This window comes from Myripristis murdjan, chromosome 15 (assembly GCF_902150065.1).
Source record: "Myripristis murdjan chromosome 15, fMyrMur1.1, whole genome shotgun sequence".
Taxonomy (NCBI): domain Eukaryota; kingdom Metazoa; phylum Chordata; class Actinopteri; order Holocentriformes; family Holocentridae; genus Myripristis; species Myripristis murdjan.
This window is the reverse complement of record NC_043994.1, coordinates 27,783,179-27,903,544: the sequence shown is the minus strand read 5'-3', so window position 1 is coordinate 27,903,544 and position 120,366 is coordinate 27,783,179. Positions and strand designations below refer to the sequence as shown.

Here is a 120,366-nt window from a genome sequence, read left to right as displayed (position 1 = left end):
GTGGATGCAGGATCAGAAATGAAAGATAAACGGGGTGAGGGCAGCCTAAAGCGAGGGTTTCGAACCAAATGTGAAGCTGACCCCCCATTTTAAGTGAGTTCACCCTGTAGGGACACGGATATAACAGGATACTTTGGTTTGTGTCAAACATTAAATTATTCAATGTCAAACGTGAGCACTGACCAATGGATTCAAAGAGGTGGGATTAAAACTTCTTTAATTATCTTGAAAACTTGGGATTAAAGTTTCTAATGGATTAAATTATTGAGAAAGACACGATGAGTCGGATTTTCCTAGAAAACAATGTGACTCATCCAAAAATAATCCTCTTCATTATGACTGTGAGCCACTAGCAGTGTGTGTGTGTGTGTGTGTCTGCAGAGACCCTGCCCTCTGCCTGGGTTTTCTTGGTTTGCGTTGGCCTTTGGGCAGCAGGTGTGTAGCTCCCAGCCAATCACAGTGTGCGGTGCAAGATCGATAACACGACATCTAACAGGAAGCTGCGAAAAAACACGCCGCCTGCAGACCGCTAAGCGCTGATTGTGGAAAAACGGGAGATATGACAAAGTAAAGCGCCAAGCGGACAAAGCTCGTTCCACAACACGAGTGGATCCGGGGTCGGCTCTCACCCGCTGACCGAGAGGATGACGATGAAGAACGACGTGATGCTGGCCTGTTGTTTCTGCGACAGGAAGGGGCTGGTGGGCCAAATTTTTTTCTGGAGAGCAAAGGTGTTCATTCCATCGTCATCCTCGGAAATGAAAACTCAGTGCCAGTGGTTTGCTCAGCCGGGGAGGAGGGGTCAGCTGTGAACGTGAGAACCACCACACTTTGAAATCAATCTTTGAAATGGCCTAAAGCAGAAAGACGCAGTTTGCGAACATTTTGAGCCTCTGAGCCGAGAAAGAGAACCGAGTAACACGACTGTCCTTCTCCCTCGATGGGTTTGTCTCAATCGAAGGGCTAGATGACTTCTAGGTTGCAGCCCACGGTGCCCACGTAGGAGGCGTCCGACGTAGGTGCCGATATCAGGTATCCCGGAACTAAAAGTTTAGTGAATTGGGACGGTGTAGCCTGCGGAGGATTCCTACATTATTATCATCGAGGCTTCCCGAAGCGCATTGGAGTGATGCAGTGTAAAATGCCGAAGTAGGTTTCGGAGGTGTGTCAGCGAACACCTGTGCATGAAACAAAACGATAAGCAGCTTCAGCTCTCTCAAGATGGACAACACTGATTCTGTCGTTTTATGTATTTTATTTTATTTTGTCTTCGTGAAGATGCAGAAAATTAAGATAATTGTTACACCTCACAAATTACAACAGACTATCCCAATTAAAGTAACTGTACACATGGCTACATTGTAACGTACCTGATGCGCTGATGGTTACTATGGAAACATCATGCAAAATGCCTATCTAACTCATCTAAGTAAACTTGCATTTACAGACGTTGTTCGGATACAATTAACAGCTAAACCGAATCTATGGTGGAAATTATAGGCATGAAAACTTCATGATATAAACATTAAGACGGTCTAAAACATGCTTCATAATTCCAGCAACGGTGGCGGATCCAGAAATTCAACCGGACCGAAAAGTACCCTGGGAAGTAGGCTGTGATGTCGGCCGCGAAGCATCATGGAGGTGTTTCCTGCAAATTCGTCAAAAATAGGCTGGATCTGTAAAACTGAATTGGGACAGCACTTGTCACGCCGCCGTGACGTAAGCAGCCTACAAATACGACCTGGGTAGCGTACAGCCTTTGCATTGGGACAGAGCCGATGTGTCGCTCTGAAGTGCCCCGGAGCAAGGCACTTCGGCCGGGAGCTGCTCTGCACGAGGTGTTTTGCAGCGTCCCGTGGTTTTCAAGCGTCACCGTTTGCAACTGTGTGGACGTCAGGAAAGATGTTCCTGAAGAAGGGTGTAACTTTTCAAGCAAGCTGCTCCTGGATAAATAAAGGATCAGTAACCAAACAAATAAACAAAGACGACAGCACAGAGTAACAGCAGTGGTGTGGCAGAGAGAGAGAGAGAGAGGGAGAGAGAGAGGGAGAGAGGCTGCCAGCCAGACAGATAAGAGGAGACAGCATTAGGGAAAGTGGAGAAGAGGCAGATTGGCTGCTGCCAGTCCACAGCGGGCGGTCTCGCCGCGGGACATCCGATCAGGACGTCCGGCGTCTCCGGCACCTCTGAACCCGGGAGCGCCGGAGAGACGCCGGCCCGAGCCCAGAGATGCGGGGAGATAGTGCATCCTGCGCCTCGACTCACATCGCTATGGGAACGTGCATAATCAGAGATAATCCCTTTAGCAGACATGGCTCAGATAGCGCTGGCAGATGAATGTTAGCGTGCAGAGAGCGGTGTGTGTCGGAGAGGTGGGCTTCACTGCCTCGGCACAAAGCAGACGCTCGGCGAGTCGTCAGTCACCGAGTAAAGCAAAGTCACTTCCTGAGATTGGCTGCCGGTCGTGTTGAGATCCATCCACGCAGAAGCCGAGCAGAAAAACACAAACAGAAAAAATAGATACTGATTCAGTCCCGCATGAACTAACAATCCAAAGTCCTTGGAGCAAAGAAGTTAAAAACCCTGATCTTTACACGGTGTTCTTTTTCCAAGGCACTCTTCTTTGAAAAAAAAAAAACCTCTACTTTATGGGCTCATTTAGAGGCACAATGCTCCAACACACTTCAGCATCGGCCTTCATCACAGAGATTCAAATCATTCACAGTAAAAAAAAAAATGCTCTTTGAACATGAATTCGCTTTTTGATTCATTCGACTTGAAGCCCTTCAGTGGAAGTTTTAAGGACGACGAGCGCCTCATTTTCTTTGCCTTTGATAAAACAGCCCACATTCATGCAACACCGAAAGCTAATTATCCAACAAATAGCTGGAGTTTTACATTTTTATTCAACACCGGGGGCAAACCAGGCCACACTTTGGACAAAATATCCCTTTCCTGGCTTCCTCAGACTGAGACCAGATGTTGGACACCATCTCCACCTCTGTTCAGTTCCTGTGGGTAGCATTTCGTGTTAGCTTAGCATAAAGACTTGAAATCTATGGGAGTCGTTAGCCTAGCTTTGTCAAAGTGAAAAAGTAAACCTAACAGCAGGTCTGTAGCTGTCTTATTTACACAGCGTATCGGCGTATTTGAAATATATACAAACTTCAACACTTTACCTCAACAGTTTATTCTTATTTTTTATTCTTTATTTGGATCCCCAGTCGCTTTCAGAGAGTGGTCGGGTCAGTGACGTGCCGTGTACATTTTGGTGTCCAAAGCATATTTTTAATAGAAAATATTTCAACTTTAAAATTCAAATTACATTATAAGATTCATTTATCTCCTCTTTATTGACTACAAGAGGAATTTATTGTAAGAAGTGGAAATTAAAGGATCTATGGAGCTCAAAAGTGCCAAAATGTCATTCGGAGCGATGGTCCCGCTCCTAAAATCTAGTGGGAAAATACTCCAAAAAATAAAAAAACCTCAATAAAATGTTAAATCTGCCCATTTGGCATAATTGTGTGAGTGTTTATATCAATGCATGCAAATATGGTGAGGATTATGAAATTCGCTAATCTTCTGGGTGTCCACACGAAAACAACCTCAATAAAAATTTATTAAATTAAATCAAATTAAAATACACAACAAGACATCAATAACGCAAAAAAGACAAAAAAAAAAAAAAAAAAGCCAAATGTAAAAATCAGTGAATAAGTAAAATAACTCTACATCGGAAACAAAAACAGTAACCTACAGTGAAAACAAAAATGAAATTGTCAGATATGCAACAACAAAAAGCAAAAAATACAAATAATACAAAAATTCTGTGACAGTAAACCACAACAGTATCTATGAGAAATTCATCAGGTTTTGTTTTAATAACTTTTAAAAGAAAATCTACTTCTTGGGACTAAATTGGCCCGATTTTAGTTTGTGAGAGTTGTAAACTTTAAATACACAACTAGTTTTATTTAGTACTGCAAGTATACCTTGAAGTAAGTGAACTTATAAGTGTACTGTTCATGTACTGGTTACATAACACCAGTCTGCTTTCAAGTTTATTGAAGTATACTTTAAATATAACTTTACGTACATCTGATAAATACGGAAAAAGCAAACTACAATTATGCTCTCTTATTTTATAATGTTTTAGTTTATGTAGTTTAAGAAGTACTATTAACACAATGAGATCTGGTTTTCACAAGTTAAGAATCTATAGGACATAAAATAATAATAATTTTAAAAACCTGTGGCCTAAACCTCTTGCTTACTATGAGGTTTGCTTTCATATTTTGTGTAATGCTAATGCTAAGTGTGAATGCTAACCGGCGTTTGAGTGAAAGCTGTGAGGCGTTTAAGTTCCTTTGTTAACGGGACGCTCGTTTCAAATCCAACGGCTGCCGGGAAAAGCGACGGCGAAGGTCCACCGGCGACCCGGTTCAACCCGAGCGGGTGGGGCTTTGTGTCTTTTGATGTAGTCACCGACCTCGCAGCTACACACACACACACACACACACACACACACACACGCACGCACACACCTCAGCTAAATTAGATTGAGCTCCTTATGAAGTGGCAGGAAGGCGGTGTGTGCCAGGAGCCGGCAGGTACAGGGAGCTCAGCACATTTCTTGGCAGTGGCGGTGGCGGCGGCGGCAGCGGCACACCGGGGCTTAGCGGGGGCCTTGTTCAGGGGAATTTAACTCGAAGATTGAACACGCGGGGCGGGCCGGGGCTCCCGGAGGGGCCTGACCGGTGAAGGTCAGCGCCCGCCTCGTGTTGGCTTTAATAAAGAGGGATTCCAGACTTCATTCTCACCTTTTATTGGTTTTCCTCTTTGTCCGTTCTCGTTAAGGCGACCACACTTTCTCAGGTCTGTGCGCGTGACGGGGCCACATCCACCACCAGGCTGCGTCTCTCAGTTCATCAACATCAGTCGCAGAGCGCAAACACATTTAATTTATTCACAAATGCAAAAAAAAAAAGATTTATCCAAACACATAAATCACGCTCGATGCTCGTAGCTGAGCGTCTGCGAGGAGGACAGGCGTGCGCCGCTGAGGTGATTTGCTGTCAAAAGAGTGGCCCTGGTAACCATGGTAACGGTGGTAGGGACATAGCAACCGTGGCCCAGGTAAGCTGATTTGTTGCAATACACGCTAAACATCTTATTTTTTTTGTGGGATGCCCGCACAGAAATCGAATAAATGAACAAACCACCAGAGAAATCTCACATGTACAGTCAAATATGAACCAAACACACACACACACACCTTCGATTTCGAATATGTTTCCTATATGGGCACTTGATATGGACATTTATACCATATATGGAAGTGTCCTGTATGTACATGATTATACTACTTTTCCATGTTCAATCCATTTACATTTTTTTTTTTCTTAAGAGTGTAGGAGCTGCAGCTGGGACAAATTTACATGATGCATGGGACACGTCTGGTCACCGTAATCCACACACACACACACACACACACACACACTTTTTCATTTACTGTGTGTGTGTCCTCATGTGGAGCCTCTGTTTACTAGATTCACTCCCTAACCTGTAAACTGGCCTCAACCCCGACCTTTACCCTAATCTAAACCTAATCCGGGCTGTAATCTCAACCCCAGCAGACCCTGCAGCAGACCCCTCTGTAGTAGGAGCGAGGGTCAGGACTCTCCCTCATCTTCCTCCTCCATCGTCCTCCTCACCCTCTTCATCGCCAGGTGAGGCAGACATGTTGGCAGAGTGAGGCAGAAGACAAAGGAAAGGATAAAAAAAAGAGAGAGGGGGGGGTGGGGGGGGGTAGAAATAGACACGATGAGGTGATCGCCCACGCCGCCGCCTCACCTGGCCCCGCCCCCGCCTGGCCCCGCCCCCGCCCTCAGTCACACCGCAGGTCAGCGTGACAGCAGCTGACTCGGTGCCATGATCCCGGGTGTGTGTGTGTGTGTGTGTGTGTGTGTGTGTGTGTGTGTGTGTGTGTGTGTGTGTCGGTGCAGACGTTCCGGGCGTCTCCTGGCCGGAGTTCAGCTCTCAGCGGCTCGTCACAGGTCGAACTCTGACACACTTTGGAATCAAATCCCATCCGATCCTGGCGGCCGCTGCTCGTCCCAGTCATAAGGGGAAAAAAAAAAAAAAAAAAAAAAAAAAAAAATCAACAACAACAATCAACTCAACAACTTGTGGATACAAATTTGATTTTTAACAAAAATAAGTGGCAGTTTTAGAAGCTGGTTTAATTTGGTTCATCATCTTTACATTATGGGGAATTTTACATTTTATTTTACTTTATTTTATTGCTTTTTTTTTTTTTTCTTATATTGTATATTTCCAGTATAATAATATAGTAGGTATTTCAGCAGAGAAACTTCACACTCAGTGGGCGACAGCGTTTTGGTCGGTCTGCAAAATTTCACCAAATAAAGACACAAAATCTGCGTCTGTCTGTTTTCATATTCTCCATACTGCTGTGTGTGTAAATCCTAATGCAATCAAAGTATTTATTTCTATTTTTCTCCTGTTCATCTGTGATATCTGACCTTAAATGCCTCTAATCTTTCATGACGCGTGGGGATTTGCAGAGTTAGCATCAGAAAGACGCTTCATGACGAGATATTTGATCCTCGTCTCATCTTTTTCTTCTTTTATTCGCTCGACATCAAAACAGATTTTTTTATTTCATCTGCTGACGGATGTAGAAAGGTTTTCTTCTTCTTCTTCCTCTTCTCCTCCTCCCTCCTGATCCCTCCACTCACTTTTCCTCCACTCTTGTTTTCGGCATCTTAACCTGCAGATCTGCTTAAGAGGCTAGACAAGTGAGCACAGGAGGAGGCCAAAGAAAGTCTGGCTTAATGAAGATAACCATGTTGACTACGTAATAGCCTTAGCTCTCTCTCTCTGTGTGTGTGTGTGTGTGTGTGTGTGTGTGTGTGTGTGTGTGTGTGTGTGTGTGTCAGTGGAAGAAGTCAGCTGAGGAGGGAATAGCAGGAACCAATCAATCAGATTATAAAGGCCATCCTCTGTGTGCTGACTCAGAAACAGAGCGAAAAAAGAAAAGAAAAGAAAAGAAAAATCCTGCTTGCTCTCACTGATAATTTATTTTTTGATGTCCTCATATGTTCACGGTGTTAAATAAAACAAAAAAAAAAAAATACAAAACTAATGAAAGGCTTGTCTGCGTTTGCGGATCGAAGCAAACAAACACAAACAACGTCCTCTTTAACAAATTTGATTTTCCTAAATGCAGCTTGAGACTTGAGTTTTTTTTGTTTTTTTTTTTTTTTTAACAGATGAAAGCAGACTTGGACAGTGATTGGTGTTTTTCCACCAGAGGAGAAATGTGGTGGAAAAAGAACACTGAAATATTAATGCAGGGAGGAAAAAAAAAAAAAAACTTGAAGACTGTGTCTGTACAAAAAGGTATGATCAAAACAGCCCTTATATGACCAGTTAATGAATATGTTACTGGTGTTAAAGTTATATTAGAAAAGGTTTTAAACGGTCTGATGATGATGTTGTGCTACTTTTCATGCTGGATAAGGATTTTTGTGTTGCTTCCCACTGAATATATGAATACAAATCCTTCTGATTATGCGATTCATCAACCGAAACGTGAATTTAGGAGGTTTTCATGGTGATGATCAACCTTAAACCACTTGGTGAAGTTTGTGAAGTGAAAGCAGGGCTGCCTGCTCCTCGGCCCGGCTGAGTCCCCTCCCCTAAAACACCCCCTCCCCCCTCCTCCTCCCGCCTCCTGCCAGATAGTGAGCTTTTTGTTCTGCCTTTAATGTTTTCATTAGGAAACTGGGCGCAACCGAGAGAAGGAGGGACGGAGCGGAGCAGCAGAGCGGGGCAGAGAGGGAGGAGAGGGACGAGAAACGAGGAGAGGGGGGAGAAACAGTCCAGTCGCGCCTCAGCCTCAGCTCGGGGAGTTTTAGGATTTTTTTATTTTTATTTTTTTATTTTTTTGGATGTATTTATTTCTTTCTTCCTGCAGTTTCATCACCAGCTTCTCCTCTTCATCATGACCCGCCCCTGCACCTCCACCTCCTCGCTCGGACTCCTCCTCCTCCTGATTGGCTGTGCTGCAGCAGGTGAGGGGTGTAGCTGTATATGTGGCTCTGTGTGTGTGTGTGTGTGTGTGTGTGGTCAGTGCAGAGGGGGAGGGTGAAAAGGTCAAAGGTCAAAGAGACCTCCAGAGGGCGCAGCAGCTGGGAGAACAGCCCGCAGGTCGGCATGTTGGAGGTGTTTGGACTCGCTGGCCCGGCGGGGCAGATGATCCACGGATCAGAAACAGTGGAAACACATTTTACGACGCGGTGCCGTGTCGCTGAAACGCTCCTGTCCAGGAGGATTCGCCGGACGCCGTCAAATCGCGAGACGTTTGCGACGGCGTTCGCGGTCTTTTCTGCAGCTTCTGTCACTTTTCGCTGTGTGGAGCGTTTTAGATTTCACAGACGGGTGTGTAGGTGAACATGCATGAAACTGAGGCGATTCTGTGCATTGCTGTGTGTGTGTGTGTGTGTGTGTGTGTGTGTGTGTGTGATGGGCTCGCCAGCACATCTGTTACTAATTTCACTGCAGCTTTGGCTCCACTTAATCTAATATAGCATCAGCAGAGTTTCTAACAACAACTCCTCAGCTGTAGCTACACGTCCGTGTGTGTGTGTGTGTGTGTGTGTGTGTGTGTGTGTGTGTGCCAGTAAAACTAAAATCCCATGGAAACTCACAAAAAATGTGGGCGACCCCCCCACCCGCCTTCCTCCCCCCTCGAGCCAAATCTGTGTATCATCACTCACTGACAGCTTCAGGGTGGAGTGTGAATGAGAGTGACTTCACGCTGCAAGAATGGCCAATGTGCTAATGCAACAGCACAGAAACACACACACACACACACACACACACACACACACACAGCAAACACACAAATACATCTTTTAGTGTCATAATCCGTCTTAAAATCTGAAAATCTTCAAGCAAAGGAAAAAAATATATATATGTCAGTGTGGGTGAAATAATCTTGGCTTGTCTCTGCTGCAGTTTCACTTTGTTTCAGGAAACATTTGCTTTTTTTTTTTTTTTTTGCCTCATATTCAAGCATTTAAATCATGTTTTTCTTTAAATGCGCAGCCACTGCTTTCCCCCGTCAGTGCAGTTTTTCTCGTTTCAGGATTTATGTCAGGAGCGAGACGGCAGAAACTACGAGTATCAAGTGTTTTCTTGAATGAAGTGAGTCGATTTAAGAACACTCTCGGAAAAATAAAACACGTTTGCATTGGAAACAAGCAAAAGTATCTCAACCCGCGAGCAGATTTTTCCCTTTTCTTTTCCCTTTTCAACACAAAATCAACTCCAAACCTCGTGGCCCGTGTGACGATGGATCCGTTTTGCAGTTCATCAAACTGGCAGGCAAACAATTAATGCCTGTTTCATCTTTACTCTAATTTCCCAAGAGTTCATGTGAAATCACAGCACATGGTGAGAAAAAAAAAACAAAAAAAAAAAAAACACAAAAAGCCTTTAGAAGTCAGCAGCTGCAAGGAAACAGACACAGTCAGACACCGACACACACACACACACCGACACCGACACACACACACACACACACACACAGACTTTGAGCACTTGAGGGCCCGACTGATGCTTTTTATTCTTCCAGTGTTTTTGACTGAACACACTGTTGTTGTTATTGTTGTGACCTCTGACCTCAGCTTTCTTCATTATTCACTACACTGGACTCTGTGATACAGTGGAAAACACACACACACACACACACACACACACACACACACACACATCTGTCCACCCTGTGCCCGGGTGGAGTCGCTGCATTAGATCATCTGCTGGATGTTGTGTTTTCTTTTCTTGTGGGGTGTGTGTGTGTGTGTGTGTGTGTGTGTGTGTGTTGTCTTGCAGCGTGTGGGTTCCTGTGTGATTTCTCAACATCCTGGAACAGCTTTCGGCAGCATAAAGAAGGAGTTTTTACCCTCAAATCCAAAAAACGCCTCACATCGCCCGGACACATAAACAGGAAGATCACGCATAAAAGCAGCCCTGGCTTTTGATCAGCTGTTGACACTGCGGCAAAATCTAAATTCGAAGAAGTCATTTAGTCTCATATGCAGTTTTTCTTCAAACAAGGTAAAAAAAACAGGGGAGGGATGGATGAGATAATCCCACTCGTCTCCAATGCAGTTTCACTCGTTTCATGTGTGTAAATCTGTCGAAACAAGGCAGAATGAAGCAGATCAGCCCAGTAAAATCAAGAAAATGACACTTGATTTAAGAAAAGTCTGGAAACAAGTCGATTAGTGCTGGAAACGAGCGGGATTATCTCATGCAGCTGGCAGATGTTTGTCACTTGTTCCAGGAAAAAACAAGATTTTAAGACTGAATCCGAGGGTGAATTACTTGTTAACGTGCAGATTTTTTTTTTTTTTTTTAGCAGTGTGTAGCGTGCAAGCCGTGTCACATGGTTTACTCAGCACTATGGAGCGTATCAGACTATATTCAGCTCAGAGCCTCCTTCCTGTCCGCTGCAGCGCTGACAGACGCGGCGGGTCAGACGTTCATCACACACGTCAACATGTGGACTTCTGCTGGATGCTTTCCCAGTGCTGTGAACACCTAAAACACACACACACACACACACACACACACACACACACACACGCTGCAAAAAATGTCTGTGCTGTTGCCTCAAAACGTTGCTCTAAAAAAATCTGCCAGTGGGATGAGATCATGCAGTTTGTTGCTCTTTTTTTTTTCGCTCAAATCAACAGTGGCGGATTTAAGAAATTTGGGGCCCAAGGCAAAGGCAGGCATGGGGCCCTCTGAAATGAGAAGACAACACACAAAACTAGGGGCCCCGAGACACACATAATACGATAAGCATTCTGCTGGCATTTTAGGGAATGGATTTTAATCAAAAACATAATTAATGTGTGCAAATAAGTAATAACTGTATTAACCATAAGTGTATGAGGAGTTTTATGGGGCCCTCAGGAACTTGGGGCCCTAGGCAACCGCCTAGTTTTGCCTAATGGTAAGTCCGCTCCTGCAAATCAAATGTCATTTTCTTGATCCTACTGAGCTGATCTGCTTTATTGTGCCTTTTTTTTAAAAAAAAAAAACAAAAAACGTATTTGTACTTGTTGCCCAAATAATTTGTAAAACAAGTGAAACTGCATTGGAAACGAGTGGGATTATCTCATCCCATCTCATCTCTCAAGAAAAACAAGATCTTAATGCTGAATATGAGGCTAAATCACTTGATAAAGGTGTTTTTTTGTTGTTTTTTGGGGTTTTTTGCAGCGCCCTCACACACGTGCACAGGCACAGCTGTGGGTTTGGGCCTTCTGGTGCCCAAGTTTCCCTGATAGCAAAACCAGCGGCGCATCCTGCTGCAGCAGCCACAGCTCTGAAACGCAACAACGCGTCCACCTGCCAGCTCCACTTAACACCCAACCCGGTTCTGCCTCCAAAGTCCGTGTGCATGATCTGGCATCCCCTCCATGTCCTTAGCAGTCTGCAGAATATTGATTTATCATCGTCTGGCGGAAGGCGGCGAGCCTCGCCAAGCCGCCCGTGCACCTGAGTGGAGTGGAGTGAAAAATGCGAGGCGTCCTTGTCTGGGAAGACGCAGACAGAGCAGTCGTCTGCTCCGCTCTGCTCTGTGAGGGAAATCGGATGAGGAGGACTCTTATCTTCCATCCGTCCGTCGCGCAGCCTTGGCTCCTTTCCTGGACGCACTTGGCACACCTCAGGCTCGTGTAATGGAGCTTGTAAAATGTTACCATGGGATATTGTTGTAAAACACGCCGGGCCGATGCTGAGTCGTGACTGTGAGCTGGAGGACGGCGTGCAGATGAAGACAGGGGAGTTATTTTCCTGCTGGCCAAGACTCTGTTTTTTTTTTTTCCACTTGTTTAAGGAAGACAGGATTTAAAGATTCAGTCGTAAACTGGATGACTTGTTGAGCTGGATTTTTTGTGCAGGAAAACAATTCCCCCGTCTTATCCTGCATTTGTTTGTGCAGATGGAAAATGGTCAGCTATCAAGATCCAGCAGTGGAAGCCCAGCAAGCAAACAATTGGACTTTTCCTTACGACAGATTCAAACACGGCGGATTTGAAAGCAACCGGAAAGGCTGCTGCGTCTGAGCCGTTTTTGTGTTTTTGTTCTGAAAATGAATGTGTCTGTAACCTTGTGCGTGCACGGCTCTTTTTTTTTTTTTTTTTTTTTTTTCCCAAGGAGGATGAGATAAACAGGCTAGAGGCTAAAGCAAAAATGTGCTGTCTGAGATAAGGGCACGCAGGAACACAGGCACAGAAAAGGAGCTCGATCTGTCAAATTTATTGGCCCAAACTTATTTTAATACACGCTCAGTTGTGAGTCCAGCTCTGCTCTTCAGTGTCTGGTTATTTGCTGGCCCTTGCAGTGGAAGATAGTAAAGTTTTGCAGTTTTGAAGGCGATGCATCACTTCTCTCTTTTCTTGTAGCGATCAGATGAGAGTCCCACTGCACCCGCTGTGAAATAAGAAACTCTATCTTGATGAAAGCGGTTTAGTGTTGCAGTTTTCAGTGCTGGAGAGATTTCAAGGTATGTTGGCTCGCAGGAATCAATCTCATATCGGCTCATGGACTGGTAGCTGTTAAAAAAAAGGAAAAAAAAAGGGAAAAAAAATGAAAAAACGTTCCAAATGCAAATGGAACTGAGGAGTCTTTGCCAAAAAAGTGGGCAAGGGACAAGCGCCAAGCAATATTTTTCCAGGAGAAAAGGTCGAAGTCCAGCCCTGCTCGGTCTTTGGCGAGCAACTGCGGTATAAATGGAATAATACACTTCCAGCCACGCACATATCGACCAAAACCGCTCCGCCGAGGCGACCCGGCGCTGCCTTTGTGTCGTGCATTAATGTTCACTAAGGGCCCACGCTGTCGGGTGTTATTACCCCCCGACTGCTGTGGGCCTCGTGCTCTCCAGACGCTCAATAACCGCGTGAGACGCAGACGTGTAAACACCATCGATGTGAGCCTGACCCCGCTGCCTCTGGAAAAATGGCACCGCAGCCCCGGTGAGAGAAATCAGGCCCCCCCCAACCCCACCCAAAATACATGTGTCGGCTTCAAAGAGCAACAGATAATTGGAAACAGAACCGTGAGGGAGAGGAAAGGCGGGAACAAGGCCTTGATTTCTAATGTTTGGCCTCAGCTTTGCACTGATAATAAATCTAACAGGCGCAGGACAACAAACAGGATAAAAAAAAACGACGGCTGCACTGTTGATTTCATCCTGGTTTTGGTGTTTCGGGCCTTTTGTCTTCAGAAAAGCCTCCGATGTCGACTGATGCTGTGCAGCTGCAAGACACACCTCAGCACCTCCTGTTCTTGTTAGAAAGTTTATGAGATGGTGTGTGTGTGTGTGTGTGCACGTGTGTTTATGTGTGTAAAGACGGAAGAGAGGTTTTCCACGTGGCAAAAGTGTCTGTCTCAAGCTTGAAATCGCATTTTTCTTAAAATAAGGGAAAAATCACACTACTGTGGGTGAAGTAATTCCATTTTTCCCCGTAAAATTTCCCTCCTTTGATGATTTTCTGATGATTTTTCTGATTTTTTTTTTAATGATTTTGATTAATCAAGAAGTCAGACTGTGTGTCTTTAAACAAGACAGAATAAGGCAGATCAAGCTACTAACAGCTGATTTGACCTGGAAACAAGTGAAATTCTATCAATCAAATAGTATTTTTTATTTTATTTTCATTTATTCATTATTTTATTTTATTTTTTTTTATTTATTTATTTATTTTTTTTAATGTATTCATTTATTTGCCTGTCGGTGTGTTGATTGTGATTTTTTTTCCCCTGTGGACCAAAACATTGCATTTATAATTAAGTCTTTTATATGCAAGTGTTAAAGAAGCGTTTGTGCTCTTTTGGAAACACTCTTTCCTCTACACACCTGTTGCTCAACACCAGGTGTGCACCAGTTTTTTTTTTTTTTTTTTTTTTTTTTTAAATAAAATTGACTTGTTTGGATAGTTAAGTTTTTCCAGCTGTGTTTGTGATGTATTTGTCTTATATTACCAGGGGATCCCTTACCAAAAACTAGTATACTCAAGTATAATTATAAGTATACTTTTTATGAACTAAGTATACTTTCTGTGAACTAATACTTAGGTAAGTATACTTTTCAGGTACCTCTCCACTCAGCTATTTGATTCAAATAAGGCTATACCAGCTCAGTGGTCTAGTGGTAGAGTGTCCGCCCTGAGACTGGGAGGTTGGGGGTTCAATCCCCAGCCGGGTCATACCAAAGACTCTAAAAATGCTGCCCATTGCCTCCCTGCTTGGCATTCGGTATTTGGGGTTGGAATTGGGGGGTTAGATCACAAAATAATTCCCGCGTACGGCACCGCTGCTGCCCACCGCTCCCTCAGGGGATGGGTCAAACATGCAGAACTAATTTTACATCCTTATGCAATATGAAAACAGTTTAATTCAAGTATAAGTAAAGTATATTTCAAGTACATTGAGTATACAAATGGTTTACTTTAAGTAAAAGAGTAGTACAACTCAAGTACAGGAAATAGTATAATTTAAGTAAACTTATATATAAGTAAAGTAACTTTGAAGTTTATTCGAGTATACTCAAAAATGGGCCAAATCAGGGTACTTTTAGTATAAGTATACTTTGTAAGTATACTAACTAGTACAAATGTAAGTACACTACTAGTACATACATACAAGTATACTTGATAAAGTATACTCAAACTCCACTTAAGTATAATTGCAGAAAAGGGGGGGTGGGGGTGAATGCTGCAGGGGCTCAGTCTGTGGAATAGATGAACTCAGGTGCTCTTCAAGGGAAAAAACGACAAGCAAGGTATAAAAGAGAACTGACTGTCAAGCTGTAAAGTTTGCTGCAGTCACGGAGGGAGATCCCGAGGCACTCTTGAGTGTGAAAATGTAAATTCCTTTATTCAGAAGGGAGACCCAACGCGTTTCGATGAGTTACATCTTCATCAGGGGTGTGAAAGACCACTTAAGTATACTTGGAAAGGTAAACTAGAAGTTTACTTCTTTTTGGTAAGGGATTCTATAAAAAGTTTTCAAAATATGAGTTTATATCCGACATCCGGACCAGGCTGAAGAGCAGCAGTGTTTTATTGTTGTTTCTCAGAACAGGTTGACTTCTTCTTCAAATTCACAAGTTTTTTCACAAGTTTTTACATGAATATTTGTTTGAATGTGATGTAGGATGTTCCTTCTTCGAGGTCGATTTGCATAAACAACTTTTAGAATCAGTTTCCTGAAAAAGCATTCTGACCAGTCGACTGTGGGGACGCCTGGTTTCAAGTTTACTTTGCTGGACTTGACTGAGGTGGACCTCTTGTGTGCTTCTTCCACCAGGGCCTGACTCTGACCTGCGGCCCCGCGCGGTGCGTTCGAGTGCCTGTGAGGAGCACGCGACTCTGCACGGCCGCCTGGACGTGGTGGAGAAGGTAGGCGAGCCTGAACCTCCTCACCCTCTGCGGTTTCAAACCACCGGCATTACGGGATCTTTTTTTTTTTTCCCCCTCTCTCCTTGTTGTCAACATTATTATTAAATGTCAGCCTCCGCTCCATCTGAGGCTGCCAAAGAATCCTCAGCATTTCCTTTCAAGGATAAAATGTCCACAAACACATGGCTCACCGCCTCACCCAGCTTTAGTTACTGCACCCAAAAAAAAAAAAAAAAAATTCCAAAAGACAGATTAGATGCCTCACGTCTTCAGACTCAACTCCTCTCATAAATCCCAGTGTGTCCTTGTCTGACTTTACCTACAAGCTGTTGGGAGTGACTGTATAATTCATATGAATGAGTGACTGTATTATTCATGTGAGCAATGACTCCATTATTCATGCAACAACTTTTTAATGTATAATTCATGTGACAAGCTCACAAACATGTCCCCTGTCCCCCCCACCCACCCACCCACCCTCCTGTAGAAAGTGGAGGACACCGTGGAGAAACTGGAGACTGAGCTGGCCACCCTCCTGGATGCTATCGAAGCCCCGGAGTGGCGCCCCCTGTTGGACACCGGTGGCAAGCCTGCAGTGGACATCCTGGACGGGCTGGGGGAGAAGGCGCACCCCTGAAGTCACCAAAGGGACTGAAATCATGAAGAAGAGAGCGGCGAAATCAAAGGCCCCCTTGAACTTGGGGAATATTTAAACTCTGAAACAAACGGCGGCTGCCATCTGTCTGCCTGACTTTACTGCAAAAGCTGTAGGTTGCCATGTTGGAGCCTGTCTGCGTAGGCATATTTCTGTATATCAAACCAAGTGTGAGGCTTATGCAGCAGGCAGAAAAGAAAAAAGGCTGATAGATCACGACACTAATGCTTCCTTGTCTGTATTATTCCCTCTTGCTAATCCCGGGACAACATCATCTCTTTTCCTGTCTTAGTCCCGGGGCCTTTTTTTTTTTTTTTCCTCCCCCCCAGCAGTCAGTGGTGACGCAGCTCACCGGGTCTGCGCCGCGGGATTAATTCACTTTTATTTGGGATTGTCTGTTCAGCGTTTCCGCCGCGGCTCCGCCTCCTCGCCGTCCTCTGCTTTGTGTGCGCTTTAAATCTCCATGTTAGCAAGTCACACAGTCTCAGGTTCAGCGTTCAAATCTGGGTTTTCTTTAAAAAAAAATCAATCAAATCCACTTGTTTTCAGAAATGTGTTGAATAAAGTGTCATTTTCATGGATACCAGTGGGATGATCTGCCTTTTTTTCAACATATTTCTACATTTCGATCTAAAGTGTTTCCTATTTTTAGGATGCTTGTTATGATCTGGCCTGGGAACAGATAATTAGTGTTTGTGCACCATCTCAGACAAAGAAAGCTATAAATTTCTACTTTATCCCGGAAAAAATGCCTGAAACAAGCAAAACTGCACTGGGAACGAGTGGGATTATTTCATCCCACTTTTTCATCCCACTCCTCTTGCTTGTTGTAAGACTGAATAATCACTGAATAAGAGACGAAATGACGTGCGAGGATGCATTTTTTGCAGTGTGCATGTGTGGGACTGACAAGAATGTGCATTCAATCTTCTTGCCGTGTTGTGCGAACGAAACTGACAAAGACACAGAGGAGTCAGAAGACTGGAAGGAGTTTTATTTCTTTATCAAAGCAGTTAAAGCAGCCTGTTTTTAAACACATGGAGCGGTTTTCGGTAGGTACAGTACAAGGCTTTCCACCGATTCCCTGTAAAAATCCTGCAGTACAGAACATTATGCAAAGAGGAAGAGTGGCTTAAACCCCCCTTTTTTATTTTCATTTTCTCTTGATTTCCGTTTTCTCGACAGGGCACTGATTTCAATACGTATCCACAAAGATAACAGACACCTAGGTTGCGCCTCGACAGCATCGATCTGAGACCGTTGGATGGGAGACATGCTGCTGCTGGTCAAACACTAGCACAATGCCTTTTGAAACACCTGGGTTAATATGCTCACAATAACAGCATCCAACACACTAACACATGGGAAACATGTTGGGAGGGTTTGCAAGCAATGTCCAATTAGGAATAATCACTGATATCAAGGAACGAATGACAATACTGCGGTGTTGTAACTTAGAGAGAAGCTACACTTAAATTATCCATCAAAATCAGTTATTATCCATTTACAAATGATTAACATATAATTACAAAGCCGTTTCAGGCCTACGCTTATTCCAATGGTGTGTAGACAGATTTATTAAGGAGTGCCTTAGAAATAATTCAGGTTTTTCTCTACAAATTGAGACATTCAATGCAATTATTATCATTATTATTATTTTTTTATTTATTTATTTAATGATGCAGTAAATGCAGTGCTGGGGTGAAACTGCAACATGCCCCGGTTCCTCTTCTTGTTCCTTTTGCTGCACGGACAACAACGCAACACGTAGCCGCAACGGAGCAACAGACACGACCGCTCGACTTCATTCCAGCCACCCAGCGAGGGCATAAGCCTGTGTGCTTGAACAGAGCGTTAAGACAACCTACGGGATGCCAAAAAGGTACTGCGCATCACCTAAAAAATATCATGCCATCCATTTAACACTGGGATTATATGGTTTGTACAGCTGCTGGATGTTCTTCACGAAACTCAACTGACCAAACACAAGTGACGCTGGGCCAGGCTCGCGCTCCCGTTCGGACAAGGCCTGTGGCAATTATCGGGTGAGCATAAAAAAAATATGCCGTTACCAGAAAGCTTGTGCATGCACAAATCAGCCGGTCAGGCCCAAAGCTCTAAAACAGGCTTATACTGTAAAGGTACATGCAAAAAAAAAAAAAAAAATTAAATTAAATTAAAGTTTTTAAAAAAAGCGCAGGGTTTGAGACTATCAGTAATGTTAATGCACTTATCTTTTCATAACATATTTTGGTAAACTTGGCTGTTTCCACTTTAAATCCTTTATAAGAAGCTCCTTAATCTAATTATATAATATTTAAAGTACACCCCCCCCCCCTCCCCTTACCCGAAACATATCTTTATACATAATCACAATATGGTTGTATAAATGATAGTATTTCACTTGCAGGAGGAACATTGGATTTATGTTGCACTGGGAAAAGAGACATACATTCACACACTCAAAGTTCCTTAGAAATGGTTATGCAAATGGTAGAAAAGCTTTGGCATATTTTGCCCACAAGTTGTGCCTGCACACTTGGAAAAGAAGACTAGAACGAAGCGGTATGAAGGTTTGGCTTCATACGGCTCTTCCTTCACTTTACACGTTTGTTTCGTACGCAGTCCCACATAAAACTGTGGTGAGTTAGTCTTTCTCTTTTTTTTTTAAATTACCTATGCTATTTACATGGTTTTTCTTTTTTCTTTCTTTTTTTTTTTTTTTTTATTAGGCCTTAGGGTTTTAAGGTGGACTTTGCTACATGTTCCCAGGTGTCCAGGCTGAGATTTAATGGCACCACCTTAAATGTACCACTATCACTACAACAGCAAGACGAGCTCATCTATACGGTTTGAAGTACCGACAGGGCACAGCTACACACTTGGGTGAAGCCCCACGCCGGCCTCCGCAGCGACGGGACCCGCACAGCCAACCAGCGCTGAGAGAGACCGGGATCGAACCCGCGGACAAAACATCACGTCAGGAGGGGCGCACTGAGTTGTTTTTTTTTTTTTTTTTTTTTTTTTTTAACAGATTGTTACAGAAACTGATCACTGGTGATTGGCAAACGTAGTGTGTGTGATTCCCTGGAGCGGCGCTTCTTGGAGAGTTGGAGCATGGTGCACAGTTAAAGGGACAGTTCACCCAAATTTACCAAAAACAGCTATCTTCCCACTTCCTCGAGGTGGATAAATACAGTTCTCAGGTATCTGTCGTTGTTTATGGAAAAGAGCTGCTGCTGTTGAGTTTATCATTTGCAAATTTTTAACAGTTTGAAGGAAAACAGCTCCACTGTATCAGGGTGCTGGGACACAGACTGGAAACGACGCCAAATCGCACAGAAACTATCCAACGGCGGGATTGCACTAAAGCCTAAGTGGGAAAATACCTTTTATTGAATTGAATTTGGGTGAATCTCCCCTTTAAAATACTACATCTAGGTGACCGTTTCGGACACAATGACGAGCGAAACCATTCGTTCTGATTGCTGTGCAGATTCCCCCCGTAAAATTACAGTACCTCGATACCCTAAAAGAGCCGGGAGGGGATTTCATGAATCATATTTGGCTAAGACCTAAAGAAGAAAAATCAAACTAGCATTCTGATCTATAATGCATTCATGGCTACGGTGTGATTAATGACTACTGATTATCAACAAGCACCGCTTACATGGGTTTACAGTGTTGGAGACAACACGGCGATTCACTAGCCTCTCACAAAAGCCTCTCTGTCCCAGATGGCTCGTGTTTGAAGCTTCTATTATAAGGCTGCTCCTCCTCTTTGTAGCTGGAAGTAGCATTTATCCTCCCCCAAAAAATGAAACCAATTACTCCTGTCCTGGCAGACTGAAATAAACCGTGAATACTTAAGTTTCCTGTAAGGATGCTGCAATAGGAGAAAGGCATCAGAAACAAGTGTTTAGAGTTAAAGCACATACAACACGAGCGGAAATCACTGGAAACAGAGAGAGAGAAGCCATGAGTGCCTGGGTCTACTGAATAATTCAATGATCCCCCATCAGGGTTTGAACAGGGAGGCTGATAAGGGGGAAACAAACACCCCTCAAACCGTGGACTGCTATTGCTCGGGGGTGTCGTCATGCTCGTGGAGCCTCCCGCTTGTCAACAACACCTCCTGGAGAGAGATACCTTATTATCATGCTATACCGTAACATTGCATAGAAGTTAGAGCTTACTCTAGGGCGGACAGGTAGGCGGGGCCTCTCTGGAAATCTGCAGGGCTCACAGCTTCATTCATGCCTTACCGGAAGGATGCTACAGAACAAAAATAAAAACTAAAAAAAACAAAAAAAAAAACAAAAAAAAAAGAGGGGACGGGGGGAAATGGAGGGAGCCATTTGGGGTCCTACTGTGCATCGGTTGCCCTGCTGTGCGCTCCTCTGCTCGTGGCTACACAGAGGAGAGGTGAGAGAGAGTATCTATAGGCATGGCACAAACACTGCAGCGGCCGGAGAGACTGCAGTCGTCACCGTGAGGCGCTGTGGCGCTAGCAGCTGCCGGGGGAGGAGCAGACGGAGCCGCACATGCTCAGTTTGGATGAGGACTCCGGCTCCGGCTCCGGCTCGGGATCGGGATCCGGTTCGGCTCCGTCGTCGTCGGTGGCCCCGCCCTCGGCCTCCCCGTCGCCGTCGCCGCTGGCGTCGTCCCCGCCGGCCTCAGACTGACCCTCCTCCTGACGCCGTTTCAACCTGAAACGTGACGCAGAGGCACGGGCAGCAAAACGGTGATGCAACACGCACAGGTCTTTAATTCTTAAAACCTTTAACCGTAACTTAAACAAAATCCTAATCTGAAATCCAAGGCCTGAACCACCCTCAACCTTAAAGGAATACTTCACCCAAAAGGTATCTATTTTTTATCATGTACCCACTCCAAACAGTTTTGAATCTCATGAGTTTTAGTCCAAGAACTGCTGCGACTCCTGCTAGAGCGGAGCTGAAAAATGAAATGAAAATGACTGTATTTTTCTCTCCAGTCGTATGTTCATTACATCCCAAACCAATAAAATATTGCTAAGTGAACCATCTCTGGAAAATACTTCATGCATGAAGATAATGAGATGATGAAATGAGCAAGCCAGTCACACGCAGGTTTTTTGCAAAAGCACATTGGTTTGAGACGTATTGAACACACGACTGCAGAGTGGAGACTTGGATCAGGCAGCATCAACAGGTCGAGAAAATGAAATCATCTCTGTTGTGCTGTGGTTTTATGAGGCGGCAGATCAACTGCACGCTAAAAGAAGCAGGAACAGTTTTCGGGAACCTTTGTGCTCTGTCAGGCGTGCAATTAAAACATTTTTCCTTATCTGATGTTCACGACCACCTCGGGGTGAGCGCAGGTGACACAACAGATAGCTTTTGGGTGAAGCTTTCCTTTAATCCTTATATTAAAATAAACGCAATGACACCACATCTCCACATTTTTCTCTTCATGTTAGAAACATTTTTTTTTTTTTTTTTTATCCCCGTAACGACAGAACTAAAAGCAGACACACAAGAAAGAGAGAAGTAATAAGCAGCTAAATGTAATGAGTCCATTATACAAGACTGTGCTGTGCATAATTCTGGATATTATGGCCCTGTCTTTATAAATAGAACTAGATTGCCATTAATTAGGGTGATAAGATGTAATAAGGCATCTGTCATACAGGAAGATTTCCAAATAACACTGCAGTGGCAGGACCTGGTCAATAATAAATGAGGCAATAATTTAGAGCAGCGCTGAACCAATATTCCCTCCTTAGGATAAAAGAGGAGGCACACATTACATTATATAAGGGCTTTATCGCCTTTGCTGATGATGTATGTATATTTTATTGACATACAAAACATTAGCCTCCCCGCACACAGAGCCACAGTGCAGACGGCTCAATAAAAGCTCCTTACAACTGAGGATTTAAATATTGAAGGCTTTTCCTACGGAGGGCTGGCGGTCGCGGCGCAGACGGAGCGACTGTGTTCAGACCGGTAACCGCCTCTCCGGTGAGACGCCGCCCCGGTGAGACGCCGCCCCTGCCCGCCGGCCTTGTTTCACGGCGCCATAGGCGGTTCTAGAGGGTGGCAGGGGGTGGCAGCTGCCACCCTAGAAAAATGCCTTGCCACCCCCTAGTTGCCACCCCAATTTCAGACAATTCATTTATTTATTTTTTAATTGTGGCTGTTCGGAAACTCGCTGTTACGAGACTCAAATGTCCGAGTGCAAGTAAATGCAGCAAAAGATGACACTCCCACTATTTAAGGGGTTGATAAATAAATAAATAAATAAATAACTAAATATTTCTAATGCCACCTTTTGGTTTTCTATTCAATGCTTTACTCGTGTGCCACAATAATAGAATGTTTTTGAGTTAAAATATCCTCATTTGGGGGTTTTCCAAGCAAATACTCATATATGTGATCGTTTGGTATTAAATCAGCATATATATTTCTGCCACCCCTTAAAGTCTCCATGCCACCCTCTTGCCACCCCATGAATATTTGTCTAGATCCGCCCCTGCACGGTGCCTACAAACCGGTATCGTGTGTGTTTGTCAGCGCGCCGGCCTCCCCGCACGCTGCAGCCGACGCGGCCGCCGCAACTTCTCACATCCTCCTCCAGAGTTTCCTCCGTGGTTTTACAGAGGAGAGATGCTCGGGGTTATTTTTAGCTGTTTTTGTTCCACATCCATCCCCGGTTTGAGCCCCGTTATGGTTTAGGTGTAGGCTGCAGTGAGAAAACTAATTTTCTGAAAAATACGTTACTATGATTAAAAGAAAAAAAAATACTTGTGAGTATTTGGACTGAGTTTCTTTTAGGTTTAGAGGAAGAAAATGATCACTACGTTGCCTTGCAACCAAAGCAACTAAGGGTTAAACTGAATGGTTTTAAAGATTTAAATTATGAGATTTAACATTAATGACTCAAATCAGAATTGCAGGCCAGTAAAAAGGTAAAGTGCTATAGTTTTAGGTAGGAAAATGGATGATTATTAACTAGATAATAATAAAAAAATAATGTTAGAATAAAACATTTTACTTGGATGTTGCTTTACTTGGTGCTCAAAGACACTTCACAGTAAAACAGATGATTTAATGCACTGTTATTATCACAGTTTCCTTTAAGCGAGACAGCGACTGCAATAAATCAAGGCAGCACTTTCTCCCCCCCAAGTACGAGGAAAAAAGTACACGAGTTTTCTCTGTACGGTTCAGTTTGACATTTAAATCTAAAGCGAGTCGGGTCATTTTCCCAGCAGGCGAGTGTCTCGGCTGCATCGAGTTTTAGAGCGAGAAACGTCGACTCTGATGATCTATTTTGACAAAAAAAAAAAAGAACTACATGCATAAATCAAAACAGATAAAAACGTTAATGTTGAAGTTAAAGTCTCAGAAATCCAAACTTAAGATATTCGAGGACTTTTTAAGGACAACATGCACAAACAGCAAAGACAAAGGCGGAAAAAGAAAAAAAACAACAACTTTTTCAACTCTTGCAAAGGAACAAAGGATCTTTGATTGTCTCCATGTCGTGTGACACTGATGTTTTCTTTCTTTTCACACACCAAGAAAGACTTTTTTGTTTTAATTTAGTGGATCCATTAGCCTTTAAGAGTAGTTCCAGTAGCTGTTCCAGAGGTAAATTACTCACAGATTACGCTTTGAATTTGCTCTCAAATATGTAACGAGCAAAACTCTTCGTCGAGTTTTGCTCGTTACATATTTGGTTAAACTTTTGTTTTCCTTACTTCTCGCGGTTGAAGATCATGAACTCTTGCTGCACCACTTCAAGGCACTCCTGTAAGTAGTCGTTCTCCTGCGGGGATACACACACACACACACACACACAGTGCAGTCAACATGTTACTCATCATCGACATCATCATCATCATCGTGAACATCATTAACATCATCAGCATCAACGTCGTCGCCGTGAAACTCGACGTGAATCATTCGCCGTCCTCCCGCTCGCCTCCTTTTCCTTTTCTTCTTTTCTTCTTTTCTTTTCAAACAACAAGTTGTGAACTGTTTGTGCGCCGTCCTCAAATTTAATGTTTGGCCTGATACAAAAATAGAAGCTCATATTTCCGAAAGCACTTGGGGCCATGACAACGGCGGCGGAGGCTTCATAATTTAATAATCTCGGTAATAACGCGGTACGAGCACACACAAGCAGATACAGAAACACACACACACACACACACACACAGAGAAAGTCTGCAAACCTAGCTATTGTCAGAGGTACACACTCCTGAGCACACACGCCGATCGGCGCTGATAACACACGACACACACGGCGCGTTAATAACACTGAAGTCGTGACGGCTGTCGGATGGGAACAGGCTCCCGCTCATAAATACAGAGAGGACGTCGCCTCCCGTCCGCAGTAAATAACGTCTCAATCAAACGCAATAATGAGGCAGATGAGACGAGGAGCCGCCGCCGCAGCAGTCAATATCCTGGTGGTTTCGGCTGCGGGGCAAATCAGGGCAGGCCGAGGCTTTGTCATGTCCCCAGTAACTCATCTCATTTCATCCAAGAAAAAGAAATATGCACTGTTTCCTCTGGGATGTCATGCAGCTGCGGTGCGTTTGAGTGACAGCTCCACATTTTGTCCCAAATCCGTCCCTAAAAATATTTTTCATCATAATATTATCATTACTTATAGAAGACTAGGCTTTTTTTTTTTTTTTTTTTTTTTTTTAAGTTTTAGATAACAGTGAGATGCACATTCTCTCTCTCTCTTGCAGCTTCTTGCTGATTTCGCCTAAAAAAACATCACCGGCTTTGCAAAGTCATAGCTCAGTTGTTTCTTGAAAAGACTCCAACTGAAGATGCAACGTCTGCAATGACATTTTTTTTTTTTAACCCACAGGGGTTCTGGTTTGAGATTTCGTCAGTGCAGTTTTCTCCAGGCGTGCATGTCCATGCAGCGATTTTGACTTCTGTCATAACGCCGGAGCAACATGTCGATAATGTGTTTTCACCGGCTAAAAGTCACTGTTGACTTAAATTGAATCTCACTGGGAAAAAGTCCAGCTGAAGAACAGTGACATTTTTGCTGGTGCAGAGTGAAATTCGAGATCTCAACGCCGTTGTTTTGCCGAGTGAAAATCCCAGGTCTAATTCCAGACATCTCCCATTTTATTATGACTAGAAAAAGCATTCAGTGCGTGCATAGCCTCTAATGAAGACTGTACACACACTGTACTTGGTGCGAGGCCAAAAAAAACAAAACAAAAAAAAAACAGCTCATATTCATCAAAAGAAGCCCACAGAGCTCGCAAATGAATTTCTGCAGCTCCCAGATTCTCTGAATAAGCCACAACGTTTCGATCAGGCGTGCTATATAAATATGTATACATACACTATATTGCCAAAAGTATTCGCTCATCTATCCAAATCATTGAATTCAGGTGTTCCAATCACTTCCATGACCACAGGTGTATAAAATCAAGCACCTAGGCATGCAGACTACTTCTACAAACATTTGTGAAAGAATGGGTCGCTCTCAGGAGCTCAGTGAATTCCAGCATGGTGCTGTAATAGTAATGTAATAGGATGCCACCTGTGCAGTAAGTCCAGTTGTGAAACTTCCTCGCTACTAAATATTCCACAATCAACTGTTAGTGGTACTATAACAAAGTAGAAGCGATTGGGAACGACAGCAACTCAGCCACGGAGTGGTAGGCCACATAAAATCACAGAGCGGGGTCAGCGGATGCTGAGACGCATAGTGCGCAGAGGACGCCAACTTTCTGCAGAGTCAATAGCTTGAGACCTTTAAACTTCATGTGATCTTCAGATTAGCTCAAGAGCAGTGCGTAGAGAGCTTCATGGAATGGGTTTCCATGGCCGAGCAGCTGCATCCAAGCCTTACATCACCAAGCACAATGCAAAGCATCGGATGCAGCGGTGTAAAGCACGCCACCACTGGACTCTAGAGCAGTGGACACGTGTTCTCTGCAGTGACGAGTCACGCTTCTCCGTCTGGCAATCTGATGGACGAGTCTGGGTTTGGTGGTTGCCAAGAGAACGGTACTTGTCTGACTGCATTGTGCCAAGTGTAAAGTTTGGTGGAGGGGGGATTATGGTGTGGGGTTGTTTTTCGGACGTTGGGCTCGGCCCCTTAGTTCCAGTGAAAGGAACTCTTAATGCTTCAGCATACAAAGACATTTTGGACAATTTCATGCTCCCAACTTTGTGGGAACAGTTTGGAGATGGCCCTTCCTCTTCCAACACGACTGCGCACCAGTGCACAAAGCAAGGTCCATAAAGACATGGATAAGCGAGTTTGGTGTGGAAGAACTTGACTGGCCTGCACAGAGTCCTGACCTCAACCCGAGAGAACACCTTTGGGATGAATTAGAGCGGAGACTGAGAGCCAGGCCTTCTTGTCCAACATCAGTGTTTGACCTCACAAATGCACTTCTGGAAGAATGGTCAAAAATTCCCATAAACACACTCCTAAACCTTGTGGAAAGCCTTCCTAGAAGAGTTGAAGCTGTTATAACTGCAAAGGATGGGCCCACATCATATTAAATCCTATGGTTTAAGAATGGGATGTCACTCATGTTCATATGTGTGTGAAGGCAGCCGAGCGAATACTTTTGGCAATATAGTGTATATATTATTGATATCTAGTGGTAGAAACACAACTGGGCAGAACATGACATGACAGCTGATGTAAAAACTGAACTGTAGGTGAGAGGGAAAGGCAGTCCATGTAAGTCAATGGTGAACCACGACTGGTCAAAGTTACATTATAATATATATTCGGATTTTGTACCAGGGTTTTGTAAAAAGTGTTCAAAATGAACCCCATGGGACATTACTTCAGCCTGGTCCCTGGCAAAATCTTAAAGTGCACCCTTCAAGGATCGAGAAAAAATAATTGGCAAGAAAAATCCACCCAAAATATTTAGTAAACAGAGAAATATAGATGCCATCTAATGATTTTCGCCTAGTTTTTTGTAGTTTTTGTCCTGAAATGGAGTCAAAATGTACTTGAATCTTAATAATTAATGGATTCCCTGGGTCCAAATTGTATGGAAAATGTGTTCATTTGTCCCTGTAGCATGTATGGTTCAAAAGACATGCTATTTTCTCTGTTTTCCATTTTCGGATTTTGTACCAGGGTTTGTAAGAAAGGGTTAAAAATGAACCCCATGGGACATTATTTCAGCTTGGTACCTGGCAGATTCTTAAAATACACCCTTCAAGGATTTAGAAAAAGCAGGTCCCGATAAAAAACCCACCCTATGCGCGTGGACCCCCCTTTCCAACTAGACTATTATGGATATGGCACCCTGGCATTGTGACTGGTCAGCATTACTGTATGGAAATGCAAATCTAGTGTTAGGACGAGTTCAACCTGCATTGTTGAGATCTTAACTTTTGAATTTCTATCAGTAAAAACGTCACTGCAGAGTTTTTACTGGTAGAAACGGAGTTATGACTTGTAAAATTGGTGCAAAAGGGCTCCTGATAGACTGGTCTATACCCAGATAGCGAAAGTTGTTCAATCAACATTGATTTAGGGTCAAAAATGTTGACTTTTTGGTTGACATTTGGTTAGGGTTAAAGATCAATGGTGGATCAACCACTGAAAAGATGAAAGGTTGAAAAGATATTGTTGAATCAACATTGTATTATGGCTGAATGCAGTGATTGAATGGGCAACACTGAATCAATGTTGAGTCTATATTGTAAATAGTCTTTTTTGGGGGGTCAGTAGACTAGAAAGTAGACTAGACTTTGAGTGGTCAGTAGACTAGAAATGCAGTCCATTTACATTTTGATCAGCTAAACTGTACATGTAGATTACCTATCAGGTGATGGTTCAATTGATTCAGTAACATTGTTTCAATGTATAATCAACTAATATTTCCCATTTAGATGATGGCTGAAGCAACACTGATTCAGTGTCAGTTGTGGTTGAAAATCCAACATTTATTCAACGTCAAACCTCGGGGACTTTCTGTATAATTTCAATGTTGGGTTTCAACATGAATTCAATATTTCTGCCTGACCAAATTTCAACATTGTTTCAATCACATTTTGCTCTCTGGGTAGCTCCACATACTGTACAGGATATGAAGAATCTTTTTGTTTTGGTATTAAAATCCTTTTCGGCTCTCGGAACAGGTTCCACAGTTCAGGATGGTGTTTTTTCTAAAAGGGGAATATAATGTAAAGTGCAAAGGGCGCGGTAACAGAGCGCTGATTGGCTGTGCCGCTGCTGCACGGACACACACATGCAGACACGCGAACACACACTCGGCTGTGTGTCGTCCACAGATACACACCGCCGGTCCGGCTGCAGAACTACAAGTCTTGTCTTTTTGCCCGCTGGCATAACCACGTTATTCATTTTCTTCCATTTTCCCGTCTGCTGAGCTCAGACGGCTCGTGACCTGGCTGCAGAAAAACGAAAGACAGAAAAATATATTAAAAAAAACCACAAGTTGGCGTTTGGTCCAGCAGCCGGCCTAAAAATACATGATCCTGATGGGAACGTACACACCGGGGGACCAGAGTCAACCTCATTAGCGTGTTTTTTTTCCAGACCGGTGATGACTGTCCGTGTCTTCCTGTGACCGAGGCCTTTTTTTTCCAACTCGATAAATTCAGCATGTATGGAGGAATAATTTGACTCCCACGCATGTCCGGGAGCTCTGTCTGTGCTGCACGCCGGTGTCCTGCCCACAGATCCCGTCCTATTCGCCTCCAGCACTCTCCTATTGTAAATAACAGTAATCTGGTCTGAGGAAGGCAGTAAATATCAGTCTGAGGGCGAAGAAGAGGAAACTACGGCATTGGAAAATGGTGAAAAGCCTTTCTACCGGACTGACAAAAAAAAGAAGAAGAAAAAAAAAAGCCTTTTCTCACAGGCCTCGATGAAAACGACTAAAGGCCCCGACGCTTTGAAATCCATTTTTTATTAACGCGACTAAAGAGCACCACTTTCCTCTTCGGAGCGCCTGCGTTCTTATAATAGTTTTATAATATTTTTTTCACTCAGAAGCCGTGAAGCATTCCAGCATTTCAGCCTCCGTCTCTGAACTCGCTGAAAAAAAAAAAAAAAAAAAAGTCTCACCTTTCAGTGTTCAAATCTGTTTTTTTTTTTTTTTTCAAACAAATTGAAAGAAAAAAAAAATCACCCGAGTCGTTTCCAGCGCTAATCAACTCGTTTCCAGCGTTTTCTCGAATCGAGTGTCATTTTCTTGATCCTCGTGGGCTGATCTGCCTCGTTCTGCCTCGTTTCAGCAGATTTACACTTGTTCCTCAAATGGCACTGGAAACAAGTGGGATTATCTAATCCCACTGGCAGATTTTTTTCATTTGTTTGAGGAAAAACAGGATTGTAAGACAGTAGAGAGATGAAATTTATTAGTCATCCTCTGTCTGGGCTTTGGGGTTTCAGCAGATAACCTCCATCCACAATATCTAACCCTCACCCCTCCATCACTGTGTGTGTTCAGGTGTGTGTGTGTGTGTGTGTGTGTGTGTGTGTGTTTACTCACAGACTGTGAATCCTTGCTGTTGTCTCGCGATCTGTTCTTGGCCAGTCTCTTCTTCTTCTTGTGAAGCGGACGCGACTCCAAAATCATCTCCTCCAGCTCAAAGGTGGGGTCGCAGTGGAGACGACCTTTCTGTTGGACACACGCACACACACACACACACACACACACACACACACACACACACACAGAGTATCGATCAAATCGCTTTTATACAGTAAATCAAGGTTGTATACGGCCACAGAGTGCTCGGATGCATTGTGCGTGATGAATTGCACATATTGAAAAGTGCACACATGCACACAGGAAGAAGTGCACGTGCACGTACACACACACACACACACACACACACACACAGAATCCAGAACTATTAGTTGCATGGCATAAAGAAATTATCTCCCTTTGCATAATTTAGATGCTCCACTCTTATCATTATGATAAAAGTACCTGTGCACTATAAACCTGTGTTTGAATATGTGTATGTATTTGTGCGCGTGTGTGTGTGCGTGTGTGTGTGTGTGTTGATTTGCGATGGACCCGCACTCACATTAGGAACAAATCCGGCCTCCATTTTTTTCTCGTACACGGCGTCCCAGTTGACGTCAGCGAGGTAGGGCGATGTCTGCATGTGAGACAGGCTGGAGAAACGATGCTCCGGGTTCACCGTCAGGAGCTGGGACACACACACACACACACACACACACACACACACACACACAGCGTCACCTACATCAGCATCACCTTCCTAGTGGAAACATCGCCTTCACCACATCTTTACCTCGGCTCTTCTCTCTGGAAGATAAACTAAATGCCAACGTGTGGGCGGAGGAAACTCACTCGCTGTTCTTTGCTGTTCTCTCTTTCTTTCTTTCTTTCTTTCTCTCTGCAAACAAAGCCATGTTTTTTTTTAATCTGAGGACATTTACAGCACACAGTCTCAAACTCAAACTGCATTTTGTCGCTGCACGGCCGCGGAAATGTGGCTCATTTGCATAAAACTGACGTCTCAATCTGAATGGAGACACGGGAAAGAAAAAAAAAGGCAGGGAATCTGTAAATGGTGACACACAAACACAAAGGATCTCTCATGCAAGTCCATGCGCATGAAGTCACCAACAGGGGGCACTCTTAATCAATCCAATCAGACGCCGATCAGGTTTGAATCGAAACTGATATCGCCGATTAGGACGGATCAAGCCCACGGCTCGGCTACAACGCGGCGCTGATACAGAAAACCATCTGTTTTGTTTCCCCCCCGCCAAAGGGAGAAAACACACACACACACACACACACACACACACACAGGGAAATGATGATGGGATGTGGCTTGTGCTGTCATGTTAACTCTCCTCTGGTTTTGTTTTTTTTTTCCTTCTTTTGTCAAAGGCTGATTCAATTTGGTCCTGCAGGGCGGCTCAGGTCTGTCTCAGCGGACTCCAGACACGGTAATTGATCAGCAGCAGAGCGGAAAAGACCAACGTCCTGGACACTCAGTCACTCCGACACACACACACACACACACACACACGGTCCCCACTCATATGCTGCAAAAGATGTGCATCTTAACACATCGACTGTTCCCGACTCAAAATCTTGTTTTTCTTAAAGCAGCAGATAAAAAAAAATGGAGCGCCGGAGCAGATTCACTTGTTTCATACATTTTGCACCAACAGGTGTTTAACAGTTGGTTAAAACGAGGCGAAACGAAGCAGATCGCTCTGCAAAATCTAAAAGCCAAGAAAACAAGACTTGATTAAAAACAAAAAACAGACAAACAAAAAAAAAAAAACTGCTGAAACAGACCGATTTTTGCATTCGAAACAAACGCAATTATTATTTATTTCGCGGCGCTGGCAGATTGTGTCGCTCGTGGTAATAAAAGAACAAAACCAGCCTCAATATGTGATTAAACAATTTGTCGAGATGACTGTTGTATTTGCAGCACGCACACACACACACACACACACACGCTCTCTGTTTCTCTGCCTCCGTCCCTCAGACTCCATCTGTCATGTTTCTTCTCGCTTTGCCCCAAGCGGCTCAGCGGCCCGGCCTCCCTCCACCTCTCGTCCCCCGGCCCACATCCTCCGCTCCCGTGGCTCCGGTCCACTTTTACCTCCGTCTGAATCTGCACCCCCGTATCACCTCTTTACCCCCCCTCCACACACAAACACACACACACACACACACTCCCCTCCCATCCCCTCCCTCTCGCTCGTGTGTCTCGCTCCAACTCTCCATTTCCAGGGAGGACCATCTGTGTCCAGGCAGCGGGGCCGAGGGGGGGCTGGGGGGGGGTCAATTCACTCTCAATTTACTTAATGGAAAAATGTAAATTCAAAACTACGGTTCGCCCAATGAAGATGGAGCCTGCGTTCTCCATATTGGCTCTCGCAAACCTTTATTCAAGGCAGGTTTGCTCTGCAGAATTTCACAAAGCCAAATTTAATAATTATAGGAGCGTTCCAGTGCCATCTGGACACAGAGCTAACGCCGATCTTACTACCAAAATGTGGACCAAACCGACTATTTGAGACTGCACATCGCTCACGAATCCATATTAAGCCAATTTAAGAGAAAAGACAATAGGTTCTTTTGCAAAAACATACAAATCCATTTGCATTCCTGATTATGAGTCATAGCCTTGCAGGTAATATCAATCAAACAATCCAATTAGCATCAATCATCAATCATTCGCAACACATCTTGGATTCAGAAAGTTAATGACATGAAGCAGCACATGCAACAGTCAGATCAGGTTTCTATTTTTCAGGAATGGCATTCATCTGTTCATTTATTTATTTATTACAAATGAATGTGTTTATTAAAGGAGATGTGATGAAAACATGCACGCAGCGGAAACGTGCTGTTAAAAGTGCGTGGAAGTCATAAAACACACAACATGAGAAAGCAAAAACAGACGTCCACTCTCATTTTCTGGTGAAATAATTCCAATTCACGCCTCATTTCCTTTCCCTTTACTCACCAGCTCTGCTTTAACTGCGGCTCGCCAAGCGCAAAGACGATGTGATTTCATACGTGCATCAAAATTAAAGTGACAGCCGCTGAACCCAATCGAAATAAAATCGGCGTTTGAGACATTTTAAAGGCCCCCCCCCCCGCCCCCACGCACATTTTCTCAGCCTGTCTGAGGATTTGAACTATTAAAAAGCCCCATTTCCTCGTCTCTTAACAATCTGGATGAGAATCTTTGAGCGGCGAGACATTTCCAGGGTTTTCGGAACCCATCCGCTCACCTTCCTCATGAGGGAGACCAGGTCCTTGGGCCAGGCCGGGCTGTACTGGACACTGACGGTGCTGAAGAGCTGCATCAGGGACTCCACCGAGTTGCTGGCGTGGATGTCGTAGGGCCTCTGGGGAAAAGAAAAGAGGCGGTCGTGTCAGATAAGAAGCGACAAGCGCGGACGAGCGGTGGCGTTTCACCGCGCAAACTCCAACCCTTCCCATCATGCCTCACCCATCCGCGCAGCACCTCGAAGACCGTCACCCCGAGCGACCACCAGTCCACCTCGAAGGCGTAGCCCGTCCCTCCGTTCACGAAGGACTGGAAGATCTCTGGAGCTGCGAGTGCACAGGACAGGACAGGAAGTCACTTTAGAGATAAAAAGCCTCTGACATGCATGGCTTCAACACAACACCATGTTTCTCAGGAGAGCTCGAAAACAAAAATAAAGTCTTTCTCTCAGACAAGGAAAGGTTAGAGAGACTTTTGTGTGATTTCAGCAGTTTAACGGTGACTCAGCATATCTCTGCGATGACGACGTCTCCTCAAAGTCATGATTAAAAATATCTGACTTTCTCCACGCACAGGCGGCTTTCAGGTGGCAGAATGTGCAGCTGAGGATTTCTGATCGCATCTCTGCACTTTTACCCCCGCAGATCTCCTCTCAATTATACATTTATATACACTACTCACAAAAAGTTAGGGATATTCAGCTTTCAGGTGAAATTTCAGGATGAACCTAAAATTCATTATAATCTTTACAGGTGAACTTAATGTGACCTTCTGTAAACTTTTGAATGCACATGTCCAACTGTTCAATGTTTCAGTACTTTTTGCACAAGTTGCTGTTCTCTAACAAGGAGTTTAACGGCAAAATTCACATCAGGTGTTTGATGCTCCAGCTCATCGAGGTCGTATCATTAGGGAACGGCTGCTGGAGACTGGGGTACCTCAGATGGAGTGGCCTGCACTTTCTCCAGACCTGAATCCCATAGAAAACCTATGGGATCAGCTGAGTCGCCGTGTAGAGGCTCGGAGCTCTGTACCCCAGAACCTCAATGTCCTGAGGGCCGCCCTTCAAGAAGAGTGGGATGCCATGCCTCAGCAGACAATAAGTCGACTTGTGAACAGCATGAGACGTCACTGTCAAGCTGTAATTGATGCTCAAGGGCACATGACAAGTTATTGACACTGACATTTTTTGTTGTGGTATATCCACCACTGTTGTTGGCTTTTGTTTCAAGAAATTGTTTGAGATGAGGAATCACCAGTGTATGCTTCTACTTAAATGCCCTACTTTCATGATATAATATCACTGTAGCGTGAACATTTTACATTTTCCATAAATTTCACCCAAAAGCCAAATATCCCTAACTTTTTGTGAGTAGTGTATAAATAAATTTCTGTTGTTGTTGATTGGAAACTGGTCATTTCACCAACAACGTGTTTGAATGATTTTGTGTTTAGATAAAGTAAGCTTGCCCCAAAATTAGGTTTTTGTTCAGGTTAACGAACCCCATCGAGTACAAAGTAGAAGCCAATGGATGAAATTTGCTTCTTTGGTTGCAAAAGTCTTTATTTTTTGAGCTCCAAAAAAAAAAAAAACAATATCCATCCAGCCCACTGCACTGAGGTGAAGGGAAACCTCGCTGAGTCACACTGACACTATCTGCATGGACAGACTGCACCTAGGGGGATAGTGCGGAAATATCTCCTGTGGCATTTTAGATAGATAGATACTTTATTCATCCCGAAGGAAATTCGCAGTTTTTCAGCAGTATCCACAGATTACAGATTAAATAAATAAAAAATAAAGAGTAAGATCTAAGTACAGCCCAGTGTGCAAAAAGCAATGTGCAAAAAACCGTGTGCATAGGTGTATAGGTGTATAAAATGTGCATATTTTGGGTGAACTCTTCCTTTAAACAAATTCTCCTCAAGCTACAACTCGGAGCGTCTTGAAGCAGAAACTGGGAGTAAACAGTCAAATTGATTTTTAATTAGAGCAACGCATCTACACCCAAACCACAACACTTCACTGCCACGCTCTGCTTATGCATTCAGCCTTCATTTGCACACGGCGCTCGGACCTCCATGATGGCATCGGCCGCGGTTGCTAGGAGACAGCTGCGTCATGGCAACCTGTGATGCAACTGCAAAGCCTTTATTGCTGGGGAAAAAAAAAAAAAAGGGTGCAAAGTTACCCATGTAGGGCTTGGTTCCAGCTAAGGCTGTGGCTCTCTCTCCGTCCTTTATGATCGTGGCGATGTTGAAGTCCGTCAGGTGGGCGTGGCCTGCGAGGGGAAACAAGAACCCGGTCCATCAAAACGCCAAAGTGTAAGTGTGTCTGATCACCGTGAATGAAAAGAAACACGTCGGGTAGAGAAACGACAGCCGGCCGCGGCGTCTCTGCTGGAGAGCGGCGCTTTGTCCTTGTGTTTCTGTGTCAGACGAGGCGACGGGCACACTTCCCCGACTCCCTCGACCTCGTTACCGGAATCGCCTGCGGGGTCATTCCTGTTTGTCCTACTTGGTCACCTTGGACCAGACACACTTTCTCCTCTCTCTCTCTCTGCACCGTATACCTCAAGGTTTGTTTTTTTTTTTTTTTTTTTTACTCTCCTCTTTCTTCAACACTCACTTTCAAAAACATCGAGGCTGGGCCAAAGAGGATTCGCCAAGGAAACTTTAAAAAAAAAAAAGTTAAAAGCCTTTACGAAACATTAAAAACAGCCAACATGTTTCATCAGGGCACAAGTGACACATCGCCACACCTGAGACAGGTGAGCGGGATGTGATGTGACCTGCAGCATCAAACAGCACTCTGCCCACACAATCAACTTTAATAATTGAGTGATGCCTTTTTTTTTTTTTTACTGTTTCTAATGTTCCAGTATGAATTAGCCGTCCATATAAAGGCTTTTAAACTTTTTTTTTTTTTGAAGCTATTTTTATGTCTTGGTTCTTGTTACATATTTTATAGAGAGCATCCCCTCTCCAAAGAGAGCCTCATCTTGTTTTTATTTTATTTTTTTATTTATTTATTCTGAAGTGCCTATCTGCATGTTTAATTGTTTGCATTTGTTTTAATCGTGAAGAAGTAGGCGGCTGGACTTTTGGCACGTGTGTGTGTCAGGGACAAATCTGAAAGTCCATTCAGTTTTTCTGACATGCATGATTTATCTGATGCTACCTGAACTAAACCTGGTCTGTCCGGGAGGGTTAACCTCATGCTGACAATTATCTGCATATTTAAAGGCATCAAATGTAATTTGTTGTTCAGTTTGTGCAAGACCTTCGTCTACCGTCAGCGGATCACGGAAGGATAAATCTGTTGAACTCTAAAATCTAAGACATGTATTTCAAAAACACACTACGCTGTGTAAATAAGAGCTGCTGCGAGGTTTATTTTTCATTGTGACGGAGCTAGGCTAATGACTCCCATAGACTTCAAGTCTTTATGCTAAGCTAACACAAAATGCTACTCACAGGAACTGAACCGCTGCATGCACAGAGGAGAAAATGACATGGAACATCTTGTCTCAGTCCGGAGAAGCTCATGTCTCATGTCTGGTGCATGCACATACACACACACACACACACACACACAATAGAGATACTGCACATCCTTACCTTGCTCATCCAACAGGATATTGTCTGGCTTGACATCTCTAGAGGAGACACACACATGAAGCAAGAATTAATCAATAAGCAAACGTTCCACCGTCTAATTTCACTTGTTGGCCTTTTGTTTACGTCACAGCTGCTGCAGCTGCTGGCTGTGAGTCAAGTCAAGTCCTCGGCTCAAAAACCTGGACATGTACCTGCAACCCTCAGCCGCAACTCCACTTGAGCACACATGAGCGCATCTGTGAGTCTCTGGGCTCCAGTGAGCTTCAGGAGAACATACAGTACAGTGTGTGTGTGTGTGTGTGTGTGTGTCTGTGTGTGTGTGCGCATGTGAGAGTCTGTGGGAGGTGTTTGAAGGTTGATGGATGTGTGACTTACATGTGTTGGTACAACATGTTTCAGACAGTGTGTGTGTGTGTGTGTGTGTGTGTGTGTGTGTGTGTGTGTGTGTGTGAGTCTGAGAGAGAGAGAGACTTCTCATTCTCACTCCCTACACCTCAGCCGTTGCCAGAGTGTATGAGAACACAGCGATTACTAATCCCATGGAGACTCTCGCAGGTTTGTCCGCACATGCTTATTACACTGGGCACCCATACAGCAGACACACACACACATGCACAAACACACACACACACACACACATCTTGACATTTTCCAGATAGCGCAGCCCCTCTAAGCCCTCCACAGGCAATTAACAGAGCCCACACAGCTTATTTAATTATGCAGCATGTCACGCTGGTGTGAAAAATACATGCAGTCCACAGAGAGCGTCTACACGCCCCACAGGACGCACGTGTGTGTGTGTGTGTGTGTGTGTGTGTGTGTGTGTTCGCCGCCGCCGCACCGCGACGCTAAGACGGCGCTAACCGAGCCTCATCAGTCAAAAACCAGCAGGGATTGATGTCGAGCGTTTTGTTCATTTTGCAGCAAAAAAAAAAAAAAAACGACTGGAAGCTGCATGTGAAGACGCTGTTTGACAGAGACGCTGCGAAAATAAATAATCTCCATCTGAACGAGACTTCAGTCATAAAGCAAGTGATAAAACCTCCCAGTGGCAAGAATATAATCCCACTTGTTTGGGGATTTTTTTTTTTTCTGGGAACAATTATAAATATGTTGGAACAAGGCAGATCAGCCCAATATCATATCAAAAAAATGAGGCTTGATCCAAGAAACATCTGGAAACAAGTGGGATTAGCAACAGAAACAAGTGGGATTAACTCATCCCACCAGCAAAACGAGATTTTAAGACTGAAGATGAGAATAAATGACTTGTTAAACCTCAGCAGTGAGGAGGATAAAACGAGGGGAGAAAGACGGAAAGGATGAAATAAGAGAGGAGATAGGGAAATAGGGAATGAAAGAAGAGAAGAGGAGAGAAGAGCAGAGAGGAGGAGAGGAGAGAAGAGAGGAGGAGAGAAGAGGAGAGAAGAGGAGATGAGAGGACAGAAGAGAAGAGCAGAGAGGAGGAGAGGAGAGAAGAGAGGGGGAGAGAAGAGAAGAGGAGAGAAGAGGAGAAAGGAGGAGAGAGGAGGAGAGAAGAGGAAAGGAAAGGAGAGAAGAGGAGAGAAGAAGACAAGAGAAGAGAAGAGAATAGAAGAGGAGAGAAGAGGAGGAGAGAAAATATGAGGAGAAAGGAGGAGAAAGGAGGAGAGGAAAGGAGAGAAGAGGAGAAAGGAGGAGAGAGGAGGAGAGAAGAGGAAAGGAAAGGAGAGAAGGAGAGGAAGAAGAGGAGAGAAGAGGAGAGAGGAGGAGAGAAGAAGAGAGAAGTGGAGAAAGGAGGAGAAGAAAGGAGATGAGAGGGGAAGAAAGGAGATAAGAGGGGAGGAAAGGAAAGGAGAGAAGAGGAGAGAAGAGGAGAGGAGAGGAGAGAAGAGGAGGAGAGAAAAGATGAGGAGAAAGGAAGAGGAAAAGGAGGAGAAAGGAGGAGAGGAAAGGAGAAAAGAGGAGAGAGAGAGGAGAAGAGGAGAGGAGAGAGGAGGAGAGAGAGAGAAGTGGAGAAAGGAGGAGAGGAAAGGAGATAAGAGGAGAGGAAAGGAGATAAGAGGGGAGGAAAGGAAAGGAGAGAAGAGGAGAGAAGAGGAGAGGAGAGGAGAGAAGAGGAGGAGAGAAAAGATGAGGAGAAAGGAAGAGGAAAAAGGAGGAGAAAGGAGAGAGAGGAAAGGAGAGAAGAGGAGAGGAGAGAGGAGAAGAGGAGAGGAGAGAGGAGGAGAGAAGAAGAGAGAAGTGGAGAAAGGAGGAGAGGAAAGGAGAAGAGGAGAGGAAAGGAGATAAGAGGGGAGGAAAGGAGATAAGAGGGGAGGAAAGGAGAGAAGAGGGGAGGAAAGGAGAGAAGAGGGGAGGAAAGGAGACAGAGAAAAGCAGGAGGAGTTGGAACGCCGTCAGCCGCGGAGGAGAGAGGGCCTCGTTCTTGAGGGACTCTCTTTCACTTCTCCTCCTCTCATTGGACTAATTTTACCTCCTTGGGCATGGTGGCAGCCGACTGTTGCTAGGCGACCGGAGACCCTTCTTCCCTCCGTTGGTGCAACAAAATAATTGTATAGTATTCTGCTGTCAAAAACTCACAGGGTGGAACTAAACTGCAGAGCCAGAGACGGACCGGATTACGGCTCCGAGCGCACACACACACACACACACAACTGTGTCAGAGACGTAAGAGCTGACACCAAGGAGAGAGGAAAACAACAAACAAACAAACAAACAACAACAACAACAACACCAGAACACAATGAGAAACGGAGCGGGTTTGATATTTCCACCATAATGAGCTCATTTATCAACCAGATAAGAAAGAAAAGACCTCATTATTACTATTGTTTAGTGAAGGAGGCACACACACACACACACACACACACACACACACACACACACACACACACACACACACACACACAGAAACACGTGCATCTCACCACGTGCATGTTATATCTATGCATGTGTGTATTTACTGTGACACACACACACACACACAGTTTTCACATATGCAAATTTGCCCATATGTATGTGGATATGTAGAGGAACACACACACACACACACACACACACACACACACCATCTACATGTACACAGATGCGTCTATATGTATAGGATGACGCACACATGCACACACAGACAGACACACATACAGACACAGACACAATCTGCACATACACACACGTCTACAGTATATGTATTGGATGACATACATACACCCACACACACACACACACACACACACACACACGCATGCATGCACGCACACAAAATCTCCATGTATGCCTACATCTGTGTGTGCGTCTGTGAATTCTGTGAACAGAATACCACATGGATATTTCTGTACACAATTACACACACACACACACACACACACACACACACACACACACACAGTGCACTGTTGTTTTAAGGAAGCGCTGTTGACTAAATTGAGGTTTGGAATCAGGTTCAAACAATTTTTGGGCCATCTGTGGTGTTAAATCTGTAGTCTGTGGGGAGCGAGCTCTTCCACTTACTGTACTGCACACGCACACACACACACACACACACACACACACACACACACGCACTCGTACCGCTGCGCTCAGCATATTTCAACAAAAAGCTGCAGATAGTGAGTCCGCCCTTGTTGAGAGAGATGGATGGTCACAATTACAGGAACACACATGAGGGCTATCTTTAGACATGTAAAGCAACACAAACAGACGGAGGGACGCCCAGGTGCTTTCTGGGTAAAACCCTGCGGCCCGCGGGGGATCAGCACGACTCCCCGGGCGGCAAAGAAAAGCAAAAAAACTCCTTCAAATACTCGCTTTTGCTTATTGACACTCTCTTGCTGTGTTTCTCCTAAACGCTGCCTTCATGGTCCAGTCTAGTTAAACCGAACTTCAAAATAAAGGTTAAAGAAATGAAAAGGCTGTGTGAAATACGCGGCTTTTTCAGTGTCAGTGTTTTTTTTTTTTTTTTTTTTCTCCACAGGCTCGGAGGCGACGTCACGATTACAGATGTGGGCATCCTCCAGGGACTCCTCCAAGCAGAACGGGTTGTCTTTTCTTCCTCCCTGTATTTGTTTTTTTTTTTCATATTTTTCCAACCTGCTTATTATTTGGTCCACAGTTTGAATAAAGTCCTGGTGCGCCTTTGATTTCCTTTGTGAACTTTTCCAACTTTTTGAAAACCCGTCGGCACCATACTGCCCGTAAAGCGCTGGTGTCTTTAAAGAACCGTCAATTTACTGTTTTGGGAATCACTTCACAAATGAAGCAATCTTTTTTTGTCACCGCTGCTGGTTGTTTTTTTTTTTTTAAAATGGCATTTTGAGCTGTATAGATGATATTTCTTGATATGACTCCCTAAAGTCACCTAGTTTCTGCTGTGCTTAATTTCAGAGCATTTTTTTTGTGGCCGAAGCTGATTTCCCCCACTGATTCCCGGTGTTTTTGCTTTGGAAACGCTCAGAACAGCTCGCAATTTTGAATAAATAAGTTTGAATAAAGTCCTGGTGCGCCTTCGATTTCCTTTGTGAACTTTTCCAACTTTTTGGAAACCTGTCGGCACCATATTGCCTGTAAAGCGCTGGTGTCTTTAAAGAACCGTCAATTTACTGTTCACTTCACAAATTAAGCGATCTTTTTTATCACCGCTGCTGGTTGTTGTTGTTTTTTGTTTTTTTTTTAAATGGCATTTTGAGCAGTATAGATGATGATATTCCTTGATATGACTCCCTAAAGTCACCTAGTTTCTGCTGTGCTTAATTTCAGAGCATTTTTTTGGGCTGACGCTGATTTCCCCCGCTGATTCCCAGTGTTTTTGCTTTGGAAACGCTCAGAACAGCTCGCAATTTTGAATAAATACGTTTGAATAAAGTCCTGGTGCGCCTTTGATTTCCTTTGCGAACTTTTCCAACTTTTTGGAAACCTGTCGGCACCATATTGCCTGTAAAGCGCCATCAATTTACTGTTCACTTCACAAATTAAGCGATCTTTTTTATCACCGCTGCTGGTTGTTTTTTTAAAAAATGGCATTTTGAGCAGTATAGATGATGATATTTCTTGATATGACTCCCTAAAGTCACCTAGTTTCTGCTGTGCTTAATTTCAGAGCATTATTTTGTGGCCGAAGCTGATTTCCCCCGCTGATTCCCGGTGTTTTTGCATTGGAAACGCTCAGAGCAGCTCGCAATTTGGCACCGGCTTCGGTCCCGGTGGAATAATAGTCATGATTGCTCGGATACGACATGCAGTCACACATCTGTATCATTTCCCCCCCTCAAGTCTCATCGGCGTTAATATGCCTCAGACATGCTAGAGAGGAGGCCGAAAGTGGACGCCGCACTTTCCGTGGAAAAATACAAAATAATGAACCCTGACTCCCCCAGACATCGCATCACGGCAACACACATCGAGTGCAGCCCCTGTGGCCATCGAGCGTCACGTTGGTAAAATAATGGAAGGCTCCCTCTCTCTCTCTCTCTCTCTCCATCTCTCTCTCTCTCTCTGCTTGCCTGGGGAGCCGAAAAACAGATGAGCACAGGCCGATGATGAATCATTTCTACCCCACGACGGTCCATCAATCTCCGGGGAGCCGGAAAAGGGACGGTGCACGCCACAGCACGTGAGCCTGACCCGCTGCGATGAGGTCACGGGGGAGACGGGTGACAGGAGTCAACGGGGAAGAGTTGATGATGGGCGTTAAAAAGAGGAGGAAAAAAATATATAGCATAATATTTGAGAGAAGTTTTGAGTCACCTTGCGAGAGCTGCAAATGAAGCCGGTTAGATTGAGGCGCTGTGACTTTGCGGGCCTGATAAACTAAGACTGCTTACACAAAGGAAAAAGATTATTGCACCATTCCCCCTGGAGCCCAAAGGGAGATAATGCATTTGCCCACATGTCATGATGTACGGCAAGGTTAAAACGAGCAGGCACTCTGCTTTTACCAGAATTCATTTCGGTGCTTGGAGCCCCGGCCCCGGCGAGAGAGAAAATCATTACATTTGTAAGTCGCCGAGAACGCGCCTGCGAAGCGGAGACGGAGACCTTTATTAGCATGTGGCTGCCATGAAGACGCCCTTTGGCTGCTAAAAGCAAATGACGCAATTTAGGACGGTCCTCGGAGAGTTTTGCCGTGCGGAGGAAACGCTTTGAACTCTTAGGAGCAGACGAAGACACAGGATGAGGATACAAGGTTTAACAGTTTTTTGATGAAAACAAAATGTAATGATGTAATGGCCTGACACTGACGCATTTACCGTATTTTGGGTGGAAAATAAACGTAAATGGGCTGGCTCGGGACGAGGGACCCGCATTTAAAGTCTTACATGGACTCACATCCATCAGTCTCCATCTGATCTGATGTGCTGTATTGAAGTCGGACTAAAAACAATTGGTCCCACAGCTGACACATGCCTGCACTGTCTTCAGGAGACCTCGACTGAACCGCCGTCGTCTTCGGTGTCAGAAAGATTTTATTGGGTGTAAATCATCCTCGTGAAAAGAGTTTGGTCTGCAGATGAGAACCAGAGGGCGTCATCGCTGACAAATGTGTTGGTAATCTGTAACCATCCACAGCACGTCTGCAAACCACAGCAGAAATGTGGAGAATCTCGTGTCTAGAAGGATAAAAACATCACTGACCGACCAGGTACTATGAGTAAGAGTACAGTGGTGGAAAAAAAGTTTTCGGACACCCCATGCCTTTGTGAAATATTGCATTAAGAATCACTCTTAGGTCTTCAAGTGCAATTTCTTTTAGTACAGTCACAGCCAAAACAAATCCTAAAAAAGCCATTAAAAACTTAAAATTGATTGGTTCCATAAAAATACATAAGGAATTTGGAGTATTGGGTCATTTTGGTACCAGTGATGAAGGTCGTTCTTTTTATTAAAAGACACAATTTTTGTGGCCAAGCTTGGTGTCCATATAAAGCAGCACATTTGAGAGTTCTTCAGAGACAAAAATGGCTAAAACAAGGAACCTAACGCAGGAAACACGCCTGAAGATAAAGATTCAACTGTCAAGAATTTAGTTTTGTTAGTTTTTCTTGTAAACAATAAACAAAAAAAATATAATTTGTATTTGTTTGTATCTGTCTAATGCAGCCACACCTTTTTTGAAACACAAAAAAGATTTTTCCAACAAATATTTCATGATAATATTGAGATTGTGAGTTCTATAAATTTTAAGGGTGTCCGAAAAACTTTTTTCCACCACTGTAGTTTATTTAAGTGTTGAAATTTGAACGTAAAATAGCACTGGGTCGTGTAAATACTTCCAATGTGACAGCAGGTTCACATTTTCCTTAGTTTTTCTTGATTTATTTGGTGGCACTAGCTCACCTGTCTGTGTCTGTGTGTGTGGCTGAAATCACACCTGGTCCATCTGCTTTAGAGTGAACGAGCTCTGCTTTGAACTGACTCTCCTGGCTCTGTCAGCGAGGACAGCTGCAGCTCAGCGAGCCCATCGATCCGTTCAACATGCGCCCGTTTCCCAGTTTCACTAAACTCCACCCTCCACGTGGACATCATTGTGATGTGTTTGGCCGGTGGGAGGGACCAGAAAAAAAAAAATTCGAGACACCATCGACGGTCTATGAATCGAAAGACATTACAGATTCCAGCTTCAAATCTGCACTCAATAATTATTTCCATGGAATATAATATTAGAACCCTAATTATGTTGCATAGGGATGTAACATTACAGATGAGTCTGTGTGACGGGCAAATTACATCCATATTCATCATAACTGCATCATGTCTCTCTATGTTTTAGTGATTTTTTGAACTAACATCAATAAGATTATAAAAAAAAACAATTTTTAAAAATGAATTATTCCTATGAAACATGAAAAAAATGCACATAACTGACAAGAATTCAACTGGAAACTGCTTATCTCAATCACAGTATTATGTGTTATTCAATGGTTTCTTTTACCTGGATGATTATAAAAAACTTGAATTATGTTTCAGAATAGTTTTTCATACAACTAACTTTATTTCTAAAGCATGGGAAAAGAGAAAAAATGTGCTGTACATTTGATTTGAATTTGGTAATATATACAGTATGTAGTCCATATGTGCAGGTATAAGTGTATGTATGTTTTTCTTTATTTTTGTTTATCTGTTGTTGTTTTATTTATCTGTTTACTCAGTATGCAATGCTGTTTGTCATGTTTAGTGTCTTGTTTAGCCATGTTTAGTCATGTTTAGCCCATGTGGGTTGGGCACCTTGAGTGCACGACACTTAAATAAAAATTCAATTCAATTCATTCAATTCAATTCACAGTTTTATCAGTTTGTAAAGAAAAACTTGTCATTTTAGTGATTTTAGTGGTTCACCAAGCTCTCTCATGAGCTGTGGTCTGTACTATGTATTTTAGAAATACTGAATGATGAACTTCAGGTAAAAACGATGCCCAAAAATGGATGTACAGCTTTAGAAATGAGCTCTTTATATGCCCATACGTCAAGATTTGTTTTCTTGTTTTTGGTATTTTACTTGGAATATGTAAAGACAAAGGTCCCAGGACAGATTCAAACCCAGATGGTACCTTGGGCTAATTCAGCCTCCTGTTATAAAGCTCTCATATAAGATGCTATACCAACTGATTCCCTACAAAGACTGTGCAACTGGAATACTCTGAAAGAGCAAACGGTCTGATGAAAATACTACAGACGAGGTGAGGCTATTCCAAAATCACGATTCAGCTGCTTTCTGCCGACACACATCAGATCTCGCTGATGAAGAATCACTGCTGGGTTTTTCAGATACAATGCATTTGTTTTTTTTGTTTTTTTTGCATCACAAGGACAGCGATGTCTGAAGGAAAACAAACCTGGTACAACATCCTCCCTCCTTGCTGGCAGATTAGCTTTCAAGATGTGCATTTTCTATCTTTAGTTAACTAAACCTAAAAATCTAATTTGCATTTTATTGCATTTTTTTCAGCCGGCCTATGGTGACGCATGGCGTTGTCACCAGAGTCAAACAATAAGCTTTGTGTCCGAACACACATAAAACCAGGCTGGTATCAGTGCTCATCTGTTTACCTGCATTCAACACGCACCCGCCCGGCCTGTGTTTATCCACAACGGCATCCATTTCATTCAATTACCGTGGCGATGACGCAGATGGGATTATGAGTAGCATCCGTTACTACGGCGGTGGCTGCGGGGGTCACTCCGACCCGACAACAATATTATACATACAGCGTTCAGGCTCATTCACACCCCTGAACGAGCTGCAGAGCCTCATTCATACCCTCAGCCGAGATGCCAAGTCCTTTCCATATGCGCTGATTCACCCGACACAATGATTCACAAGTGTGGTCTGATTCACAGGCTGCAGCAGGTATTCTCAAATATTTTCACGTCCTCGACTCCCAGAGAGACACGCGTTAAACCACCGGCCGCCATCTGATAAGACTTTCTCCCAGGAAACACCGACGTGACAGCACATTTCATATCTCTTTTCATCTGTATATTTCACATCTCACATCTCTTTTTCTTTTTCTTAGGTTAGCCCTTATTGTATATTTTTAGTTTTTAGTCTTTATAGTCTTTATTGTAAATATTAAGCCTTTATTCTATTTTATTTAACTTTATATATGTTTCTACTGTTGCTGCTGGAACACCAGAATTTCCCTGGTTGGGATCAATAAAGTATATCTATCTATCCATCTATCTATCTATCTATCTTGCTCATTTGTTGATTTTGTGTTAAAGTGTATAATTGGCCACAGCACAGTTTCCATATGAAAAAGTCAATTTAATAAGACTGTTAGTTACTGTGCACACTGTATCTTTGGATTCCTCTCATGTTGCGACTGAGCTTTACAGTAGGAATAATTTCATAATATTGTTTCTGACGGTTACTATTCATATCTCCTTTTTCCTAAGAGCAAATTAATTTTAGTTTCTACTCGTCTTTGTTTGATGTTGGTGCAACGGACCGGCAGAGTCACGTTACCTCTAAGAGGAGTTTCTAAGCTCTGACTGTGCTCACAATACTGTAAGTGCATGCACTGGAGGTGAGGTGAGAACAACAGGGTGGAGAGTGAAACCTGCAATTCTTACGCGTATTGTCATTGTCCTAATTTTTAAGCAGTAAAATAATAGTGACAGTACGTTGTTGCCCATTTTTGACTCCCTCAAGGAGACCCTGAGGGTTTTAATACAATTTCTGGTAAATTAAATTTGAGGAAAATGTGCTGTCGAGCCCCTGGAGCCCCACACCGAGCGCCGCTGGTCGACCCGTAAATACCAAGGTGCAGCCGAATTCAGCCGAAAAGACGCCCCCTCCTAGGAAAATGAGTTTTTAAATCAAAACGCGTACCTGTGGATGATGTGCTGGCTCTGCAGGTAGTCCAGCGCCAAGGTCATCTCACAGAGGTAGAGTTTGACGGCGTCCTCGTTGAACTGGACGCTCTGCTGGAGGTGGTAGCGCAGGTCCCCCCCCAGCAGGAGGTCCACCACCATGAACATGTCCTCCTCGTCCTGGAACGAGTACCTGGGACGGGCGGCCGGGTGAAGGGGGCGGGGGGAGAGAGAGGGGTGGGGGGGGACAGGGTCACAGGGCTCAGTCACATTCCAGTTTGGAAAGGGGGGGGGGGACAGACACAGGCTGCACACATGCTGCACAAACAAGAGGCGAAGACTCAGCGTGCACATACAGCTATACAGTGCACAAAGCAAACAGTTTGAACACATGTGCACACAAAGGCGTGTTGATATAATCCCACACAAGGACAAACACAGCTCAGGCCATAATCACACACAGCCACATGAAAACATGCTAGAAACATGCACCTCGCTGTGCCACGAACGCAACATTCGGCTCGGCACGGCATCAGGAGGCAGAGCGGGTCGTCCCTGGTTCGAACCCCGCCCCCTCCTGAGAACGTGCCGTTGAGCAAGACACTGAATGCATGCATGGGACGTGAGGTTTTGAGTGGCTGGTTGACAAAAAAAGTGAAAATTTACCATTAAAAATAATAATAATAATAATAAAAATCAGAATCATTAATGGTGTGTGTTCATGCATGTGCTGATGCATGCAGGTGTCAGCGTGTGTGTGTGTGTGTGAGTGAGCAAGCACTTCCTGGCAGCGTCCAAACAGGCACAGCGCACAGTGATGGATAAACACCCGTCATTATCCCGATAACATGCCACTTGTTTGAAGGAATGGGAAAAAAAAAAAAAAAAAAAAAAGGAATGGAAGCGATTGCCAAATTAAAGCTTGGAAAGAGCCCATCTTCGCTGGATGTTCATTAATTGATGATTGCTCGTGGTCCGCTCAAAGATTCTTGTCAGTCAGCGTTACTAATCATGCAAATCGAATTAAAACACAGCCTCTTAATGATCTGGGTGGGGATTTGTAACACGCCGCGATTTCTACCCGGGACGCGGCGAACAAAACATCAAGCCACATGGGTGCGCAGACAATTCTTGCACAATGGAGTCTAATATCTCATCTCAGAGCGATAATAAAGCCAGAATTGTCTCTTAATAGGCCTCCCGTGCAGCCGCGATGCTCTCAATTCGCAAAAGCACAAAACACACTGACCCCCTTGTGAGTTCCTCTGTCAAACCCGGTTTAATACGGCTGTTACTGAGCCAGTCCTTTATTTTCCCATTAAAGTTCTGATGCCGCGGCGTTATTACTTCTTCTCATTGCGGCGGGTTTCTCTGTGTCTCCACTCTCAGCCTCGAACACTCGGGGGGACGTCGGGATTGGCCCTCTTCAGGTGCAATTTCCTGTCTTTCTATAAGTGAGAAATGGGGCCCCGTGTTTGGTGCCGAGCAAAAAAAAAAAAAAATCACTCCATCTCTCCTGCAGTCTGCCACGGAGCGAAAACCCATTCACGGCGCTTTTGGGTCTTTCCCATCTCCCGAAAGAACACACAGATTAATTGATGAAATGGCCCCGGACTCTCGGGTGAAGAGACGCCTGGCGAAGAGAGAGCGCACTCCGCAGAAAGAAGGCCTGTGAGCGCTCAGGATCAAATCTCACTCCAAGATGGCAAAGACGCAATATTTACGCTCCGTCCCCAGATCGCTGCTTGGCCTCAAATGCGTCTCAGGTGACTTGTGATTGGCCTCAGACGCGTCCAGATTGCTTCTTTTACCTCTTTGCCTCCTGTGCACCGTCCTCCAGCTCCCTCCTGTCATTTCTCTCTCCTCAGTTTTATATTACACGCTTTCACCGTCTTCCCAGTGTTCCCCATCTGCAGTATCTTATTCTTTATCTCCAGCCTATTCACAAAGCAGTTATGCCCAGATACTCTGTCATTGGGAGTACCTGAACAAGACACCACAATCTCACTGCAAAATAAAATAATAATAATAATAAAAAAAACTCCATTCAGATTTGTATTTCACTGCCAACTTTCCACTAAATCAAGCGCTCCTTCCTTCCACAAAGCGACTAGGCGGGCTTCCAGCAGTAGTGGGGACGCGTTAGCATTCACACAACAAATACTCTGTGGCTCAATGTCCCTGAACATAACCTGAGGTGGTCTGAGTGAACAGGTGACCCCGTGCACACCTGTAATCTGTGCTGTGCTCAGTCAAGGGTGAACAGATCCCTGATTAAAACCCGTACCTGCTCCGTTCACATGCACACAAGAAACGGGTTATAACAGGAAATCAGGTCATGCATTTGACCCGCCTGTTGTGTTCAAATTTACAACCATCTTTTATGTTTGGGGTCAATTTGACCCCAGCAGTTTAAACCTCCATAAAATTATTATAACTAAAATTGTTACCAAAGTTTATGTGTCAGGTACTTTATGTTTCTTTGTTAACGACCTAAATAGCCCTTTAAATAAAACATAACTCCCCCCAGCCCCACTTATACATCCAGTATTCCTATTAAGCCACTATGGAAAAATATGCAAATCACCATAAAATCTCACTGATTGACCTAAAATAGGAAAGAAATATTAATCTTTGGTGTTTTAATGGCTTTATATCATTTATAAATACAGATTTTTGTTATTTATAACCGATGCGTTACAAAGTGTGTACAGGACATTGAAAACATATCATCATGTGAATTTCATCTTTACCCGGTAGTGCCCATTATATTAGGAAAACTCATTAAATATGAAGCAAAAAAAAAAAAATGATGTTAATCATTTATTTAGAGACGTTAAACATTGAATGGGGTTAAATTGACCCCAAACATAATAGGAGGGTTAAGTGTGTTACCTCACTGTGATTACTCATAACCCTCATATCCATGCACTCCCCCAATAATCTGGGATTTCGATGAGCTCTGCACCGCTGTTGTAGGGGCTCAAAGCAGACGGACGTTTTTTGTTTCCTTATATTTTCATTAGAGGTAATAATGACAGTGAATTATTATGCATTCTTCATGACCCTGTACAACAGAAGGTTTTTACTTTCCTGGGTGTTGTGCAGTTTGTTTATTGTATTTATCTTGTCAGGTTCCTTATCCGTTCTCTTTTTCGGCACATGCGGGTACGTAAAAATCTTTCTGATCAAGGTTTCTCCAGCAGAAATCTACCTGTGTCAACTGAATTTCTCTTAATCCCTAACCCAAATCGTGGACACCGGCTTTCTAGTTTACACAGCAGAAATCAGATGCCTGTGTGTGTGTGTGTGTGTGGCGACTAACAAAATGCATGTAGAGGTGACAACTTATTTGCAAGTCACTGAGCCCAAAACACTGTAATATTCAACTATGATGAGGTCGAAATGAGGTTCAGTTTTACATTTTGAACTGCATTGTCAAGATTTCATCGAACAACACCAGCACCTTCCCTCCCTCCGTCTCATCAGATGCCCTGCCGGCTGATGCGGCAGGACGGACCCGTGGCGGGGACTCAATAGGAACCGACAGTAGAGCCACCTCCGTCACCCCGAGCAAACCACCCTGACCCGACCCTCGAGTGACAAGCCTCGCTAGAAAAACACAGAGCGGCCTCAGCAGATGGCCGGCCCCGGGACGTTGCTGGCTATTGGCAAGGTTCCCTTTCTGTCACCTTTTTATCACCTCGTTGTCACTGACTGATTCCCGGTATCCAGCTGACAGGTGAGCTTCTTCTGGGGCAGTAGTTGTTATCTCACTGCTCCGAAAACTGGCCTTCCCCAGCCAGCCGCTGAACTCCCCGCGTCCCCATGAGAGACCGGAGTGTCTCGGTCTTGCTGTCACTTCCTACCTCGCTTTCGCCGGGCTGACAAGGAGATGTCAGATACGGGCCAACAACTGGAGCATATAAAAGCTCCGGCGCTGACAAGACTTGTCACCTTTAAAACTCTTGCCAAGGACAGGGGACAGAATGGAAGCAGACAGAGCTAGTTTTTGGGGAACGCTTTTCTCCCAAATAAATACAACTCACAGTTACAAGATGATGTGGGGGCTCAGAGCGACCAACACGAATCTGTCTGACATTTTTAAAGAACAGATAAAGGATCCATCTGCTGTCAAAAAGTGGACGGGAGCAACGGTTGGTAAAATACAAGCAACGCGAGTGACAGCGAAAGAGGATTTTGTTCGGCGTCTCTGCTTCACCGGGATAGTAAACACTGTGGACAGACAGGAGAGATGTGAGAGGGAGAGGAGATGAAATCTGATGGGTTATTAACAAGCCTCAAACTGGTGATGTTGACAGCACTTCTCGGAAAACAAGGAAAACCGGCCATGGAATTGGACGAAATAATATTTTCCCAACAACCTGCTTGCCCTTTGCTGTATAAAAATGACCATAAGATCTGCTTTATCAAAGGCCCAGGCGAGCTGCGGGTCAAAAACCTGGGTGTGAACGAATGCCTGGCGGTGTTTTTAGGTCTTTTACAGCCCAAAGCCAGGGGGGAGGCCACGTGGAGGGGCCAGGGCCGGACCAGGCCGGGACAGTCACAGGACCGACAGAGGAAGGTTAGCCGGCTGGAAAGAGTACAAGGAACAGGCTGAAATAATCAGGCCACAATGACAAATGAGCCCAGGGAGGCGTAGAGGAGAGGGGGAGATGGAGAAGTGGAGGGCAGCGAGGAAGAGGAGGAGACGAGTTTTGAGGAGAAAGAGGCAAAGACAGAGAGAGAGAATGAGAGAGAGAGAGAGAGATGGGCTTGCTGGAATTGGCTGCATGACTCGATCACAAGACACGGGCCTCCTCTGAGGATTTCTCCAACAGTGCGCTGCCTCCTCCCTCGCCGAGCTTCGGCTGGGAGCTCGGAGAAAACCCCACCTCCACTGGCCTGCTTTCACAAGGTGCACTCCGAAAGTCGTGTCCTCCAAAAAAAAAAATTCAAGTCGGTGTGCCGAGAAGTTTCTGGAAAGTTTTTAAGTCCCACGGTGCCATAAGTTCATTGCCAAAAAAAAAAACAACTTTCACTCTGTTCTAGAAATGTTTCAGCAATGCGGTTGAGAGAGAACCGGAGCGGCGCTGCTTTTCAGGAAATTCTGCTCCGGCGATCTTCCTGACGCCAACCGGCCGGCAGAAGGAACGCAAACTGTAAGGATAGTATGTCAAGCCTTGTGATGAAAAATGCAATTACACCACGACTTGGGTTTAAAAGACAAACATAGATCTTTGGAGGCTTGAAGAGGAAAATATCTGGAAAATGCGCACCTCCCCATCGCTCATTATCTGGCGTGAATGCGTGTGATTAACAGCACTGGATCGTCTGTGTCCCAAGAATTTAGTTTCAAGGTGCTGGACAAAGAAGCACTTAAAAAAAAACCTGATTTTTTTAAGCATTCATATAAGTGTGCATATTAGTGTACATGCAAGAAATGTACTTGGTGTGAAGTCTTGGCCTGGTAAGGACTCAAACACTGCACCCCGTCCCCTAATTATCCAATATTTCATCTTTTCTGAACATGATCTGAGGCCGCCGTCCCACACAGGCCTTGTTATGTTTGCTGACTTGAGGTGTAGGGGCTAATTTGTTCCTCTGTCTCCCAAGGCCTTTTTCCATTCGGGCCTGAAATCAATATCCCTAATGGAAGCTGAGGAGGACACGGCACATCCATCCTCACCACTCCTCTCTCTCTCCATCTCTCTCTTTCACTCTCACTGTCTTTATGACTCTCCGATGAAGGGATGGACAAGAAAGGGAAGCACGCTGCAGCTCCTCCGGGTGGCTCGCCCCCTTGTTTTGGTGTTTCAACCTTTAAAATCTGCTTTGAGCTGATCTCCGGGGACTTTTCTGTAATGCTCTCGCTCTTTGACGGCAGAAGTAGCAACAACCCCCCGGCCGCCCTCGCTGCTCTGCGGGACTCCGCCGGCACTGCGGCACCTTCCATTTGGTCCTGATCCACCGCCGCCTCTCCGGGCCCCTGCGGGAGAATGCGTGATGCTGTTTGAGATTGATTTGTTGTGATGTAACGCTTAAGGCAAAACCTCGCTTTTATAATGATATACACTCCGCAGGCCGAGGGGGATCAATTTCACCGCTACAGCCTCTAATGCTACCTACCGTGGTTACTGCCCGCCACACTCACCAGAGCATAAGCCGGTGCAGCACTTCCTGCTCGGGAGAAAGTGACCCCCTGCACTTAGGGCTTCAGACACATCCAGGGGAAAGAGAAAGTCAGCGCATTCTCATGTGTCGCAAATCCTTATGAGGATTTGTGTGGATTTGGCGCGCGCAGAAGATGATAGTTAATATTTCCCTCCTCCACGGTAATCCATTTCAATGTACCCCCGACTCCTACACATCATATCTACCCAGCGAGGGAACGGTCGCGGCAATTACCGTGGGCTGCGGACTTGACATCCGCCCAGCTTAAAGGAAGCCTTTTGCCCAGCTGATGGGATTCAGAGTGGGTTTTCTCAGTTTCCTCCTAATGAATTTCCTCTGAAGCGACGGATGGAAACCCTTCAAAGGAACCGCAGAATTCAGGACGTCTCGATGAAAGTGAGACGCTGCTTTAAAAACAAAAGAGAAAGCGTGCGCACGTGAGAGACGGCGAATCCTGTTAATCTGCACATCTGCTTTTTCTTTTTTGACAAAGCTAATCAATGTCAAATCCTTTCATGGCGGCATCTTCTGCCCCTCCCCTGTACTTTCCATCCTCTCTGATCGCAGGAATCATTACTTTCTCCCGACAGATGTTTTGGCGTGTTCTCCCTCATTCTCTCTGACTCTGCCTGACTCCTGCCTCACTCCCCTTCTTGGCACCGTATCAATAAAAACACTCTTATGAAGCTTTATCAAAGCTGGCGGTTCTCATGAGTTGCATCTTTTTTGTTGTTTGCTTCTAGGCAGTTCCCAGATTCCCCAGCTGGTCCATCTCAGATCCATTAATTACGTACCGCCGTGCCCAAATGCCAAGCGGCAGAAATCTTAACGCTCTCTTTGACGGGCCTATGGATCCTGGCACGCCTCGGGTCTACAGGGGATTCAGTTAAACACCATCGGCACGCACACAACCAATTAGGCTCCCGGTTGTTATACAGTAAGGTATACGATCAGAGTCCTGTCTCATTAACTGGCGGGCTGAGATGCTGTCTCTGCCGGCGGTTAAATGAAGCAGACAGTCGATGCGGTGTGTACAGGTGCAGAAGCACAACAATGCACATATGCTCGCAAAGTGTCTTGAGTGAACTGGGGCAGAAAACAGGCTCGTATAAATTGATCTCCTTTACGTCTCGGCGTGCCGCGGCTCTCCCCTCCTCAGCTGCAGAAGGGAAAATCAAAACGTCCTGTGAGTTATCATCTGTTTTTGCAACCGAGCGAGCGTTCAGACTTCAGATCCTGAAGTTCGCCGCCGTGCGGATCCGGCTTCGCGGAGGGGAGGACGAAACTGACCCAAAAAGGATTCCTGGTCGGCCTCGGTCTTGCACAATGAGGCTACCATGATTGATACGCTGGAGCAAAGTTATTTTAAAGAAACTTTTTTTTTTTTTTTAAAGTCATTCTCTGGTGGCTTTGCACGGGGCCAGGCTGACGCAACATCACACAATATTGAGCCAGCTGCCCGGGCTCAGGGTCTGTCGGTGCTGCACAAACTTTGCTCAGCGCGCTGTATCTGCCTCGCTTCGGCGCGATAAGGGGCTCGAGTGTGTTGTCCCCTCCTCTGTTGACAGACAGCAACAGCTGCGTCCAGACACGCCATCACACAACTGGTTTGCCAGCCGTCTCTCTCTCTCTGTCACCCGATCCGGTCAGTCTGACGGCGACGGCAAACAGCTTGTTGTGGAAATGTGCCTTTGCCCCGGCTCCCCGCGCGATGATGCTTTATTTGTCATGCAGATTTGACAGCTTCCCCGTGCTTTCCAAGAGGGGCAATCGAGCTCCGGGCGAGACGCCGCCGCCGCTCGGGGGAAGCAGTCAAAGAATAGCGGCGAAGAGGCCTGGAGGGAGCGATGCTGTTCAGGGGGGGGGGTGGACAGCCGGGGTGCTGCTGAGGGGAGCCGGTGCGAGATCTTTCATGTGTCTGTGCGAGCCTCGTGATGCAGCGAGACCATTTTCTGAGCATCCCCGTGAAGCCGACTTGGAGAGCAGAGAGAGAGAGAGAGGGGGTGTGAAGTGTGAAACTTCTCATTCCCACGTAGCTGCACTGATACTGCTCAGCGTCTTTGTCGGTAATGGGCATTTGAAGTAGCGGTGGATGCAGGGCAGAGAACAAGAGAGCGACGCCGAGAAGCAACGCGCGCAAAACTGGAGCAGAGAAGGCTCTGGCAGCCATGCACTCCTGCGGGAAATTATACGATAAAAAATACACAAACCTACTACTATACGCTCATTAAAATGCTCCCAGTTTGCTCTAGCAGACTGGCTTCTCTTGCAGGCTAAAAAAATATCCTGTAGATAAAACTTTAATCATCCACAACTTGGTGAGGAAATGAGCCCAGGACTTATTATCATAAGCTGCCAAGGAGGTGCACGTCTTTGTCTTGGTTCATCTACTTACCATCTACTTGTAATCAATCTATCATGGGTGTGCATGAATAACAAAATATTCCAGTGGCAATTACTCGGAGAAGACGGGCACGTGCAATATCATTCTACCAATTACAGAGGAGTAAAGTGCTTGGTGTAATATGCCGTGAATGCCATGCCAGGTCCCCAATTACATTTAGAAACGTGTCCCGCTCGGAGATGAGCGTTGAATAATGAAAGCGGCTTCCATTCACCCACATATCAGACTCAAGGGAAGACTGAGGTCATTTTCAAACCACAGTAATTATCAAATGTGTGCTGCATGTGGCTTGCAGTTCAGAATGAATATCTCAAAATATCTCTCCGGTGTAAACGGTTTCTCAACTTAATGGCTGTCGCTTTCTTGGAGGGGGAAAATGTGTTTTCCAAGCCTTAATCGGACTAACCGAACTTTTTAACGCAACTCAAAATGAGGAAAATATAAGCCAGCGGAGTCGATGCAATATCAGGAATTTAATACGCCGTGCAAGTTTATCTGTTTTCTGGCTGCGACAGATTTTAGAGTTGAGGCGGCGACCATGCATCTCCCCTGTGAGCGGCTCTCGCAGTGAATAAACCAAAACGCGCACACAAGACAAAGCAGGCGAGCAACACGGCGCAGGCCACATAGAAATGGTGTAAAAACGAGGATAGTCACCAGAGATTTACTAAAAAAACATGTTCAATTTCCTGTAGGATCTCAAGCTCTCTAAAGACGTTTCGGACCTCATCTCTCTCTATGCACTGCTGCTTGTTCATGTACTTCATGGCGTACATCTTCTCGGTGTCCCTCTTCTGCACGATGCACACCTGCAGCAAGACAGAGAGAGAGAGAGAAGAGAAGAGGAGGAGAAAGAGAAGGAGACAGGAGAAAAGAAAGCTGGTGTCAGTCCTCTACACTGAAAAAACAAGAAATCCATGCATGTGAAAGAACGAGACCGGTGTAAAGTATGCAACAGAAGGAACAGCAAACAGAAGCACGCCTGCAATATGCATACAATATATATATATATATATATATGCATGTGATGTAATATTTAACACATATTATAATGATGTTTACATCTTCACACAGACAAACACACAGTAAAACCTTTCTAGCACATCACTGCCAGTGATGGGAGTAACGGCGTTACAAAGAAACAGCGTCACTAACGGCGTTACTTTTATCAGTAACGAGTAATCAAAGAAATGACTGTTGCCCCCGTTACAACGCCGTTACCGTTACTGACAATAAAATGCGCCGTTACTTACTACTAATACTTATTATTATTATTATTTTATTATCCTATTCAAAAAAAATGTGCGTCTTGTGGAGAAAAAGCGGTGTGTCAATTTTCAGACCGGTCGGACTTTGCAGTTTTTCGTAACTTATCAACATGCATGGAGAATGAGCACAAATTACAAAAAACATATGTGTTCCCCGACGGCAGAGCAGATAGTATCTCCACCTGCCGTACAGAAAACCGGGGGTTCAATTCCCCACCTGGACAAGCTGGCATCACTACTTTAAACTGTAATGAATCACTTTTTCAAAGTAACGTGCCCAACACTGACAATGATAGATGAAATTTGACAGCAATGTCCACACTGCAACAGCAACGCAAAAATATGTGCATTAATAAGAGGATTTAAGAAAAGAAAAAAAAGTAATCATAAAAATTACTTTCCCCAGTAACTGAGTTACTCTTCTGCAGCTGTAACTGAGTAGTAATCAAAATTACTTTTTTACAGAAGTAATTAGTAATTCTAACTTATTAGTTTTGTGAGTAATTGGTCCCAACACTGATCACTGCAGAGGTGTAGAAGCCGAGTATCCCGGCACACGCTGCTCGACAAATCAAACACGCCCTCAAAAACAGCTGACACCGTTTCCATCAGGTGGTTAATGCAATCACCGCGACGACACCTGAGAGGTCGGCACGCGCGCGCCGACGCTAATGCGGTCCATTTTGGGAAAATGGCGGCGTGCTGCAGGAAACCGCTAACAAACAAAACGCCTCATGATTTATTCATTCAAAGTTGTGATTTTGTCAGGAAGTGGATGTGAAAGGTCGAGAGCGGGAGGACACCCCGGAGAGGTCAGAGTCATTATAGTCACATTACTGCCCAACCACAGTCATTACACTGATTATACATCTGCTGAGAGGCCTGCATTATGGACAAACAATAATGGAAAAAAAAAAAACAGCAGAGGATTTATTAACAAATTGACCTAAAGGTTATTTTCATCTTTATAAAAAATACCACACAATATGGATAAATACAATTAATGATAGACATTTAAAGCCATCTGTGCTCGGTGATTGCTTTCTTTGTTGTTGTTGTTTGTTTTTTAAAGGTCAGATGCTTGTGCGTTTTAAATTTATCGGACCAAAAGACAGCTAAAGTGGCCCTGCAGCATTCGCCAGGTCCTCCACGGGCACAAACCAGCAAAAAAAACAGCACGAAGCGCACCTCGGCTCACGGCACCGCTGACCCGGCCCGAGCCAGCGGACGCCGCCAGTGAAAATCCTGATAATCCTTGACACCAAAATTGCACCGCGCCGCTTGATCGCCGCTGACACGCCACCAACTGCGCCTCTCCTCCCGCTCCGGCACAGCCAAGCTCACAGCGAGTCACAGAAAACGCCAGGCGGGGTGGAGGTCACGGACGTGCAACATTCACAAGTGGGACAAAACCTGACAAAAATGCCTCCTGACCGGCGCAGCCATGTATGCATGACTGAAATTTCCCTGGTTAGCCCCCTAAATATATTACTGACTGCCTAAAAATGCACAAAAAAAAAAAAAAGAAATTAGTGCAGTGATTAACACATTTCAGCTGGTACAAGTTCTTCAACCCTAACTAGATGCAGTGAGTAGCTTCTCATCTCTTTAACAGCCATGTTGGAGGATAAATCCTGTGGTTGTGGAAAAGATGCTCCTCTGTTTCAGAAAGGTTCAAATTATTGGCCTGCATCAAGCACAGAAAACAACTAAGGAGGCTGCTGGAACCACTAAAATTTGGGTTCATGTCAAACACATGATTAAAACCTGGAAGGACAGTGGTGGACCATCGTCTTCGAGGAGGAAATGTGGTCGGAGGAAAAATCTTGGATGAGATCACTTCAACGTTTTGGTGAAATCAAATTGTAAGAAAAAAAATCAACAACTCACGGCTCTGTTTAATGATAAAGTAAGAGCATTTTCGTACTGAAGTGGTCAGGACTAAAAGGTTGTGTTTAGTCTTAGTAATCGGAAAAAGGCTTCAATTTAATAATAATAATAATAAAGACTGGCCTCCGGGGCGATGGAAAAAGGTCACATGGCTTGATGTTCCAGGGTGACAGGTGCATCAGTGTCTACCGTACCGGCCTGTAGGGGGCAGTGTGATGATCTGGTGCTGCTTCAGGTGGTCATGTCAGTTCAATTCAATTCAATTTCAATTTTATTTATTTATATAGCCCAGAATCACAAATTACAAATGTGTCTCAAAGGGCTTTACAGGAAATACAACATCCTCTGTCCTTGGACCCTCACATCGGATGAGGAACAACTCCCTAAAAAAAACCCTTTAACAGAAACCTCAGGGGAGCAACAGAGGAGGGATCCCTCCCCAGGACGGACAGACGTGCAACAGATGTTGTAGACACAGAAAACAAACAATAAAAGATATATATGTATAATGCAAAGGCACTAAGGTAAAAAAAAAAAAGAAGAAGAAGAAGAAGAAGAAGAAAAGAGGTTCAGCAGTGTGATGAGGTTTCTCCATCAATGGATGTTTCCTCTCCTGATGGCACGGGCATTTTCCAACATGACAAGGATTCATCGGGCTTTAATTGTGAAAGATTATTTCAGGGAGCATCGTTTTAGAAAATAAAGGTTGTGACTTTGCATAAGTTTATCGAAACAATGCCATGGCGAATGCATGCCATAATCAAAGCCGAAGACCGTCCAACACATTATGACTTTTTTTTTTTTTTTTTTTCTTGGGCTGAGCAGTGTATTTTTGACAATTTTAACAATCATTTGGATTTAATCCCTCTGAGAAAGCAACACGCCTTATTTTCCAGTTTGTCTGTGACGCGGAAATGTTTAAACCAGTTCCAACTCAAACCTCTTTACCGCCCGTTTTGCGAAAATGAAAGTACAAGTTCCTAGTTATTCACCCGAATGTTTTGTTTACCCTTTATTTTTCCACTGCAGGGCTGTGTTGTTGTTTAACTACGGCACGCAGGCTGCCATCACGGGAACAGTTCTGCCATAAGATAAACAGCATTTGGGTGAAAAACCCAAAACTTTGACAGTATGACTCCGTAAGTGCAGTTTGACTCAGTTTTCAGCTCTTTCCGCTCGATGCTTAAAAAAATCAACAGTGCCAAAAGCTTCTCTTTGCACACAGTCACATACTGAATACACAAAGCAGGGAAATGGCAATATTATGTTATTCCATTGTTTATGACCAGACTTCAAACCAGCACTTTAATATTTAAGATCAAAGCAGATCAGATCAAATATTCATCAAATAGTAAACCTACTCCAACTTCCCCAAGGCATTTTTCAAGCATGTTTCAGTCCGCAGGAAGGAGGATGAAGAGGACTGCAATTTTTTTTTTTTTTATTATTAGAAACAAAAAGAGCTGTGTAGCAAAAAACAGGAAACTTGAAATGAGTTATCTTCAGGTGGAACCATCTGCCAAATTCAAGATGGTGTTGCTAGATTAAAAAGAAAACTGTAAAAAAAAAAAAAAAAAAAAAAAAAATTGCAAATGCATTTGGACACATGAAATGTTCCCATTCCATTGGCAGATTTTGACTTTTGTCTCAATTCTCATTCGAAATAAGACAAATCTTACGGAAATACAAAGTTAAATGAGGTATTACACTGGGAGCTTTTTTTTTTTTTTTTTTTTTTTTGCAAAGTGACAGGAGGAAATCTATTACTTTGTAAAACGTTGCGTCTACTTAATTGCGCTCATGGTTTCCCTCGGAGCACGGAGCTCAAACAAGCGGCAGGTCTGACTGTTTCCTCTGTCTGGATCTCTTTCAAGAGCAGATTTTCCCTGTCAGCTCCATTACAGCCTCGCTCATCACGCCGCGAATTTGTCAAACCGCTCCTCCTCATTCATGAAGCGGTGAGTAACATGAGGGGAGACAGCGTGGACGGGAAGCCCGCAACCCCAGTGGCTTCACATCTGATTCCTCATGTAAAAAAAAAAAATATAGAAATATGTATTATTTCCAATATTGCTGTTATTATCCTGCGTTTCCATGAGCAGTTTTAGTGTCGCATGGCCTAAATAATGCTTGCGAGGCTTTCCTTTTTCCACTAAACCAATGCTGGTTTAGGGAACAAACACACACACACACACACACACATCACATTACATCACATGGACAGGGGCTCTCAGCATCATGACTGTGCGGCTCCAGGCCCTCCCCTCTCCCCTGTCACCCTGCTTGAGCTCAAAACAGACCCACTTTCTCCCGTTTGCTCTCCGCCAGGCCACGCTCTACCATCTGCACTGCGCTATAAGTTTCATGATGTAAAAAAAAAACAAAAAAAAAACCCCACTTTGCTAAAGTCCTGACGGCCTTCCACCCACGGTCATCCTCCTCTTGGTGTTGAGGCAGAAGAACACTGTAAGTAGGCTACCGCGTCTTCATGAATTAGCCCGTCAGCTGCTTAATTAGGTTAAAACGCACAGACAGCGCTATGAGGCACAGGTAAGAGAAAATATAAAGAGGCAGGCAGAACAGAATCTGCAATGAAAACTCAACAGCAGAATTCTGTTTTTTTATTTTGTCAGCTGTTTTGTCATTTCAGCGCTCTTGAGCTCAGAAATAATCTGAAATAATCCCCTAATGCCTCGGTTCAAATGCTTTAGGGGGAGCCAGAGGTGGTCCGACAGTGACTCAGCGATTCAAGCGGTAAATTATGAGCAAACGGCGATGACTTGTTTTTTCATTCCATGTTTTTCAGGATCGCGGACGGTCAAGCAGGTAGCTACCGATCTCGCTCGCTTTCCACCGTATGACGTCAGGCAACAAGTGCGCCACCGTCTGGCTGCTTTTGTCCTTGCTCTTTCGTCACAATGTCTAAAAACTGAATAGAAAAAAATACAAGCCACTATTTTCTTTTGCTTTCCAGTTAATTTTTATTACAAGGACAATAAGCAAGGGGCTGACTTTTATTCCATATATGCTTTGTTTATTTGGTTTGAGATGATCAGCACAAGCTCGTGCCTTTGCTATGAAGTCTGGAAACAAGACATAAGATAAGATAAGATAAGATAAGATAAGATATTCCTTTATTAGTCCCACAGTGGGGAAATTTCAAGCATTACAGTAGCAAAGTGGATAGCAAAATATGAAGCAAATTTACAGTATAAACAGATAATAAATAGCAGCAAGCGATATAAACACTATAAACAAGGAATATAGAAAAAATAGAAATATGATAATGATGATGATGTAAAGATAACAATGAAAACGCGCGGCGAGCATAATGTCAAGAGGCTAAACTCGATAACTTAAAATAAGGCTCTTAGATTGTATTTTTAGCTGGTCAGAGCCATGTGCTTCATGATATTAGCTCCCTCCTCTCTTACTTTGCCCTTAATGCCCTTACTTACTACTTTAATGCTAAAACTATAAGCTGCGTTTTTTCTTTCTTTTTTTGTTCTTATCAGTTATTTTGGACATGATTATCCCATTTATTTCTACCAGATTCATGTTTTGCTGATTATTTAATGCTGTTGTGCTTTTGATTGCAACTGTTTTTTTTCTCTTTCTCTTCTGATTGTGGAATAATGGCTCATTACTTGCATTGTTCTATTGTGCACAGCTCCTCTTTATCAAACGGCTCCGGCTGTTTGCTGCAGGATCTAAAACCCAGACATCGCCAGCCATCAGATATATCCACCTGTCAGTCAGCTCCCACATCTCTCCCCATCTTATCACGGATCCCCATGGGTCGGTCAGAGGAGAGAAATGATGACTTTTAAAAAAGACTTTATTCATATATTCAGAGAGGACATTAGCAATTCAATGCATTAGAGCAGTTTAGTGTTTGAAGAAAAGGCAACAATTTTGAGGCGGGAGGTGTGAGACAGAATGCTTTGCACGTCCATTTGCATAAGAATGGAGACTTTTACCTGGACTGAACTGAGCTGAGACGGGAGACTCAGCCCGTCCTGGCTGAGGACTGAGGCTGCGACAGAGCGGCGGCTCCCGGGAGCCTCTGCGAGCGGTAACGGACGCTAAACTGTCCCTAATTAATTCTGAAGCATGATCTGTGAAATGCGAATAGTCAGCACGGTCCGCGGTGCTATTGTACCGCTGGCCGGGCTCTCATTGTTAAATACTCGTTTAGAAACACCTGCTAATCAGACCCACTTCCGAAATTTGGGACAGAGGAAGGTCACTTTGCTTTGGAAAAGGCAGGGTGGTAGCCGCGCGCCAACCCGAGCGCCGTGCCAGATCTCCTCTCCGGCTGCCCGATGCCATGTGCTGCGACTGGGGAAGAGCTGGCTAATAAACTGGCACATCCACCAGAGCGGGGAGCGTGCGCTGCCCAGCTCGCAGCCAGCACCGCGAGGGCCTCTTTTTTTTTTTGTTGTTTTCACTTGTTGGCCACGTGATCACTTGAGTTTGGTGATGCATGGGGCTGGCAGGGGTTCCCCCCCCCCCGAGGAGGCACGACAAAAATAAAGGCTCGAGCCGCTCGGGTTCGGCCGGTTGATGAGCTGGATATCAGCTTGTGTGCATCCATGCGAGTAAAACAACTCCTCGCTACCACTCAGGAGTGATTTACACCGAGGGCTCGAGTATCACCGAGTCAGGTGACGACAAATTCACTTCCGAAGGCGGCCGTCACAGCCCCACTGAACAGGAAATCCAAGCGGTTCCTGCGATTAATGAAAACAAACCCCGAGCGAGTCGCTGGGCTGGATCCAGGCTGGCTTCTTGGCTTAACGCTCGGCGGCTCCCAGCGGTGGGGAGGAGCGGCGGCGCTGGCCCGGGGTGAGACGCTGTCACCGCGTTGGCTGTAATCTCTGACCACCAGCTGCACATAGCACCTGTTTATCTCTGCTAAAGCGAGCTTCTCAGAGGTGGTTGGACAGACACACACAGGAAGACAGACAGAAATTCACACACGAATACACACACACACACACACACCGGGCCCAGGTGGGATCTATTGATTTCTTCCTGGACAGGGTTAGAAGTGCAGAGGCATTTGATGTGGATGAATCCTGAGGTGAGGCTGATGCATGTGGAGGGACGCTGCCGCTCTTGTCAGAAACCCCCTTCAGGAACTCTGCTGGACAAATTTAATAGTTTTGAACTCGGAGGCATCGCACTAACTATTTTTCCTCGCGACACAATCATTAGTAAATCAATGCTAAGAAAGGAGAGCGGCGCTAATAATGAGCGGCTTGGCAGGCTGCTTCCTGCAGTTAATCTGCATGGGGTCAGCCAGGAGCGGCTGGCAGGCGGAGAAGCACGTTCCCGCGATTGAACAACACATTAAAAACGGCCACAAATCTAAATAAAGCCGCGAGTTATTCACACATACGTTTTAAAAACTTTTGAGGATCCCTAATGAGGCGATTCTAGCCGCAATTACAGAATAACAATGGTGGGTCTTTCATGCTTTGTGATGGGAGCAGCTACTTATGTAAACTCCTCTTTAAAAGCAACAGCAATTACCATGCCCATTATCTTCCAGCCAAAGCCTTATGTCCCCTCTCCGCACAGCCTCACACTGGCTGTCAGGGTGCTACGTACCTCTGCAGCACTAATGGAATATCAATTCTTAATTGGACCTCAAAATGTGACAAATCCTGCACATGACTGACAGTTCAAATGAGACGTGCATGCACGAGGGAGACGGTGCCGCGCCAGGCAGCGCAGAAATTACAACGTTATATTCATTTGACCAATATAGTCTGTCATTCAAACGCAAACTGGGAAGAGCCTATAGCAGCGGAGAGATACAGTGGAATGAAGAAATATTGGTATCTTTGGTAAAAAAAAAAAAAAAAAAAAAATGAGGCAAAGAGGTTGATATTATTTCTCAAGGTAGCAGCTGTAATGTGCTCAGTCGGTTTTGAAAATGATAGTTCAGTCAAAGAAGAAAAAAGCATTTCTCTTCTGTGATGGCGGCCGTCACAGTCGCCGGCTTTCCTTGTTGTAAAACTTAAGTCTCCGCAAACTTTCTGTTTGGAAAAATCCCGCTGAGGTTCAGCGTGACCCGTCGGCCGGCGTGACCCATCTAGATCATGAGACTAATTACATATTCCTCTAAGATGGTCTGTCAGGCTTCAGCTGCAGCCTTTTCACTCGACTGCTGGATGGTGTTAATTCTGGAGGTCACTGGATTAATGAATCCGCAGGGTGTTGTACCATTCACAATCAGAAAATTATTCATCATCTCGATGTACAGGAATTCTTTATTTAGTTGAAAGAGCAGAGAGTGTGAGGTTTTGGCGATGCAGTGGTTTCTGAAGGTGAATCGTTAGAGGAAAGAAAAGCACTTTGAAAACACCACGCTTTCAGGTCATGCAGGTGATTTTTTTTTTACGCGTCTAATTGAGCCCAAGAGATTCTTTCGCCTTCAATTTTATTGAAACTTTTTCTGGACTTGGGGCGCCAAATACTCCCAATGCAGAAATAAGGTCTGAGGTATTAAGGTAGGAGCTCAGTCCAGAGATGAACAGCGTCTCCAATATCTCTTTTAGGGACTGAAAAATACCCCCGTATGGAGGTTTGTGCTGCCACATTCATCAGACTGGGCAAAGAAAAAAAAAGCAGGGAAAAAAAAAAAAAAAACTGAGCAGAGGAAAGTAAGAATGACAGGCCCTTATGGAAGGAGCTCAAAATATGCTCAAAATAGAAAACTAGGAAATCACCAGCCATCAGTGAGGAGACACGAAACCCAAGCTAGCACCAAAATCTCCGGCGTGGCATTTACATGATGCGTTTAAGCATTTATGCTGCAGAAACTGAACCTGAAATTTCGGCAGTGGCCTAAACCAGGATGTCGGGACCCGCGGGGGTTTGCATAATCATTCTGGGGATCTCACAAGGTGATTTATGGAATCTAGACTACATTTTTATTGCTCCGTTTTAGACTCATAGTTTTGACAAATGCCTCTTCTTCCCATGTGAAATAATGAAGATTTGCTGCCTCCAGGCTTCGTCCTGGAACTAACAACAAAGGTAAAGTAACCCGATAATGGTGTCCGAGTGCACCGTTTTGTGCACTTATCCCCACAACAAGGGGTCAGGAGCAGGTATGTGATGGAAAATAAGCCCATCTAAATTCATTTTACCTGCCTTTTTGATTTTAGAATACCTGCTGGCTTCAACAAATCTTTAAGGAATAATTTCAAATTAGATAGATAGATAGATACTTTACTTAAATTTGCAGTTTTTCAGCAGTATCCACAGATTACAAGATTAAATAAATAAAAAAATAAAGAATAAGATCTAAGTACAACACACTAGAGATCTAGGTACAACAGTGTGCGAAAAACAATGTGCAAAAAACCGTGTGCATAGGTGTATAAAATGTGCATAGATGTAGGTCAATGTGCAAATTTAGATCATTATTATTAGATTAAATTATACCTCAACATAAGCAGCATTAAACTAAGTTGCATAAGAATGGGTCTTTTAAGAGAAAAATACAATGTTTTTCTGAAAATATAACTGATGTTAGTCTATATTGTCTGCAAGTCAACACTTTGCGACTTGTTTTGCTCGATTAGGCATCACTTTCTTGACCACTGGGTTATGGGATGGACTCTCCTGCCACGTGGCCACTGTGCACGCACTTTCATCACTGCAAAAACGCAAAATCTTACCAAGATTATTTGTCTTATTTCAAGTCAAAAATGTCTCATTTCTAGTCAAAATATCTCAAATAAGACATGATCACCTCAGAAGTAACTTGTTTCAAGTGAAAATTTGCTTGTTTCATTGGCAAAATTTGCCAGTGGAAAAAGTGAAAATTGACTTGAAATAAGTGAAAATTAGCTAGAAACAAGAAACAAATTTTGCCAATGAAACAAGCAAATTTTCACTTGTTTCAAGCAAATTTTCACTTGAAACAAGAGACAATTGTCTAAAAACAAGTTACTTCTGAGGTGATCATGTCTTATTTTAAGTGTAATGAGATATTTTGACTAGGAATAAGACATTTTTGACTTGAAATAAGACAAATAATCTTGGTAAGATTTTGACTTTTTGCAGTGCATGGAGTTACTAAGGTCTCAGATCATGAAATCATCTGGTTCCTGTAAGCAAACAGCGCCGGCTTCCCTTTGGCTAACCTCTCTGTCCTCAGGTTCCCGGCCTCTCTGCAGGTTATTCTTAATAAAGCTACAATCCCACCGTCTGCAGCTGTAAATCTTTCAAATGCTAGAAATGACTGCTATCAGTCTCGAGCCCCAGACCTCCGCCTCTGCCTCGAGCGCTCCGCTCTCCGCCCGGGCCTCCGTCCATTTAATCTCAATGTTGCGCACCCCCTTTAACACATGCACTTATTAAATGCTTATTAGCTGAACATATCACTTTCACAGGAAAAAAAAAAAGCTCTTTCATGCGGCGCTTCAAAGCGAAGCCTCGCTGTTGATCCCCGGGTCGGCTGCGTGATGTTTACCTTTTTATACCCGACCTGCCTTCCCCACCTCCTCCTCCACCTCCTCCACCTCTCTCCGCTGTTCTGCTATAGTTAGCAGCCCTATCAATTGTTGTCGGAGGGCCTGAAGCTCCTGGGACATTATGGCTTGCAGAGAGGAGAAAAAGGTTGGGTGTTAAATTTAGTGGACTCAGTCAGGAAGCAGCAGATTTTCTGTTTTCTAGGTCAGGTAAGTGCCAAGTCGACCAGAAGCTTCTGGCTGAGACACATGGGGAAACACAAACAGATAGAAGACCACTGCCTGAGGGGGAGGGAGACAGAGAGAGAGAGAGAGAGAGAGAGAGAGAGGGGAGGGGGGCACTTGTTTTTTGAGCTCTATAATGTTTCAGCAGAAATATATATGCTCGGTGCTGACATCCATCGTTCTCTCAGATTAGGTGTCAGCTGTGTGTGTGTGTGTGTGTGTGTGTTTGTTGCCGGTATGATGCCCTAACACTTGTCCTGTGCAGGCAGTGATTGAAACCGAGTTGTGTAAGCACAGGATTGCCTGACATGCACAGTCCTGCCAGTGCTGCATTTGGGCAAGAGTGGGTTGAGAGCGGCAAGCAAGGCAAATACACTTTCAGGGTCTGATGAACATGTCATCCAGGGAGAGGAAGGAATAATTTGCTCTTTCATTTGGTTCATTCCACTGGATGTCTTCTGCTCCACGGCAGCTGCTGTCAGCCTGGAGGAAATGAAAGTGTTTACTGAGCTCGGGCGGCCATTTGCAGAGCTCCAGGACACACTATTAAGGCAGGCGCGGCCATTAATAACCAAAGTCATAGATCAGACCGTCCGCGAGACTAAGATGTGCAAAAAAGTGAAGCTCTGTGGAGGAGGAAATCATTCTCCACTGTGCCTCTACCGCAGACGCAGAGGCGTTTTTCTGCATCGGAATGGGCATCAAAACAAGTGTTAAAGGTCCAGGAGCTCTGGTGCAGTCTCACGTTACACACTGACACACACATGGTGCAAGGACACCAGGACCTCACACACAGTACAAAGGGACAGTGCAGGGAAACAGACTGCGCATGGTGATACAGATATATATATATATATATTTATATAGATTCAACCTGCTGTTTCCCCTAACGGCTCACAGAAAACCCTCCATGGACAAAAAACTGTTTGCCACCCCAACATGGTCGGGCTATTTACCTTCATCGCGTCGTGTTTGTTTCCTCCAACAACCGGAGAGTGTGTCAGTTTTTGAAGAGGCTTGTTTTCCGAAAATGATGCAGGGATGTTTTTGTCTCCGAGGACAAAACCTCAACAGGCCGAGCAGTGGTTCCAATTTACAACCCGAAAATCGAGGATCACATGGGGAAACGTCCCGTAATTGTCTGTTGATTTGATCTGTTGTTCTGCATGCATGCAAAAAAAAAAAACGTCTATCAGACAGAAAGGTGGGACATATTGCAGGTAAAGCAGCCTTTTGAACATTGTGCTGCATGTCTGGAAGACTAGAGCAGTTGCATTGTGGCTTGAATGCATGCAACTGATATAAAAATCCAGAGAGGCCCTCTGGGAAGAGACATAAAGTGCAGAAAATTGCTTTAAAAGCACCAACATATAAACAAGCTTGCCGTGAGAGTGCGCTTGCCTTCAAATTACATAAAATACACAGAGAGACTTTGAAGTCACTGAGGTATGAAGTGTGGGAAAATAAGGATGGCATAATGAGGATTATTATTATTTGCCTCGCAGACGTAGAAGGAGGCACAAGACGAGCGCATTCACTCTGTGTTTACTTAGAGGTGTTACAGCATGTCGGGCTTAAAGTTGTAACCTCTCATGCATATTAATCGACTCGACGGCATTGCAGACTGTTACTGGATACTGGATAGCACGTCCTGTAAGATCACGCTTGAAAAAAAAATGCATGCCGTTTGATTCGTCTGGGCGCTCTGGGCTGGCAGAAACTATATTTGATCTCTCGTTTTAAAATTAGAACATCATATGAATCTTGGAGAATGAAAACGGAGCGTTATCACCATATTTAATGTTTCCATTTTCTGGCCGCCTTGCAGCTCTGTCTCTTTGTCTTGGATGTGTGTCGCTCTATTAACCCTCTGGTGAGAAACGCCACCAAATTTAAGGATTCACATGCCTGCAGCCTCTGACCAAACACGACTTTGAGTATTAACAACTCTGAGATGCAGAAATGTTGCTTCCATCTGTGGTGGCTCGTGCTCGTCACAGGGAGCTGCTTGCAGTGTCGGTGATGTGGCTAGGGTGGCCATACGTCCGGATTTAGGCCGGACAGTCCGGAATTTAAATGCCTTGTCCGGCGTCCGGCGCAGCCTCATGCCGGACGCTTATTTGTCCTCCTTTTTGGAGTTGCACTTGAACGCAACGCTGCATATCATCCAGTGGTGTAAGACAGGCCCGGACTGTACATCGGGAGAACCGGGAGATTTTTCCTTTTCGTCATAGACTTTAAAATTACAATCCAAAAAGTGCATTCATTGGATGCGCGTTAGTTTTTTGTCCTCCTGTGCTGCTGTGTGCTCATGTGCACACTGGCTTAGCTTGTCTATTCATAGAAGAGGTATCACTTCGGCTTATTTTTCAATCTATGTTATCACATGCATACTAGGCTACTGCTCATTCATTGGTAGCTGAATTGTTAGGTCTGTTTGATAAGCAAATTACATTTTTTAAATAATAATAATAATTTAACATATTGTTAAATAAAAAAAAAAGCCAGAATGATGCAGGTCAAAGACTAAAAAATGACTATTGACTAAAACTAGACTAAAATACTTTGGATTTTCTTCGACTAAAACTAGACTAAAATACTTTGGATTTTCTTCGACTAAAACTAGACTGAAATGCCAAGACTTTTCGTCGACTAAAATGTGACTAAACAAAAAAGAATGCAAGTTGACTAAATATGACTAAAACTAGTCATTTGACACAAGACTAAGACTAAAGCTAAATTGAATTTAACACTGGTATCCCCCCCACCCCCCCCACCTTTCCTCAATAAATGCCGCAAAGTGTCCTCCTTTTTGGTGTTGTGGAAATGGCCACCCTAGATGTGGCCGTTTATGCTTCATCTGCCGCCGTGGCGTTTTAATACCTGACAATGCAAATGCAAAAATGTCTTCCAAGTCTGTGAAACACGTACGTCAAAGGCTCTGATCTATCGTGTCACAGCGATGTACAGCCTCGGGCGGCCGCATCGATGATGAATAGGAGCCCGAGTTTCTGTATTGGTGTAATTTTTATCTGAACTTTTACATCCACAAATGAGCTTCACATTATCACGGTTCTGTATCAGCTTTTTTTAATCAGAAAATGTAACCGTATCCCAAGATAAATCACCCCGGTTACTGTCACAGCTCTCCAATTCATTCTCCACGGAGCGGCGTGCACACATCAAAGACCTGGAGGTGGAACAAAACTCGCCTGTTTCTGGCTTAGACAGGCAGTAAAGTTCAGTAATAACATATCTGAAATCTAAAAATCCAGGCTTACACCCTGGGGGGGAAAGACGCAACAAATAAACCCAAAATATCTGAAGCAACGCCGCAATCATCATTAGATGTAACTGGTATTAAAATGTGCGGCTGTGTTTATGCGCGGCGATTTGCAGAGTCTGCTTTGGCGGCGTTGGAAGACGAGGCATGAGGATGCAAACGCCGGCGAGGAATGAATATTTAGAGGTCACGGCGGCTTTCTGGCCCACAGCGACTGCTGCCATCATCACTTCTTTCCGTTTCAAATATTTTTGGGTTAGCAGGAATGTTAATATTAACGCCTCCGAACACCCTGTTTCTGCTGAGCTTGAAAAACCACTCAACAATTTATCAAGCTAACCGTCGCTGGTTTTGCTGTTAATTATTTGGTTTTGCTCTTCCCTTGTGAAGAATGATAGAGCGGATGTAATGAAGTGACTACAGCGACATGGAAGAGCACAGGGCGTTTTAGGATCATTAACAATTAACCCCTTAAAATCTGATTTCCCTTAAATTTCCCCTTAAGTAGCTTCAAAGTTCAAAAATTCATTCATTCATTAATTCATTAATAAATATATGAAGAGTTCATTTGCAAAAACAGATATCTCCATTTGAATTTATTAAACCTTTTTAAACTTTTTTGAATTTTATTAAAATTTACTATATATTTATTTCTATTTTTTATATGGCATAATGTTTATTATCCTAAATCATGCTTTGTGTGTGTGTGTGTGTGTGTATGTGTGTGTGTACTCCAAGAAGTATCAGTGAAAAAGGTGTATTCATTTTAAGAATGGCTTTTATCTGTTTTTGCAAATGAACTCTTCATATACATATACACATATTTTGTGCCTGATGGTTGCAACACTTCACCAAAGCTGCTTATATTGTGAAGTGGATTGTGAAATATCTCGAGCATCATTCTATACACATTTCCCTGTAACGGAGCAGGACATATTTGGTATCAGCGGAGACCGTAGGATCTCCACTTGAATTTAAAACAAAGTTCTGTGGATTTGAACAAAGCTTGGCCGTGCGGCATGCATTTGTAATGACCAACTCCCTGATGGGGCCCGCAGAGTTGAAAATGTACTTTAAAGGAGAAATCTGAGACAAAAAAAAAAAAAAAAAAAAAAAAGGGTTGTGTTTAAACAGCTGTCTTCGTCCTGAAGCTTAAACAGTTTTATCCGCGCGCCCCCCCCGGTCTTTTATTGCCGTTGCAGTGGAAACTTAGAAGCGCTGAGCAGTTGAGGAACAACACGTTTTCTGGGCTAATAGGTTGCCGAGGGCGACGCTGCGGCCGGGCTGCAGCACCGCTCTGCTCCACAAAACCAACTTTCATCCGAGCTCTTCACACCTGCGGCAGGGGGACAAACAGGGGGGCGGGGGGGGGGGGCTCATAACCAAGCCCAGCCTTTAGCTGTCAGCCTTTTCAAGGCAAGATGAGTCTCTGTGTGCTGCCTGGCAGCCCTGTGGCGCTAACCGATGGAGAAAACGCTAACAAAGGCTTCATCATCTCCTGACCTTTACACAGACGTGGGCACTTTCCCCCGATGTGGCCAGAGCCTCCATCCTGTCCCCTCGCTGTCTCATTCTCCCTCTGTCCTGCTTTTTTTTTTGGCCACTTTGTCCCCGCCCCCCCATTACATCGTGCACTAATGAGGGTTCGTCCTCGCTCTGATCGGGACGGGACCCTCAGACCCGCAGAAACCTCCAGCTGCGCCTCCGCGTTCACCTCTGACCTTCCCCGTCTCCGTCTACCCGCCTCCCCCGGCGCTCTCGCCTCTCCGCAGAGACGCTTCGCCGTCTATCCGACCGCTGGCATTAAGGAGCTGTCACTAAAGCCGCCGTCAGCGCCTGTGACTGTCACTTCAACCCTTGGGTGTCAACCCTCCCAGCCCTCATCGCGCTGCTCTCCCAGGTCTTAATGAGCCCCGCGGCATCACGGCAGAGAGGGAGAGAGTGGGATGCATGGATGGGGGGGGGAAAACACAGAGGGAGAGAGAGAGAGAGAGAGCAACAGGGGAGAAGGCAATTATCCATAGTCTGGCGCTGTATATAGGTCATCCACCCCTGTACCGGGCATGCTACAAATGAGCTATACGCTACTTCCTTCCTGCAGCGCCATAATCACACCTACCTCACATCCCTCTGCAGCTCTCAGGCCGGAGGACAGCTGCCTCCATCACATCACCGGCGGCACGAGACAGACAGGCGGCGCAGCACTCACAGGACAAATTGGCAAGGCATTGATGCTCCATTTTGATGTGTGTTTCTTCATCGTGATAGATTTCTGTCCTGTCTTCTCAATAAAGTATATTTTAGCGAGCGAGCGACGGAGAGGCGGGGAGACAGAGAGACACTTTTGCTGATATATTGGAAGGAGAAGAGACAGTGAGGAATGGAGAGGATGAAAAGGAGCTGCGCTGCAAAATGCCTCGTATTAAAGGTCTTTTAGTCGCATATTTAGCTTTCAAATCTTGTTTCTCCTCAAATGGGGTAAAAAATCTTCCGCTGGGATGAGATAATCCCACTTGTTTCCAGTGCTAATCATCTTGTTTCTAGACTTTTCTCGAAGGAAGTGTCATTTTTTCCTGATCTGCCTTATTCTGCCTCGTTTCAATAGAAAAAAGAAAAGTCCTGAAACAAGTGAAGCTGCATCGGAAAACCAGTGGGATTATCTCGTCCCACCGGCAGACTGTTTCACTGCTTTGAAGAAAAACACGATTTTTAAGACTGAATATGAGACCAAATGCCCTGTTCAGGTGGAGATTTTCTGCAGTGTACCTGTGTGGATATATCACAAGGAGGAGAGAGAGAGAGAGAGAGAGAGAGAGAGAGAGAGAGAACAAAACACCATGTAAGAGGGGGGAGGAGGACTCTTGTGTTGACATATTAAAGGAAACGGCAGAGCGGGAGTAAAGGCCCCGACACACCAAAAAGACATCAAAAAAACTGGCGGTGACAGAGGCTGACTGTTGTGTCGCCTCACGTCGCCCGTGTCGGGAACAAAAAGTTGCACTTGAACACACCGCGAAGACTACAAACAGAGGCCAACGAGCACGTACCATCCTGTGCCTCGCCACACCAGCAGGGGGCGGTAGTCTGTGTGCATCGTTCCCAAAGGGAAAGCAGAAGGAGCCCGACCGTGAACAAAGCGGCGTTTGGTTACAGTTTTCACTCAGAAAGTTCGGTTGTGGAGGAAGAAAGGACGAAGCGAAGGTAAAAAAAAAAAAAATTCTGTTTTTCTTCTCGTGCACTGATTCGCTAAGCTCAACAGCCAATCAGAATGATCGCTCTCCGCTGCCGATTCAACACGCTCAATCGGCGAAAAAGCGTCCGCAGTGAAGTGAGAAGGGAGAGAGAGAGAGAGACAGAGAGAGACAGTTGCTGTGTCTCAAATCGCGCACTTCTGCACTTACACTTAGTATTTTGAGTGCATAAGTGCGTTCACAATGAAAATATTAACAAAATTACCCAGATGTACACTCAAAACGGTCAAACAGTCGGTCAAACAGTCGAGCGTGGAGCGATGGACACTTCTCACCCTCACGGCACCACTGACCGGAAGTAGCTACCTAAAAAAGCTGAGTTGACTTTTCATTTTACGACTGTTGATATGTCACTTTATTAAGTTTTAATTTTTTTTTCAGGCCAGAAAGTAACCACGTAGATTCCAAATATGTGGTCAGTTTGTCCAAATAACGTCTATTTTGAAAAATTGCTTCGACGTTTTCGGATAACTCTCAAGCTAGCGATTGTGCAAAGTACAGTCACTTCCGGTTGTTTACAAAAATAAAACTCTAATACCTTAGACGCAGTGGTGATGCTTTTATTATGAAGATAGGATGTGTACACGTCTACTTCTGGATAACTTTACCACCGAAAACCAAAGCCGGTCGCGGCTCCGGTCGGCATCAGGCGGGCCAGAGCAGGATCCACCTCCACGATGCTTCGCGGCCGACATCACAGCCTACTTCCCAGGGTACCTTTCGCTCCAGTTGAATTTCTGGATCAGCCACCGTTGCGGGAATTATTAAGCATGTTTTAGACCGTCTTCATGTTTATATCATGACGTTCTGATAAGTTTTTGTGCCTATAATTACCACCATAGATTCGGTTTAGCTGTTAACTGCATCCGAACAACGCCTGGAAATGCAAGTTTAGTTAGATGAGTTAGATAGGCATTTTGCATGATGTTTCCATAGCAACCATCAGCGCATCAGGTATGTTACATTGTAGCCATGTGTACAATTACTTTAATTGGGATAGTCTGTTGCAATTGAGGTGAGGTGTAACAATTATCTTAATTTTCTGCATCTTCACGAAGCCAAAATAAAATAAAATACATAAAACTACAGAATCAATGTTGTCCACCTTGAGAGCGTTGAAGCTGCTTATCGTTTTGTTTCATGCACAGGTGTTCACTGATAAACCTACTTCGGCATTTTACGCTGCATCACTCCAATGCGCTTCGGGAAGCCTCGATAATAATGACGTAGGAATCCTCCGCAGGCTACACCGTCCCAATTCACTAAACTTTTAGTTCCGGTAAACTTGATATCGGCACCTACGTCGGACGCCTCCTACGTGGGCACCGTGGGCTGTGACCTAGTAGTCATCTAGCCCTTCGAGTGAGACAAACCCAGAGGCTTATAGAGAAGACTGAAGGATGCCAGAGTCAGCCATGTTGGCACGCGGCTCTTCAGAGAGAGAGAGGAGGTTTCCTCTCCTTGGCCCGCGGCAGCCTCCCTGTTCTCAGCTCCCACTTAACACTCGGCCCCCCATTGTGGGAGGAAGGACGAGCCCCGCTGCATACACACTCTCTCACTTTCACAAGCGCACACACACACACACACACACACACATGGTCACACACATGCATCTATCTGCACCTCTCACCACAGAGCCTATTTTCCTGGAGCTCTGACAGAGTCTGCAATTTATGTGCTTCAAAGTGCTGCAGCATGGGGTAAATATCTCTCTGTCTCTCTCTCTCTCCACGTCTGTCTGTCTCTACCTGTCTCTCTCTCACAGTGCAATGCAGGGAAACCCCTAATGCACTCAACTTTTTTTGTTTTAAGAATATAAGAATACAAGTTGCTCACATCGGCTTAGGCTGACATACATCTTCATGACCTTGCTTCATTGTAAGAATCACAGCATGTCGTTTCAACCTGATGTAAGCTGTGTGAGGATGGGGGTTTATGGGTAAAAAAAAAAAAAAAAAAAAAAAAAGCATGGTAAACCTCTTCCAAGGTCGCAGCTGGAGGTTTTGTCACACCAAATGGATGCATTTGCAAACTCTGGCCCTCTGTGTGCTGAGCTCCACCCGCTGCAACGCCCCTCTGAGGCCAGCTGGCCCAAAAAGGTCATAACTTCTTCGCTGGCTCATGACCGACCTTCCCAACAACTTTCCTCCACTACTTTGTGAGGCATCCGGCTGAAGGGCCGAGCAGACAAACGGGGCGATCATGTAACGTCCCTGCTGGAGGATAATATCAACACACTGTCTTGATTTTCTTCGTTTTTGGCACGCAGAGGCCTGTGTTTCTCAAATGGACCATTACTGTGTCCGGCAGGCCCTAAACTAATGGTCCAAATTTTCACCGTGCAGTGAAAATAAAGTTTTGCATTTGATATCTGTAACTGCAAAAACGTGGTATCGCTGCTCAGTGCTTCTCTGACAATGACTTTTGTTCACACCGATGGCTGTGATATCCTGATGATCACCAAGCGGAGGTCAAGGTTTGCACCACTGCACTGCAAAAACTCAAGAATATTTGAATATTTGTCTTATTTATTCGTTTTATTTTATTATTTTATTTATTTTTATTTATTTATTTATTATTTTATTTATTATTTTATTATTTTATTTATTATTTTATTATTTATTATTTTATTTATTTATTTTTATTTATTTATTTATTTATTATTTTATTTATTATTTTATAATTTTATAATTTTATTTATTTTATTATTTATTTTATTATTATTTATTATTTATTATTATTTTATTATTTTATTTATTTGTCTTATTATCTGTCTTATTTCTAGTCAAAATATCTCATTACACTTAAAATAAGACATGATCACCTAAGAAATAACTTGTTTTTAGACAATTTTCACTTGTTTCAAGTGAATTTTCACTTGAAAATATGCTTGTTCCACTGGCAAATTTTGCCAATGAATTTTGCCAGATTTTGCCAGGCCTGCAGACAAACAGAAACACATAAACACACACACACACACACACACACACACACACACACACACACACCTGCAGAGGCCTTAGTGTGTTCTGACTGGTGCTCGTCAGTATTCAGAAGCAGTGTGAACGCGGGGCGAGGCCAAATAACGCAGACAGGATGACCTCCAAAAGGACAAACTTTATCCGGACGTATCTCCGAGCATCTGTCTGACTGTGTTCAGAGTGCTCGCGATGTGTGTGTGCAAGTGTGTATGTGTATGCGTGTGTGTGTGTGTGTGTGTGTGGCAGTGTTATAGATGTCACATGGCTATTAGGCCGGCTGTCAGACAGGGATTGTGTCCATATCCACAGTTGTGACAGCAGCCTCTTGGACGCTGCAGCCAGCCGCCGTGGTCCGGCTGCACAAACCTCGAGCTCGTGGCTGAAATAAAAACGATATCTGATCCGTTTTGATTCAGCGTCACAAAGCTGCCCCTCTTCCCTTCCCATTCATCCTCCCTGTCGTCGGCACCCAGTTAGCAAAGTTGAAGATATTAGGGCTTATTTTCCCTGCCTCGAATTTCCTGCCATTCACTCTTTCAAAAACGACTTCCTCAGAGTCGAAAAACCTGATAGTTCATCAGCGTAAACATGAAGTCTTCATTTGGTTTTGTCAGAGATTCTGTTTGGTCGCCGTTTCACTGCGAGCGAGTCGAGTGTTTTCATGCGAGCGCACACATCATGTTCCGCTGTGCTCGCTGCCAATCACCTGCAGACAAAACACCCGCAGGAAGTAATGGAGGCCTCCGCCAGGAAATAATCCCCTAAAAACATGTCGTCTTACACACTCGAGTGTCACTTCCACGTCCTCTTATTTGAGGCCGCTTTATTAGCTGAGACAGCAGTTAATTTCGAGCTACGTTTGATAGCATAAAGTTTGCATTTTGAAAGCATTTTGAAATGTTGGCAAAAATCAAATTAAATTCAGTTTGCGTTGCACAACGACGGGGGAAATGTAACCTCGATGAGAACAGCAAACAGACTCTAATGCTAAACGACACCAGTATTCTCCCTCAAGATAAATGCCTCACGACAAGGCATGTTATTAAATGTTTTGAGTACATAAAACCTGGGAAGCTGCTTTTAGTTATCCAGCGGGGTTCTATCCCCTCTGCAGCAGAAAGTTTTGGGAAGCCCTGCTTTAGCCTCTGAAGCTCGGCCTGCATTCACAGCGTCGCCTGGCTTACCGCGCGCTCCCTTCAACATCATAAGGGAAGTGACAGCAGCTTGAGGGAACAAAGCAATAAGTAAAATTAACATAAATTCACATGGTAATGTATTCAGCAGCAGGGAATGACTTGCCGTATAAAAGAGGCGCATGTTTTTGCAAAAAAAAAAAAGAAAAAGAAAAAGAAAAAAGAAAAAAAAATACGATTGTGTTTTGAAAGGACCAAAGCGGAAGGAATTTGCAAAGGCGGGCGCAGACAGAAGTATAATGAACAAATATTAGCCGGGATAGTTGGGAGTCAAAATGCTGATAAACTCCCAATTCTAGCCATGCTTTCACACACACACACACACACACACACCCTATGCACTGAACTCAGTGCTGTTGCATGCAGGCATTCAGCCTGAGCACAAAGGAATTCTTCAAATAACAAATGGCCAGTGGGTTAATCCAAAATGTCTGTTTCACTAACAATGGCCTCCAATGATGATATTGGCACCTGAGAGGCTTGAAAAGAGCTGCGGTAATTTGCTTTCACAGTAAGCATACACACACACACACACAGAGTCACAGACACACACACCTACCTGCTCTTTTCAAGATAACCACTGAGCGCGGTGACAAACGCAGCGACAGTATTACACTGCTCTGTAATTAAATGGAGACGAGGGGTCAAAACTCCCGACGGGCCAGCTGGCATGAGATGAAAAGTAAATTGACTCTCCACAAAGCCACTCTATGCGCTAGAAAAGTATATTTATTATTATTAAAATAGAAAAATTATATATCATTTAAGCACCGTGGCATGATGGGAACTAAAAGGTAATTACTTATAACCCACTTTGCTTGGCTTTCTCTGATTCTTCAGCGGAGATAATGACTGTGCCGGGTAATTGGAGCTAGAGAATCATCTATGGCTACACTCACACATTAACACACACACACACACACACACACACACACACACACACACACAGAGAGGCAGGCTGTATGAAAACTGGAGGATACATTACCTTTCCAAAACTCCCCTTCCCAATGGCCCGCAAAATCTGGAAATGGTCAAAGTTCACTGCAAAAGAAACAGAGAGAGAGAAAGAAAGAAAGAAAGGATGTGTGATTATCAGCTGAAATTATATTTTAGCGGCTGCGCGGAAATGCAGAAGGACAGCAGTGAGACAACATGGGTTGCGAGACAGTAGGGGAAGGGTCAAGAGAAAAACATCAATGCACAATGCGCTTCTTGTTTCCGCGGCGGGTTGCGGGTCTGCGACCACAATGCACCACTGTCCGGGTTTATGTGCACAGCCTGTGACTGGGAAATCTCCGGGACGATGCACTGCAAAAACTCAAAATCTTACCAAGATTTTTGTCTTATTTCAAGTCAAAAATGTCTTATTTCTAGTCAAAATATCTCATTACACTTAAAATAAGACATGATCACCTCAGAAGTAAATTGTTTTCAGACAATTTTGACTTGTTTCAAGTGAAAATTCACTTGAAACAAGTGAAAATTAGCTAGAAAAAAGCAACAAATTTTGCCAATGAAACAAGCAAATTTTCACTTGTTTCAAGCAAATTTTCACTTGAAACGAGAGACAATTGTCTAAAAACAAGTTACTTCTGAGGTGATCATGTCTTATTTTAAGTGTAATGAGATATTTTGACTAGGAATAAGACATTTTTGACTTGAAATAAGACAAATAATCTTGGTAAGATTTTGAGTTTTTGCAGTGTGCACAGTATACTTTGAATATGACGGCATAAACACAGGAATCCCAGCAATTTACAAAAATAAATCAGATTTTTGCGCACATTAAGAAAATATGACTATATCCATGAGGAAGTCCAGTCAGGTCAGACGTCAAGGAGGTTCTTCTGGACTTAGACACGACCTTTTATCCAGGCGCCATGCCATCACACCATCTCAGTCAAGAAAGCTTGGCATAACCCTTCAATTTAGACCGATTCTTATTAAATAACTCATGCTTTTGCTTTACTTTGAAAGCCTTAACACATGCCCTCCTATGATCAGGTCAATGAAAACTACACAAAAAGGAGAAATTCAACACAGCCGTCTATTTAGGCGTCAAGGCTGATTCATTGTAAGTAACAAACTCAACTGAAAGCAGAAAATCGGAGCGAAAGGACTTTTTTTTTTTTCTATACAGTAAGCGAGGCTCGTAATCTCTAAATGAAAAGACCTTATTCGTAATTCCACTTTATCTGGTGGGAACACAGGCAGAGCCGGGGGGGGGGGGGTCGCACTTCAGAAACCAGACCAAATTAAGGACACTACAATCCTTCATCTGATTTTATTTCACTGTATCAATATGAGAAATGGCACATTTAGACGTTCTGGCCCGCTGCCTTCCGCAGAAGATGTGTGTTCAGTCGGATGATTGAACCGTCCCACGTCTGCTCCAGATTTTTTAAATGGGTCCTGAGTGTTTTGCCGGGGCGGGGTGGGGGGGTTCCAGCACCAATTTCCCGAGCCTTATAATCAGGACTGGTTTGGGAGCAGGAGCGCTGCCCGCTGAATTCAGCCGGAGGAATCAGCCACTCCGTCACCGCGGATGTAATGCAGACTGATGACGGCCACCACCAGCTGACCCTCGCCTTGTGGTCTGCATGTATCTGATTGAGACAAGCCTGTGTGCATGTGTGTGTGTGTGCATGTGTGTGTGTGTGTAGCATTGCCGTGCCCCGCAGGCATGACGCTGACTCACCCGTCTCCCCCTTAAAAGTCACTTCTAATACTCACATCAGACATGATCTACAGGAACAACACTGCAAAAACGCAAAATCTTACCAAGATTATTTGTCTTATTTCAAGTCAAAAATGTCTTATTACTAGTCAAAATATCTCATTACACTTAAAATAAGACATGATCACCTCAGAAGTAACTTGTTTTTAGACAAAATTTGCTTGTTTCATTGGCAAAATTTGCCAGTGGAAAAAGTGAAAATTCACTTGAAATAAGTGAAAATTAGCTAGAAACAAGAAACAAATTTTGCCAATGAAACAAGCAAATTTTCACTTGTTTCAAGCAAATTTTCACTTGAAACAAGAGACAATTGTCTAAAAACAAGTTACTTCTGAGGTGATCATGTCTTATTTTAAGTGTAATGAGATATTTTGACTAGTAATAAGACATTTTTGACTTGAAATAAGACAAATAATCTTGGTAAGATATTGAGTTTTTGCAGTGAAGGGAGCGTTCACGAGGGCCGCTGGGCTCCCCCGGGGCCAGATGCCCTCGGATCATGAAGTCCACACCCACCACGAGCCAACCTGGGCACCTCGGCGCCGACCGAGGAAGTAAAACGCCCTGCCGCGAGCCGCCTGCTGCCAGACAAAAGACATGTGGTGTGGTTTACTTGCTTTGTCTGGAAGACGGACTAATCCTGCATGGATTCTCTGGGCTCGGTGTTTTGTACACGGCTAATCCTCTCATATGGCGTGGCTCTGACTGCGCCCCGGTGCCCACACACAGGAGACACGCTGTTACACTCCTCACGCACATAGCCGCGACATGTAAATCTATATATCTGTGAGCTATTACAAGCGAGAAAAGGGAGCGGGAGGAGAAATGCACACACAGAAGTGCTGGCTGCTGATTCAGCGGCGCTAAAAAACCCCCACGGAGGATTCAGAAATTCAACAATAAGAATTCAACACCGTGGCTCTATCTGTAACGCAAGGAGGGTTCTGGCTGAGACCATTGTGCACTTCCTTCAAAGTCAGCCAGAAGAGGGAAGCCTCCTTTGTGTCCGGCCTGAATGACAGTCCTGCAGCCTAAACATTTCTGCCTCCTCCTCAGAAACGGCGCCTAAATGAGACGCGTCTTTGTGTTTGAGACAGAAACCAGAAGTCTCCAGCTGCTCTCCTCCCGACTGTGGCGTCCCTCTGTGCAGTGCTCTCAATGGACTCTTCTTAACGCAGTCCACTGAGCCAAATCTCTGTTTTTTTTTTCTTCATGCAACTCAAGACAGCGATGCACGGACGGCGCGGTCAGAAAGCATGTCCTTTAATTCACAGTTTGTGCATGGATCTTTCCCTCAGACGTCCATGCCCGCATCACCTGAGCCGCTGATGCTTGGCAGTTTTCTTACATGAAGCTCCAGTGAAACCTTCCATAACTATCCGCGCTCTTCGGCCGCCACCGACGGCAGAGAGCCAGCTTAACGGCCAACTGGGCCACCGAGCATTTTTACAGATACCCTAAGCATGATAAACGACTTAACTGCAGGAGCTACAACTGCGTGGAATTACTGTTTTCACTATATTCTGTAAGCATCATTGACTCAATTGTCCCCCCTTTTTCGGACTTAATGGACATTTTTTAGAATAGAAAAGGCCCTCTAAATGATGATCGCTTCACTACCGAAGCAGGCGGTAGGCGGTCATTTTAATTTCTATCTCTGGTAATGGCTTAGGCCACTGTAAACTGCATGGAAATCGATGCAGTACTTGTAAAGCATTTGTGTAGAGGGTCCAGGGAAAATGTGTCCAAATTTGCTGTTAACTTGTAGAAGTTAAGCCCGCTGCAGCCTCCTGCTGCAGAGTTTTCCACAGACAGGCGGATATCGCTCATGAGGTCTTGATTGAACCGTGCCCTGTAACCTGGCTGTAATAAGAAGGGGAAGCCAGTCTGCACACAACTGAGTTAGACGACTTCATCATCTAGACCAAAGCATACTGTAGATTGTACTTCCACAAAATGTTGTTTTTTCTGACTCTGGTGCTATGAATCACAAAGCCATATCATGCAGGAGACTCCAGGCGTCCTCCCTCGAGAGAAAATGCATAACCTGAAAACACAAACAACGGATCATCACAAAATATGATGAGAGTGAAGACTGTGTTCCTGACTGATTGACGGACTGACCTGAGTTAACACTGAAGTGCGGCACAAAACGGGGGTTTTCAAAAGTTTTGAAACACCACAAACCACGAGAGGTCCTTGATCTTCCACTCATAACCGCACAAAGAATATCACACTGAGAGAAGTATGCGAGATAATTTGCAGACAGATATTTGTGCACGCAGACAGAAAGCAGTGTTTTCCCTGCCATTAGATAGGTAGATAGATGGATAGATACTTTATTCATCCCGAAGGAAATTCACAGTTTTCAACAGTATCCACAGATTACAAGATTAAATAAATAAAAAATAAAGAATAAAAGATGACACTAGAGATCTAAGTACCCAATGTGCAAAAAACAGTGTGCATCGATGTATACAATGTGCATAGATGTGGGCAATGTGCAAATTTACAGTATAACCAGATGATAAATAGCAGCAAGCAATATATACACTATAAACAAGGAATATATAAAAAATAGAAATATGAAATATGAACAATTTAAACAGCAGAGGAAAAATAACCTAAACTTTATAACACTTGCACAGCGCCCAACTTGATTGAACAAGAAATACGGGGGGAGAAAAAAAAAGATTTTTAATATGCAGCGCTCAAGCTAAAAAAAAAAAAATCGACCGAATAAAAACATTTTGCACGTCAGTCAGTGGATCCGCAGCCTCCCTGAAATGAATGCAACCAAATCAAAAATGAACTTGCACTATCCAAAACCAAAAGCTTTGCCACGCGACCATTTTGGTGGCAGCTCTGCACTGCAAAAACTCAAAATCTTACCAAGATTGGCAACATTTGTTTCTTGTTTCTAGCTAATTTTCACTTATTTCAAGTGAATTTTCACTTTTTCCACTGGCAAATTTTGCCAATGAAACAAGCAAATTTTCACTTGTTTCAAGCAAATTTTCACTTGAAACAAGTGAAAATGGTCTAAAAACAAGTTACTTCTGAGGTGATCACGTCTTATTTTAAGTGTAATGAGATATTTTGACTAGAAATAAGACATTTTTGACTTGAAATAAGACAAATAATCTTGGTAAGATTTTGCGTTTTTGCAGTGTGCCTTTGCTACTGTTGCAGAAAACCAGAGTCGGATCAGCTCTGGTTTCAGACAAGAGAGAGAGAGAGAGAGAGAGAGGGAGAGAGAGAGAGAGAGAGAGAGAGAGAGAGAGAGCAGTGGTGGTCAAGTAAGCTACAGAATGAGTGAAGAGAGAGAGAGCAGTGGCAATGATTTTGCAGTGGTGGGTTGCAGCAGGCCGATGGAAACCCTGCAAAACACACATCGCATCATCATCCAAGACAACAGAGTATGGCTCAGAGTCAGATGGCACAATTAACCATCCATCTCAACCTTTCTACCCACTGATCGATCTCCCCGGCATCACAGAGCTTCCACGAAGCGTGAGTCATCGGCTACTGGGAAGCCAAAAGTAGCCCCCCTCCCTTTGACTGCCACTCTCCGGATTCAGAGCCTGGGTCTCGCACCACGCTGAGGGGATAATTAGTGCGGACACAGCACTTCCTGTAACCATCTATTCACCGTCAGAGGCCACACACACACACACACACACGCCAGGCTGCCGCTCTCACACAAGCTTTATCCCGGCTTCAATCACAACCCAGACCGTCTTTGACTCTCCGGCCGAATCAAACTGCAGAGGCGCGATTCAGCCGGCGAAGGGCTTCACAGCAACGCAAACATCTGATTGTTCAGCAGCGGCCCTCCTGACATTCAACATCTGCATGGAAAGTTACTTCTCCACCTGTGGATTGTGCTGATTAACAGCTCCGGTGCACGTGCCTAACCGTTCAGCAGCATTTCAATGGGAGTATCTGCAGGCCTTTAGACGAGCGTCCTTGGATGTGCGGTGCCTTTCTTTCCCAGCGGAGAATGTTAGATTTCTATACAGTTTCTGCTGTGGAAATTTAAAAAAGATTGAAAGGCCAGAGGCTATTCGTTCTTTCAACTGCAATCCACAAACGGGAGAACTGTGCGCAGTTCATCCACAATGAGCGAGGACGGCTTAACTTACCTTCATTTGCCTCCTGTTAACTTTAGCGAAACGTCCACGGAAAACCGGCGTTACACGACCTGAAAAGGATGAACCGGCGCTTTCGGTAATTTGGGTCATTTCAGGGTTAAGTGGTACTCAACAGAAACCAGTCGGAGGGCAGAGAGAGGGGGAACGGATGGAAACCGCTCTCTGGTTTCACTGGATGGTGAACAGGAGGCTCACGACGAAGCTGCAGACAAACTGCAGTGTGTAGAGCCAGTGAGTTTGGTTTTCCATGACTGGAGACCGTAGTAGGAGCACGGTGACATCTGCCCGTCTCTTGATGCCGGAGGCTGCTGACGCACCAGCGGGATATGCTGAGTAGGTTCCACCGAGGCCTCAATGGGTGGTTGGCTCCGGCGGAGGAGTCGATATCGGTGTGGAGCCCGTGCCAAGAGGCGAGCCGAGTGTGTATGTGGGTTTGTACGCGTTGTGTAGGTGCGTGCGTGCGACGGGTGCACGTGCGGCGTCTTAACCCTTTAATTAAGTGGCCGCAGTCACAATGCGGCCCACGCAAAGGATGAGTCACATGCTTGATAACAGACACACCATGACTACAAAGCTGACAATTTACACCAGATAAGATAGCATCTCTTAATCAGGACGCGTCTTTTTAATCATTTGTCAGCTCGCCTTGAACTCTCTGTGTCACGAGCAGCACACCGGCAGCGTACCACCGTGGCAAAACAGCACGTCAATATTTGTGGGCCGCCATGCAGCTTAGTGTGAGATAAGCATGTTTGAGAGGCAGCAGCTCAGCAGCATCATGACTCTGGGCTGATATGAGGGGTGTGAGGGCGTGGGGGAGGAGGGGGGAGGGTCTCACCTCGTCTCTCTGACTCCAGCTACTTACAGGGAGACTCCGGTAACCTCGGTAGTTCTACCTGGTGTTATGTTTTGGATCGGTGCTTCTCCAACTTTTCCTTGAAACATCAATTTCAGTCAAAACACTGCAAAAACGCAAAATCTTACCAAGATTATTTGTCTTATTTCAAGTCAAAAATGTCTTATTTCTAGTCAAAATATCTCATTACACTTAAAATAAGACATGATCACCTCAGAAGTAAATTGTTTTTAGACAAAAATTTGCTTGTTTCATTGGCAAAATTTGCCAGTGGAAAAAATGAAAATTCACTTGAAATAAGTAAAAATTAGCTAGAAACAAGAAACAAATTTTGCCAATGAAACAAGCAAATTTTCACTTGAAACAAGAGACAATTGTCTAAAAACAAGTTACTTCTGAGGTGATCATGTCTTATTTTAAGTGTAATGAGATATTTTGACTAGTAATAAGACATTTTTGACTTGAAATAAGACAAACGATCTTGGTAAGATTTTGAGTTTTTGCAGTGAAGGAGGTTTACTTTACCACACTTTTATGGACACTTAATGGAAAACAAAATGTGTTATCTGATAAAAAAAAAAAAAAAAAAAAAAGTAATCTGGTAAACTGTGAAACGCCTGGTGACAGTTTCAGCCCTGCATGTTGTGCTCTTACAGTGCATGCATCAATGCCGGCTGACTCTAAATGAGCTTGAACTGTCCAGTCAGCCAACACACTGCTAAGGGCTACTTTCTAGATCGTAAAGTCACTTAATTTCTGTAATCACTGCAGTGATTGCAGAAACTCATTTATAATGTACACAGTGCAGCGGACAGGAGCAGAGTGAGCAGGGGAAGCTAGACAAGGTGAGAAATGTGGAGGACACCTTCAAGACCATGAAAAATACATTATGCAGCGGGATCATTAACCTCGCTAATTATACCCCGGGAAATACTGAGTGCAGAGGTTTGGGGTCTGAAGACACACCCTTTCCAGGCCATTCTCTCTGCCTCGATCACTCCGAGAGTAAGAAAAACAAAATTCCAGCTTTGAGACGAAAACTTCAAACGCTGTGTCGGTAAGAACCAGCGGCATTAAAAGCCATGTATTTTCTCAATCATTATTCACAGAGTGAGAAATAGTAAAGAAGATTGTAATAAACAGCTGGGACCTTGAGGAGGGGGAGGACAGAACATGTTGAGACTTACAAAAAAGTGTCATAAATGTATGAAAATGACTAATTTGCTCTGTGGCACTAAGCTTCTTTAGTCATATTTTGGCATTAATTATGAATCCTAAGATGATGTAATTTTCATGAGACGTTCTTTATTAATCACCATCACAGTCTCAGCTCCCGGCACAAAGAGTGTCGGGTGAGGGGAGGAGGGGTGGCAATTTATCAAGAGCGCAGATGCTGATGAATTTTGAGTTCAACTTGCATACAAAGACCTGCGGTTTAGAGAGCGACGGCGCGGCTTGCTGCAAACAGACGCCTGCTGCTCGTTCTGAGCTCGGGTAATTTATGCCATGTCATTTTGATGTGAAGAATTTCTCAATGACTGGACTCACTGTTTTTTTACGGTAACACTACGTCTGCTAAAACACAGTGGACTCCATGTGATCAGAAACACCGAATCTGGAAAAACCTCAGAGGCTGTGTGACCATATTCATAAAGCAAAACAATACAAAACAAAATAAATAAATAAATAAATAAAATGAAACAACATAAAATAAAGCACTGCATTCCAGCTTTGCCCAGGCACTGTAGACTACTGGGGGAATTATGTCTATATTGTTGCATAAATCCTTTATGAACAAATTTGTCATCACCATAGCTCTCTGGTAGGGAGATTAAGTGGCCTTCGACTGGGTGCTATACAAAACCACCCGGGAGAGCTGGAGATTAGCCAGGCACTGATGCATTCCTTTGCAATTCACATGTCTTTGCACACGATGTGGCCTCCTATTTTAAACCAGGCCCTCCAGAGAGGCTGCATCTAACTGGAAGAGCATCGAAATCGTGATCAATAAGCTGTGCTGGTGATACTGTTGCACTGTGTTATCTGAAATGGATGCATCAAGCCGGGGCGGGGTGCTTCCAAGGACTGTGAAGGAGCCGGAGCACTAACCTATCAGGGGGCAACTCGATACCTTTGATGTCAGTGGAGCTGGAGCACATTGACCCACACAACACAACTTAACACAGTGGAGCCGTGGTGCACCATGTTCACTCCATCCAAGCCTGATGGATGCTGAGTGCTGCTAGGGACTCGGGGAGGAGGGGGGGTGGGTTTGGGGCTGCCGCAGGTTACTGTTTGAGACGTGAAGGCTTAATTCTACAAAATATCCACAATAGGACAGGCTCATTTAGCCATAACTCCCACCTCCTCGCAAATCAGCCCTCTCCCCCTGTGGTGATGTATGCACCATTGTTTATATGAGCGTAATGATTCACTCTTTTCATTAAATCAATTCTAACGTCGTCTGATTCAACTATATCAATCTGCTAAAAAACATAAATAGAGTCATTGTGACCTCTACTTGAGTCAATATGATATGCTTTTTTATCAATTAATTCACAATTCAGTTTTTTTTTTTTTAATAAACAATGTTTAATGTTTAATTTTAATTTAATTTCCCCACCATGGGACTAATAAAGGAATATCTTATCTTATCTTATCTTATCTTAACTAATTCTGTTAACTTTTGTTCACTTTTTGCTTCACTTAGATCATTGCATATTCTTATTAAACAGATACTGAATTGCATTGGTAGGCGTGTGAAACACAATTTGGTTTTTATGTGACGCAAAAAAATGACAAATAAAGAAATCTGAATTGCACTGTTTGCTAAAACATTATATTAGTCTTCAACAACAGCAAATGTTTTTTTTACTGTAGACATACAAGAGTACTTCATTTTGCTTCAGTGAATATAATTAGATAAACTAATGCAATGGCACCCAATTAGTCATGACTATTTTTTTTTTTTTTTTTTTAACTGCAATGGCATAGCTGAATCTTGAAATATTGAAATGTAAAATGCAGAAATATCAAAGTGCAGCTCAGGCTGATTACAATGTGTAGTAGTTTGATGTAAAACTCTGAAATTTCATTCTAACAACCTGTGTAAGTGCCGCCTGATGCTGCCATCAAATCACACTCAGAGTGAATGTTCCCAGTGTTGACGAGCACGCTGGACCCGGATCAAAAAACCTCCCAGCATCGATCCCTTCCTGCTCTGTTTTTGAGAATGTGCCTCTGCACTCAATCTAGTCCAATACTGTTGTATTGGATGTTCTCAGCAATGTTCTCGGCCATTGTACTCCGCTACCACCCGCCGTACAAGACATTTTTTTTGGTTTGCTGACAGGTTTCCATTTCCATACACAGTGCATAGGCCTACTATGCAGCATGCTTGGCAGCTTTATAGCAGCAGCAGCAGCAGCAGCAGGCACTGATGCATCTGAGGGGCGCTGAGTGCCTTGCTCAAGTTCTCACATTGGTAGTTTAGCATCTTAACAGGTAACATCAGCAGAGGGATGACAGTCTGAGTGCATGTGACATGCACTGTGAAACTGGGATCATAGCAGGAACTGGCCTAAAAATAAAACACTTCGCTTTACAGCAAGCTGCTTCTCCCACGTGATTACTGAATATTTCATCGCAGTAGTAAGCCATATTTCATGGGCTGTAGTAGTACAGCTACTACTGGGGCACACTGGGGTCTTTGATGATGATCATTGAATGAAATGCATTGAGAACCGGATGCGGGAAGGCTAACTGCATCTACTCAATACGAATCTGACACTATCATCTGGTGGGACTCTTCATTTTTCATTCAAGCCTGAGGTCTGGATGCGGGTTGTGCAGCTGACCTTGCACGGATCTTGTTTGATGCTTATTGACGGACTCTCATTACAACATGGGAGGGAAAAAAAAAAAGGCATTCTTTTGATCAGCGCAGGAGAAGCTGCTCTGCACGTAGCTTGGTTGAGATGATACGGTGATCCGGTGTCTTCTGCACCACCGATACCATCCATCCTCAGTCAGGAGACGCTCTCTTCATTACGTTCTGCACATGCTTGTGCAATTATACTTGAATTTAGGACGCTGTTCCTCAGGATGCTCCCTGAAATCTAAAGGTCAAGTGCAAAACACACAAGTCAAGCAGCGAGGTGGCTAATTAATAACCGAGTACACCGCTGCGTAACGCTGTCAATCCCCAGATATATATTACTTACACATGACAAAGACAAATCTACTGCCATGGCGAGTATTTCAATAAAACAATGCTTTCTCTGTGTACAAAAGAGATGTGTCTACAGCTTCGGCTCACTCCAAAGCTGGCGACATACAGTAAAGCGAACGCTTGCTGTCAATGCGCTGTCTAACTTTCCAGCAGACATGACAGGAGGATGCCTCTGCAGTGCTCTGAGGACCACATGCGATGAAGCTGCTTAAGCAAATCACTATCATCACCGAGTAGCCATTATCATCATTTTCTCCTGGTATACTAGAGCCCTAATACGGTGTAATTGTGGACTCTCTAAACAGAGGCTCTCATGAATACTCATGAGCGCCACATTGTCCTTACAGGCATGACAATTTCCGCTGTGGATCTCCACCGTTGATTTGACAACAAGGATGGGGAGATACAGTAAGCGCAGAGGGTGCACCGGTGCAACGCCGCTTTCAATTCCTGTCATCATTCGGCAATCCCTGCGGACGGACTGTCATGTGGATGCACCTTCTTTGAGTCTCCTTGCTTGTGCATTAATTACCCTGAGTGCTTTTTTGATCTTCATCCATCAGAAGGCTTTCATGATGACACAAAAGACTCATACTGCTGGTAAATAAAAGAAACCACTCAGGCGTGATCTGACTGATTTTTCCTGGCGGTGTGGTATTTTTTTTTTTTATGCGCTCCTCTTGCAAATGTGTGCATGTGTGCGCATGCGAGTGCCACCCTATAACAAACGGTGATAAAGCTCTGTTCAGAAACAACCAGTGAGGCATGTTATTCCTGCCTTTTCTCCCGCCTGCCTTGTTACTAAAGTTGCTGATCACATTAGAATGAACTTGAACCGCTGGTGTCTTAAGGAAGATCAATAAAGGGCATAGATCAGGGACGTGCCCATCAGCCACACGTGTTTCACTGGGTGGCTCCGTGCCAACCAATGAAAACCATTGATTTTTTCCCTGTGCGGTCATGCCCGTTTATTTTCGCATCCACGTCCTCAATGATTATGCTCCCCAGACTCGGATGGATGGGGAAATGGGCCTGTAATCAGGTTTCCCATGTCTACCTGTGCCTCGCTCTCCACTTTATGTGCGTCTCTCTTTGGTCCCTGCATTAGTTCTACACTCTTACTTTACCTTTTCACCCTCTTTGCAAGCAGGTCTTTGCTTAAGGACCCCTGAGCATCTCTCCAGCTATTTGTGCTTGTCCTTCCCTCTTATCCATCCACAAAACACAGGCTTAAAGCACCTTCACATTTAGTTACATAACCTGGTACATTATGTTTGTTTAATGGTGGCCTTCATATGTCATCTTGGCTCTGTCAAGCTGCCAGTTATTATAGTCTTGCTTACACTAGGGGGGCCAGCTGTCAGCTAGAAGAGCAATGTGCATTGTTGACAGTTTATAAAGTTGGAAACACACATGCAAATATACTCTTATTGATTGTAATGCACAAACATTAACACGTGCTGTTGTAATTGTTGGCGCTCAGTGACAAAAAAAAAAGCGTATAAAAGCGTGCTGCTATGACAGTGATATTAAACTTTATGTACCCGTGAGTCTGCGCAGTGTGCTGCGGTTGTAAAGTCGAACGAGGTATGAAAATGCTGCGCAGATGCCAAGTAAATCTTCACAAACACGGAGCCCTGCTGCTGGGTATGAAAGAGGAGACGTGAAATTGGACCTCTACACACAGAGAAATCACTACAGGAGGCTCTATCGTACATCTAAAGGCTGTCAAGGAGGAGCGCCGGCAAGAAGAGAACACTTCAGAGGATAATTCTGCTTTGCAGCATGGGGACTCTCACATGCGCTGTACACAGCACTTCCACAAAGAATCATCATCTGGACCGCGTGAAAACTTCTGAGGTTACCATGGCAATGTGCGCCTTTGTGTGTGTGTGTGTGTGTGTGTGTGTGTGTGTGTCACGTCACAGCGCTGCCACATGATCTCCTAGTCGCTGCATTGACATAACTAATTCACTGTGATGCACGGCTTCCGAGGCCGGCATTGGCACATTGTGCATTCATCATGTTTCGGCTTGTTAATAAAACAAAGGGAAAAGGAACTGTGCTAACCTCACGCCAAGCTATCCATGACCTTCTACTTTACTTTATACCTGGGGGTCAAAACAGACTCAGAGATTGTCTTCACTGCAACTGTGCTACTGTAAGTTGCTACTGCAAGTTACTCATGCCGAGGAATGTTAAGTTCGTCCAGGGGAAAAAACAACCCAAAAAAAAAGCAGTGGCTATAATGGACAGCCTTGCCTTAGCCCTCGAAATTCCTCACTGTAAACCAGAACTCAGAAACCAGGTCAGCCAATAAAGCTGGCAGTGCAGCTAGTGCTTCATTATCATCAGCGCCACTACCACCATTATCAATGCCACTCTATCCTCTTGCATCCCTCATCCCTCTGGATTCGCGAACCACTGGGCCGTGACACATCCCAGAAAAGAAATGGACCATGCTCCGGGGTTAAAATGCCATATTAACCTTTCGTCGGTTCACAGAGGGACACATTAGGGATTTATTTAGAGAGCGGAGGACGTGGAGGGAGGCAAGGCGAGGGAGAGATAAGCAGGAGGAAGGGTGGTCGGAAAAAGAGTCTCCGAGGGCAAAGAAGAGCTGAGACGGGATAAATGGGGCTCTGTACAGCGTCCGGTTTGTGGAGAGAATAAGAAAAGAGGTTCAGGCATGGGGTTAGAAAAGGAGGTGTGCTTTTTGTCCCCCACCCCTCAGAGGTGAAAAGACACTGAGGGTTGAATAATGCATCTTCCCTTTCCACACCAGCTGTACTCACAGGAACACACACACACACACACACCAAACAAAGACAAGCCGAGCCTCAGTATGCCAGTGTGTGCTTGACTCTGCTAAAGAGGATTCAGGATCATATGTCATATCCCAAATTAAGATTAGATTCAGGACATTTTGTTGGATTCTCATGGACAATTACTCTTTTCGACATAGATGAACACTGTGCATTTGGAAGGGGAGCTTATTTGGGTTATTGTAGTCAGGATATGGCATTCACGCACCGTAACTCCAAAGCAGAATAAAGTACCAAATGATAACTGAGTGTCACTTGAAATGAGTAGCTGATTTATTGATTAGTGCATCGACAGAAAATTCACTGTACTTCCTGTACAAAAACATTTGCTGACTGCCGCTTCACCAAGATAACTAAGGTGTTGTAGTTGGCTTATTTTTCTGTATTCGTGTTCCCATAAAATAAATATTTGGGGTTTTGTTGGCTGCTGGTCGGGCTAAGGACACAATCTGCAAATATCACTCTGAGGTCTGATAACTTGCCATTTGCATTTGTCATTATTTTTGACATTTCATAGGGTAAATTATTCATTGATTGATAAAAAGTGATAAATTACTCAGTGATGACAATAATTATTAGCTGCAGCACTAAATATCACTATGCATGTAAGTTCACTCATGGTGGTGGTGAAGGAGGAGGAAAAACACCTTGAGATGGGGGAAAAAAAGAAAAAAAAAAGCTCCGTTGAGGCACCCCTGCGGCATGCTCCTCCGAATATCACAGGAGACAGAATATATTAACACCAGCACACTGTGCTTGAGGTGAAAAGGCACTTAAACCAAGCCGTATAAGGTCAGAGGCATGGCGTGTATGACGCCGCATTCGAGTGTGTGTTTTAGGCGAGGGGGGAAATGGATGCCGTGGCCTAGTTCTCTCCCCTCAGCCGCTCTGTGTTGGAGCAAAGACAGGACACGTTGTGTTCTGGCCCAGATACACCTGACTTCTGTTAGCCCTCACAGGTATTTAGGACAAGCACGGGTGCTGTATATTCAGTTCAGCAGTCAGGTGCTCGCTCACATGCTGCCAAAGTCCAGGACCTAATTCGAAACTAACATGACTGCACAACACCTTTCTCTGTCTCCACTGCCGCATTAAGGGAAGAGTCACCGCTGGAAAGATGGTGTTTTTGTAAAGACAATGGCAATTTTTTTTCCAATATGCAAAGTCCTACATGATCAGAGAAGTCAGAGAAAAAGGGTTTGCGGTATTTCCTTGTGGCTCAAAAGGAAGCAAACCTACAGCCAGAACACGTTGGACGGATAGCGCCGCCTGGAAACAAACTGGGGCAGTGTGTGCTAAGATAGTGTCATAAACATGTGCCGTATGTTTCGACACTCTAACGTAACAAAACACTGTCGCTATTTGCACGTTATCTGCGCTCAGACGTCCATTTCACCCCGCTGACAAGAAAAGCGGAAGTGCAATTTGCAGTTTGTGTCGTCTGGCGGACTTTTGCCGGAAACCGCGGAGTTCTGGGTGCAGGCAAACATGAAAATCTGCAAGGTATTCCTTTAACCGAGACGCACCTCTTTCAACACCTGCATCAGTGTGTTTTTTTTTTTTTTGTGTGTATCTGTGATGTAAGGAGTGAAGGAGGTTTGTTTGCATATCCACTCCCTGAGGGCGTAATGGGCAGCTGGAAGGGAGGAGCCGCTGTCAGCTTTAATGGTGTCACATTTCAGTGGCCATTCAGCGAGACGTATTTCAAGAATGAGCGAGAGCGGCGCCGTGTGTGTGCCGCTATAGTGACAAACCCTCCGGCGACTCGAGCGAGCTCAAAGCCGCGCGTACGTCCGGCGGCGGCGGGCGGTCGTCCGTCATGAGCAGGCCTGAAAAGCCTCGGACGTCCTGCTCTGTCCTCTCGCTTTGATGTGGAGAGCGGACTCACCTTCATCCAACCTCGTTCTCCTGGAGTTGCAAATAGCCTCCGCGCAAAATCCAATCTCAGACAGCCATAAAAAAATAAATGCAATCATATCACGGCATTAATAGTTTTACGGTGGAATCGCGGCGATTTCAGCTCGGCTTGTCCTTGAGAAAAGACTGGATTTTACTGACTGACTTACTTAGTGCATTTGATCGATAAATCTGTGCCCACGAGCAAACACATAAATCATGCAAACTGACCTTTAGATCGTGTGATTCTGGAGGAAAAAAAAAAAAAAGGTTCGTTTTCAGAATTGTAAAGCTACTGAAGGCGTCTTCACAAATTTGTGGAAAACAACTCATCCGGCTCATCAAGTTATGTGATTATCGCACACACAGCGAGACGACCGGACTCATATCTTTTCAAAACGGCGACATAAACGTCGAACAACGCGGCTGCAGACGGAAATCCATGCATGAACGCTGAGATTATTCGAAACCGGACCCTAATTGGTTTCAGTGGGCACCTCGGAAAAATGTCTGGACTGGCTGTGAAATGAAAGGCTGGACTGTGGCGTTGCTGTAGCTGCACTGCACACACAGGGCCTCCCTTTGCATACACACACACACACAGAAATGTACACTAGAGACACACACACACACACGCATGCATGCATACCCGGGGTAATGAGCAGGATTACAAAGAGTTTACATCTGTCAATCCGTGAAAAGAACTCGTGATGATTTTTGCGATTTGGGATCCGCGTCTCTATCCTCTCCCATCCTCCTTAACTGCTTCTAGGTTGCCGGTGCATGTGCACGCTGAAAATGTACTTACAGTTTCATTCAGGCTTCCCCTAGGAATCAGCTAGGCGAGAGTGCTGCCTCTCTTCCCTCTGTCATGAATCTAGTTCAATAATCGAAGCAGTGGGACTGAGCTAGATGTAGGCCAAAGCTGAAAACTGTTATATGTTTCTCTATAAATAAAAGAACTGTATTGCCAAATGGAGAGGCAAACATTAAATAAATTGAACCGCTGCTGCCGGGGTGCAGACAGGTAATGCTTCTGTTTGCTTTATTAGGTGCTCCTCTTATCAAATCCAGCCCACGATTTCCCCGCGTCAAAGCTGAGAGGATTTGCGGCAGACAATAAAGCGTTGTGTACTTGCGTCCCTTGGCGAGGAAGGGAAAGTGCTAATGCAGTGACAGAAACAAAGATGCGATGGAGAGACAAAGAGATCTGCAGGTGGGAGAGAAAATCCACACAGACTCTTCTCCAATGAGTCCACTTCAGGTGCATTCTCCTTGGCCTAATCCCTTCCTCCCATCACAGCAGCACACACACACACACACACACACACACACACACACAGAACGAGCGACCTTTCTTCCCTCTGATTTCATCTCAGCATCAAGCTGAGCCGATCCCTTTGAAGACTCCTTCACTCTGGCGCCGGCGCCGCTACAACTGTCATCTCCTGCACATAACTTGTAGCAAACAAGGTCACATAAAACTGGAAGCGTGGACAAAAGGCACGTCAGAAACATCGCCAGCTGCTTTTCTCAAGTGCTGCATCCTGCATGCAGCAAATAAAGAGTGAGGTGCCAACATTTAAGAAAAAGTTGCGCGTGCCCTACAAAAATGACTGATGGCACAACATAAACACGACTTTTTGGAAATGACGGTGGTTCACATTCGTCAAAAATTGCCTGAACTTTTAAGGACAGGATCTGTGTTTTAATGACAAGCAGGTTAATCCCAAAGTGGACGTGCAGTATTGTGCTAATGAGCAGCTGTAGCTTTGATCATGAGTAGTGTAATGCACTACAACAGAAATACTCCACAACCTGAGCTGCGGCCACACTCAGGGATCAGATGATACCGCAATATGACCACAACAGTACCTCCCCAACTACACACACACCTATTGTGTTACTGGTAAGGGCAATTACAGCGGGCCTCCTCAGTGAGGAGAGGCCAGTAGCTGCAGGCAGCCATGGAGTTCAGCTGAATAAAGGGAGTGAGAGAAATTGAGTCTTTTGCAGAGATGAAAGAGAGCGAGTGACTCAGTATTCAGCGCAAGTAATCAGCCATCTCTCTCTGCATCTATCTTTATCCTCAACCAAATCTGCTTTCATTGCCTTACACACTCATCCTGGAGGGGAAGAGCAGTCATGCACACGCCGAGATGTTCAGGCAGGCGCACACACACACACACACACACGCAGACACACACACCTACCCTTCTGCAAACACAAACACACCTCAGTAGAACACGTTGTGTAAATCCTCTTTGAGCACCGATATAAAGTACACAAACTGCATGCCCACGCTCAATTAAAGCAGTCGTTTGTCAAGTCCGCACTCTCCACTGAAGACTGCGGCGCTCTCGCTGAAAAATGCCCTCTTTCAGAAGTGACATGCCCGCGCTGTTCCAAGTTCAGACGAGGACTTGGGGAGAGTAAAGTGCTCCTTTGTCTCAGGGCCTGGCTGGTACTTACACTAAACAGCCTCTGTGCACTCGCTCCAGTCCGCTCCAGCTGTGTTAACAACTTTGTGGAGTCGAGCTCCTGTGGAACGGTGGGCTTCTGGACGCTCGGCCACCTTCACTTCGTCATCACATCGGGCAGGGAGGCCGGAAACTCGGGTCTCACCGTGCACGCTGCAGTGGCTTTCTAAGTATAAAACGGCATCCGAAATATGAAGCCTGATGTATGGACAGATCAGTATGAGCCAATATCAGCTGTAAAGAGCAGTATCATTGAAAAGGTATTTTTACTGTTGATATTTGGCCAACTGTGAAAACTGACATTTTTGCAACCTTTTTTTCTAGGAGTTAATAATGAATACAACTGTCAAATCAGCAACAGAGCAAAACTTAGATGACATTTTGTTTTGCAAAAAAAAGAAAAAAAAAACGTAATCATCCGAGGACAGACCTGTCTGAAAAGATGTATTTGTTTTGCACTGTTTTGCAACTGTATTTCTGATTCTTACGAAAATTCTCTTCAGTGTCAGTGCAAGATTGGCCCTTGTGGGTAGGAAGAAAATGGATAATGGTATCAGTCTCAAAAAAAAAACAAACTAAACTACAGCTGTTCACAATAAATATGTCACATGTCACATAGTGTCACAGAAAGGAACCTGTCCCGTCTTCTAGCAGCTGTATATAATTGAAGAGCTGCATTGTTCCAGGATGTGCCGCAGAAGGCTGTAATGCTAACACATCTGTAGTGTCATGCTGCTGAATAATGCAAAAGGAGTGAGATGAGTGCTGGGGTTTTTTTTTCTGATGGGTTTCCAAAATTCACCAGCCACTTTCGCCGCTTTGTCTGCCAAAGTGAATTAAACGAGAACTCTCAAACGATGATAAACTGCCGGCCAAAGCGGCTGCAGAGGAGAACTGCTTAACCAGAATTTACTGGAGCTGTTGTCTAACTTCAATTTTCCCAGCCCAGATATTGTTGTTCCGGAGTTTCAATGCAGCAACGCTCCGGATGGATTTGAACCTCGATCAATTGCACGGCCCCTTCTCTGCTTATCAAACTATGAGCCAAAAAAAGCCCTTTTGGCAGCAACGCCTGGACATCAACCTGACCGCTTGATTATGTTTGCAGCCTTCAGAGCCAAACGCTGCTCTACTATTACAGCTTAATGTAGGCCATATGCTGTTTTCCAAGAAGCCAAGAGATACTGTTTCCCAGAGACCTGTCAGGCAGCGCGAGTCATCTAGAGTCTGCATCAAACTAAGTCAGCATCCACAATGCGGTACATAATGGTGCACTGAGAGTGTTATCATCACTCCCAGGCAGCACTTTGAAAACGAGCAGGGCGTGTGAGGAGCAGCTGCTTTTAAAAGTCAGCAAACCGAGCAGGAGCAACTGTTAACAAGCGCTCAAGGTGGTGAAACCTGCGTGAAGAAGTTGTCTTTCTAGTGCATATGGCCCTCCATCCACTTCACCGCGCCTCTGCATGGCATGTAAAGGGAGTAATTTAGTGCAGTATGCAGGGACACGCACAGCAACGCACCCCTGAAATAATAACATTAGCATGATTAGATCAAACGCCCCTTTGCACCCGAGCACACGGCTGATTTAAATCTATGCATCAATGCGTGGTAATGGTGGCGAGGGGGGCGCTGAAGGTAACAACAATGACAACGATGATGATGGTGTCGACGATGCAATTGCGCCCAGTCTTGGCACAATGGCGTGCAACGGAGATGGAGGCAGGGTTGGAGTCGTTTTGGGGTGTTTCTTAGGCACTTGCCTCGTTTCAGTGATTTGTGGCTATGAAAACAGGCCTCCATCCATGACAGAGGACAGTAAAGATGATAGGGGCTCCTTCCTCACATACAGAATGAGGAAAAGCAAAGGAACACAGCCTCTCAGCCTTGAGAAGTTCAGCCCTGAGCCTCAAGGCTTTTCTTCCCTTAATCATCACTGAAGGATGCAGGGAAATAAAGCCATAATGTAAATCTCCCTGACGCCTGATAAATTAATCTGGATCTTGCCTTTGGAAAACCACAATAAGGATGAGAACATGCTGCACAGTTTGTAGGGCCACTCCTACCTCTTCTCCCTCCTCGTTTCCCTTGATAAGCAATCTGTTGTTGCTCAGGACTCTTCCTGGATGCGATGGACAAAACTGCTAAAAGCTTAATTAGGTTAGCCTTGTAAATAAACAGCAGGCACATGTACTAACCATGCACACAGACCCACACACACACACACACACCACATGACCACAAACCTGCAGTGAAGTGACCTCATTTGCAGAAGTTTTGGCTGCAACGTGGTGGACTCATTTGAGATAACTCCCCAGCATTGCAACATTGGATTTTTTTTTTCCCCCTCTCCTGCTCCACAGGCAGCGTTCAAGACTCGGCGCTAAAGCATATTTGGTGCACATCCAAGAGGCTTATTTCCTATACACACTGACAGCTATCATGAATTAACATTACTTCCATGCATGGCGCTAATCTCGCCTTAATTATGCAATTAACTCGATGACTTCAATAGTTCCTATTTCAAAGAGTTCAATCATGCATGCATGGAATTTCTCCAAGCATGAGCACCAGATAGTTCTCCCCATAATATGACGGCAAAGCTGCAATTAACGCATTGTAATAAGGCAGACAGATCATTTTCCATACATTTTTTTTGGTTATGATCTAAGCCGAGTTTGGAACTTTATAATGATAAGTGATGCGCTGCATGATGATAAGGCAAATGTTTGAGTTGCTTTGTCTCTTAATATTATGAGTCTGACAGTAAAGTTGAGCATCGAGACACAAAAACAATCACTGATTTAAAAAAAAAAAAAAATGTAAGCAACCTGCCTGCTGTGTAAAGATGAACTGCTACAGTGTCAACATCAAGTGGTTATTCTGGACATTTCATTTCCTGGTGACAAAAATATCAACAAAACTCCAAATCCGCGAATTAATCCCGGCGATAATCCCAATCTATTGATTTGTCACTGTGAGCCCCCGTATCAGCATTCTCCCACTTTTACTTTCTTTCACTTACCATCCTCCTTTTCGTCGAAAACGGGTCTTTTTGAAGAACTGTTGGCTCCCATCCTCTTCTTCCACTTGCCCCAGTGAAACATTGATGCTCAGATTGCATTCCTCGCCCCTTGAAGAGAAACTACAGCTCTGTGTTGGACACCCTCCTCAAATAATAGTAATAACCATGCATCTCTCCCAGCCCGTGCCCGTTATTTCCGTTTTCTTTTTTTTTAGTCCGTTATTTATTTCCTCGATTTTTTTTTTTTTAAGCAACGCGACTTAAAGTCTGTGGAAGCCACGGAAGACCAAGTGCAGCAGGTACCGAATCGAGAGGAGAATAATTTGGATTAATGACTGTTTCGGGGATATTATTGAGGTGGAGATTACAAAAAAAAATCACTCGTTGTTGGTGGTGATCAGCTGTCTTCCGTAGCCAGCAAGCCAAACCGGGAGACTTGTGCTGTCGGGGCTGAGAGTGAGAGATGCGTCAAGGCGGACAAAGTTATCCAGAAATAAACCACAAGGCCAGCGGCTCGGCCTTCAAAATAAAAGCCTAAAGTGAACTAAATAATAAAATAAAAGAAGATTGGGTCCACTGAAGCATTAGAAATTCATACTACGAACAACAGGGCTACAGAAAGAAATTATGATGTGAAGGTAAACTTATTAAGACTATAAGTGCAGATACATTTATTTCCAAATTTAGATTATATTGTAAACTGGCTTGTCTTTAGCCCTGCCTTCTCCTCCAAAACACATATTACTTACTTTGGTTATTTTAACCAGTTGACGATAAACCAACATCTCAGTTCAGCAAAGTAAACTAATAATGTTAACATGGTCCCAATAGGCCCTACTGATGCTGGCTACTTTATGGGCTACGGCATACATTTTTATTTTCACAAGACAAACTGAAGCAATGGAACAATTTAGCAAGCTGTTATGTGAGCACAAAATTGATTTATACGTATGTGTGTATTATGTGTATATGTGCATGGCGAAAATAACAGCTTCAATATAGACATAAAGTGTAAAAATTAAACATGAATTTGCTCTACAATGTTTGAGTTGACTAGAATTTTAGAAGGAATAACATATGCTGAATTTATCCATTTGTATTTATTCATTTATTCATTTTTTTTTTTTTTTTTTTTTTTTTGTATCACAGATTGGGTGTTCATGAGGCCTTTATCTTGAAAGCCTGGACCGGAACGCGCCCTGTCTAACTCTGTGCGGCTTGAAGAGGCAGGAGTAGTGTGTGTGTGTGTGTGTGTGTGTGTGTGTGTGTGTGTGTGTGTGTGTGTGTGTGTGTGTGAGACAGCTGCTGGCCAGTGGCTGTGGCCGACGCAGCTCCGGGTCCCTGCCTGCGGTGCTCGTCAGGCTGCGGGAGCCGAGTCCCTGTCATCCCGCCCGGCCCGCAGCCTCCTCCCCGCCTGGCAGCCGGATGCGGCTCGGCGTGGAGGAGCCACAGCCTCATTAGGAGATGGGTGGGTGGCGCCGGATCACTGAGGGGGAAAACGGCATTAACACTTTCCCTCCCCCGGCCGGACTGCACACACGGCTCGCTCCCAAAAATAGTAAATCATCCTCTATTTCCCCTCCGACTGTAACTGTTGCGTATGCTGTCATGGCTTCGTATGATCTGCTTACCAGCTGCATCATAAATAAATAAATGAATTAAATAAATAAATAAATAAACAAGGGATTGCCCAGAATACCTGAGCGGTTGTATCCGCTATAATTCAGTCAGCCCTATAAATAAAGAAAAACACCACGTAATACTTCCTGTTTTTTTTTTTTCTTTTGCTTTCTTTTTTCAAACTGTGGGTTCTTGCTTTGTTTTATCTTTGTCTTGTAGGAACTATAAGCCCTATATCACTAGAGTTTTTACTGTGTGTTAATAATACGATTTGTCAGCTTTATTTTTTTTCCTTATTTCTTGTAAATTAATTTTTTTGAGACTTTGAGTTCTAACTGACCCCAATTTCGCTTGGAGATCAATAAAGTATTTCTGATAGGGTGGATATGCCTGCCTGTGTTGTGAGTGTGTGTTCATGATGTGCGTGTGTGCATTTTATGTGTCTTATGTTGACTGTGACTTAATTCATTATACTTGTTTAATAGCTATTTATGGTATGCATTGTTGTCAAAGAGCTATGCTATATTATGCGTCTTTTTTTATTTTACTTCTGCCACTTCTTTTACTTTTCTTTTACCTTGTTATTGGTACAACCCATACAAATGGTGTTTACTTATTTCTATTGATATACTGCCTATAAAGCGCCACTTTTCAAGCCCTTTGAGCGTTTATAGCCAACTCTCCCTCACATTTTCATGCTGTTTTTTAATTTGTATCCTTTATAAAGCCTCTTATATGTGTAAATAAACGAATCAAACCAAAGTAAAACAAGAACTACCGCATATTTTCCGTTTCAGGTTTTTTTTTTTATATATTACGGTTGTGGGTCACTTTCGCCTTTTTGCACACACATACTCGCCGTAGTCAAGGCTGTGTCGGTTGCTATGGTTACAGTGAGTAACTTGTAAACGGCGTGTTAGCTTAACTTTCCCCTAAGTAAAGCTCGTTTCTTTGCTCTATGGAAAAGACTGTTTTTTTTTAATCAAGCTGCCAGGTTAAGAGGAGCATTAAACGGTAACTATGAAGTCAGTTATCTTCTTTAAATGGGCACATGAAATGTATTAGTAACGTTAAACTGAGCTGCAGCACCGTTAGCTATCTGGCTAGCTGTCTAGATAGCTGTATGTAGATAGATAGATAGATAGATAGATAGATAGATAGATAGATAGATAGATAGATAGATAGATACTTTATTCATCCCGAAGGAAATTCACAGTTTTCAGCAATATCCACAGAGTACAAGATTAACTAAATCAACAATAAAGAATAGTAAATCAAAAATAAAGAATAAAAGATGACCCTCGAGATCGAAAGATTTAAGTACCTAATGTGCAAAAAAACAATAAAACCAGTCAAACCAGTGTGCATCGATGTATACAATGTGCATAGATGAGGGCAATGTGCAAATTTACAGTATAATATACAGTATATGTGTAGCTGTATTGAGGGAATAACCAAAATATAGCTTAATTTAATGTGTATCTTAATTCCCCTCCTTTGAAATGTTGCAGAACATTAATTCCTCGCTGATATTTGGAACTGGGAGTCTCTGAATATGCTTCCATTCATTCATTTCAATATGAATTTTCTTATTTTCAGATTCAGCAGGGAGAGTGACCCTTGAATAATGGACCCTCCTGGTGAAGATGACTCTGGCCTGTGTGTGCTCCTTCAGCATCGCAGCATCATCACGTCAACATTGTCCTCTCTGGAGGAAGAGGAGACTCCTGACCTGCACCTGAGCCTTGAGTGTGGCAGCAGTGCAGACAAAATGCAGAGCCCAAGGCCAGAGACCCCCCGTGTCCCGCCTGAGGGGCCCGAACCCGAGGAGCCCACCAAGCACCCCGCCTCTCGCACTCTGTTCCTGAGCAGGACAAATCTGAAGGAGGTGGCGGACAGCGTCCTGCAAAACAGCTCACTAAAGGTCAGCTTGGACTCCACTGTACAGTACATTCACCAGACCTCTTTGAATATGCCACTGTGGGGCTTCAAGCAAAAAATATAAAAAAATCTAATGTATCCACTAGAACATTGAGTCTGCAGATTTTCATTTTAAGCCGTATTTTAATCTCACCACGCCAGCTGTCTGTTCTAACTGCCTCATTATATCGCCTCAAGAATTTATATCTTGAGGGTAATCAGATATCCAATCTCCCGGACTCGATGTTCATCAGCCTGCCCAATTTGCTGTGGTTGGACCTGCGAAATAACCAGATCACATCCATTCCTGCAGGAATTGGCTTGCACAGGTAAGCTACTTATGTGCCGGCTCTTTGAAATACAGCCTTATTGTTAGTCCAAAGCTGTGGGCCGCTGCAAGCAACCGGTGGTCTACATTTCTGTGTTACTGATACTCCTTTGTATATTTACGTAACGTATGCTTCAATAATTAAAGGCAACTCGACATTAAAAGTACAATAACACATTTCTGAATATTATTGCAACTTCTATGGTTTTAGTATCAAATGTGCTCCTTAAAAGAATATAACCATAGAGACGTCGCAATCATCTGTCGATTTGTGAATTTGTGGATCGGTTCATTCAGATCTCTGAAAACATTACTGCTGGAGGGAAACCCAATCGCAGAACTTCCACCAGAGCTGGGTGAGTCGGGTTCAGTCACTTCTACCAATGTGTGATTTCTCTACTCATCAAAACAACAAACTGCAAGAGTATTTTAATTCCAGAGTGCATGCCCCACTTGGAAAAAAAAAACACGTATTAGTCAACACATGCAAAGTGATGTAAATGGCATTCAAAGCAGCTCACTTCTTATTCTTATTTGATTTATTTCGCCGGCATTTATCACTGAGATGAGCCTCTTATGGTTACAGGAATAGTGTTACAGTGCCGTGGCTCTTGTCTTTGCTCTGCTGGTTGCATGTGCAGCTGATGAGTTAGGAATGTAACCTCGCTCTGCTGCTGCACTGTTGGTTCGTCGCCCTAGATGAGAGCATCAGCTGGACTCCCAAAACGGAGCACGTGACCCTCGCACTAAGCCATTCGTTTACCTCTTCCCAGGTAACGTGATTACCCTCAAAGCCCTGAGCCTGAGGAACTGCCCCATCCGATTCCCTCCCCAGCACATTGTGTACCAGGGGCTCCCGTGCATCCTCCTGTACCTGAGGAGCGCCATGGCTGAGCGAACAGTCAGCGCCAGAAAGTCTTGTCCAGGTGAATGAAAGCAGGCCTGTCAGTTGAACCCGAACAATGCGACGGGGAGGTGTTCAGTATGCACACACACACCATCTGAATGCGTCCTGGCCATCTGCTCTTTTTGTGAAAGAGAGAAAAACTGGCCACAAAAATAGCTCCTTGCCCTGGTTCCACTTCACTGGTGTGACTTCTGTTCCCTTGGAGACGGCGCGTGCCAGTCGGCTGACTCCTATTTTTTTTTCCTGCTCCAGCTCTGTAATATTTTTAGCCAGATGAAAATGATCGATAACCTGTGGGCTCTTAACGGGACTCTCTCTCTGTCACCAAACGCTGTCTGTAGCTAATCATCGTGAAAAGCCCGAGACGGCCCTCCACAGGAAGAGCTGCCGCTGTACATTGAACAAAGCCAAACGCCTCAGTCCATCTATTAATCTCTCTGTCTACAAGGTTATTAACACTGAGAGGGCCCTCGTCTTCAGGGGGAAGATCTCCCAGCCTATTAGACATTGTGTTTTTGTTTCTGGGCCAACACACAGGCAGTAAGATTATTTCATTTAATCGGCTCAGAGTATATCAGTAATGATGGTCATCACAGATTGGCATACTGCATTGTCACTTTGGTCTGTGGTGACAGGGAATATTTAGTCTCTTTCAATTTAATGATCCCAGAAATGGATAATGGCTTGGATAACACTTACACTGAGTCACTTATCTGTGTAATAACACCTCAGGTTTCACTGGCCACATTTACGATTCTACAAGCCCAATAGATATTTAAGTCTTCAAAATATATTACCGTCCATTGTTGGTGGTGTCAATTTCCCATCCAGCTAATAACACTGGATTCTTTTTTTACTTTTTCCACAACGGTTTGTCCTGTACTATGCATTTTACGAGGAACAAATGTGATCATTTTATGACAGCAGTGTTGTTGTTGCTTCAACTTGTCGTTCTTCAATTATGCAAAGTAAACACAGCGGAATAGAGCCTATTTTGCCAGTAAATTAATACAAAACAAAATCATAGGCAGTAATTTAACTCCGACGGTGTAAACATCTACACCGTTTAGAGTCCCCATCCATCAGAGTTAATTTTACGCTTCAAGGTAATTTTGAACAGGTACATCAGAGCTATGCCGGCTCTACGGCTGGACAAACAAATATCTGATCATTATTTCTCAATTCGGAACAGTTACTGAAAAATAAACACTTAGCAACGCTGGAAAAGCTGCTGTGGATCAACCCTTTGAAAAATGATGGTAAATCTTTGCTGATATCGGTGGGTTTGATCATATTATACCAGCAGTTTATCACTGGGAGCTCTTATTGTGAAATGGTAGCCAGCTGCTGAAACACCAAATGTGGCTGGAGAATTTGTGCTTTTCCCAACCACTGTGGCTCACTGACACCAAAGGCTCTGCGTGGGCTACTCCCCTGTCACACTTGAGGCTGTCGTGGCTGTTTTGTGGGCAGATTTGCCTCCGGTGGAGAGGCTGCAGCTGTCGGAGCTGGTGAGGTCCAGTGTGGAGGAGCAGGACGAGTCGGTGGATGAGGAGGCGCTCCAGAAGTTCAGGGAGCTCAAACACAGGATGATGCTGCTGGACAGGGCTGAGCTGGGCTGCCAACCCCTGACACCGCAGGGTGACAGAAACCACACACCCCCACACCCTCTCCCTCTCATCAGCAGGTATTTGTAGGCATTTTTAGGTGCAAAATAAGGGGAAACAGGATTGTGCTGTGTTAAAATGAAAAAAAAAAAAAAAAAAAAAAAAAGCCAAAATGCAAGTTGCACACACAAAATGTCTTTATTTAAAATATGTAGTTTTCCAGTGTAGCTCTTCTTGTTTGGAGGTGTTCACCTGTTATTACCTGTTGCTTGGTATTTTCAATATGCAAATGAAGAAGAGTGAACATGGAGGTTATCTGAACTCAGAATGCCTCAGCTGTTCACACCTTGTAAACCCGCCCAGATCATCCCAGTCACAACCATCTTTTTGAAGTGATGAACTGAAAGTGATTTCAGCACATTTATCCCCAGCAGAGGAAAGGGAAAAATGTGTTTTGTTTCGGGAGAGAACTTTAGCCCTGACATGTGAAGTTGTGGTGGAGGGCAGCACAGTATATTGTATTGTGGACGGGGAATGCATAAAACTTTTTAATGGCATTGTCTGCGGAGGAGACCAAGTGATAAACATCTCCCAGGCTGTCTCCTCTGGGAGTCAGTGCTCTGGAGAGCAATAAAAAATAAAGCATTTTGTTTCGATTTATTTGTCAGAAAAAAAGAGATTACCAAGGCCAACATTATTCTCGAGCTCCCTCTGTGTGACGTCCAGCACGCCAAGAGGTCAGTGGAAAGGAGACTGACTGCAGTGAAAGAGCTGAGAGAGAAACAGATTGTTCTCGAACAGAGAAAAAAGTAAGTTGATTTTTGCAGCTGAGCTGAGTATGAGCTCAGCACCGCACTGTACATATCCTATTAACTGTCTCATGTAATAAGATTAATAAAATTGCATTAGATGAATTGCATGGAGTATTTCGCCTCAGGTAGCACCACAGGTCAGAGAGAATGCTCTTACATCTTGCAGTTTCAGAAAGCAGGGCTGTGTTGTGTCTAATTGGCGCTGGCTCAAGTGCCAGACAGTGGGGATCAATACAGTGTGTCTGCAAAATCCATTGCCTTTAAGAGGAAGGTAAAGATAGATAGGGAGTACAGTCAGCTTTTCCTAACCCCAACGCTCACATTTACAACTTAAAAAATGTCTAATGTTTTAATAATATTCTTAAATATTCTTAAGATAAAAATCTATTCTAACTCAGTGATTATCTGGCTCCTTGTCTGTCTCACTTCCACAGAGACCAGGAGTTTCTTCAGGAGTGGCGCACACATGCCAAGATCATGCAGGGGAGGAAAATGCTTAAGAACAAACGTGAGAGACATGAAAAACAAAGGAGGAAAGAGGTATGTGAGGAAAAAAATCAGCTAAACGTCCTCTATTCTGTGTTCTGAAGAGTTTTAATTTACATGGAGTTCAGATACTCACCACAAGAGGGCAGTACAGCACCACCTCCTTCACAAAAAGCATGACAATAACAGATACAGGAGAGGTAATTGTCATGGTCATCGACAGTGACTGAGATTAATTGCCATGAGATCACACGTTCCTCTGAGTTGCTAACAAATGAGGTTTAGTTACAAGCATAGCCAAGACCATGTACCTCCATCACTGACAAGCAGAGTGAAAAAGATAGATACTCAGCTGACGGCTGATTGTTTCTGCAGCGACAGCCAAAGCTGTGCATCAGATATGTAAAATCAGTCATCGTGCAGCAGCCAGACGTCACTACTGAAGCCTGACTTCTGCTGGAAAACACACAGACATACACACACTGTAGAAAACAACTACATTTGCATGCATACAGTCAAGAAGTCAACCAGGATGTATGCACCTAATATCTACACCACTGCCATCAATGTAAGCATCCACTGAAAAATATCTAACAAGCCCCTTTTGGTAATAAATCTGTTATGTTGCAAAATATCATTTTGCTGGAGAATACATATCTCATCGTTCTGTTACAGGAAGCAGAAAAACCTGTAGGCACTGCAGAGGCAGAGCTCGGTGCAGCTGACAGGAGCGATGGTCCCCAGAGGCTGCAGACGTCCTACAGGTCCCAGGAGGAGCGTGAAGAGGCCAGGTAAGTAGACATCAAGTAACCACAGTATTGTCTGACCACAGGCCAAAAAAATGTATAACCAAATCAGGAATGCCTCCTTATTGACCCCTGGACCACATCAGATTCGCCGACCAGCATTTCATGGACATTTTTTTCAGAATTTGTCATGGTGGCATTGTGGCAGAAAGGAGCACTTAATGTACACAACAGTAGGATCTTCCTGATATTGAGTTACTGCTTCTTTTGCATAATCCTCATCTCAGGTTTCTCAAAGCTTAACAATCTGACTCCAACTCATCTGCTTCTCTTTATCCGTATCTCCTGTGTGACTGGTATAGATTTAACACAGGAAATCAATTATAATGTGACACAGTGCATACTGGAGAACAGGATGGGTCTTTGGACCCATTTTAGCATCATGCAGGGGTTCCACTCCCTCAGGGCCACTGGCGCTTAAAATGTATGCACTCAGAGCAGCAGAAGGCATTTTGGATTAAAGTATCCACCAGATGGTTTATGTTACGCTGTGCTTTCTATACATCACACACTTTCCTCTCTCAAATAGCAACAGTGGCCCATTCAAGTGGGACGCTAGAGACACCTAGTGGAGAGAGAGAGACTGTACAACCACCATGGAATATCAGCAGTTTCCTTTGTTCTTGGTCAACATTTGGCATGGAGAAAAAACACAGATTTGTGCTTGCAATATACAGTAAACCACACTACAAACTATGCTTTTGACATTTCTGCCGTCTTTGGTAAAATAATCTAGATATCTGTGCAGCAAACAGTCATTTACAAGCTTTTATCCGGTATACCACCACTCCCCTTTGGACTCAGACTCGCCACACTGGAAGCTTTAATGCCATTTTACACATCAGAAAAGGGCAAACCTAAGAAACCAAAGTGATATTTGGAATGATATATAATGTGATTAAGTATGACAGGTTGACCTTTGACCTGTGTGACCCTGTAGAGCGGCCCGTGACCACGAGCTGGAGCAGCGGATCCGTGCCCATATGAAGAAGATGCAGCAGAGGCACAGGAGGCCCAGGGGCACTGTGGCAGAGAAGACGGTCGCAGCACAGCAAGATCTAGAAGAGGTCTGGGAGAAAGCATCTTATCATGAGCCTGATGTGCTGTAACTGTAACAGAGCAGATCTCATACAAATCTTCATTAATGAACAAAACTCTAACTGATTCATCTTTTTTCTTTCTGAATGACAGACGAGAAAGTTACACGCAGAGCTTATGGAGAAGAAACGGCACAAAGAGACTGAATATCGTTTCACTGCCTTCACCGGAGGCACCTAATTTCTTAGATAAATGAAACACCTTTATGCATAATGCTGTAACTATTTTAGTTTTGTCACATTTAATGCACCTTTGAACCAGTAATTGCATTACGAATGTCCATCACAGTACAGTAAAGATCACAAGAGTGTTACTCAACAAATGCATGCTTTGCATTTTTCCACAGCATGCTGCTTTTTCTTTGTCTTCCTTTTTTTCTTCACACAACAGACATGATTTCAGCAAATAAACCTCTACCTTTCAATGGCTAACAAAGAACTGTCGCTTGCTTATTAAAATTAAGATCACACAGTTGATATTAGGCATGATTACCAGATAATACTTGTGAGTTTACTGGCATATTCTGCACTGATTGAGTTGTACAATTACACGGTCAGTACACTGTAGTGCACACATGAAAAGATGACATTACAGTGGGTGGTGTAGTGGAGGGCAGACACACCTAAACTCAAGTTTGTGAACCCATTTATTTCAGAATAGTTTATCCAGTTTTGTCGTCTGATGTAAATCTTGACCACTTACATTCACACATAAAACTGGATAAAGTGTTGATAATGTGGAAAATATGGCATTTTTAGGAAAAAGTAAAAATGAAACTGATTTTTATTATTATTTTTTTAATTATGATTTTTTAAATTTACCTCTAAATGACTGACAACAATGATCCACCTAAAACTTGCGTTGCTGTGTGTAGTGTTGTGCTCTTTGGATTAGAAACAGACGCCATGAGGATCCCGCCGGTGGATGTGGAGGCTTGGCGGATCTAAAGTCCACAATAATGAACGGAATCAAACAATTGCAAGTGAGCCGGGGGACGGATGGATGGGCCTTATCTTGAGAGCTGATTTTTCTTGCTCCTCTCACAGTGTGTGTGTGATGTCAGCAGTGGCAGTACTGTTGTAATTGACTTGGTGGGGGTGATGGCGTCATTTCATGCCCTGGTGTAGCCTCCTGTGCTCCAATAGAGAAGGGGAGAAGGATCTTTGGCCGACGCGACCGTGGCTCCCTTGGCCGGGATCGAGCACCGCCGAGCCGGACACTTCACCCCGGGAAACATGGAGGCTGTGGCCGAGGAGCTGCGGGCCGGCTCTCGGGTACCTGTCACTATCGATCAAATAGTTAACGATACACTGGTGGTGACGCTGACCTATCGAGAAAGGAGCTACACGGGGATATTGCTCGACTGCAGCAAAAAGTGAGTGATATAATTCTCGATATTTTCACATTTAACTGTTAATTTATGAAAATGCTCTGCTAGCCTGCTAACCGCGGCTAACGGCTAATCTGCCTTGGATGCTAACAAGTTAAAGCTAGTTAGCCAGCTAGCCGGCTAACTGGGCCTCCATACAAAAGACCTAAAGGCATTGTAGCTACATTGCTAGCTCACTGGCTAATGGCAAACCGTTCTCCCTTTTTAGGCCACAATGCACTTATTAAATCCATTTGGCTGTTATGGGGAAATAAAGTGTGTTTACATAGTGTCAATGTCTGCATACATTTTTTCACTGACTTCTCATGAACAATGGCTAAATGTCACTGGGTTCATTTATAGCTCATTGTTAGCCTCATCAAATTCATACTAGCTGCGTCTTCAGCAAAGATGAGGCCTTGTCTCAACACCATTTATGTGTATCAGTTGTGCTTTTTGTCACCATAATTCATCCAGGTGTTTTATACATGGTGTGCTGGCTCCCTTGAGTGGGGTTTCAGTTCAGATCATGTGAAACACAATAGCTCACTGTGCTGTTTGAACCTTTCAAAGCCAGGCTCATTTGGATCCTTATCAACAATGGAAAATGATTAATAAAAAAAAAAAAGGATACACAGTCTATATCATTGATTTGATGTTACACAAGTGTGATGTTCTCTGTTCATTTAACCTGGATCCAACATGATCCAGTGACCACCTTGTGCTCTGTGTTTGACAAAGGGAGCTCTTTTCTTGGCAGCAGGCAAGAAGCCACTATCATGCTCAGATCAGAAATCCATAAATGTATAATATGAGATGTTGTAACAGAGCTGATAGGCATCATATCTTATTTGCCCCTCTCAAGTGTGTGTCACACCATGAAATCAGTCACATGTACAAGCCTTGTGTTGCTCTTGGTACTGTGCACCTTAAAAGCCTCTGGGTTTAGCCTATTTATAGACTTGCAGAATCAGAATCTGACCAGCTTTCCCCCTTAGTATGCTTAGACGTTTTTCATGTGAGAGCTCAAGCTGCCCTGGGAATAACCCTCCCAAATGGAAAAAAGCAGGCCTTGAATAACTTAAAATAGGCCCATATTTCTGGGCTTGTCACTGACAAATTTTGACTGCTTCTTCCTTTTCAGTTCATGGAAGTGCATTTCCCGTTATTGTCTCCCCCAGGTTTTCATGTCACCATCCCGGCCTATCATTCAGGCAGATCTCCACATCTAGTTACAGTGTACACAATGTGAAATGGCAACAGTGCATTGAGTCATGGCTGGTCATATGCTACGTCCTTGTACTGTGCTTAGCTAGGACTGTCTGTCCCCACATCACAAACAGCACTGTTTGTGCTCTGCCAATCACTGTGAAGGATAATTGTCGGCTGTTTTAAGCAGCACATATGAAAAGGTATCAGGGAACAAGCCACACCGTGAGAATACTATTGAGAGGTGCCTGCCAATTATTTCTCTTGGGGAGAAAGACGGTCTCCCTGAATGTCCCCTAATTAATAATCTCAGTACACCTAATCCCAGAGTAGAGGCAAATTCGAAAACAAACTGAAATCTCCTGGCTCCCTCTCTACATCTCTGAATCCCGAGTGATTCATGGGATTGTTTTTGTTCAGTCAGATGTTGGGAAGGGGGTGGGGGGGGCTCCTGGGCATCCTGTAGTCTCTTTGTCTGCTGTCTCTTGACTAAAGCAGCACAGCCATGTTGCTGCTGCCTGCCACTCACCTCTCAAAGACTCCTCAGAACCGGGCCTTCCTCGAACACGTCTGCAGGCCTCAAGCCGTGAAAAGGAACATGAATTCAATCATGAGCAGAGACGCAGCATGCTTTTGGTCCTTTTTTTTTTTAAAAATGTATTCCTTCTTTCTTTTTTTTTCTTTTTTTTTGGCCAAAGGCAGCAGGGTAGTCAACAGCCTGCCTGCTGGTGTTGTGTTCCCCAACCCCCACACATAAAGAATGTTCAGCATACAGGTGACAAGGAGAGCAGTATCACTTAGACCAAAACTAAATGGTAAAGAGGTTTCTCCAGTCAGAGCCCGCAGCAGGCAACCTGAGAATTATTTTTTTTTTTGAATGACTTTTGCCGTTCTTGTCTCCTGTGACCTAATTGCAACAGTAGATTTGATTGAGGGCATTGCAGTAATGTTCTTGTGGAGGAAATTGCTCAACCAAAGAATTTCAGAAACGCCTGTCATGTGCACCGAGAATGTTTGTGTGCTTGCATGAACTTATCCCTGCCACTCTTAACAAAAGATCTGTGAGACACGCGCTTAATAATTTCTTTATTGTTGCTTCTTTTCTCCTCTTTCATCCTAGAACTGGGCTGTTCTGTCTACCAGATATCACAACAAAATTGGAGGAATGTCCAATATCCAAATCAGCTTGTGAAATCCCAGAAGTTTTGAGTGAGGAGGCAGTTTCCAAACCTTCCAGCCAGGCTTCACACAGACCAAAGGATGAAAACACTCTTCCTGAAAGCAGCATACCCAGTGCACCTCTGCCCTGCCCTGTGCCCACACCAGTGCCAGCTGGACAGACTCCTTACCCTCCTTATTTTGAAGGAGCCCCCTTCCCACAGCCCTTATGGGTGCGCCACAGCTATAGCCAATGGGTACCTCAGCCCCCACCACGACCAATCAAGAGGAAGAAAAGGCGGAGTCGAGAGCCCGGCCGCATGACCATGAGCACTATCCGTTTGCGGCCGCGGCAGGTACTGTGTGAAAAGTGTAAGAACACACTGAACAGTGATGAGGACAGCAAAGATGGCATGAGCAACACCAAGGCCTCCAGAAAAGAGAACGCACCACAGAGTGACGACGATGTCAAAGATGCCCCCTCTAAGGTGGCAAGGAAAGATGATATGATTGCAAATAAAGACACTAAGAGACGAGAAAACAGCACTGGCTTTGACAGCAAACGTCTCAGGAAAGACAAGAGGGGGGAATCTGAGGGGGAGAAGTTCCCTGGAGGTGACGTGATCCCCCACAGTCCTGTCATAAAGATTTCATACAGCACTCCACAGGGCAAAGGGGAGGTCATGAAGATCCCCTCACGAGTCCATGGCTCAGTCAAACCTTTCTGCCCCAAACAGCTGGTGCAGAACGGCTTGGGAGACAATGGCAAGACGCCCTCCGATCCCACCAAGGAGCAACGCCACATTTTAGATGCCACAAGGTCTGGCCTCACCGTGTCCATTCCTAAACTCAAACTGACTAGGCCTTTTACAACCGTCAGTCAGGACTTGGCCTCTCCAAAGATTCGCTTGAGGCCGCCTCCAACGGAGGGCGAGGAGAGTGTGGTGGAGTACGAGGCCGAGCTTGTAGGAGGCACCAGAAGACGAAGCCCAAGGGTGCCCGGTCCCTGCCTCCCCCACTCCGAAGACTCTGGGGAGGGAAAGAACTCTCTGGAGCTGTGGTCGGGGAGCTCAGGAGAGGAGGCCGAACGGGGCCACAGCGATCTCACCCTGCTTATCAACTTCCGCAAGCGCAAAGCAGATTCCTCTAGCCTGTCAGTGTGCAGCAGCGACAGTCTAGATGAATCCAAGTCCTTCAGCTCTGACGGCACCTCACCAGAGCTGTGCGACCTCGCGCCTGGCGAGGACATCTCTGTAACCTCATCTTCTGTACCGTCACGGGAAGAATGCAAGACAGTGCCGCCGCTTACGGTGCGACTGCACACGCGCAGCATGACCAAGTGTGTAACGGAAGAGGGTCACGCTGTTGCAGTGGGCGACATTGTGTGGGGGAAGATCCACGGCTTCCCCTGGTGGCCGGCACGGGTCCTCAGCATCAGTGGCAGCCGCAAACAGGAGACAGCCAGCTGCGAGGCCCAGTGGCCGGAGGCAAAAGTGGCGTGGTTCGGTTCACCTACCACCTCCCAGCTCTCGGTTGCCAAACTGTCGCCCTTCAGAGAGCTCTTCAGGTCCCGCTTTAACCGCAAGAAGAAAGGGATGTACCGGAGAGCCATCCTGGAGGCAGCCAAGGCGGTGGGCCACATGAGCCCCGAAATCACATCGCTGCTTTCCCACTGCGAAACGTAGGTCAGTCCACCACACTGCCGGGTGGTTTTATCATACCCAGCATTATAGTTTTTTAAGTGTCACTGTGTTTGCGTAGATCTTAAATTGGATTTGACAGACACAGTGTGTCAGACACAGCGCTTGCAAAACCTCACGGTTAAATATCTGATTTGACTCTATGCTCATGGTAAATTTTGGGGGAATACAATGTAATAGGAGGTGATTATGCACCAGGATGCTTACCTTTTCAGCTTCCTTTAGTCCTCAGTTAAAACGTAGGCCTATCAGTCCAGTGGGCTCTGCCACATTTACATTGTGAAACACTTAAGTTGAAAATGTGCTGTGAATTCAAAGTAGCGAGGAGCAGTGAGGGAACAGCCTGACTGCTGACTTTGTTCACAATAATAGCTTTTTATGGCCCGCTCAGCAGATTTCTGAAACAACTTCCCAACAAACAGACAATACTACCAGAGCATAATGAAAGCAGTAACCAGTTATGACTCAAATGTAAGTTCATAAAAGCAAGTTTTCCGTTGTGTCTTGAACCACTCAGCACAGTTACACTACAGTGGATTTGCGGGCTATGCCAAGCTTGTTCCCTTGGTTTCCTGGTGTGTTGACCCTGGGTAGCCAAGCAGCAGGCCTTTAACACACAACTCAAAGGTTAAATATTGTCTCTGAGTGATATGAGGAACAGACAGGCGGCTCCCACCCTTCTTGTTTACTCTGTTATGAACTCGGCAGCCCAGCAGAAGTAGGCAGCGCACCCAAGAATCTACACAGCAAGGGGTTAAGCCTATATTTGGTGCTTTTTCCAGAGCTCATAAAGGAAACATTTTTTTTCCTGCTGTGTCAACTGCATGAAGGTTTCAACAGGCAGTAAAGTAGCTGACATGCACATTGTCGCTCGAGTGTGCCCTCTGGAACTGCTAAGTTTAATTCACAGCACTCCATAATCTTCCGATGAGTAACATGACTTATTAAGAACCGTATCATTCCCAGCGCTCACAGTTATAAAATCTCTACATGGGAAATATGACAAGGCCTGTTTGCTCATTCTCTTCACTCTGTTCTCTCTCTCTCTCTCTCTCTCTCTCTCTCTCTCTCTCTCTCTCTCTCTCTCTTTCTTCTCTGTAGAGGCTGAGGATTGAAGAGAGGTCTCCGAGGTTTTTCTGAACTCTCAGACTCTGTCATCAAGACCCAGGAGGGAGTACGTGCGGTTGCCACGGCTACTATTTATATGCCCCCCTCTCCCCCTTTTTTTTTTTTCTTTCTTTTTTTTTTTTTCACAAGGCTGGAGGAAAATGGCCGCCAAGGTGGAGTGTCGTCAAGACTGGATAAGGGAGCAAAAAAAAAAAAAGGCCAGGCATCTCATGGTCTACTCTGAATAAACTATTCCTCCTTTTTTTCTTTTTTCTTTTCTAGATTTTAACCATATTCCAATAGAGCCGAATAACGACACTACAAGAATCCGAATGTATTTATTATCTGTAATGATTTATTACTATCCATCAAGTCCACCTTTTTACCACAATCCTGCAAAACCTCCAAATCTGCTGCTGTCATTATAACGGTCCTCACCGCCGATTTGGTCACTGCGGGGTTCGACTCGTCCAATCAGAGGAAACCGGTGGCGTCTGTTTGGTCCCCAGTGCCATCTTTAAACGCAAGCCCCCCTTCCTCCTCTAGCAAAAGGACCCGAGATGTTATTACCGTGGTTTTTGAAAAGTCTTAGTGTGATTCGTCTTACTTTCCAGATCTGAAAATGTGAAATGGCTCCATCCAGAGACAGTAGAGACTGTTCCAGCTCTTCTAGCGATCACACAGTGTTCCATCCTTGTAGCCTTCTGCGTCACTAGTTGGATATGTGGATGTATTTATACCGAGCTCAATTCTCTCCAAAACCATGTCGTGTCTCTCTTCCATTTAAGTTTTTGTTTTGTTTTTGACACTTCGAGGACCCTTAGAAGTGTGACGTGGGGTCCACGAAAGAACCCACTCCCTCCTCTCCCCTTTTTTCCCTTTTTTTTTTTTTCATTTCTACATCACTTTAATTATTTAATGCGTCACGTTAAGAAAAAGCACTTTATCTGTACCTTGGTGGCCTGCTGTAAGCTCACTGTCCGAAACACTACCGCGAGATACAGCCCTGATAGGCAGCAGGGGATTTCAAAAGTCTTCGTGGTTGACTATCCATGGCCTTGGAGATAAAAAAAAATAAAAAAAATCGTTTTTTATTTTATTGTATGATTCGGGGACACCAGATACCGGACACCTGTCACAGGTGGTTGTGTACACTGTATTCTCGCATTTGACTTGGGTGTGTTTCTCTCTTTCTCTCTCTCTCTCTCTGTCTCTTTCTCTCTCTCTCTCTCTCTCTCTCTCTCTCTTGCAACCTACAGATCTACCACACACTACAACAAAAAAAATCCACATTTAATGTTTCCACTGGAGAAAAATGGGACAGGAAATGTGTCAAACCCCCCTATGCATCATCAGTTAAAGCTTTATGAGTGACTTTTGGGAAAAAAAAATAAATAAAAATAAAATGCTGTTAGAATACTGTGAATTCAACTGCTGAGTGTGCAGAGGGAAAGGGTTCGGGGGGAGAAAGCTTGCTACTCGTTTGAACCTGCAGTTTATTGAGTCGTCCGGCAAAAGCAGACCGCAGAGCTGGCCTTTAGTGACCTTTGGGTTGAAAGCAGCACTGTTGGAGAGGGGGCTGGTGTTTGGGCGGGGGGGCGGCATTGCTAGTCTAGTGCAGCCCGTAGCCGACTCTCTATTAAAAACTGCAGATTGCACACAGTCATGCTCAGCCGACCAGCCCGACTCCTTTCTGTTTGTGTGGACCGCTTTGTTCCAGCGGGGGGCTGCCGTCAAACCAAGCGGGATGGTCACGTCGCATGAAAACCGGCTCGGTGATCGTCAACAAGAGAGAAATGTCTTCGGGGAGCAGGTCATGCACTCCTCCCATTTTGATAATCAGCGGTTTGACTTGTGTTTGCCGTCAAGCCTCGCTAGTTTCCAGGCAGCCTTACTCTTAAGAGGAGTGGGGAAGGAGAGGAGAGTCCACCCCCACCCCCACCCCCCCCCGCCCCGCCCCGACCCGCCCCCCAACCTCTAAATGTATGATTGAGAGGGAAAGAGTCAGGATATTCCCGTGTATGAGCAACATGGCTATCTACTGTTGCCCGCGTTGGTCAATGTTATTGGCTACTTTTATTGTTTTGTTTTTTACATGTACTGTACATAAAATAAAATATACAAGCAATATCCGCTGTTGTCGTTTGGTCACTGTCAGAAATGCGTCTGCACCGTTCAGTTCATGTGTTTTCTGAGGATACTGCACTTGGCCTAAAGACTCAAGAGGCACAAATGGAGGACATCTTTGATTTATATGAGGCGTGATTGAATAAAACGTAAAGAGATGAGGGATGGAAAAGCTTTATGAAGAGAGATAATTTATAATCAATCAAGCCGGTTTTAATCTCATCCTCTGTTTACTTCCTAAAATGTGTGGGAAAGCTTATTTTTATCCTATGCACCCATTAAACCAAAATTTACTGCGACGTTTTTACGGGCATCCACTGTTCGCCGGTTAGGGATGCCAGAGTCCTTACTGTGTTCATCATCGCCCCGTCTTTTTTTTTTATGACACGGTGTGATGTATGACCTCTGGAGGAAGACAAAAAAAGTTTTCAACCTCCTCCTTTCCACACTTTTTTTTTTTTTTTTGCAGCGATCACAGAGAAGGCCTTAACCATGTTTAGTAGTTTAGGTTTGCGTGTTTAATCTTAAAAAAAAAAAAAAAAAAAAAAAAAACTCCCAGGCAGATTTTGGGTGTACAAATAACCCCTGGGTCTGTTTCAGGATGTAACTCAGTCACTTTCTCTTTGGTCACGTGTGTGTTCTCCTTACATCACACACACGCACTCACACTCAGGTTTGATAACAGCTTGATTATGTAGTGTTGATTAGGTGCTGCTTTTTTTCTCCTCTTCACGCCCTGTTGTACCACACATTAACCCTAACCCGGCCAGTGGAGCGTTTCTATCAAAAGTCTCTTCCAGTTATGGGGGAGCGCACATCTTTGGAGTGTTTTGATAGAATTAAGCCTTTAATCCTGGCTGGAGCGGTGCCGAGCAGAGCCGCATCAAGGCCACACATGAAACCGAAATGGCCAAGAGAAGAAATCCTATCCAGCCGTCCTTACACTGGTGCGGATCACCGTTCCTGACTCACCCCTCGGGCTCCCATTCAGCAGCAGCCATGTCACGAGTGTTGATTTGTTGCCCATGTCATAAATAGAAGTGAGCGAGCCTGTGTGTTGCGTAACCAGGATGTACAGCTGAGTGCATGGGCAGGGGAATGTCAAGATGACCCTCGTCTATCAATATCCCGTGGTCAGGTCGCTTTACTACAGAGACACACCGGCAGGTTCCCCCCTCCCCCACCCCTGCTCTCGTTTCATACCCCTGGCCTGGTCTTGTCCACCGCCAGACGTTTCATAACTCTCCGGTCTGTTTCCCTTGGACCTGAGCTGCTCCAGATATAATAAATATACAGACCAGCGTTGGGCCAACTCAGGGTGGCGTGGCATTAAACGTCAACGCCGCCTTCAGAAAAGTAAAGGTTTCTCAAGGCGAATAATCCCGAGAGTTTGGACTCAAGCTGCCAGTGCATTGTGGTCATGTCAGGTGCTTTTAAAGGTGCATTAAAGGACCGCAGCAACTCGGTTCTGCCTTGTAATCAAGACGTGTGACTGTTTCCTGTCAGAATATGCTTTGGTAGTGCATAATTTGAGGCTATACCCAATTTACTAAAAAAGAAATGTGAAAAACTGCGCTGTAAAAATTAAAGTGGTCGTTCCATCTTGTGAATAATTGGCCGGCATGTGCATTTGCTGAAATTACTGTCCAGATTACTGTCAAATGTGCTCTGCATTCAAAGCTGGGAGAGGTTTTTGTGTCAACTGGACCGGACTGGTCCTTCTTTGTTTATCTGTTTTGCATCTATGTGGCAAAAGTCTGGAGAAAGACTTAAACTCAGTCTACGTGATACGCAGGTATACGCCGTATACCCACTAGAAAAGGTCCCGAATTTCCGTATAACCACTTAAAAATGCGCAGAGATACGCATCAGTTTCCCGTTCATAAAGTCGCCTCCT

General features: G+C 44.3%; 3 protein-coding genes and 1 long non-coding RNA gene across 6 annotated transcripts; 3 read left to right on the top strand and 1 right to left on the bottom strand.

Moving 5' to 3' along the window:
- The first annotated feature begins 8,067 nt into the window (after positions 1 to 8,067).
- Positions 8,068 to 16,684, top strand: LOC115373137 (uncharacterized). The gene is made up of 3 exons (XR_003929501.1): positions 8,068 to 8,105; positions 15,421 to 15,512; positions 16,000 to 16,684. It is a non-coding gene; the product is annotated as an uncharacterized LOC115373137 (long non-coding RNA).
- Positions 16,685 to 17,139: 455 nt separating this feature from the next.
- On the bottom strand, positions 17,140 to 100,656 carry stk32c (serine/threonine kinase 32C). Of its 2 annotated transcripts, none has more exons than XM_030071395.1 (12): positions 100,216 to 100,656; positions 79,000 to 79,055; positions 56,089 to 56,240; positions 46,873 to 47,046; positions 36,567 to 36,604; positions 35,138 to 35,227; positions 33,168 to 33,271; positions 32,947 to 33,063; positions 30,237 to 30,362; positions 29,693 to 29,821; positions 23,915 to 23,982; positions 17,140 to 20,876 (listed from the first exon to the last, which is right to left on the bottom strand). In XM_030071395.1, the coding sequence occupies exons 1-12, from the start codon at positions 100,295 to 100,297 to the stop codon at positions 20,675 to 20,677; spliced, it is 1,338 nt and encodes a 445-aa protein (XP_029927255.1). In that variant the 5' UTR covers positions 100,298 to 100,656; the 3' UTR covers positions 17,140 to 20,674. The 2 variants fall into 2 exon arrangements, with proteins under 2 accessions (XP_029927255.1, XP_029927256.1); XM_030071396.1 differs by lacking the exon at positions 100,216 to 100,656 and adding an exon at positions 99,257 to 99,340.
- A 2,062-nt stretch (positions 100,657 to 102,718) lies between these two features.
- Positions 102,719 to 110,228, top strand: LOC115372700 (leucine-rich repeat-containing protein 27). Its single transcript, XM_030070790.1, has 11 exons — positions 102,719 to 102,849; positions 103,435 to 103,759; positions 103,954 to 104,084; positions 104,381 to 104,439; positions 104,857 to 105,009; positions 106,464 to 106,677; positions 107,266 to 107,406; positions 107,844 to 107,949; positions 108,571 to 108,686; positions 109,642 to 109,768; positions 109,893 to 110,228. Exons 2-11 carry the CDS (start codon positions 103,463 to 103,465, stop codon positions 109,977 to 109,979), a joined length of 1,431 nt encoding a protein of 476 aa, XP_029926650.1. The 5' UTR covers positions 102,719 to 102,849; positions 103,435 to 103,462; the 3' UTR covers positions 109,980 to 110,228.
- Positions 110,229 to 110,701: 473 nt separating this feature from the next.
- pwwp2b (PWWP domain containing 2B) lies at positions 110,702 to 118,472 on the top strand. Of its 2 annotated transcripts, none has more exons than XM_030070635.1 (3): positions 110,702 to 111,174; positions 113,498 to 115,216; positions 116,337 to 118,472. In XM_030070635.1, exons 1-3 carry the CDS (start codon positions 111,035 to 111,037, stop codon positions 116,341 to 116,343), a joined length of 1,866 nt encoding a protein of 621 aa, XP_029926495.1. In that variant the 5' UTR covers positions 110,702 to 111,034; the 3' UTR covers positions 116,344 to 118,472. The 2 variants fall into 2 exon arrangements, with proteins under 2 accessions (XP_029926495.1, XP_029926496.1); XM_030070636.1 differs by having other exon boundaries at positions 113,498 to 115,220.
- The last annotated feature ends 1,894 nt before the right edge of the window (positions 118,473 to 120,366 follow it).

Coding starts and splice junctions, on each gene's coding strand:
- stk32c (XM_030071395.1), bottom strand. CDS start 100,297: ATGTTTCACTGGGGCAAGTGGAAGAAGAGGATGGGAGCCAACAGTTCT. Junction 33,064..33,167: donor TCGAGGTGCTGCGCGGATGG/GTGAGGCATGAT, acceptor TCTTTTCCCCAG/AGGCCCTACGACATCCACGC. Junction 23,983..29,692: donor ACAGCAAGGATTCACAGTCT/GTGAGTAAACAC, acceptor GTATCCCCGCAG/GAGAACGACTACTTACAGGA.
- pwwp2b (XM_030070635.1), top strand. CDS start 111,035: ATGGAGGCTGTGGCCGAGGAGCTGCGGGCCGGCTCTCGGGTACCTGTC. Junction 111,175..113,497: donor TTGCTCGACTGCAGCAAAAA/GTGAGTGATATA, acceptor CTTTCATCCTAG/AACTGGGCTGTTCTGTCTAC.
- LOC115372700 (XM_030070790.1), top strand. CDS start 103,463: ATGGACCCTCCTGGTGAAGATGACTCTGGCCTGTGTGTGCTCCTTCAG. Junction 107,407..107,843: donor GTTCTCGAACAGAGAAAAAA/GTAAGTTGATTT, acceptor TCACTTCCACAG/AGACCAGGAGTTTCTTCAGG. Junction 109,769..109,892: donor CACAGCAAGATCTAGAAGAG/GTCTGGGAGAAA, acceptor TCTGAATGACAG/ACGAGAAAGTTACACGCAGA.